Below are 144179 nucleotides of genomic sequence, written 5' to 3'. Positions count from 1 at the left end.
ATATATACTAATTTTGGGTACGTTTGCTTTTTAGCTTTGTTTTTTGCCTTTGAACGTCTCGCGTAACTACCGTACGTTAAGGCATTAGCGTACAGTAACTGCACCCTATATATTTATATATATATATATATATATATATAATTTAGAGTATATATGTTAGTAATACTTACTCGATATACAGCGCTATTTCAGGCGTATTCAGCAGCACATAGGAATGTGCTCTCTTGACAAGATCAGGAGAAACTTCAACTGATTTAACGCCTGTGACAGGAATTGTCTCCCCATTATCATCATGCTTATCATGTGGAATACCAACAGTACTCTTGATGTTTTTTTGGTATTCGCTCAGAAACTCGATTGTTTCTTCCGTAATGTTCTCCTCAGCAATGCACCATTCTGGATAAGTTTTGTTTCGCACATGCCCTTTGATAACCTTCATACACCTTTCAAAGGGATACATCCAACGAAAGCATGGTGGCCCACATAATTTTATCTCTCTTACAAGGTGCACGGTTAAGTGAACCATGACATCAAAAAATGATGGCGGAAAGTACTTCTCCAGCAGGCACAGTGTAACTATTTGCTCTTCCTGCATCTTATCAAGCTCTTCTACAATGATTTCTTTGCTACAAATTGACTTGAAAAAAAACCAAGCCTGATTATAGCATTTCTCATTGGTTCTGGCATGATGGACCGTATTGCAAGGGGCAGAAACTGTTGCATAAGCATGTGATTTAAGGCCTTGTAGCTTCCTTTCTTTAAGATTCACCAAACTAGAGAAGTTAGAACAATACCCTAGTGGAGCCTTCAGTTTATACAGTGTTTCAAGAAACATGTCTTTTCTTGCGCTGATAATGTGAAGCATGCTGCAGGCAGTTCTGTATTGTTGCCTTTTGCTTTCGGTTGCAACTCCTTTTTAATCCTTAAAAACTCCAAATCCTTTCTAGATGCCAATCCGTCTTTTGTCCTACCGGGAATGTTCAGAAACGTCCCGACAATACTTTCTGCCACATTCTTTTCAACATGCATCAAATCAATACAATGTTGGACAGGTAAATACTTCCAATAGCTGAGCCGTTGGTACCATATGTTGAACTTCTTCCAATATGGCTGCGGCGTTGTGTTATCCCTTTTCCTCTTACTCCCACTTAGGGATTCAGATCCCTTTCCCCATTCATTGTTAATGTTTTTGACCTCGTCGTATATCTCTTCCCCTGTCATAGGCTCTTTAGCGGTTCTCATCTCCTCTTTTCCGTTGAACGTCTTTGTTTGTTTACTGAAAGGGTGGTCATGTGATAAATACCTTCTGTGGGCAGCATAACTCTGCTTCTTTGTGTGATAAAGTCGAACACACTGAGTGTCGCCCCGACACACCACACAACCTTTGAATCCACTATAAGGGCAACCACATAGTGTACCAAGAGCAGGGTAATCATTAATCGTCCATAACACAACTGCACGTAGTGTAAACATTTCTTGTTTATATGCATCATATGTTGGCTCCCCGACCTCAAATAAAGATGCTAGATCGTCAATTAAAGGCTGTAAAAACACATCAATATTGTTTCCTGGCACTCCGGATATTAATAAGGAAAGCATGATGAATTTTCTTTTCATACGCATCCAAGGTGGAAGGTTGTAAATGACTGCTAAAACAGGCCAGACACTGTGGTTTCTGTTGCCTCTATGTACGTCGACCCCATCAGTGCAAATCCCTAGACGAAGATTTCTTGGATCGCTTCCGATGGTATCGGAGTACCTGTCATCTATGGCTTTCCATGCTGGTGAATCTGATGGGTGGCGTAAAACACCGGGTTTATTGGTACTCGTGGCATGCCATGTTAAATTCTCTGCTGTGGTCTTTGATTGAAGGAGGCTCTTGAATCGTGGAATAATGGGAAAGTATCACAGTACCTTAGCGGGCGTGTTTATGTAAGTTTTGTTAGTCTTCTCATCCACCTTCCACCTTGACTTGTTACAAACTGGACATGCTTCCAAATCCTTGTAATTCTTATAGTAAATAATGCAGTCATTGATATACACATGTATCTTTTCGTATCCTGAGCCCATTGCCTTCATCATCCTTTTGCCCTCATACATATTATTTACCATTTTGTTATCTGCAGGTAGCATCTTTTTCAACAATTTCAGAAGTTCATCAATGAACTTATGAGATACCTCGTGCTTTCTCTTCAAGTTGAGTAGTTGTACTAATGCAGACAACTTTGTGAAGTCAAGACATCCTTTATATAGGGGCTTCTCAGCGTCAACAAGTAGTTGTAGAAACTATTGATACTTCTTGTCGCCTTTGAAATTGTCTTTTGTAGTATTTACCATTTCTACAGTTTCACAGGCATCTGTTGGAATGTTGGTGTCAACAAACCCAATATTATTATCATAATTAGTTGGAATGCAGGTGAAGGCAAACCCAGTATTATCAACATAATTATTTGGAATGTTGGTGTCGGCTTCTCCATGTTTTATCCAAGTAGTATAATTCTTATCAATTCCAAACCTGTACAAGTGATGTTCTACATCGTCTACACTAAGAGATACGTGGTTCACACACCGAACACGTGGACATGAAACAGAAATTGGTGGTGATGTCTCTTTGCAATTACGAACTACAAAATGTAGAAATGCCTTAACACCATCTCTATATGCTTTACTGCACCTGTCGCCTACTGACATCCAAAACTTATCCATCTTCCAAGAATTTTTTTATTAGCTGTGTCATCAACGATATATATATATATATATATATATATATATATATATATATATATATATATATATATATATATATATATATATATATATATATACTAATTAACGCCAATAAATGTAACTGACTAAAAGCAAAAATATTTGGTACTCACCTGAGATTAATGAAGCTGTTTGGTAGGATTGGGATTGATGAGAGTTAAATACACTAGCAGATCATTTATTAGGGTTTGGTGAGATTGTGAGATTTTATTTGGTCAATACTAATTGATTTGTGAGTCTTCCAGAAGATAACTCGATTAATTGGCGAGTAAAAATGAAAATTTTAAACTTCTAAATTTCGTTATATAAATATTAGAAGAGGTTATATTACGTTCTCAGGGTGTAGCTCAAACGGTTGAGGCGCTTGTGAATAAACATAGATTGCAAATATCGCGGGTTCGAAACTCAGGAGGGAACATATTTTTATTGGTTTTTTATAAATGAAATATTATAATAACCTCTTTTTAATGAAATAAATACACTGTGATTTTGGAAACACTCAAACTAAACTACTCATTAAGCCTTTAAATGCGTTCAGAAACATAAAAATACATCATAATAGCTGGTCTAAAATCATAACAATGTTTCTTAGCTTTTAATTACAAAACTAATTAAAAGCCCTAAAAACAACAAGAAGCAAATAAAATACAATATCTTCACTTTTTTTTTCTGATTCAATCCTTGAAGCTACATCCTTGCAAGTTGATCCTCTAATGACTTGTTTGCCCTTATCAAGATAGGAATTATGTCTGTACATCTCGTGCACACATCAGATCTTGTGGACGAAACACAATCAGACCATATAAAAATTCACATTTTTTGCCCTAAGTTGCAAAAAATATAGGGTTTATAGTCAACAATTGTAGATGAATTCCAACTTTATTTGCAATTTCACTAACCTGAGACGCACAATTGTAGAACCTCCGACCTGGATTTTGGTGGTGCTTGATGTTCTTTGAATGCTTCTTGACCACAAAAACAATAAATCTGAGATCGATTGCTTTTGTTACTGGATGTGGTGGTCCTCGATGAGATTTCTTCCATGGTGAAAAAGGAGTTTTTATTGAAAACAAAACTAGATATATAAGTATATATATATATATAGGAGGGTTTAGAAAGGAGTTGTTGTACACATGCGTGTTACTAGCGTTTTAGGATATTTATATATGTCTTTTTACAATAGAGGGTTGCAAGCGTAATAGACTCTTTTGAACAATTAAATAACATATTTTAACCTAATTGATTACATACATTTTTAACAAAAAAATATGAGAACCATTAATCCATATTTACCAGTCACCAAAAGATGCATCACAAAAAGTACCATTAATTACAATACATAAAACATGTTAAGAAAGCATTTTAAGATAATATATATTTACCATTTATCAAAAGATGCCATGCAAAAAGTACTATTAATTACAATACATCACAAAAAAACCAAGACCAACAAAGCTAACATCGCCATCACTCCGCCTTGTCCACAGTATCCGCCCCCATCTCCTTAAAACTCATGTTGGTTGACACCGTAGTTATGGTGTCAACCAGGGTCTCACACACTGAGTCGTAGCATTCAGACTGTTGTTTCTGATAATCAGCAACCATTGCTCGAAACTCATTGTCGTCTTCCCACAACATGACTTTACAGGAGTGGAAGGCTTTGTATTTTCGGCTCCGAGTGTAGCCCTAATTGCCTCGACTTTCTTCAACAAAGAGTCGTCTTTCTCTTTCTGAAGATCCATCGTTGTTTTCACTATGGTCTTCGCGATTTTCTCAGAAGAATTCATTTTTATTATTTCTGAAACTGTTAGTGTGATTGAATAACCAAACTTAATGTAGTTAAGTTTGATTTGTAGTAAGATATAGTAAGATCTAGTAAGATATAGCTTAACTTTAATGTAGGCTATCATTACCATAATATTTTTCCCGGTATTTTTGACAGGTGAGTATAATTGTGATCAATTAAATCTGACAGGTGATATAAATGCAAGTAATCTCTAGATTAAACAAAAACACATGAGACAAGTTTGTGCGTTTCCCAAGCGTGGAACACCCTTTTGTTTTTTTATTACAGTTACTATTCGTCTGTGAGCCTTTTGGCTATATATACCTACACCACATTTGTGAAACTCATATACCTACATAATTTTAAATTATTTTTAGTTAATAATGGATTGCTCGTCATCATCATCATCATCATCATCCAGATCCTACAAGGCTGCCCTCAGAAGGCAAATTGTGGCTCAAATCGAGATAGATAAAGCTTGTCGGGAAACTCTTACTGAAGAATTTGTAAATACTAGCAACAGCTTGGATGCCAGGGATCTCATTGCAAAAGTTCTTACTCGGATGCCCGCTAGTTGTATCCGAGATCTTGCTGCTTTGTTTATGGTTGATGTAGGACAGAGAGAGCTTAAGGAGTTAAAACTTTTGGGCAAGGCAATTCTTGAAATGAATTGCTCAATGGAATTGAAGTTGAAGTTTCTTATGTCACTCAGAGATTAGTATGTGATGGTGTTTCATGGTGTGTTTATGATGTAGTGATGGTGTGTTTTTATGCGTGTCACCCTAATATTAGTAGTAATAAAATTTGTATGTTTGTGATGGTGTGTTTATATGTGTGTTTTGGTAATAATAAAATTTTTATGTTTGTGTTAAAACATTGATTCAACATGTAACTATTATCTTAAAGTGCATTACAAACTGATAACAGAAGACTAGAGATCTCCATAAGTCCATATCATAACAAGTATCTTAAAGTACATAGCAGTCAGTTTTGAAATCATTCAAATTTTTTGTTGCCTTTTCATAAGTTCAGCAATCAACTCTTCTCCGGTTAAACGAGTGTCGTCATTTTCATGGAATAGCAGTGCTTTCTTGATAAGAGTATTTCTGTGTTGGTTTATATCCGAGAGGAGGATTTTGCACAAATACTTGAACCTCAAACCTTTTAGCTGTATTTGTTGTATAGGGCCTTCCTTTTTGAGATTACACCCCCATGGTCTCTTCCCATCATATTTCTCTATGTGTCTCATAGCAAAAATACCACAATCTATTCCATTACTTGTTGTTCGCCATGTCATCTTCAATCTATTGATTGTTGCTACTTGGATTTGCTGAGTAATGGGGTGTTTGATTGTTTTAAGATACATGCAAAAGACGTTTCTCTACACAAAACAGAAAGCAATTTAAGTATTTTGACAATTTTTATAACATGTATGTATGTTTTTTGGGTTAAAGGTATATATGTTTACCAGTATATCAGGAGTCTTTCCGTATCTTTCTTCAAATTTCTCTCTAATTGCTTTTGATTTGTCTTCTAAGCTTTTAAACTTTGCATCAGCTGGTATTTCTTGATTTTCACTGTTGTCAAGTAATTCTATCACTCCTATTTGAAGATTGAAGGTAACCACAAAGAAATGATCGCGTTGTAGAATTGGCACGAGCACTATAGAAACCTCCTTGAGTGATAGAATTCCACTCCTTGCCATTTCTGTTTCGATGTTGTCTGAAAACACATCCAGTCTTTCTTTGTCTGTGTAACCCCTTGACTCAGCATAATGGTCACTTGTCTGTATAATAATTAAAATGCAGATGATTAAAGCGTTTATTGTGCGTTTTCTAATAGTACAAACAAAATAGATTAATTTGTACCAGCACAGTGCTTGAAGCAAAGAATCTGAACGGTGATGCTGCAGATTTTTTCTTTTCTTCATAGTTCATTACTTCAACGAATGCATCCATTGCATTGGTGGCTATATAAATGCCAGGACAGAAGCTTTCAAAGACCACCTTGAACGATTTTGTGTGAGCGGACTTGTAGACCTCCTCCTAAATGTCTCCAAGACAAAAAAATATATATACTCTGATATTTTTTGTTCATCTCCTGTGACACTAGCAGATACGTCAACCTCTCTCAGAAGATATGGAGAGTTCATTGTAATGAGGCTATCACTTGTTGACAATCCGGTGTCATCTGTTAAACATAAAACAACTCACTTTAAATTTGGCTGAAAATAATTGTAATAATAATTAAATACCTTCAACCCCTTTTGGTATTTATTTATAATTAAATACCCTCTTTTGCCCACGCAACCACTGTATTAACAACTTCATCAATATCTGCGCATGAGACATTGTTTTCTTGACCTGCATCACCTGCATCATTTTTTACGACAACCAAAGATGTAATATGTTCAACTGTGATTATAATTAAGCTGGTATATAATTAAGCTGGTACATATATGATATTCCTTTTTGAGCAGCCACTGGACCACCAACACCAACATTTGAATCAACTGCATCACACAAATGTAATAAGTTTAAAATAACAGCTTAAGTGTTTTAAGAGCGTTTTAATTATACTAATAATTAATTTAGCCCAAATACCTTTTAGAGCAGCCACTGGACCACCAACACCAACATCTGAATCTTGTGTTTTAGGGACCACATTATTAGTGAATCTATTTTCCCATTCACAACATCTAGCAAAGATTTTCTCATTTGATGGATGTCTATCCTTTCCTTGACGGACCAACTCGTTGATCTCGGAGCAAATTTTATCAAATTTCTTCAACTTGTTATCCATTGACTTATTCCAAGACTGTAAAAGAAAATATAGTTATTGTTAATTCAAAAACATTTTCAATTTATCCCAGCCAGATGTAATGGAGTTAAATAATAGTCAACAAGCACGATAGGCATTTGCAAACTTAAAGGTGAATAATCGCTTACAAAATCATCCAAATCTTGTTCAGCTGTTTGATCGGCATTATCTGTTTCAGATGCACTTTGACCATCTGTTTTTTAATTACATATAATATTGTATTACATAAAATGCATGTAGAGATAAGAGATATGAGAGTTTTTTAGAACAAAATAACAAGTTTAATACCATGTTCTTGTTTCTCCTCAGCTGCACAGTTTTCTTCAACTTCAGGCTTACCGGCAGCACTAACGGTCACAGCAGCCGCATCTATCCCTTTCTCGTCAACACTAAACGTCACAGCAGCAACAACAACCTCATCTTCATCATTTCCATCATATTCTTTCATCTTATTAGTATCTTCAGTAGCATCTTATTCTAAGGGAGGACCATTATTCTCCAACTATTTTTCCATCTTATTAAGAGTAGTTGTTGTTATGTAGTTGACTGCAGGCGCTGTGACGGGAGTCCCAAATGGACCATATTTTTTCTGGTATTCATGCGTGTAAAGTATCACACGGAAGGTGATCGGACCGCTGTATTGAATGTTGATACCTCTTCATTCTTCCTTTGTCATTTTCAAGTATTTAATAACATAGCTGCACCAGTCCATATCTGGAATATCCGAGGTTTTATCAATTGCGATGATGAATCGTTGATTGACTGTTGTTGATTTTGTCACAAATCCTATACAGGTGTTGAACAACACAAGGAAATTAATCTTAAACAGTTCACCAACTCCTTGATCCGCGGCCAGTTTGTCTTTCACATGCTTTATACTTATTCTTGCATTTGTCGAAAATTGATTTTTGAACAAATCTGTAGTAACATCTTCCCCCAATCTTGGTCTACTCTTGCCTAAAACAGGAATCTTACCCATTGGTATCCCCTATACTTCATGTACTTTTTGTGGTGTTATCTTAATAACACCGCTCCCAATGTTCAATTCATTTAAACGGTTATTATAGTTCATGAGCAACTAATATCCCAAAGTTGTTGGAGTTTGGGTTACTTGAAGTCTTAACATTGACCCGAAACCAATTTATTCTACACAAGTTTTTTGGGCAATGGTCATTGCCTTAACTGCATCAACAATATTAATAGGTGCACACCTATTCTTCAATTTTTTGTCTACAAATTCAACAAAAGGTTGTACCCTCTCGGCTGACTTCTTTTCTTTAATGGCTCACTTTTTCGGACGCTGAAAGTTCGGGCCAGAGGTGCTGTGTTCCACCTGTTTCCGCTTTGACAACAACCTGTTGATTTTTGTGTCAAGGTCTGAATCAGAGTCTGCTTCCACAACATGTTTTGTTTTCCCCACCGGAGCAACTTTTTTAGTCATCCTTTTATCAGTCTTGTATTTTTCGACAACTGAATCACATACATACAATAAAACACGGGGGTAGGGGATAACAACACGAATCACAAGGAAACAGAAAACTCTTATCAAACATCACAATGATAAATTCTCACACCAAAGCCAAACACGCTAATCATACGCATATAACATGCTTTAATATTATACATAAGTTTTAAAAAACAAGGATATGTATTACAACAACAACACGCTTATCAAACGCATTAATACATAAGAAGATTCAAACAAATGCTTACATTTTAATATTAAGTAAAACTAAAACGCTAAAAAAATCATAAAGTAACACATGTACCATCTTCATTCTGAGACCTATCGTGCTTTTGCTTCGTCCTTGGTTCCGTTCCAGAAGTAGATGAGTTAGGGTTCTTCATTTTGGTTCCGTTCCAGAATAATTAAACCACTCGAGTTTGCGCTTATGCTTCTCAGTAGAATCGTCGACGGTTTTTAGGAATATTGACTTACGAGGTTGAATTTTGGGAATACTTATCGCCGTTCCAGAAGTAGATGAGTGACTTACGAGGGTAATTATTTGACCCTTTTAAAAGAAGGCGCGTGCTTTTAAATTTCAATCGTACGGTTAGTATTGTATAGTAGCAATATATATATATATATATATATATATAAATATATATATAATATTAGTGGGTGGTGGTGGGTTCAGGTGGTCATGATGATGGTGGACGGTGGCAGAGGTCGGTGGTGGTGGTGGTGGGTGGGTGGTGGGTAGTGGGTGGTGGTGGTGGATGGGTATAAATAAATGTATATATATTTATATATAATATTAGTGGGTGGTGGTGGTGAGGTGGGTGGTTGTGGTGGGTGGTGGTGGAGTGTGGTTAGTGGTTGGTGTTGGGGTCATTGTGGCGAATGTGGGCGGTGGATGGTTGTAGTAGGTGGTGTGTAGTATGATTGCGGATATGTAGTACATGAGACAATGACGGTGCTATCCCGTATGATGACCATGATGATTGGCCCAATTATGACGAGACGATGCTAATATAACTACCTGGGTTGGTGGTGGTTATCATATTGATGCTGCTAACCTATATATACGGTTTGCTTACGCCAACCCATACGATGGCGACTGTAGCTCGTACGACGAGCATGGCGTCTATGATGATGATCACACATATATATGATGAGGACCAATTATATGTACCTATATGACAATACGCCACACAGCCGCGCGCACACACACACACACACACACATATATATATATATATGTTGATGATGATGGTGACACCAATGTTTAATGACATGTAACCCGTATGATCGACGACGACCATGATAACGTATACGATGGTCATACTGATGGTAGCATGTACGACTGATGATGTCGTTTGATGACGACAACAATTCATAAGATGGTGCCGACAGTGATCGCTAATATTGGGCGTTTTGTTTACGATAACCCATACGATGCTGACTACATCCCGTACATGGCAATCGGATGATGATGATGATGATGGAGATGTGTGACGATGATGAGGACACTGATAGCGAGATATATGTTACCCGTATGATCAACGCCGACTACGATAGCCTATACAATGACCATGTTGATTACCCGCACGTCTGATGATGATGCCGTTTCATGGTGACGTTGATCGATGATTATGATGATGATAACCACTATAATATATGATAACGATGATAACTTTATGATGTTGATCATCATCATAACACATATGGTGATGATGATAACCTAGAAGATGATAATGATACAAAAGTACATATGATAATGATAACACTAGAATGTTATGAGCTTCTCTATTACGAAGTTGTAAATCTTATCTAGAAAATCTTACTAACGGTTAAGATAATACTTCAATAATGGATAAAATTTTATATTTATTTAAAAAATACGATTTATTAAACGAACTCAACTTTTAACGAAATTTAATACCGGAATGTTAGTAAAAAAAAACTAAAAGTAAATATTTTTATACTATTTTCAAAAAGTTATAAAACAAAAACCAATATATATATATATATAATTAAATGTGTAGAAATAAATAAAATCAAAATTCAAAACCCTTTTAACTTCAAAATCCTTTTAGCTTCAAAACCCTAAATCGACTTCTACTTCTCTTTACTGTAATTCGTAGACATCGCTTATCCTGGTAAGAACATAAAAATGCCACGTCTCAATAATGGAGTTAAGTTTCTGGTAGATATCGACAGCGATTCCATGAGTAGGATGGTATGTTAATGTTATCTGGTTAATTTTTTTTTATGAAACATTTTACAGTTTTGCAACATATACATTCTAAGAACATTTTTTGTGTTACTTATAGCTCATTCCTAAAGTTGTTCAACCAATGTTTGCTGACATGAAATCGAATACCGGCTGTTGTTTGATTTATGATCAAAGTGGTAGAACGTTTTCTGTTGTTATAATTAAAGTACTTGATGACTTTTATTTTGGAACCGGTTGGACTGAATTAATCAGAGAATGTTGTATAGAAGCTGGAACATATGTTTTTTTTGAGCTTAAATCAAGATCTATGTTGAATATGTTTACTTTCAAAAGAAACGTAGATGATCAATCCGGTACTATGATATGTATTCTACTCAGAAACCGACACGTCCCTTACTTGGTAAGTTTTAATTTCTGTTTTTAATGATTGTTTCCAAATTCAAATGTCTTTTAATTAACATGTTTAATAGGATTTCCCTGAGTGGTACGTGATTCAAGAATTTGGTGACAATTACATGAATTCGCTTTTCGAGCTTATTGCTCCAGATAGATATATGTTTAAGGTTTCATGTCTTTGGGATGGAATGGGTTGTAGGCTAGAGGATGGATGGAATGAGGTTTTTAAACAAACCAACTTGAAAGGTGGTTCGTTTGTTGTGTTTGAAATCATATCAGATAAGACATTTCATATTAATGTCTTTCATGAAGATTGCATAGAATTTATCATTCTTGGTCCAAATCAGCTGTTTCTCAACTATCAATTAAGCAATCAAGGTAGTTCCTCCCAAAACCCAATTCATCTTGATGAGCAATATGATGACTCTAAAATCGTCTTCCACATGAACGTCACCAAGAAATTGGTAAATTGAATTTTTAAATTTCTTTTTTATTTACAAGTATATTTGAAATTTGCGTTTCACACCGTTTTCCGCATCACATTGCCACCAAGATTGATGCCTATGATGGAATGTAAGGCCCCGTCACCGGTAGCCCTACTCTGGTGTTGGATTTACTCATAAACGCAGTTCTAAAATCAGAGTTAATTAAAAACTTTCGCGGAATAATATAAACTGTCAACCATCCATTACAAACATCCATAAATTGTATTTTAAAAGCATAACACAAAATAGAGTAATAAAACTTCAAAAAAAAATCTTCAGATGCCAGCTTCATCCAACCCTGCCACGTGTCCTCCTTAAGCTAACTGCCTCATTCTACTCACCTGCGTGCATACTAAAAGTCAGCTACGCTGAGTGAGTTCTAGTTAATTAGGTAACGTACATTACATACACATATCATCCGTACGTACATATTCGATGATACATATCCATACTTAACCAGTTACCTTTCTATCATACATACATACATACTACCACTTACCTCAGTATACCGAGAGTATGTTCATAGTCCACCGTCTATTCCTATACTCAAGGTCGTGAAGACGTAAAAGGTCCGCAGTCCTTACCTATGCTCACCATTTATGGTATGTGCAAGGTCCGCAGTCCTTCCCTATACCGTCCTACATTAACAACAGGTACAAGGTCCACAGTCCCTCCCTATGTTGCAAACCTAATTCATAGCACGTACGAGGTCCACAGTCCTCCCCTATGCTACCACAATACAGTTACAGCACGCATAAGGTCCATAGTCCTTTCCTATGCTGACTCCTATCTGAAGTACGTATAAGGTCCACAGTCCTTAACTACGTTCTCATCTATCATCTATAACACGTATAAGGACCACAATCCTTAACTACGCCATCACATGCCAAGTCTAAGCCCAACGGAAGTTAGAGGGATTTGCCATCCTAACTTACTGCGTCAGACGTAGAACTCACATACCATTCCTGTACCTGCATACACTTACTTCGAATATACAATAATTACATCATATCATAAGAACACTCTAGGCGTTCTTCACATCATTCATTTAACAATCATACTCCTTGTCGGTACGTGAAATATCCGAAGATCGTTCACGCCCCGACAAGCATTCGTTCATAACGATCATACATCATCCATATATAACATTCATATCTTTATTTGCAACCTGACAGTACGCGCAATATCCAAAGATTGTTCGCGTACCGACAAGCAATCATTCATATCTATCACATATATCATATATGGCATACACTTATCACTTAGGATAAATGTATTAACAAACACATCGAGTATGCACACAACCCTGAAAACATAACAAGGAATGGGGCTAGAAACTCACCCGAATCCTGTTGCGCTCGTCGATAGTAGTTAATCCTTTCTTTAGCTGACACGGCTAACTGTATAACGATTACACATATCAATTAATTATTACTATCCATATCGCGTTTCTAGTATATTTACAACCCTCAACGAACGGGAGTTCGGGGGCAGCGCCCCTGACAGCGGGGTTTTAGGGGCGGCAGCCCCTAGCAGGGTCCAAGGGGTAGAGCCCCTGGCTGGGGTCGAGCTGCCAGGTCAGCTTGGAAAAATATTTATTTACATTAACCGTCTTCACACATTTTCCATTAGGATTTTAATTTATTTCCTAATTCGGTAACTTATTCCTCATAATGAATTAAGTAAGATTCGCTATCTGATTCGTTACCGAACTTTACTTAAGCGAACTTAGATATAAGCGAACTTAGATATAAGAGAACTTAGATATAAGCGATCTTGACATCAGGCGAACTTGACATACGGCGAAGTTGTCATCAGGCGAACTTGACATACGGCGAAGTTGTCATCAGGCGAAATTAGCTGGAGCGAAGTTGTCCAGCTGCAGCTACTGTTCGTTCTTAATCCACCCATAATCACCTTTGTTTCTTAACCAATTAACTCGATTTAGGTATCAATGAATTTGGAATCATAGCGCCTACAAACCCTAGGTGTCCAATCAGCCAAACATTCACGTTTCAGGGGTGAGATTTAAGCATCTATAGTACGGGTTTCCTTAGGTTAACAATTAACCTATCAAACGTTAATAAATTTCAGTAAGTTTGGCCTCGTTGGATTCGTTTTTACCATACTAAAACAGATCTATGATTTCTAGACTAAATCCGAACTTAAACGAACAAGTTCTCAATATAAACGTACCGTAAACGAGTCCGGTTCTCGTCTCCGGATCTTGGCTCGGGTTAGAGGATAATGGTTGTGTGTGTTTATCAAGGTGTAGGCTATGGTGTAGAGATAATAATGGAAAGGATTAGGGTTTAAGGGGTATTTATACTACCTTAAGCCCATGGACCTAAGGCCCATCTTTCCTTCTTGGTCCATATTTAATTCCATCTAACTAGCCCACTTGAACCATCTTGTTATTTTACTACTTCTCTACCAATTCAAGTAAACGTTCCCCCTCAAAAATAAATAATATATATAATATTATTCTTAGAAATTTCGGGATGTTACATGGAATGCCAATCACTTTGGTCAATCCCAAAGGTCGTAAAAAAATGAGACTTCATAGTGAACTGTCGGACCTAAAATTCAGATATTGGTTACCAAAATGGAAAAATTTCAAGGTCGAAAATGAAATACAGATTGGTGATAAGTGCAGATTTGAATATGACTTCATTGAAGCTACTTTGTTAGTTTCAAAAGTTGATTAGTGATCTGGTGATATTTGGAACATTTGGGAAATATTTGGTGAATTTTGGAACATTTGTGATTTGGTTGGTTATTTGTATATGTATGGTTGTATTGATACACTTTTTAGTTTATTGTGTTGAATGTTGGTTGGTTAGCTTTTAAATGCTTTACTTTTATAGTTTCTTGTATCATCTATTTTGTTATTCACTTTTATTTTGTTTCATGGAATGTATTGTAATGGTGCCTTTTATATGAAAACTTTTAATGAATGGTAATTATGGTTAAATCTAAAAATAAAACAAAAAACACTTTGCTAAAAAACACTATTACGCTTGTAACACGCTAATGTACATAAACATATATAAATATCCTAATACGCAATACACGCTTATCCAACCATCTTCTGGCAAAGTGCCTATTTTCAGCCACAGGTTCTCTGCCAATAATCTATTGGTTCTTAATTAAAAGGGAGGCAAAACTCAAAAAGCTCCAAAATATTGGCTCCAAATATTCAAAAACTCCAAATTACATTTAGCACTCTAAAAATCAAATTACACTCCAAATTATTAAAAATTTCCCACACCACAAATCAGACGATGAAGCTTATAGATGAAATAATTGAAGAAGAACATGTTTTATACTCCGATGAGGAAGCCAGCGACTACGGAGACGCTCAATCAGACGACACTGAAGGCTACTCCAGTGAGGAAGCCAACGACAACAACGGTCGGACTGATAGGGACGATGATATAGGGACGATGGTTATCGAACCCATCAACAGTTTGGAGGCTATCGAACCCATCAACAGTTTTGCTACTACGAAAAAACCTACAAGGGGGTTGACGAGGTTACCTAAGCTGCGTACCCAATATGCAAACTCTGGTGGTGTCAGACTGGCAGTGGAGTTTGATAATCTAGGTAGGTTCACTGGCCAAAACAGATCAAAGTTTGCAAGTTTTTTAGGGGATGTTGTAAGGGAAATATTTGGCTTGAGACATTTAAGTTGGAGGGAGGTCACAAAGGAGCTTAAAGATAAACTGTGGGAACAAATAACGGTTATTCTTTATTTTTATTTGTGCATTTTATATTTTGAGATGTAATTTACCATTACTGTATTATATTATGCAGAAATATTTTGAGATTGAGGGGTGTCGCAGGCCTTCTATGATGAATCGGCTCGGACACCTTCTTCGGGATTTCAGAAGAAAAATGTATGCCAAATACATTATGCCGAACATCGGTAAACCTCTAAAGCTGAAGGTGATACCCAAGGGACACAGGACGATGATCAGGCAAGAAGACTGGGATCGCTTCGTTGAGTACACACAATCAGAGCAGTTTCAGATATAAATCCTCTACTCAACGTAGATTGATCGACTATATATGGTTTATGTTTTTTGTTTAAATATAATGAAATGATTATAATATGTGGTTGAAGAAAAAATCGGCTTCATCAAAGGGAGCTCGAGCAAAGAATGTTTTTGATCATCACATGGGACGAGGGGGTTATACCTACCTTCGAGAGAAACTAGTAATCACCGTCAGCTGCTTTCTCTTTAGTTCAATGATTTGTTGGTTATGTGTCTAACGCATGACCATCAGCTGCTTTCTCTTGAATATTTTACAAGGTCAAAAAGAAGGAAATTGGACCGGATGAGATCCCCGGCCGTGCAATAATGTGGATGAAAGGAAGGGAGGACAAAGATGGTGCATACAAGAATGCTGTTGTCGAAGGCGTGGCAACCAAATTAGTATGTTTTAGTATTAAACTTTTTAAATCATGTTAAAGTCAATTCATTGCCTTATATTGGTGTCAAAAAAACTTGGGTCTGTATAACTTGTCTCAACACTTGATGTGGATACATAAGCGTGTTACAAGTGTATTAGAATATTTGTTTTCTTGCAGGTTCATCATGAGGAGCAGATCGTCTCCGGAGCCCTGGCACTTGAACCGTGCACAGATGCCGTCACCTTAGTGCTTGGCAAAGAGAAAGGTGGGTTTTTAAAAGGGATTGGGTACAGATTGACAACATGTAAATATTGGGGCGTGAGTCGGGTAAAAGGCTCGTTTAAGCAACGGATTGCCCAACTTGAATATGAGGCGGTGCAGAGAGATGAAGTGGTGAACAGGTTGACGACTCTACTTGAATCCACGAATGCTATGATAGCAAGCCGTGAGAATGAACAGTTAGCATTTGAGGCCAGGTTCAGACATCTCGAAGGATTGTTGCCGCAAATGTCGGCAAGTCAAGTAAGTGACGTATGCTACATATTAATTAATGCATTCGACGTACATAATTGGCACTATTTTTGTCACAATTCGTAGGTAAATCCAGTTCCCAACCAGGTTGGTTCTAACCAAAGTACTAGTGCTGTGGCGCAAAATAAAATGCCAGCACCAGTAAGTATCTGACAGTTTCTTTATTTTTTACAACTTTCCATGTGATTTTCATTTTCCATAACCTAATAAATTGATTTGTAGGCCAGTTCTGTGGGAAACATCTTAACCTCAGGTGAGGCTGTGCAACAAGAATCCGCTTCTCAGGTAAGCATTTGACAGTTTGATTGATTTGTTTTAATAATTAACTTTCCATGTGAGTGTGCTGATTTTTCATAAGTTAATTGTAGCCCAAGTCTGCGGATAAAATAGTTGTCGAAACGGTACCCGCTCCTCATATCGCGACATCAGTAAGTATTTGACAATTTCAGTACTTTTTATAATTCGTTTCCAATGTGAGTGTGCTCATTTTCTATTACCGAATTGCAGGCCAAGTCTATGGAAAAAAGTGTTGACCAAACGGTACCCGCTCCCCATATCGCGACATCAGTAAGTATTTGACAATTTCAGTACATTTTATAATTCGTTTCTAATGTGAGTGTGCTAATTTTCTATTTACCGAATTGCAGGCCAAGTCTGTGGAAAAAAGTGTTGACCAAACGGAAGTCGATCCTCATAGTGCGACATCAGTAAGTATTTGGCAGTTTCAGTTTTTATATTTTAAAACCTAATAAGTCTAACAAGCATCAACAATTCCAATTTCTGTTATATTACCAATGAAGCCTGTAGAGAACAATGTTGACCAAGCATCAACACAACTACACCACACTCCGGATAGTAATGGCTCGAAAAAGCCATCAGTAAGTATTTGGCAATTTTAGTTTTTCCTTTAATTGTTGATTGATTCATTGAATAGTTTTTAGGTAAAACGGAGAAGCCGTAAAAGAAAAGTTGATGTATCTACGGATGAAGTTTCCCCACCTGCTGAAATAAATGTATGTACTGCGCCAAACATTGTTAATTTCCCACCAACATGGGTATGTACTTATATATTGACTTCAACTAAGCCATCTTAATTTCACATGCTAGTTTATAGGTGTATGAGTGTCGTTTGTGTGTGCATGACAAGCGTAACAAGGTGGCAAATGGTAAAGTTTATTGGTCACCGGTTCCACAACAGTTGCATGGAAAAGCAATCCCGGAGGGTTTCTATAAAGTTAGTATTGACGGAGCCATTAAGGAACAAGCAATTATTCCATGTGGGGCAGGTGAAATTACGACTGTTGGAAACGCAATTGGTACTTTGTTGCTTGGCCAGAACACCTAATCTTATGTGACCAGGAGGTTTGTTCCCTTTTAACTTAACCGAACAAATATCTATGTTCTTTTTCATTTAGTTTAAAAAATGAACACTTGTGTTCGTTTATGTTCGTTTGTTTATAATCTAAACTAACGTAATTGAACAAAGATAAGCGAACATAAACGAACTTCCCGTCGAAAGGTTCACGAACAGTTAAACGAACGTTCGGTATGTATGTATGCATACTATTTTTTTCTATTCAATTAAAAAATATGACATTAATTATACATATTTGTTTTTCATATTCTGTTGTTCCAGCTACCACCACTCCCATCCTCAAAAGAACCAGACAGAGCTGGCAAGAAGGCAAAGGCAAAGTACACAACGATAGACCAGGTGACCAAACAGAAGACAAGGAGCAGTGCCAAGAAAACCGACGCCTTAACTAGTATATAGGTAGTCGTTATTTTTGTATTTTGTAAGATATTTTGCATATATATTTGCTTAAGTGAATATTATTGTTAACATAATTTGTTTCTAATTTTGTTTTGTCATGCTTGCTTATAGTTGTTTTATATTACTGCACAAAAAATAAAAATAATTATATATTGCCTAATTACACACAATTTGGCCACATAGAACACATTAAATAGGTGTGGCCAAAAGTAAGACAATAGTCACACCTGAAATTACAAAAATTAGAGTCTATAAATAACCGTTAGCCACAACATAAACATTTTTGTGTGACGAAAAGTATGATAATAGCCACATTTTATATTACAAAAGCATTATGTGTGACAAACGGTAAAGACAATGGCCACACCACAAACTACAAAAGAGTGTTTGAGTGGCAACTTCACATTTTTAGCCACTTTGATAACAACCTCCAGTGTCTATATGATATTTTTAGCCACACAGTACCTCACTATGTGTGACGAAAAGTTTGACAATAGCCACACTTTAAATTAGGAAAGGCATTATGTGTGACAAACGGTCAGACAATGGCCACACCACAAACTACAAAAGAGTGTTTGAGTGGCAAGTTCACATTTCTAGCTACATTGACAACAACTTCCAGTGTCTATATGATATTTTTAGCCACACAGTACCTCACTATGTGTGACGAAAAGTTTGACAATAGCCACACTTTAAATTAGGAAAAGCGTTAGATGTGACAAACGCTAAGACAATGGCCACACCGCAAACTACAAAATAGTTTTTGACTAGCAAGTTCACATTTTTAGCCACATTGACAACAACTTCCAGTTTCTATATGATATTTTTAGCCTCACAGTACCTCACTATGTGTGATGAAAAGTTTGACAATAGCCACACTTTAAATTAGGAAAAGCATTATGTGTGACAAATGGTAAGACAATGGCCACACCACAAACTACAAAAGAGTTTTTGACTAGCAAGTTAACATTTTTAGCCACATTTACAATAACATCCAGTGTCTATAAGATATGATTAGCCACACAGTACCTCACTATGTGTGACGAAAAGTTTTACAATAGCCACACTTTATATTAGGAAAAACATTTTGTGTGACAAACGGTAAGACAATGACCATACTATAATCTACAAAGGAGTTTTTGAGTGGCAAGTAAACATGTTTAGCCACTTTTAATGTAATATCTAGTGTCTATATCATATAATTAGCCACCCTATTATTAAATTTAAGTGGCCATTTCTTTGCTATATCCACACGGTATGGGTCACAATGCAAGCTTAACACAACCCTATTGGCCACATTAATATAAAATTCATGTGGCTGAAACATGAATTCATGTGGCTATATAGATGCAATGATCACTCATAGTAAATTGTCATGTGGCCATTTTCTACCGTTTAGCCACACTTATTGGAGAGGCTTCTTGATGGCCAACAACTAATGCCTGCACCCTTTAGCCACACTTATTACCACATAAGGCCACTAAAAACTCTGTGTGGCCATATCATACCCACGGTGTCGCGACCTTTGGCCACATATGACCTGAACCAAATGTGTGTGGCTAAAGGCCTACGGACACACTTTTTTCGTGTGGCCGAAGGTCAATATTCACATAGTGTTAATTAGTTTAAGAGTAATGATGATGTTTTATTATTATTTTAGTAATTAGGGTTAGGGTTTATTATTTTAGTATTAGTTTAATTAATTACTTAAGTTAAGTAATTATTAGTTAATCATTAGTAAGTTTTAATTAATTAGTTTAATAATTCCCCCTCAAATATTATTATTAAATAGTTATGTCTTGTAGTTGAGTCTTGTTTACTAGTTACGTAATTTATAGAGTCTCGTGGGTTCGATATCCGGACTTACTTAGCTGTACTAGAGTCGACCGGTTCACTTGCCGGTTAGTAGTTTAAGTTAAGTTTAAGAGTCTAGAATTATTACTTAGTGCCTAGATTAGCATATTTTAGTTAATAAATTATTTGACTACTTTTAGTACATCAGTGTTTAACTTAGGTTTTTTAATATCAGGAAGCGCTCGTTAACTGTAAACTTTCAAAGTGAGACATTCGAGATTTTTTTTATACAACTCACATTTGCGTGAGACAACTGGTTTTCCAATAAATTCATGATGATTTTTAAATCTATAAAACTCATGACAGATAATCTAATGCTTTCAAAGTATTTTAAGTACATTATTGTGATTAAATCTCTGTAATAATACATGATAACTACTGGTGTTGTGGGGTTTTGTATACAGTGCTTGCATATTGGCCTATTACACGTTACTTATTGGACAAGTGTTAGCCAATAAGTAATATGGCCACACTCACGGATACGGTCAAGTGACAAGTGTCTTTCGGTAATTTGTAAGCACGCAAATGTAAAAACATCTTAATATTGTAATTGTAAAATGTGTCATTTATAAATGAATGAACTCACTAGTATTTCCTGCTGAACAAATATTTTAACACATGTTTCATGTGACTTGTTAGAGATAAAGGAATGATGCCCGCGAGCTTCCAACTTATAAGTTGTTTGTTACCAGAATAAATAAATGTGTTTTGTAAATTAGCGTTTATCCGTATAAAACTTATGTTTGTATATAAATGAGTTTTATTATCAATTTATGAAATAAGAATCACAGTGTTTTTAATTTTTTATAACTGTGATCATTTTTCCTTACTACGGTTCTGATGAAATATTCCGCTGCAAATTATTTTAATAAACACCGATATCACTACTCGATGTTCACGGCTTCTCTCACGGGGTATTGGGGTTGGGGGCTGTGACAACGTGGCTTGAGACGAATTTGTTCGAAGTAGATGTTAGTTTTGGATCGTCGAGAAAGAGGGGGTAGGTGCATTTACGCATTTCTTCCAAGCTTCCACCAACATTAAATGGTGTGCGTGTTCGGATGTATATTGTTTCTGGCTGGGCCTCCGTCATCACGTTGGTATCACTTTCACCGCTTTGTCTACGGTTGTTTGCAAGGCGGTTGTACATGTTGTTGAAGCCGTTTATTTTTGTTTGCATTTTCATCCTTTGATGTAGATGGCCGACACTAAGGCGGGTTATCTAAGAAGAAACTTGCATCCAAGTGTAAAAGAAGTTGAAGTTTTAGTTGTTAAAACTTGCATTTATTTTGAGCTTTATGGGTATTACACGGGTTATCTAAAAGAAGTTATGAAACTTGCATCCAAGTGAATGAAGAAACTATTTTGTACTTTTAAGACAAAGTTTAAATTTGTAGTCATATTTTTTGTGGGGACAATTTCCAAAATAGTCCAATATAAGAGAGAGATTATCAAAATAGTCCAAAACTTTTTAAAATTACCAAAATAGTCCATGGAAACCTATCTGCAGCGTGACATTGGTATTCGTGACGTGAGATTTGAGTAGTCAATCACAATCTGACACGTGTAAAGTAACGTGAAAGTTTCAACGAAATCTGTTTTCGCCGAGAGTTTTCAACCCAAAATCATTTTCTCAGAAATTCATCTCATCCGACGCACTTCAGGTGAATTTCGTCTCCTAAGAGAAATTTCAAAAAAGTTACAAAAAAAACGATATTTTTCCATTGAATTTAGTCTTGTTAGATGATTTTCAAAAAAGTAAAAAAAAAAAAATAATTTCCCAATGATGGCGGTGGGTGGTGGTGGTTGATGATGGTGGTGGTGGATGATGGCGGTGGGTGGTGGTGGTTGATGATGGTGGTGGTGGATGATGGCGGTGGGTGGTGGTGGTTGATGATGGTGGTGGGTGGTGGTGGTGGTGGATGATGGCGGTGGGTGGTGGTGGATGATGGCGATGGGTGTTGGTGGTTGATGATGGTGGTGGATGATGGCGGTGGTGGATATGATTTTCAAAAAAGTTTTATAGAAAACTATTCTTTTTATGCAAAAAAAAGATATTTTTCATCTAAAAACCATCTTTTCTGACAACTCTTCTTTTTATGCAAAAAAAGATGAATTTCACATGAAATGCGTTAAATGAGTTGAATTTCTGAGAGAATAATTTTGGGTTGAATCCTCTCGACGAAGACATGTTTCGTTGAAACTTTCACGTTCATTTACACATGGCAGATTGTGATTGACTACTCAAATCTCACATCACGAATACCAATGTCACGCTACAGATAGGTTTCCGTGGACTATTTTGGGAATTTTAATAAGTTTTGGACTATTTTGAGAATCTCTCTCTTGTATTGGACTATTTTGGGAATTGTCCCTTTTTTGTGTGTTTGATATTTTTAAGTGTATGTGTTGCACGTATAAACCAGACTGCTGGGACATAGCCGGCTTTGGGGTGTTTTAGCATCCAATAAAGCAAGTTAATATAACTTAATAGGTTAGTTTTCGTAATGCTCGCATAGAAAATAAGTACGTTGAAATAAATTTTAACAATCTAACCAATTCTTGAGTATTTGGAAACATGGTCTCCTAAAATAGAGCGAAAAATTTTGAAGTTAAAATCAAACTTTAAACCGTTAAAAGTTGGTGCAAGGAGAAACAAATGTCTACCACGGAAAATAGGTATTTTGTGAATTATGTACATGCTTTAGATGGATGATTGTCAGCAACTGATGGCTTATAAATATAGTAGTAGTTATTCTCACATATTTGATGGCCTAATTTTTGCGTGTTAGCATGCTATGATGGGCATGTGTTGTTGAACGTTTTTACGTCTACCTTACCGCAAAGCACGAATCGAATGCCCCATTCATCACACGGGTTCAATAACACATTTCATGGTTTTATGCTCCTGCCGCAACACGAGGATTTGAGGACGGTAATACTAGTTTAAACTAAACTCATATAATAAAAAGGTTCACCGGCGCAAGATTCACACTATAGTTTTTATAGCATTATGTTTTTTTCATACGTGATCATCAACACCATATAGTTCTAGGCTTCCAGCATGGGAAAGGTCATTTACCCACCAACTGATATAATAATATAAGGCTCAGGAGCATAAAACCATGAAATGTGTTATTGAACCCGTGTGATGAATGGGGCATTCGATTCGTGCTTTGCGGTAAGGTAGACGTAAAAACGTTCAACAACACATGCCCATCATAGCATGCTAACACGCAAAAATTAGGCCATCAAATATGTGAGAATAACTACTACTATATTTATAAGCAACACGAGGATTTGAGGACGGTAATACTAGTTTAAACTAAACTCATATAATAAAAAGGTTCACCAGCGCAAGATTCACACTATAGTTTTTATAGCATTATGTTTTTTTCATACGTGATCATCAACACCATATAGTTCTAGGCTTCCAGCATGGGAAAGGTCATTTACCCACCAACTGATATAATAATATAAGGCTCAGGGTTGACATTTCTCGTAGCTAGAAATCGTTATTAAATAAAAATCTATGCTTGTAAAGTTGACAAGTCCTTGCTTTTCTTTTTTCTCAAGACCAAGTCGTGACTTGTCATGCTAGCTATAAATATATAGTAACTATATATCTCGAAACTGTAGGAACCGAATTCGTGAATTGAGTAAATAAACAGAAAATTAACAAACAGTTTTATTACTCATACAATACAATACAAGAATCTGAAATACAATATAGAATCAAAGAAATAAACCAAATACAATACAAAAAAAATGTAAACGGTTTGGCTGAGGATCGTGTTGAACACGAGGCCCTTAAAACAATATTTCGAGTCTCTCAAGAGAACTCGTTGTTTCCCAAGGTACAACAGCCGGAGCAGTAGTACTGCCGGAGTTAACCGTAAACCTGAAAAAGGTTCGAATAAAAGAAACCAGAAATGTAGAAGAAGAAGAAGTTGGAAAAACCTTGCAACAATGCTTGTGTTGTGTGTAAGGTTTGATGTGTGTTGCAACTTAGTTTACCTCTCTATTTATAGAGGAAAAACAATGCACAAGTTCTCCATCCCACCGATGTGGGATACACCACTATAGTATTTTCTTTCAAATACACACAATCACACATCGATATCTCATTCATCAATGTCTTTTAGTGTGCATTTGTTGTGTCATAACAACCTACTAATGCACACGTAACAAATTTTCCAACAATCCCCCACATGAATGGAAATCGATTCTTCGAAGTAAGTTTCAACAGTTGAGTATTGCCGGATAGGTAGTTGTTACCCTTTGAACCTTCCGTTGTGAAGCATACTTAGCCTCCTAGCGGTTTGTAGTCGCGATGACTTTGAACAGACCCCCATTTGTGTAGACGACAATATGCGTTCACACAATACTCTCCATAGTTTGGTCAACCCCTCATTCTTGTGTCCGTTATGGTCATGGATCACGGTCCTGGTTCTGCGAGAGCTCTAGGAAATTGCGCCTCCCCACAATTCCATTTGAAGCGACCACACTTCTCTCTAACATAGGTGATTCCCATGAATCATTAAAAGCATCATGGTTATTTCACTTAACCTTAATATGCTTAACCTCTCCCAAATGTCACTGTTTTAGGGTACTCCCCTAGGAGAAAGGACTAGGAAGTTCAAGACTCCCTTTGGTTTTGGGGTACTCCCCCACAGTGACTGCCTCTGGTCATATGATTAAGTTTGCCTATTGAACTTAGCTCTTGGGATCTCCAGTCTGCTAAGTTAGGTTTCCCTCATACTTCCTTTATCGCGGGCTTTAGTCCGATTCTTCTCGACAACTTATAAAATTTATCCTTGCTTAAGCCTTTTGTTAACGGGTCTGCAATGTTATCTTCTGACCTCACATGGTCAATCGTGATAACACCCGTTGACAGTAGTTGTCGTATCGTGTTATGTCTATGTCTCATATGCCTTGATTGGCCATTATACATTGAACGTTGAGATCTACCAATTGCAGACTCACTGTCATAATGTATGCAAATTGCCTAAAACGGCTTTGGCCATTGTGGAATGTCTTCCACGAATTGACGTAACCATTCTGCCTCTTCCCCAGATTTGTCTAAGGCAATGAATTCAGACTCCATTGTGGATCTAGCAATTACAGTTTGTTTGGATGATTTCCAAGATATTTCTGCCCCACCAAGTAGGAACACGTACCAACTTGTTGATTTGGAATCTTTCATATCCGAAATCCAGTTTGCATCAGTATACCCTTCGATCACAGCTGGATGGTTGGTATAATGCAAACCATAGTCTCTGGTGTATCTTATGTACCTAAGCACCCTTATAATAGCTTTCCAATGTTGAACACTTGGATTGCTAGTATATCTACTTAGCCTACTCACCGCATATGCTAATTCTGGTCTCGTACATGTCATGAGATACATTAGACTTCCAATGATTCTTGAATACTCTAATTGAGCAACCGGCTCAGCTCTATTTTTACATAGATGTAGAGTAATGTCAACAGGAGAACGAGCTACTCGCTTGTCTTCCTTGTTGAATTTTTCAAGAATCTTGTCGACATAGTGTGCTTGACTCAAAGTAAGATCTTCTTTGGTTTTAATGATTTTTATTCCAAGAATAGTATCAACTAAGCCCATGTCTTTCATGTCAAATCGTGCCTTTAACATGTCTTTTGTAGATTGAACCATTTTATCATTACTCCCAATGATAAGCATGTCATCCACATAAAGGCATAAAATAACATAACCTCCATTTGTGTTTTTAACATAAACACATTTATCACACTCATTAATTTTGAAACCATTGCCAATCATGACTTGGTAAAACTTTTGGTGCCATTGTTTTGGAGCTTGCATCAAGCCATACAAAGACTTGATGAGTTTGCATACTTTACCCTTTTGACCAGGGGCAGAGAAACCCTCAGGTTGCTCCATGTATATCTCTTCTTCCAAATCACCATTTAGAAAAGCCGTTTTTACATCCATTTGGTGCACTTCCAAACTTCGTAAAGACTCGATTACAAGCACCAACCTTATAGAGGTTATACGTGTTACAGGTGAGTAAGTATCAAAATAGTCTAGACCTTCCTTTTGTCTAAAACCTTTGATCACTAGCATCGCCTTGTATTTATCAATACTTCCATCGGCTTTCATCTTCTTTTTGAATATCCAACGATATCCAAGTGGTTTGCAACCAATTGGAAGATCTACCAATTCCCAAGTATGATTTTGTAAGATCGAATCAATTTCATTCTTGATTGCTTCTTTCCATTGAGGTCCTTCAGGTGAGGTCACCGCTTCATGGTAGGTATTAGGTTCATCTTCAACCATAAAGCTTACGAAGTCAGGAACAAAGGATTTTGCAACCTTTTATCTTTTGCTTCGTCTTAAATCACCATCCTCAGTCTCGGGCCGTTCATGTGTTCCTTCATGAACCAAGTCGTCATTTTGTGTTGACGAGCTTGCACCTACATCATTCGCTCGTGATGATGAGGCCTCATGTGTGTGTCCTAACTTAGGAAACACGTGCTCAAAATACGAGACAGTATTGGGGCTCGCCTCCATGAAAGTGTTTACGTGTACATTTGGATTTTTGGATTCATGTACCAAAAATCGATGTGCACTACTATTGTGAGCATATCCAATGAAAATGCAATCAACAGTTTTGGGACCAATCCTAAGAGCCTTAGGAGGTGGTACGGTGACTTTAGCTAGGCACCCCCACACTTTCATGTATTTGTACGAAGGTTCTCTTCCCTTCCATAACTTATAAGGAGTCTCGTCCCTATTCTTGAGAGGTATCTTATTTAAAAGATAATTTGCCGTTAAAATGGCATCCCCCCCCCACATGTCATGGCTCACCCCAGAACTAACCAACATGGCATTCATCATCTCTTTCAATGTACGTTTCTTTCGTTGCGCCATGCCATTTGATTGTGGAGAATAAGGAGCGGTCAATTCATGTATTATGCCACTTTATGCGCATAAATCCGCAAATGGTGAAACGTATTCACCTCCTAGATCGCTTCTCACACGTTTAATTTTCTGGTTAAGTTGTAACTCAACTTCATTTTTAAATTAGATAAATTTTTCTATTGCTTAATCTTTACTTTTAAGTAAATATACATAGCAATATTTTGAGCAATCATCAATAAACGCGATGAAATATTTGTTTCCCCCTCTTGTTGGGCACATTTTTAAATCGCACACATCGGTGTGAATTAAATCAAGTGTTTCGGTTATTCTTTCAACCGATTTGAAGGATGATCTTATAAGTTTGGATTCAACACATGTTTCACATTTCGAGTTTGTATCAATGTGGAATGTTGGTATGCTTTTTAATTTAATTAAACGACGAAGTGAATTGAAATTTACATGTCCTAATCTACCATGCCAAACATTTGAATTTAAAGACTCAATAATATAAGCAGAAGTAGATGCCTTATTCATTTCATTTCCAATCACGGTTACATCAAGTTTAAACATATCATTTAGGGCATAGCCCTTACCAACATACATTCCACGCTTAGTCAAGACAAACTTGTCCGACTCAAACACTAAACGAAAACCAAACTTATTAAGAAACCAACCCGAAACCAAATTCTTACGAATTTTGGGCACATACAAAGTGTTGCTCAAAGTAAGCTCTTTTCCTGAAGTCATCTTCAAGATCACATTCCCTTCACCCTTGATGTCGGCCGTTGCTTGATTCCCCATAAACAACTTAGCATCACTAGCAGCCTCCTTAAAGGTGCTAAAGAGGGTCTTGTCACCACACATATGACGGGTCGCACCCGTATCAATGAACCATCCTTGCGGTTTGTCCCCCACAAGATTGATTTCTTCAATCATTCCCGAGAGCTCGGTGATCATTGCCACCAACGGTTCACCATTTTCATCCGCCATATGCGCACGCTCACGCTTAGGCTTCTTGCATTGGTTCGCACGATGGCCATTCTCATTACAATTGTAACAAACACCTTGGAAGTTTGAAGATTGAGGTTTCTTTTTCACAACCTTCTTCTTCGGTCCAAGGTTCACCTTTCCCTTTCCCTTATCCATTTTACCTTACCCTTATGCCCCCCCCCCTTAGAAGATTGTCCAAGTTCAACCATGTTGACCTTAGCCATTGGCTCCACATGAGCTGATTTTTGAGCCGTTTTATTGTCTTCCTCAATTCGAAGATGAACAATTAATTCATCAATAGTCATCTCCTTTCGTTTGTGCTTAAGATAATTCTTAAACTCAACCCAACTAGGAGGCAACTTTTCAATTATGGCTGCAACTTGGAACATTTCACTAAGTGTCATACCCTCGGCGTGAATTTCATGAAGTATAACTTGTAGTTCTTGGACTTGGGTGATCACAGTCTTGGAGTCAACCATTTTAAAGTCCAAAAAACGGGCTACAACAAATTTCTTTGTTCCCGCATCTTCGGTTTTATACTTCTTGTCTAAAGACTCCCATAGTTCTTTGGCAATCTTTATCCCACAATAGACGTTATACAATGGATCCGCCAAACCATTGAGCACGTAATTGCGACATAGAAATTCAGAATGTTTCCAAGCGTCCAAAGCACTCACACTTTGGGCATCATCTTGGGCAGTGGGTATGTGGGCTGTTTTCTCCAAGAACTGTGCTAAGTTCAAGGTTGTCAAGTAGAAAAACATTTTCTGCTGCCACCTCTTAAAGTGGACACCCGTGAACTTTTCTGGTTTTTTCAGCATGGTTAGCCATTGTGGTCGCTCCCATATTGGTTGGGGTTAAATGGACAGCAGGGGTAGCATTAGAAGTGTTTGGGATTGGTCCTGTCATTCTTAAACACAGAAAACAGACCAAGTTAGTAACTTAGAAAAAAAAATTCAGAAAATTTTGAAATTTGCGAGATAAATTTATCCCGTGCGAGATAGCTTTATCTCGTGCGAGATAACACTATCTCGTGCGAGATAGCCAAAAACAACCCAAAAAAGGTGCCTTTTCTGATTTTTAGAATGTTAAACCAAGAACGAATCTGTCTAAATCCAACTTTGAAGATCCAATTCTTGATTCCGAGACTAAAACAGAAAAGAAAAAACTGTTTTTAAAATATATACTATTTTGAAACAAAACTGGTTTGGATCAAAATAGAATAGTTTCTGAAAATTTAAACAAAGTTTTCACGATAAGGGTTTTAAAAATATTGTTTTAAGATTGTAGGAACCGAATTCGTGAATTGAGTAAATAAACATAAAATTAACAAACAGTTTTATTACTCATACAATACAATACAAGAATCTGAAATACAATACAGAATCAAAGAAATAAACCAAATACAATACAAAAAAAATGTAAACGGTTTGGCTGAGGATCGTGTTGAACACGAGGCCCTTAAAACAATATTTCGAGTCTCCCAAGAGAACTCGTTGTTTCCCAGGGTACAACAGCCGGAGCAGTAGTACTGCCGGAGTTAACCGTAAACCTGAAAAAGGTTCAAATAAAAGAAACCAAGGTACAATGCTTGTACCTTGCAACAATGCTTGTGTTGTGTGTAAGGTTTGGTGTATGTTACAACTTAGTTTACCTCTCTATTTATAGAGGAAAAACAAGGTACAAGTTCTCCATCCCACCGATGTGGGATACACCATTATAGTATTTTCTTTCAAATACACACAATCACACATCGATATCTCATTCATCAATGTTTATTAGTGTGCATTTGTTGTGTCATAACAACCTACTAATGCACACGTAACAAATTTTCCAACACATCTGCCAATATTAGTTGCTACATGGTCATCCATGTCAGCTTAATCTGGGAACAAATTTCCTTTTAGGTCGATGCCACTTGTCTTGTTTTTTATAATTGTCTATAAATTATTAACGAGAGGCTACTTTATATAATTGTTTAGGAAAAATCAAAACTGTGTTGACTTTGACAAACAGCTTGCCAAGGTGCACACCACACATGCATCTTCTAATTTAATTAAACACAAACACTTTGAAATGTATTTTGTATGGGGTAAGTCATGGTAATTCACATATAAAGTTAAATGACTGAAGTTTAGATGGAAAGAATAATAATTTGGTTTTTGTTGGCTAACATGGAAAGAATTTTTTGTTTGTGATTTTAGTGTTATTAAGTCATTTTGATTAATTGAGATTTATTTAACATAGAAGCAATTAAGAACTAGATTGATATGAGTCACGAGTTGTGAAGTACACCAGCGAACCCAGACAGACTCCCAGAGGTAGAAGGGGGCACCATCCCTTGGAGGAGGTTTGGGGCCCACCATATAAGGGATTTAAGGATAGAGCCATGATGTAATACACTATTTATGAACAAGTAAGCTCATTAGGCTAGTTATACTGGTGAAGGACATTCACATATTTAAAAAATTAAACAAAAATATTATAAGTTATCTACCGTAGATATTTATGAGAGAACAAAAACTAAATATTTGTGAGATAACACATTTAAAGTTCAATATATGTTTATTGTGAGGGAGTTGAAAATTATATAAGTATTAAAAATTAAGTTTTTGTTATCTCACAAATATCTACGGTAGGTAACTTATGATATCTTTTAATGGAAGTGTTAATTGTCCACACATATTGTTTTCTTTCTTTCAAAACTGACGGAGAGAAAGCAATACAAACGCCAATCGATTTAACATCTTTCGTGTTCACTACTACCGCCGGCGATTCACCACCGTCTCTGACAACCGATTTATATTTATTTTGAGGTAGTTGATTATCTATGTGCTCGTTTTTTTATTCTACCAATTCTACTCGGTTTAGTCCGTAAGATACCACACACATTATACAGATATTTCCTACCGAACCTCTAACATATGATAAACGTGTTGGACAAGTGGCGCATTGTACCCCTCAACAATGTATGGCTTATAATTATTCTTTTTTTTTTCTATTGATATAATAATATATAGTTGTCAATATTCAAAAGCCTCATGGTCAACTAATTCAGAAATGGGGTGTAATCAAGTAATCTACTCATATTCAAGGTCTCTATTTTTCTAAACGGCTGTATTTGCCTAACAAAAACACATAAATTAGCAAGTTGCTATCCCAAATCAAACACCCCGTGTCAATAGTTTACTACAAATTATTAAAGTTACATTAATTTAACAGTTTGAAGCTACAATTAGTTGCACTATTTCTGATCAAAAGAAAGATTTTCGAATATACGGGACTAGCTAATTGCCTTGCTTTGAAACACCTTTTCATTTCAGGATCTCCAAATGAGGCATAGCGTGATAAAAGAAACTTAAGCTGTGTTGAATTTAAGCGAGTTTGAATCGAATTAAACCTATATATTAAAGCTCTTTAACAAACAAGCTTGTGCTTATAAGTTGGATTAGAATAGGTATATATGTAAAATCCTAATTGAATGTATAAATGCATTACTTTTATAAATATGACAATATGTGTATAACTATATACAACTATAATCAAAGATTCACCTAATTATATATAAAAATAAAGTTAATAAGAAAAAAAATAAAATCGAGATCTAAAAAACAAATATGTGAAAAGAAGACACGAAAAAGAAGAAAAACTGATTTAATAAAAATCATAAATAATAAAAAGTAAATAATTTTGGACGTCTAATTATTTTAAAACAAGGTACATCATATTTACATCATACATACCAAGTAAGAAACAAGTTTGTCTAGAAATTTGAGAGGGTCCATTTCGTAGTAAGTTCCAAATTATGGAAGGAAGTGTAAAATTTAAAATTTGCATCCCTAAAATAAAAGTTCATAAATTTGGTCAACCACACGCAAATAGAACTCGGCCCAATATATGTATATATATGCATCTAATCTCATTTCATCATTCATCAAGAAATAAAAACATAAATACGATTATACGAATATAAAACACATACACACTTTAGCTTCGTCAGTAATCAGTATATTCGGTTTTTGGGAGTAAAGTATAGCTTTCATGGATATAAAACAACAATACAAACGTGTATTCACACATTTGGACAAAAACGGTGACGGCAAATTATCGCCACCGGAGCTCCAAGTTTGCATCGCAAAGATAGGTGTAGAGTTGTCATCGGAGGAGGCGGAGATGGTGGCGGAGATGATGGACTCTGATGGTGACGGATTGTTGAGCTTTGAAGATATGGTTAAAGTGGTTGAAGGTGCAAATGAGGAAGGGAAAGTGAATGACTTAAAGATGGCTTTTAAGATGTATGAAGAAGTAGAGGGTTGTGGTTGTATAACTCCTAAAAGTTTGAGGAGAATGCTTAGCAGATTAGGGGAGTCGAGAACCGTTGACGAGTGCGAGTTGATGATCGCCAAGTATGACCTTGATGGCAATGGTGTTGTAGATTTTAACGAGTTTCATGACATGATGGCATGCACCTGACTCCTCGATACTTACACATTTGATACTAATACAGAAAAAAATGCATGGATTAGTTGCAAGGCATGAGTGTGAGTGAGATACTTGATTTATTCGTGTTCTTTCATTCTTTTGTAGAGTTTTATGTCATTAGTGCATCATGTGTTATTAATGCTTTAGTTGTAAATATCTTTTTTCAATTATTTGTATATAACTAGCACCTTTGTTATTTTTGGTTTTGCAAATTTAATTCCTTGATAGTTTTCTGAGTTGTGCATTAATTCACCGTAAGAATATTAAAGTATTTTGTGAATATACAAAGTCAATAATCAGATAAAATAGAAAGGTTATGCAAAGAACGTAGATGCTTTTTCTTTGAAAACCAAGTTGTAATTTCTTATGTAAAATAGACCAATAGATTTTCTTTATGCATAAGTCGAACAATTACACTTATTAGGATGAAACATTGGAACTTTTTGTCAAAATTGCAAAGGATATCAATTATAACTGCTTGTTATTTGTTATATCAATGAAATGTTTTAGTATGAACGTACCTACTACTCACTAGTTATCATTATTGAGTAGTAACCACCCCTCGCAATTACCAACAACCACTATGTCAGGTTACTAACTTAGCGTGGACTTAAGCTGCCAATGATCTCAGTTTATATGCAACTTTTAGCTATACATGCAAGTCAAATTCATTCAATGAAGTCTCTATATGACAAATCTACGTAAGTGGCACTGCCGGTTGAACCCTAACGGGAGCCATTTCAAATCCCGCCGAGAGGGCGTTACCCCCTTGGTACCTTCAATGGTCTAGTGGCTACTCCCATTAGAACTCTTGAGGTTTTTGTTAGTATAGACTTGGGTTTTACGAATAACACAAAGGATGTAATTTGAATTATACTACTTGAAAACACATTACATCATTCAACCTCAAAGCTCACATTAGAATATGACATCATGGAATGTGAATAATGGGAAACTATCAACTAAGACCACCCTCATGTTTTTTTTTCATAACCTCTATGTTGACACGTCCAATCTTTTGATGTTCGTATTGCTTTCCACATCCTCACCAATCTTGAAACTTTCATGTTTTTTTGTTGGAAGTTTTAAAGTAAAAGTGTGTGAATGAAGTCTAAATAAGGAAGTGGTAAAAGGTTGTCCCACATCGGATTGGGAACAAAATAATGAGTGGTATATAAGGTAGAGCCTTTACCACTCATTTGAATCTTAATGACATGTTTTACCACAAGTCCTACGCGCGCACAGTGGGGGGTGGTGGTGCAAATTTGGGTTTCTGGACTAGAAATTCATCGCACTCGTGCGTGCGTGCCTGCACGTCTCGTGGACAAGAATGCAACTCCAAAAACCCGGGGATAGTCATCGGGTTTGATTATGATTCTTGGTTATAAATAACATAATATTATTTTCGTTACAGGCAAGTGATCGAGTCCGGCAGAGCTACGATTCTGTTTCGAACCGGAGTACCCTGGGAACAGACTGCGAATCTGTTTAAGGGAATTGTGTTAAACACAAGCCCGGTTTACTGTTTCGTTTATTTATTTTATTTTCTGGATTGTATTATTCAAGATTTCTAACAAACTTAAACAGATTACTTATTATTATTTTTGAATTTTCGTTTCAGAATGGAATCCCAACCCATGCGTACTGCCGTTTCTGTCACAACCGGTTTGGTTGCTCCGCTGCCTGCTGCAGTCACGTCTCATGCTGAGAAACCGGAAAAGTTCACCGGTGTGAATTTCAAACAGTGGCAAAAAAAGATGTTCTTTTATTTGACCACTTTGAACCTCGCGAGGTTCTTGACTGAAACCGTTCCTCAAGCCGATAAAGGGGCAATGGATGCGCAATCGTTGAGCGCGGTTCAGGTTTAGAATCATTCGGATTTCTTGTGCCGGAACTATGTCTTGAATGGCATGGTGGATGCACTTTATAACGTATATTGTAAGGCCAAGACTGCCAAAGAATTATGGGAGTCGTTGGACCCCAAATACAAAACGGAAGATGGCGGTACTAAGAAATTCGTGGTGGCTAAGTTCTTGGACTTTAAAATGATAGACTCAAAAACTGTTATGAGTCAAGTCCAAGATTTGCAAGTTATTCTTCATGATATTCATGCGGAAGGGATGTCGTTTAGCGAGACATTCCAAGTTGCTTGTATTATTGAAAAGTTACAACCAAGTTGGGTCGATTTCAAGAATTATCTCAAGCATAAGCGAAAGGAGATGACCATTGAAGATCTTGTTGTTCGTCTTCGTATTGAAGAAGATTATAATATTACATTAAAAAGAATTGATGGTACTGGAACAACAAAGGCCAATGTTGTTGAAAATGATCAATCTTTAAAGGGTAATAAAAACGGTGGAAAGAAAAATCATGGGAAAAGCTTCAACATTGGTCCTAAGGGGGGAGTTGGGAAGAAAAAGAAGTTCCAAGGAACTTGTTATAATTGTGGAAAGCAATGCCATAGGGCCAATGAATGCAAGCTTCCAAAGAAAGAAAATACTCGACAAGTGAACATGGTTCGAGAGGTTGAGAACCTTGTTGCGGTGGTCACGGACCTCTCGATTATGGTCACCGAAGTTAACTTGGTTGGGCAAAATAACAAAGATTGGTGGGTCGATTCGGTGGCTACCCGTCATGTGTGCTTTGACAAAAGTCTCTTTAGCACTTTCAAAGAGCTGACTAATGGAGAAAAGGTGTTTATGGGAAACTCCGCTACGACCGAAGTCAAAGGTGAGGGGAATGTGGTTTTGAAGATGGCTTCGGGAAAGGAACTCACTTTGTCAAATGTGTTGCATGTTCCCGAGATTCGTAAGAATCTTGGGTTGGGGTGGCAGTTGAACAAGTTTGGGTTCAAAATAGTGATTGAGTCTGATAAGATCATGTTGACCAAAAATGGTTTGTATGTTGGTAAGGGCTATGCCCTCAATGGTATGTTCAAGTTGAATGTAACCGTGTTTAACGAAATGAATGAGAATGCTACTAGTTCTGCTTATATGCTTAAGTATTCTAATGTTTGGCATGGTAGACTAGGTCATGTTAATTTTAATTCCATTCGATGTTTGATTAAACTTAATTGCATACCAACATTCGATATCGACTCAAATAATAAATGTGAAACTTGTGTCGAAGCAAAACAAACAAGATCGTCATTCAAAAAGATTGAACGATTCACTGAACCCCTTGAGATGATTCACACCGATGTGTGTAATCTAAAAGCAATTCCTACTTGTGGTGGGAACAAGTACTTCATCACGTTCATTGATGATACTACAAGGTATTGCAATTTTTACTTACTTAAGAGTAAGGACGAGGCTATTGATAAGTTTATCTTATTTAAAGCCGAAGTTGAGAATCAACTAAATCGGAAGATCAAAAGAGTAAGGAGTGACCGAGGAGGTAAATATGTTTCACCTTTTGTTAACTTGTGTGAAAAAGAAGGGATCATACATGTAGTCACGCCTCCTTACTCCCAATCAAATGGCATAGCGGAACGTAAAAACCGAACCTTGAAAGAAATGATGAATGCCATGATGATAAGTTCTGGGGTAAGCCGGACATGTGGGGGGAAGCAATCTTATCGGCGAATTATGTCTTGAACATGATACTCAATTAGAAGAAAGATCTAACGCCATATGAATTATGGACGTGAAATAAACCATCATATAAATACTTGCGAGTGTGGGGGTGCCTAGCCAAGGTAGTGGTGACTCCACCAAAACGCCTACTAATAGGACCCAAAACCGTGGATTGTGTATTTATAGGATATACCCGTCTCGGTGGTGCATTTCGATTTCTTGTGCATGATTCCAAGAACCCTGGATTAAACAATGGCACCATAATAGAATCGAAGGATGCATCATGGTTTGAACATATGTTCCCATGTTTGGATAAAGGAAAACCGAGCTATTTTAGACCTGTTGAGGAAAGTATTCAAAACGAGGGTACTGGAGATGAACTGTCACACCCCCATCTTAGGTCTAGGAGCATGACCCAACAGTTGGTACCAATATTGTAAATAAATCAGAGTTGCGTTAATTTGCGGAAGACTTATAAAACTTTAAGGATCAAAACATAACTTTTATATATACATTCAAAGACGGGATTATAAAACACCCGATCAAGTTGTTACAAAAGTATTACTTGTTTATGTTTACAAACCACCATTTATGTTTATACAAAATAAAATCCGAGCCATCGGATATATAAGCACTTCGTCACTCCAAGTGCTAAACTTGTTCACCTGCAAAATGTAAGTAAATACGTCAGCAACGAATACTGGTGAACACGCTGACGCAAAATAATTTCTTCTACTTTATTACCCCTCAAGACTACGCCTGTCTCGGCCCAACGTGGCTTAGGAATAACAAAGTCAAACAACACATTATAAACTAGAGCCTCAACTCTAGGTCACCTCAGCAAACACCACAGCGTTCGACTTAGTTAAGTACTCGTAAATATACACATAAGGTCGTACTCCCTGCAGGAGAGCGTCCTACGACCTAGGGTGGTGAGATCATGGCCATACATCGCATAGTACCACCTATGTAAGGATCCAGACATACGTATACCACAGCATGATGGCTAGGTTTATACCCATAGTTATAACGGTTTTAGGAACACATAGTTCCTTGTAACAATTTCATATAACAAGTTTGACTTATTGAAAACATGTTTATAAAAGTTTGGGGGCGTATTCACCTTATCTCTTTAGGATCGGCTTCACTCACCGTCCAAGGGTCTTTCCCTTCTTTATCTCGCACCTATAGTACGAGTATAAATATTTGTTAGTCGGATACACGATCCGGCTTAAGACCTTTAGTCTTATTTTATATCTCAATCCTCGATTGAACCTTTAGTTCAATTCTCTTTTACTTGAAAACCTTTAGTTTAAAAGTAAATTATAAACCTTTAGTTTATATTCAACACCCGACGTTTCTTCTTCTCTAAGAAACGTAATCGTTTTCTTTTATTATTTAAGAATACTCTTTATTCAATAAATAATATTTTCATAACAAAGAATATACACATATATACTTACACACATATATATGTAATCACAATATTCATTCTTTTATTAATTTCTTTGTTATGTTTTCTTTTCTTTTCTTTTATCGAAGTATCGAGTATAACCTCGACTTAGGGCTTAAGCCTTTAATATAATATTGAATTATATTGAATTCATTATTACGCCTAACCTTAGTGGCGTATAGAAATCCTAGGGACTTGAGCATCACTCCAACGCCGCTTGATCTCTTTGGTCGTCAAACAATAACGCCAAACTTCAATACTCAACGACAAGCTTATCGAGATTTATCGCCATTTCAACAAACACCGTCTTGGTATGTGGGTGGAAGGTGACACGCACTTCGAGGACACGTTGTACACAAACGAGGGATCGTGGCACGCTTTACCAGAAATTAAGGCACAGATTTCGAGGTGTATTGAGTATACGATTGCCGGGTTTTAGAGAGAAGTTAGAGAGAGGTAAGAGAGCTGAGTTTGGATGTGAAAATATGAAATCCCGGACCTGCTATTTATAGACATTATTTTGGACCCTATCGCGGTACGCGATGGGTCCCTGAGCAGACCTAACGCGTACCGCGATATAGGTCTGCTGGCTCACAGCGTAGACCTGCCACGTGTTGACACGTGGCAGGCGCTGCTCCACGTGGCAACACGTGGCAGCAGTGTTGCCATGTGGTGACACGTGGCAGCACCTAGTGCTACCGTGTGCCACGTGGCACACGTGTCACAACGTGTCAGAAGCTCCATCGCGGTACGCGAGGGGCTTCTCCTTTTGTCCATCGCGTAGCGCGATAGGACAAGAAATCAGATTTTTCATTTTTAACCCTCAAGTTTAGAATTTGGCAATTTTAGTCCCTAGACTTTGTAAAGTTGATACTTTGAACTCGAAATTTTCACGTTGTTACATCCTCCCCACCTTGAAACAAATCTCGTCCTCAAGATTGCTTTACAAGAATAGTTGGGGGTATTTCTTTCTCATTTCTGATTCGAGTTCCCAAGTATATTTGGGCCCTCTATGTGAGTCCCATTTAACTTTCACAATTTCGTCTCTTTAATTTCTTTGTTTTCGAATCTTCAATTTTAATTGGATGTTCTATGAAATTTAAATTCTCGTTTATTTCTACATCTTTTAATGGCATAGCCAAAGATTCGTCGGTCAAACATTTACGCAGATTCAAGACATGGAACACATCATGTATCCCTTGCATTTCCTCGGGTAGTTGCAAATGGTATGCAACATTTCCGATTCGTTCAAGTACCTTAAAAGGTCCAACGAATCGAGGACTCAATTTTCCTTTCTTACCGAAGCTAACAACGCCTTTCCAAGGCGATACTTTCAAAAGAACCTTGTCACCGACATTAAATTCTAACGGCTTACGGCGGACATCAGCGTAACTCTTTTGACGATCACGCGCCGTCTTAAGTCGTTCTCAGATTTGGAGTATTTTATCGGTGGTTTCTTGGACTATCTCAGGTCCAGATAATTGATTATCTCCGGTTTCAGACCAGCACACAGGCGTTCTACATTTTTTACCATATAATGCTTCAAATGGTGCGGTTTGAATACTTGCGTGATAACTATTATTGCACGAGAATTCCATTAGGGGTAAGTGGTCGTCCCAACTTCCACCTAAATCGATCACACAAGCCCGAAGCATGTCTTCTAACGTTTGAATGGTCCTTTCGCTTTGCCCATCGGTTTGCGGATGATAGGCGGTACTAAGGTTTAATTTCGTACCAAGAGCTTGTTGGAAGCTTTTCCAAAAGTGAGACGTAAAACGACTGTCTCGATCAGAAATAATAGATAGCGGTACTCCATGCATAGCGACAATGGTGTTTACATAGATACGCGCTAACCTAATCCATTGAGTACGACTCATTAATGGGTATGAGATATGCGGACTTCGTTAAACGATCCACAATTACCCATATTGCATTATGTTGTCGAGTCGTCTTCGGGAGTTTGGTAATGAAATCCATAGTAATTAACTCCCACTTCCAAACGGGAAGTTCGGGTTGCTGAAGCAATCCTGAAGGCTTTTGATTTTCAGCCTTGACTGTCAAACAAGTCAAACATCTCGCAACATGCGAAGCGACATCCCTTTTCATTCCATTCCACCAATAGTTGGCTTTGAGATTGTGGTACATCTTATCACTTCCGGGATGCATCATGTATTTCGACTTATGAGCTTCGTTCAAAATTTTCTCACGCAACCCTCCAACGATTGGTACCCAAATCCTATTACCGAGTCTAAGGATACCATCGCCACCTTTGACTAACGAGTCAATGGTGCCATTACGTTTTTCATCGGAGATTTGGTTTTCATTGATCGCTTGAGTTTGAGCGGATTTGATTTGTTCGAAAAGATCAATTTGAAGCTCTAAACGTAATACTCGAACTCTTTTTGGCTTCTCATGCTCCTTACGACTTAAGGCGTCAGCCATAACGTTAGCTTTACCTTCGTGATAAACGATCTCACAGTCATAGTCATTGAGCGTTTCCATCCATCGCCGTTGGCGCATGTTCAGCTCTTTTTGATCAAAAATATGTTTCAAGCTTTTATGATCAGTGTACACGATAAATCTTACTCCATAGAGATAGTGTCTCCATATCTTAAGTGCAAAGATTATGGCGCCTAACTCTAGATCGTGAGTCGTGTAGTTCTTTTCGTGTACTTTGAGTTGACGAGAGGCGTAGGCGATTACTTTCTTGCGTTGCATTGGTACACATCCCAAACCCGTGTGAGACGCGTCACTAAATACCACAAAATCTTCAGTACCTTCTGGCAAAGTCAAGATAGGTTCTTGGGTAAGTTTTTGTTTAAGTATATCGAACGCCTCTTGTTGCTTCGTTTTCCATTCATACTTGATATTCTTACGAGTTAAGAAAGTTAGGGGAACAGCGATTCGAGAAAAGTTCTCGATAAACCTACGGTAATAGCCGGCCAAACCTAAGAAACTTTGGATCTCGGTTGGCGACTTCGGGACCTCCCACTTAGAGATAGCTTCAATCTTAGAGGGGTCCACTTGAATACCGTTGACGTTAATGATATGACCAAGAAATTGCACTTCGTGCAACCAGAACTCGCATTTTGAGAACTTAGCGTATAACTTCTCGGTTCTAAGAATTTCAAGCAACGTTCGAAGATGAATTTCATGATCGGCCTTGGACTTAGAATAAATAAGTATATCATCGATGAATACGATAACAAATTTATCCAAGTAGGGCTTACAAATTCGATTCATCATGTCCATGAATGCGGCCGGAGCATTAGTAAGTCCAAACGGCATAACCGTGAACTCATAATGTCCATACCTTGTTCGAAAAGCAGTCTTTGGAATGTCTTCGGATTGGACTTTAAGTTGGTGATAGCCGGAACGAAGATCGATTTTTGAAAAAAAGCTAGCACCTTGAAGTTGATCGAAAAGGTCATCGATACAAGGGAGTGGATATCGGTTTTTGATTGTGACTTTGTTCAACGCACGATAATCGATACACATCCTCATGGAACCATCCTTCTTTTTGACAAACAGAATTGGCGCTCCCCAAGGTGACGAACTCGGTCGAATGAAACCTTTCTTTAATAACTCATCGAATTGTTTCTTTAACTCCTTCATCTCGGTTGGCGCTAAGCGATAATAGCTTTGGCGATCGGAGCAGTACCGGGAATAAGATTGATCCTAAATTCTACTTCACGATCGGGAGGAATTCCGGGAAGTTCATCAGGAAAGACATCAGAAAAGTTAGAAACAATAGGAACGTCTTTGATTTCTTTTGGCTTTGACTCTTCAGTGACGTAAGCCATGAATGCGAGGCATCCTTGATTCAAACATTTGTTAGCCCTAATCATAGAAATTATGCTAACTTGGCCAGCGTCTTTGTCCCCTTCAATTCGAATCGTTCGTTTATCGGGGGCTTGAAGTTCAACAGTTTTGCTATTGCAGATGATACGGGCATGGTTATCGGATAACCAATCCATACCAAGTACAATATCAAAACCAGCCAGACTCATAGGCAACAAACAAATAGGCAGAATATAACCAGCTAAGAGAATTTTTCCGTTTTCAAGAGCTTCGGAGAGCTTAACGATTTCGCCACTAGCAGTTTCGACGCTTAGAGTTTTATCTAATTTTGTTAATGGTTCATTTAATTGACTACATAAACTATAATCAATAAAACTTAAATTGGCACCAGAATCAAATAAAACTCTAGCATAGGTGTCGTTGACTAGAAACGTACCGGTAATGGTTTTCGGCATGTCAGCGGCCTTCTTTGTGTTGAGTTCGATGACTCTAGCGTTTCCTTTCTTGTTATGGCCACTTCCACCCGCACCACCAGCAGCGGGTTTGTTCTTTGGGCACTCAAAACATAAATGGCCCATTTCCTTGCAATTAAAGCAAGTCATCTTCTTTTTCCAACAGTTAGCAGCATCATGTCCCGTACGATTACAGGATTCACAGACTTTAGGAGACGGGGCAAAGTTGCATCAGCCCTTGTGGTACCTCCTACACGTCTTGCATGGCGTAGAGTTGTTTCGGTTTACGCCTTTGCTTCTGAAGTTGGAACTTCCTCCAGTCTTTACTTGAGCAGCTGTTGGTGTCACCTTCTTGTCTTCTTCTTTGTTGCGGACCATGCCTCCCATCAAGTAACCAGCCAACTCCATTGCAGAGTCAGCGGTTTGAGGCAAGTGCGACCTCACCATGTCGCAGATTTCTCGCGGCAATCCCCATATGTATCTTGTGACTTTGATGGACTCAAGGTTAACCAGCTGGGGAACAAGGCGACAGTACTCAATAAACTTGGTATTGTACTCTCGGAGGTTTGTCCCTACGACCTTATGATTGAGGAATTTTGTTTGGATCTGATCGGTCTCGTGCATAGGACAAAACTTTACCATCACCATGGCCTTAAACTTTCCCCATGACAGGACATAAATCACGTCTCTTCCCTTACTCATCGGTAACGCATTCCACCACTCATGCGCTTCCCCCTTGAACATTATAGCAGAATATTGAATCTTCTCCTCCTCAGAGCACTTGCTTGTTATAACAATGGTTTCCATTTCCTCGAGCCATCTCACGGTTTTGATGGCCCCTTTGTCACCATGGAACTCTTTCAGTCCATAGTATTTGAAATCCTTGAACGTACACCCACTAACTTTCAATTTTTTAAATTCTCGTCTAATTCCACCGTCGGCGTTAGACTCGTGAACACTACCCTCCTCATGAGAGGGTTTCAGACGGGATTTCACGGATTTCAAAGGATGAACGGAAGGATTAACAGTTCCGGAATGTTTGGATTGTCTAGATTGAGATCTAAGCTCGAGATTCTTCCTTAACGGCTTGCTTAATCATCTTTTGGATTTTATTCATGTATTTTTCAGGAATTTCTTCCTCTCGCTCGTTATCGTTTTCGGGGCCTTTCCCCTTATCTTTTATCTCTTTCTCTCTACGAGCATTATTGTTGTTACTTTGTTCAAACATATTTCTCTTTTTCTTTTTCAATTAAGTTTGAAATTTTAGCAACATTTCTTTTATCAAACACGCATTTTTATTTATTATACATTTATATATATCCCAAGGATATATATTTGAAATTACACATATTTATATATATCGTTCCAATGATATATATATATATAACTTGTCCTATCATTACAAGAGAACGTTTCAAACGTTCTTTATTTATACACATAACATACATGACTATTTTTACACACATAACCTCACATCATATTCCACCATATTCAGTTCTTCAAGAAATACTTCACAACCTTCGTTAGTTTGTTTCACTTACGAAGGAGTGTTTCTCCAACTTTCTTATTTTTCTTCTCTTCTTCATCTACCTTCTTCCTCCAATCGTCGGTTTCGTGCAGTGCACGATCCAGATGTTCTTCATACGATTGTGGGACTATATTTGGGTATCCGTACTGCGGAGGTGGGTCACGGTAACCTAGGGTCACCATCTCGTAGTGATTCCTCGGCTCTGGATACGGAACATAGTCCATGTCGGATGAAAGGTAGAGATAAGTCTTGGCAGCTTGATTTTGTTCTCGGATCTCGTTGGCTTGATCTTGAATTGATGTAATTTCTCCTTGGAATGGTGGGAAGCTTGATGAAGCTTGATTCCTAAGTTTCTCAAGGTGTTGGACAAATGGATCCACAGAACCATAGCTTGCATTTTGGGAAGTGAGTGATCCTTCCATTGGGCTTGACATCTCATGAAGGTTATCAGGATGCTCTTCTTCCGGTTCTTCCTCAGTTTCTTCCTCGGGTTCTTCTTCTTCTTCAGGATCTTCCTCCTCTTCTGGTTCTTCTTCCTCTTCCGGTTCCTCCTTTTCTGGTTCATCTTCCTCCATGGGTTGTGCGGTTTCATCGTTTATTGGTGGCATCTGGAAAGTCTCAAAAGGCATCATTATTCTCATCTTGGGTCTACGGGACGGTCCTTCACCGTTGTTTGGTTGGGAACTAACTTCTTTGAAGGTGGAGCTTCCTGCATGCCATTCCTGTTGTTCAGAGAGATATTTCATCCACTCGGAGGATGGTTGAGAGTTTGGTAGGTATCCGGTTGGATAGTATTGTGGTATCTCCGAGGGTTGGTAAGTGGGGATCTATGTTGGATGGTACATCGGTATTTCGGAGGGATTATACATCGGTATTGTTGATGGATGGTAGCTTGAGTGTCTTGGTGGCTCAATTCCTTGTTTCGGTGGACTATCGGGAACATCTATTGGGTAATGCTTGCTTCCGGGGTAGTACACAGGTTTGGTCAAGTCGTTTTCCACATCTTGGTTGAAGTATGCTTCATAATACACATCACTCATGTTGTCTTCGGGGTAAGGTTCGGCAATTCCGGCCTCCTTTGCCTTGTGCACAAAGTCTTTAATGTGAGCTTTGAATGACATCTAATATTATAGACGGTGTAGAATGTAGAGAGGGAAAGAAAGGTTACCAGCCTATCTTATCCTTAAAACGAATAAACAATTATTTCCTATACTTGGATCGAAGCTTGGGTATTGTTTTATGATACCCAATTCGCTAGGATCGATGGCTCTAATACCAACCTGTCACACCCCAATCTTAGGCCTAGGAGCGTGACCCAACAGTTGGTACCAATATTGTAAATAAATCAGAGTTGCGTTAATTTGCGGAAGACTTATAAAACTTTAAGGATCAAAACATAACTTTTATATATACATTCAAAGACGGGATTATAAAACACCCGATCAAGTTGTTACAAAAGTATTACTTGTTTATGTTTACAAACCACCATTTATGTTTATAAAAAATAAAATCCGAGCCATCGGATATATAAGCACTTCGTCACTCCAAGTGCTAAACTTGTTCACCTGCAAAATGTAAGTAAATACGTCAGCAACGAGTGCTGGTGAACACGCTGACGCAAAATAATTTCTTTTACTTTATTACCCCTCGAGACTACGCTTATCTCGGCCCAACGTGGCTTAGGAATAACAAAGACAAACAACACATTATAAACTAGAGCCTCTACTCTAGGTCACCTCAGCAAACACCGCAGCGTTTGACTTAGTTAAGTACTCGTAAATATACACATAAGGTCGTACTCCCTGCAGGAGAGCGTCCTACGACCAAGGGTGGTGCGATCATGGCCATACATCGCATAGTACCACCTATGTAAGGATCCAGACATACGTATACCACAGCCTGAGGGCTAGGTTTATACCCATAGTTATAACAGTTTTAGGAACACATAGTTCCTTGTAAACAATTTCATATAACAAGTTTGACTTATTGAAAACATGTTTATAAAATTTTGGGGGCGTATTCACCTTATCTCTTTAGGATCGGCTTCACTCACCGTCCAAGGGTCTTTCCCTTCTTTATCTCGCACCTATAGTCCGAGTATAAATATTTGTTAGTCGGATACAAGATCCGGCTTAAGACCTTTAGTCTTATTTTATATCTCAATCATCGATTGAACCTTTAGTTCAACTCTCTTTTACTTGAAAACCTTTAGTTTAAAAGTAAATTATAAACCTTTAGTTTATATTCAAAACCCGACGTTTCTTCTTCTCTAAGAAACGTAATCTTTTTCTTTTATTATTTAAAAATACTCTTTATTCATTAAATAATATTTTCATAACAAAGAATATACACATATATACTTACACACATATATATGTAATCACAATATTCATTCTTTTATTCATTTCTTTGTTATGTTTTCTTTTCTTTTCTTTTATCGAAGTATCGAGTATAACCTCGACTTAGGGCTTAAGCCTTTAATATAATATTGAATTATATTGAATTCATTATTACGCCTAACCTTAGTAGCGTATAGAAATCCTAGGGACTTGAGCAGCACTCCAACGCCGCTTGATCTCTTTGGTCGTCAAACGATAACATCAAACTTCAATACTCGACGACACGCTTATCGAGATTCATCGCCATTTCAACAAACACCGTCTTGGTATGTGGGTGGAAGGTGGCACGCACTTCGAGGACACGTTGTACACAAACGAGGGATCTAGGCACGCTTTACGAGGAATTAAGGCACGGATTTCGAGGTGTATTGAGTATACGATTGCCGGGTTTTAGAGAGAAGTTAGAGAGAGGTAAGAGAGCTGAGTTTGGATGTGAAAATATGAAATCCCGGACCTGCTATTTATAGACATTATTTTGGACCCTATCGTGGTACGCGATGGGTCCCTGATCAGACCTATCGCGTACCGCGATATAGGTCTGCTGACTCACAGCGTAGACCTGCCATGTGTTGACACGAGGCAGACGTCGCTCCACGTGGCAGCAGTGTTGCCACGTGGTGACACGTGGCAGCACCTAGTGACACCGTGTGCCACGTGGCACACGTGTCACAACGTGTCAGAAGCTCCATCGCGATACGCGATGGGCTTCTCCTTTTGTCCATCACGTAGCGCGATAGGACAAGAACTCAGTTTTTTTTATTTTAACCCTCAAGTTTAGAATTTGGCAATTTTAGTCCCTAAACTTTGGAAAGTTGATACTTTGAACTCGAAATTTTCACGTTGTTACATGAACCTCGGGAACAATCTAAGGCAGAGGAGGTTGAAATCAGAAAGAGTAAAAGGCAAAGGACTGAAAAATCCTTCAGCCCCGATTTCCTTACCTACATGGTAGAAGAGGAACCTCAAACGTATCAACAAGCGGTGAATTCCGCTGAAGGACCTCAGTGGAGGGAGGCCATCAAATATGAGATAGATTCTATGTTACAAAATCATACGTGGGAAGTAGTGGATCTTCCTCAAGGGTGTAAACCACTAGGATATCGATGGATCTTCAAGAAGAAGATGAAACCTGATGGCACCATCGATAAGTATAAGGCAAGGTTGGTGATCAAAGGATATAAACAACGAGAAGGTTTAGATTACTTTGATACGTATTCGCCGGTTACGCGAATAACATCTATCAGCTTGGTGCTTGCCATTGCCGCCATTAGAAACTTAGAAGTTCACCAAATGGATGTAAAAACGGCTTTCTTGAATGGAAATCTAGAGGAAGAGATTTACATGGAACAACCTGAAGGCTTCATAGCCGTTGGGCAAGAAAAGAAAGTGTGTAAACTTGTGAAATCCTTGTATGGATTGAAACAAGCTCCTAAACAGTGGCACCAAAAGTTTGATCATGTCATGCTTGATGCTGGGTTCAAATCAATGAATGTGACAAATGTGTATACGTGAAGGACACATCCAATGGATATGTCATTTTGTGTCTATACGTAGATGATATGCTCATTGCTGGAAGTGATGATAAAATCATAATGTCCACAAAGAACATGTTAAAAGCAAGATTTGACATGAAGGACATGGATTTTGCGAATGTGATTCTGGGAGTTAAAATCACACGAACCCAAAATGGACTTGTTTTAAGTCAATCCCACTACGCGAGCAAAATTTTTGAGAAGTTTAATGCGAATGACTCTAATGTAGCTAGAACTCCTATTGACACAAGTCAACATCTAGCTAAGAATAGTGGTGAACCCGTTAACCAGTTGGAATACTCAAGAATTATTGGCAACTTGATGTATCTCATGAGTTGCACTAGACCCAACTTAGCATATGTTGTGAGCAAGCTAAGTAGATACACAAGGAACCCAAGTTCAAGTCATTGGAACTGTGTGATTCGGTTACTTCGGCACCTAAGATACACTAGGGAATACGGGTTACATTATAACAGATATCCAGCAATTGTCGAAGGACATTGTGATGCAAATTGGATATCTGACACGAATGATTCCAGAGCAACAAGTGGGTTTGTATTCACACTTGGAGGTGCTGCTATATCGTGGAAATCGTCAAAACAAACGGTTATAGCTAGATCCACGATTGAATCGGAATTCATCGCCCTAGATAAAGCGGGCGAGGAGGCAGAATGGTTACGTCAATTTGTTGAGGATATACCAAGATGGCCTAAGCCGGCATCGGCCATCTGTATACATTGTGGTAGCCAATCGGCAATTGGCAGAGCTCATAGCAAAATGTATAATGGTAAGAATAGACATATTAGATGTAGACATAATACGGTATGACAACTAATATCTATTGGAATTATCACTGTTGACTACGTTAAGTCAAAGGATAATATTGCGGATCCGCTAACAAAAGGCCTAAGTAGAGAGTTAGTTTAGAAATCGTCCATGGGAATGGGACTGAAGCCCTTGAAAAATTAAAGTTCATACGAAGAAAACCTAACTCAACAGATTGGAGATCCCAAGAATTGAGTTCAATAGGAAAACCTAATTGTATGAATCAGTGCGGTCGCTATGGGGTGGGGGGGATAACCCTACAATTTTAAGAGGGAGTTTACCACATAGCTAGGTGACTTTCCTAGTCCATTCCTAAAGTGACAAGTGTGAGGCTAAGCATATGGCTTTTAATGATTCGACCAAGGTAGTCATACATGGTGAATCACCTATGTGAGAGAGAAGTGGGGTCGCTTCGAAGGGTGTTGTTGGGCACAATACTTAATAGCTCTTGCAGAACCAGGCGTATGTTCATGACCATAACGAACATAACTATGAGGACTTGACTTTGTCAGGGAGAGTCTTGTGTGAAGTGTATTGTCGTCTACACAAACGGCAGACAAGTTCAAAGATATCACTGTCTACTCAGAGCCAGTGGGCTAAGTATGCTTTATAAGCAAAGGTTCAAAGGATAACACCTACCTATTGTATGCAAGATTCAACTGCTGAAATCTAATCAGAATAATGTTGTTTCGACCTCCATTCATGTGGGGGATTGTTGGAAGTTTTAAAGTAAAAGTGTGTGAATGAAGTCTAAATAAGGAAGTAGTAAAAGGTTGTCCCACATCGGATTGAGAACAAAATAATGTGTGGTATATAAGGTAGAACCTTTACCACTCATTTGAATCTTTATGACATGTTTTACCACAAGTCCTACGCGCGCGCAGGGGGGGTGAAAATTTGGGTTTCTGGAGTAGAAATTCATCGAACTCGTGCGTTCCCGCACGTCCCGCGGACACGAATGCAACTCCAAAAACCCGGGCTCGCATGAGACAGTTTTTTGAATTCGTTTTTGAAATTTGAAATTCAATAAGATGAAACTGGTTGGTCAATAATCATATTATGATAATGATTATTATCTTCTGTTTTGTAATCTGCACTAATGACCATTAAATTAATATTAATTCAATTTAATAGTCATTATAGGTTTGATTATGATTCTTGGTTATAAATACCATGACTAGTATTCAGTTTTAGACACACTGAAAAACACACTTCATCTTCTTCTTCTTTGCTGCAACAATATTATTTTCGTTTTCGTTTCAGACAAGTATCGAGTCCGGCAGAGCTACGATTCTGTTTCGAACCGGAGTACCCTGGGAACAGATCGCGAATCTGTTTAAGAGAATTGTGTTAAACACAAGCCCGGTTTACTGTTATACAAGTTTTCTAACATTTTTTTCCCTAAACTCTCACATCGGCACATCCAACCCATGATCCAACTTTGAGTTCCTCTAAAAACCAATGAAGATTAACCCCTAGGCTACACTGGCCCCTCTAATCTTGATTCCGACACGTTACTTCGTTAGAGCCACTTTCAAATATATAAAAAAATAAATAGAGGACGTACAATGTTCCTCCAAATTTACTCATCTCTTTAAATTGTTCTCTCTTTTCGACTCACAACCACTTATACCCGCTAATAAAATTTAGAGAACTCTCTCACATAATTATAGAGAAGCTTTTGTGAATGTTCTAAGATAATTAAGATCTATACCTATTTTATAAAAACAATAAAAAGAATTTAATATACATAAACTCCCCCCCCCCCCAAAAAAAATATATATACCGGCTCGCCACCCCCACTTAGGTGGAGTGATGAGGTGGTTAGGGTGCTAAATAATATCAAGGGTTCAAATCCTACATTTGCAAATTTTTAGTCGTAAAAAATAAAAATTATTGCCATCGGCCTACACTAGAGCTGCCGCAGTGGCGTAGCGCCGTAGTCAGGAATCTTTTCCTATGGGTTTGAAAATTTTCGAGGGACGGATGTAAATTGTCTATCGCTAACTGTCGGGTTTTTTTGTCTGGTCCCGTTAAGCGGTTCAGATCGAGTTGCACAACAAAATTGGCAAAAATCAAACTGAAATGCAAAAAACAATATTATGGTCTTAATTAACAAGTTAGTATTTTTAAATGAAATGTGGGTTAAGGTTCATTTTCAAGGTTTCTAAGGGTTCGGTTTAGATGTTTTTACGGGTTCGATGTAGAAATTTCTATGGGTGCGGTGTCGAATACACGAATATGTAAAACTAAAAATATTTTGTACGGATTTAACCAAACCCGTTCCTCTTTACCTGCCTACGCCCCTTGCCGGCCATGTCATTACCGACCAGAAACTTAAATCCTGCCACATCAAGTTAATCTTATTTTCTACATACCAGAGGTAAAATTATAAACGAAGAACGTCTTTGTTTTACACTGTTACTCTAGGCATTAGGAAAAAAAAGAAGGAAATTTAAATATTTTTTTTAAAAGAGATAAGTGAGAGGCATCGTACATCATATGAACTAAGAATTTTGTCTAGAACTTTCAATACGGAAAACGGTCCATTTCTAGTAGTTTCCATCTTCCAACCTTAGAATAAAAATTCGTCATCCACATCCTCTAATTTTTTTCAACTTGTCATTTTGGTCAACCACGCGGGCACGCGCAAAGATCCCAATATATATATATATATATATATATATATATATATATATATATATATATGGAGGGTTATCCTAAAAATAAATAGTTTCCTAGAAAGACTAGGAATAAATCATAGCCATTGGATTATGTTGATCAATGGTTGAGATTTAAAACTACCAAAAACCGACATGGTTTCCTAGAATTACTCTTTCACCATTATAACCGACATAGTTTCCTAGATTTATTCTTTTACCATAGTTTGTAATGCCAAATGTCAAAAATTTGTTGGTTCTTACCATATCTAGGAAACTCCTTATTCTTATTTGAACCCTTTTATATATATATATATATAGAAAAGGGTTCAAATAAAAAGAAGTTGTTTCCTAGGAATGGTAAGAACCAATAGAATTTTGACATTTGGCATTAAAACCTATGGTGAAAGAATAATTCTAGGAAACTATGTCGGTTATAATGGTGAAAGAGTAATTTTAGGAAATTATGACGGTTTTTAGTAATTTTAAATCTCAACCATTGATTGATATGATCCAATGGCTATGATTTATTCTTAGTCTTCCTAGGAAACTACTTATTTTTAGGATAACCCTCCCCTATATATATATATATATACACACACACTAGACGGGTACCCGCGCCATGCAGCGGGAAACGCAGACTACGTAATAAGTTTATGGGTGTTTATTGTTCGGTTTGAAACCGTAAAACCGTTCATCTTTTGATTTGACGGTTGGTTTTTTTTTCTTTAAACTTTTGGCCAGTTGTTTTCAACTTTCAAAGGTTTTGTCTTGGTTTTCGACGACAAAAACTGTTACAAAAGGTTTGGCTCACGATTTAATTTAAAATTATCAAAACCAGGCCTAAACACACATACATAAAATGTATTTTTTTTAACTGAAAAAAACTATGACAATATCATACTCAAATTAAAGAAAATATGCTCGTTTTTATAGTATAATGTTTTTAAAAAAATAGCGTATGAAAAAGTTATTAACGTTTAAAAATCATGGGGGTATATGGGTTAAAAGTGAAAATTAAAATAAGATTTAAGTAAAAAATTAAGGGTTATTGTTGTAATTATTCTTCAAATTTAATTATACTTAAGGGGTGAATATTGTAACTATATATTAAATAACCGGTTGAGTTTTGTTTTAATGTGAGAATTACTATTTTGTCCCCTTATAAGGTTGTACGATATGTAACATTATTTGTAAATACCTTAAAAAATAGTGTCTTAATTTGCCCTTCATTACCATATATATTATATAGTATAGATCAGTCATCTCATCAGTCATCTCATCAAGGAATAACAACATAATAAATATAGCCTATATAAACACATACACACTTTAGCACTTAGCATAAATAAATACATTCATTTTTTGGGTTTAAAGTATAGCTTTCATGGACAAAGTGCGACAATACAAACGTGTATTCACACATTTCGACAAAAATGGCGACGGCAAATTATCGCCAACGGAGCTCCAAGTTTGCATCGGGAAGATTGGTGTAGAGTTGTCACCCAAGGAGGCGGAGATGATGGACTCAGATGGTGATGGATTGTTGAGTTTTGAAGATATGGTTAAAGTAGTTGAAGGTGCAAATGAAGAAGAGAAAGTGAATGACTTAAAGATGGCTTTTAAGATGTATGAAGAAGTAGAGGGTTGTGGTTGTATAACTCCTAAAAGTTTAAGGAGAATGCTTAGCAGATTAGGAGAGTCGCGAACGGTGGACGGGTGCGAGTTGATGATCGCCAAGTTTGACCTCGATGGCAATGGTGTTGTTGATTTTAACGAGTTTCATGACATGATGGTTTGCGCATGACTCCTCGTTACTAACGCATTTGAATATTTGATACTAACTGATTCATCGTACAGGAAAAAATGCATTGATTAGTTGCAAGGCATGAGTGTGAGTGAGATACTTGAATACGAGTGAGATATATACTTGATTTACTCGTGTTCTTTCATTCTTCTTTAGAGAGTTTTTTTTGTCATTAGTGCCTGATGTGTTATTAATGCTTTAGTTGAAAATATCATTTTTCAATTATTTGTATATAATTAGCACCTTTGTTATCTTTGGTTTTGCAAGTTTAATTCGTGGATAGTTTTCTGAATTGTGCATTAATGCACCGCAAGGTTAAAGATTCACCGTAAGATTAAAGTATTTCGTGAATATACAAAGTCAATAATCAGATAAGACAGAAAGGTTTTGCAAAGAACAAAGATTCAATTTCCGGTGAAAACCAAGTTGTAACTTCTTGTGCAAAATAGACCAGTACATTTTCTTTATGCATGAGTCCAACAATTACACTTATTAGGATGAAACATTGGAGCTTTTTGTGAAAATCGTAAGGGGTAGCACTTATAAGTGTTGTTATTTGTTATATCAATGAAATGTTTTAGTATGAACATACCTGCTACTCGCTAGTTATTAACTTTTTTTTTTTAAGTCCAAACTTTTTACTAACATTTAACACAAACCAAGTTACATCTAGATAATAACTTTTTTTTTTAAGTCCAAACTTTTTACTAACATTTAACACAAACCAAGTTACATCTAGATAATGGGTAAGCGAGCAACAAGCTGCGCCTCTATCTCCCTTTTGGATCGCAAAGCCTATTCTACTAAATATCAATAATTGGTTCCTCGGGCTCTGCGAGTCACTATGGACCACCTTCTGCACCCGCTCCAAAAAGCAAACCGCCTCGGGAGCTAGAGATCCAAATGTGTCAAAGGCAAATGGAATGAACACGTGCTGATTCTCCAAACACGCTGTCTCATGCTTAGCAACTTTCCTAGATTCCGCCCTCAAAACCGCCTGTCCCGGAACGAAGCCACTGTCTCTCAGCCCCACTAATGGGGACACCCCAATGAGGTCGACATACGTATGCTTACCCCTGCCCAGCCAAACACAAGAACGTCCGCAGGACACAGTGTAGATCTTCCCTCTCGCAGATTAGTCAGAAAGTTAACAGGTGCCTCTTTCTTGGCTGAGATCCAGGGATGCCTAAGAACATCCCATAAGACATCTCTAACCTAGTCATGACGATACTTAAACCCCGGCAATTCCTTACAGTTGAGGGCATGCTCACCAAATCTATCCAAACAGGTTTTTTTACAAATGGGGCATGATTCGTTTGGAGGGAAAAGAGGAATCATAAGCCGGAATTTAAGGATGACTCTGTATTTAATTGTCGACATCTGTTACCCAAGACCTTCAATAGGCACAACAGTAAAAAAATCTTGGGCCTGAGCCCCCTTGAGACAAACAAAAACTGCCTTTTGTCTCGGGGTCATATCGAATCGCTCCTCCAAATCATGTACGTGTTTACCATATAAAGCACTCACCAAGGTTTGTTGAGGTTTCTTAGGGGCGGTTTCCTTATTAGTAAAACCGCCTATATCAAGGTACAGGAGAGTTGTTCCAATATTACCAAGTGTAAGGGAGTAGTCAGGATCTACCCCCATAACACCAGCGCTTCACAAGATGTGGTCCTGCAATTTCCACGACTGGGCCCTGGAAGCCACAAAGGCATATGCGGACACATCCTCTGCCGAGAAAATTCCTAAGCCTCCGCAACGCATAGGGAAGGAAGCCAACATCCATTGGAGGTCCCCAAAATACGATCATCCACACACAACAAGCGATGACTTAAGCTATCAATGATATCAATTTATAGGCAACTTTTAACCATACATGCAAGTCTAACGGGTGCCCATTGAACTTTAACGGGAGCCATTTTAAATCCCACCGAGAGGGCATTACCCCCTAGGTACCTTCAATGGTCTAGTGGCTACTCCCATTAGAACTCTTGAGGTTTTTGTTAATATAGACTTGGGTTTTACGATTAACAGAAAGGATGTAATTTGAATTATACTCCTTGAAAACGCATTACATCATTCAACCTCAAAGCTCACATTAGAATAGGCCGACATCATGGAATGTGAATAATGGGAAGCTATCAACTAAGACCACTCTCATATTTTTTTTGCATAACCTTTCTGTTGACAAGTCCAATCTTTTAATGTTTATATTGCTTATATATCCACATGTCACACCCCCATTTAAGGCCTGGGCATATGACCAACAGTTGGTACCGTATTTGTAAATAAATCAGAGTTACATGTTTAAGGGGAAGTCTTTTTAAAACATGTGGATTTAAATATAATATTTACATTACAAAAGACGGGATGATAAAATGCCCGTTTTAAGTTATGACAAAAGTGTTACTTGTTTAATTACAAAACCACCATTTATTTAACATTAAGTGTAACAAAAAGATCCAAACTATCGGATATCTTGAGCACTTCGTTCTTCAAGCGCTAATCTTGGTTACCTACAAAATGTTACAAATTACGTCAGTAACGAATGCTGGTGAATATGTTGACGCTAAAATATTTTTCTTTTACTTAATCACCCTTCGAGACCACATAAGTCTCGACCCATCTTGGCTTAGGAATAATTAAGTTAAAACAATACAATTATAAACTCGAGTCTCTACACTAAATACCCTAGAAAACACGGCAGCGTTCGACTTAGTTAAGTACCCGTATGTATACACATGGTCATTACTCCTCGCAGGCGAGCGTCACTATAACCAAGTGTGGTACGATGTGCCCACCGCATTTTACCACATATGAAAGGATCCAGGCAAACGTATACTACAGCATGAGGGTTAGGCTTATACTCTTGTTTATAATGTTTTAGAGACACTTAGCCTCATGTAAACTTTTTCATCTAACACGTTTGACTCGTTTTAAAACAAGTTTGTAAAGTTTGGGGCGTATTCATCTTTTTGAATTTGGATCGGCTTCAAACACCGTCCGAGGGTATTTCCCGTTGCTATCTCGCACCTATAGTACGAGTATAACCTTTTGTTAGTCGGATATACAATCCGGCTTAAGACATTTAGTCTTGTTTTATAATCTTTACCTCGATTATATATTTTCTTTACTTTAAAACCTTTAGTTAAAAAGTATGTCTTTTATTTTATAAATTAAAAGTCTTTCTTTTATAATATAAACCTTTAGTTTATTTTCTTTAAACCTTACGTTTCTTCTTCTCTAAGAAACGTTCTTTTCTTTTTTTTATTATTTAAGAATAGTTATTATTACTTAAATAATATTCTATAACAAAGAATCATATAATATAATCACATTGAGATATATATATATATATATTCATAATTCTTTGTTATATTTTCTTTTTCTTTTTATTTATCGAGGTATCGAGTATAACCTCGACTTAAGGTTTAAGCATTTATTTTATTATTATTTTATTCGGGCATTATGCCTACCTTTGTCGGCTTATAAAACCCTACATATTCGAGCAGCACTTGATCAAATTCTTCTCCTCGACACTTGATCTTTAGCAAGCACAACAAGACACCGACACTTCTTCCCACGTCGGCACGTTTTACGAGACGAGTCGTAGGGACGTCGGGATGGCAATATCTTCTCGATTGGAACGTTGGTATGTGGCACATACTTCGAGGAAAAAGGACACGTTAATCGAGGTTTTGGGCACGCTTTTTGAGGTGTATCGAGGGTAGGGTTCTCGGGTTCTAGAGAGAAAGAGGTGTGTGAAAATTTGGTGTGAGATTGCATGAACCCGTAGTTGCTATTTATAGGAAAACCCAGGGACATCATCGCGATACGCGATGGCCTCTTTGACTAGCCCGTCGCGTATCGCGACATAGGCTTTGCCAGTCACCATGTAGGCCTGCCACATGGCGACACGTGGCAGGCGTTGTGCCACGTGACGACACGCGACAGACGTGCTGTCACGTGGTGACACGTGGCGGACGTGCTGCCACATGGTGACACGTGGCGGACAGTATGCCACGTGTGGACACGTGGCACGCCACGTGCCTCGATTGTCAGACAACCCATCGCGTATTCTGATCCATCGCGTATCGCGATGGGTCAGGTAACCAGATTTTTCATTTTAAACCCTAAGGTTTGGATTTTAGCATTTTTGGTCCCTTGACTTTGGAAACCTGGCATTTTTTATCCGATATTTTCATGATGTTACATCCTCCCCACCTTGAAATAAATCTCGTCCTCGAGATTGCTTCTTAAAACAAGTGGGGGTATTTCTTCTTCATTTCGGATTCAAGTTCCCAAGTATACTCGGGGCCTCTTCGTGAGTCCCACTTTACTTTCACGATTTTTAGAGTTCGTCTCTTTAATTTCTTTAACTTTGAATCTTCTATTTGAATTGGTTTTTCAACGAATTTTAAGTTTTCATTAATTTCAACGTTTTTTAATGGCATTGATAAAGATTCGTCGGCCAAACATATTCGCAGATTAGAGACATGGAATACATCATGTATCCCTTGCATTTCTTCGGGTAGTCGCAAACGGTATGCAACAGTCCCGATTTGCTTGAGTATCTCAAATGGCCCTACGAATCGAGGGCTAAGTTTTCCTTTCTTCCCGAAGCGAACTACGCCTTTCCACGGCGAGAATTTTAATAACACTTTGTCACCAACATTAAATTCCAACAGCTTACGACGGACGTCGGCGTAACTCTTTTAGCGGTCATGTGCCGTATTAAGTCGTTCGCGGATTTGTAGAACTTTGTCAGTGGTTTCCTGGACTATCTCGGGTCTAGATAACTGATTGTCTCCAGTTTCAGACCAGCACACGGGCAGTCTACATTTTCAACCATATAACGCCTTGAATGGTGCGGCTTGAATACTTGTGTGGTAGTTGTTGTTATATGAGAATTCCATTAGAGGTAAGTGGTCATCCCAACTTCCACCTAAGTCAATCACATAAGCTCGGAGCATATCTTCCAACGTTTGAATCGTCATTTCGCTTTGCCCATCAGTTTGTGGATGATAGGCGGTGCTAAGGTTTAACTTTGTGTCTAAAGCTTGTTGGAAGCTATTCCAAAAGTGAGACGTAAAGCGACTGTCTCGATCAGAGATTATAGACAACGGTACTCCATGCAAAGCAGCAATGTTGTTTACATAAATACGCGCTAATCTATTCATTGAGTACGTCTCATTGATATGTATGAAATGTGCGGATTTTGTTAACCTATCCACGATAACCCAAATAGCATTATGTTGTCGAGTCGTTTTAGGGAGTTTAGTGATGAAATCCATGGTTATTAACTCTCACTTCCATACGGGAAGTTCGGGTTGCTGAAGCAGTCCCGATGGCTTTTGGTGTTCAGCCTTGACTTTTAAACATGTTAGACATTTCGTAACATGCGAAGCGATGTCCTTTTTCATCACATTCCACTAGTAGTTCGGTTTGAGATTTTGATACATTTTGTCACTACCGGGGTGCATCATGTACTTGGACTTGTGAGCTTCATTCATTATATTTTCAGGCAAGTCCCCGACGATTGGTACCAAATCTTATTACCGAGTCTAAGGATACCGTCGTCACCCTTAACTAGTGAGTCAATGGTGCCTTTTTTCGTTTTTCGTCAGAAATCTTGTTTTCATTGATAGCTTGAGTTTGAGCGGATTTGATTTGATCAATGAGGTTGATTTGAAGTTCTAATCTTAATGCTCGGACTCTTTTTGGCTTTTCATGTTTCTTACGACTTAAGGCATCGGCTACAATGTTAGCCTTGCCTTCGTGATAGACGATCTCGCATTCGTAGTCATTTAGAGTTTCCATCCATCGTCGTTGACGCATGTTAAGCTCTTTTTGATCGAATATGTATTTCAAACTCTTATGATCGATATACACGATAAATTTTAATCCATAGAGATAGTGCCTCCATATCTTTAATGCAAAGATTATGGCGCCTAACTCTAGATCGTGAGTTGTGTAGTTCTTTTCGTGCACTTTGAGTTGAAGAGAGGCATAAGCGATCACTTTCTTGCGTTGCATTAGTACGCATCCAAACCCGGAATGAGGCGCGTCACTAAAAACCACAAAATCCTCAATACCTTCTGGCAAGGCCAGTATAGGTGCTTGGGTGAGTTTTTTCTTAAGTACATTGAACGCCTCTTCTTGTTTGGTTCCCCATTCATACTTGATATTTTTGCGAGTCAAAAAAGTTAGGGGAACGGCTATGCGAGAAAAATTTCAATGAACCTTCGATAATAGCCGGCCAATCCTAAGAAACTTCGGATCTCGGTTGGCGACTTTAGAATTTTCCACTTAGAGATAGCTTCAATCTTAGCGGGATCAACTTGAATAACATTCACATTTATGACATGTCCAAGAAATTGTACTTCGGGAAGCTAGAATTCGCATTTCGAGAACTTGGCGTACAACTTCTCGGTTCTTAGTATTTTAAGTATAGTTCGGAGGTGATTTTCATGATCAACCTTAGACTTAGAATAAATAAGTATATCGCCGATGAATACGATTACAAATTTATCCAAGTAAGGCTTGCATATTCGGTTCATCATATCCATGAACGCAACTAGTGCATTAGTAAGTCCTAATGGCATGACCGTGAACTCATAATGTCCATATCTTGTTCGGAAGGCGGTTTTAGGAATATCTTTAGATTGAACCTTGAGTTGGTGATAACCAGAACGAAGATCGATTTTAGAAAAGAAACTTGCGCCTTGGAGTTGGTCGAAAAGATCATCGATTCGAGGGAGTGGATAACGGTTCTTGATTGTGACTTTGTTTAAAGCTCGGTAGTCATGCACATTCTCATGGATCCATCTTTCTTTTTGACGAATAGAATTGGTGCTCCCCACGGTGATGAACTCGGTCGGATGAAACCCTTCTCAAGTAGTTCGTTGAGTTTTTTCTTCAATTCCTTCAATTCGGTTGGGGCCAAATGATATGGGGCTTTGGTGATTGGAGCAGTACCAGGAATAAGATCAATTCTAAACTCTACTTCACGATCAGGAGGGATTCCAGGAAGTTCGTTGGGGAAAACATCGGCAAAATCGGAGACAATAGGCACGTCATTTATCTCCTTGTTTTGGATTCTTCAGTGACGTAGGCCATGAATGCTAAGCATCCTTGATTCAAACACTTGTTAGCCCTAATCATCGAAATTATGCTAACTTGGCCAGCGTCTTTGTCCCCTTCAATTCGAATAGTTCGTTTATCAGGGGCTTGAAGTTCAATGGTTTTGCTATTGCAAATGATACAAGCATGGTTGTTTGATAACCAATCCATACCGAGAACAATGCCAAAACCAGCAAGAGTCATTGGCAACAATTGAATGGGTAGAATGTACCTTGCTAAAAGAATATTTCCGTTTTCAAGGGCTTCGAAGATTTTGATGATTTCACCATTAGTGGTCTCGACGCTTAGAGTTTTATTTAGTTTTGTTAATGGTTCGTTTAATAGACTACAAAAGCTACAATCTATAAAACTTAAGTTGGCACCAGAATAAAAAAAAACTCTAGCATACATGTCGTTGACTAAGAACATACCGGTGATTGTTTCCGGCACGTCAGCCGCCTTTTTGGTATCCAGAACGAAGGCTCTTGCGTTGCCCTTCTTGGCTTGACCACTGTCACACCCCGACCAAAGGCGGCGGAACATGTCGGTGTGCAACGATTGCTCATAAGCGCATGACACTATTTAGAGCGACAATATTTAACAAACTCATTTCATTCACAACATCGAAAATGTCACATAACCATATTCATAAGTCAAATACAACAACATATAACAAAATATAGCAAAGCAAATATTGTTTCTTTTTGCTAATATCCTAAAGGTATTTGTGACGTTTTCTTCTCCAAACTCCATAATCAACCTAGATGCAAACCTGTAACATTTCATAAAATAAAGTTTATCAACACAAAGGTTGGTGACCAATTCATAGTTTTGAGCATATACGTATATAATAAGAAAAGCCACAATCTTGTATACGAAACAACAAATAAATAGCCATAATTTGGATAATATGAGGTCGCTAATAAGAATACATTAGCAGCACCGTCTATAAGAGAATACCAAATAGATTCGGATTTCATGAGGTCGTTAATAAGAATACATTAACGGCACCGTGCTATAAGAGAATACCAGATAGTTCACGAATTTGTGAATCAACCTTCCAAAAGCGGTAAACACATAAGCATATAACCATGTAAGCATAGAACATCAAATTGAGCATTTATTAAAGTAAAGTATACAATAACTATTATGGTTTAAGACTCAAGTATAAAGCATTTAATTTGAATAAGTATGAAATGTCACCTCTAAAACAAAAGATCGAAAACGGGGTATGAAAGTACTCACGTTCAAGTAATACACTTGAAAGTTAGATGATTTGGAGTTTAACCGGAATGACGGGTTTAACGAACAAAGCCTAAATAAAGGAAATCTTGAATTAGAAATGTTGTCTTGAAAGTCTTTTAAGTAGAAATAAATAATGAGATATGCAAACAATTAAAGTTTAAGGTTTAAAATGTAACTATTTAAGAACTTATAAATACCCCTTTAAAATGTAAGTTTCCTCAAAACCGGGTTAAAGTATCTAGCCTCAATATTTACTCAACCTATGTTAAGTAATGAGGTGGGTAAAAATGCAAGAATGCAAGTCCCTTAATGATAAGATACTAAAACGGGTTTTTATCGAGTGTTCGGGTTGTTGGTTCGGGTCTTGATATTGGTCAAACCCCAAGTCAACTTTCCAAAATATTAAATGTTATGAGATAACACATAAAATCAAGTAAGACTTAACCAAGTATGTAGTTCTATTATTTTAGAACTAACAACGCACGTTAAGCGAGTGTTCGGTTTTGTCGGTCCAAACTTTTTTCTGAGATCAAGTTGGATCCAACATCTCCAAGTAATTAAGAAAATAATGAAAATCAGTTCATAAAGTATTTTTAATGATTTATACAAGTCTTGATAGGTAAACACACACTTGTGTGTCTTAAGCGAGTAAAATCGGTTTAGTTCAGTTTGGTTCGGTTTCCATATCACAATATGTTTCTCGATGGCTTCCACATGCCCAAATATCAAAGAACTTTCATAATAATTTATAAATGATGATACTAAAGTTTTACAACCAAAAAGTTAACAATAAAATCTTTTAAACGAAAGTTCGGTTTGGTTCGGTTTCCATCTCACAATAAGTTCCTCGATGGCTTCCACATGCCCAAACACCAAAGAATTTGTAAAATGATTTTAGAAACTTAAATCTAACATAAAGCATGTTTAAAAAAATTATTTAACAAAACTAGTAAACAAGTTCGGTTTACGGTTTGGACAATTTACGGTTAAACCGAGGTTAGTCTCTACAAACCCATACCATGGAACTTCATAAATATGAAAAGAAAACTAAAAAGAGCAGAAGTTTAACAAGATTTATATGTGCAACAAGTTATATAAGTGTATATATATCAAGGACCATGAAAGCCCTACATGAAGTCTTGCCTTACGAAGTCTGAAGCTTAACCAACCGGAGTCGAAGAAGCAACTACCAAAGGTTACAAGGGGTGTGTATTATATATATGTTGTACCACCATATTCAAATATTAATAAGGTTATATAAGCTAATTAGAAAGAAAGATTCAACTCAGTTTGACTTTTGGAAGTCAAACCTTCAAGAACACTAGGAAAACAACCTTAAGATCTTTATATTTGAGAGAGAATTTGGAGATGTAGCAGGGGAAAATGAAGGGGAAAGGGGGTGTATATATAGGGTAATTTTGGTGGTTAAATATGGGTGTTAAACACAAGAAGTTTCATGCAAAAAGGATCAAAAACAAACAAAAACCCGTAGCTGCAGCTGATGCTGCTCGCGCTACGCGACCACCTAGGGTGTCCCCCGTCGCACGGAGCGACGGGTTTGATTTTCCGATTTCCCAACTTTTGTTGTTTGGCATATTTAGTCCCTGCAGTTCGTTTTAGGTGATTTTTACGCGTTTTAAAGACCGAAAAGGATGTTTTCAAGACCCAACAAGTGTAAAACAATATTGTAACATAAAATCCATCATTTTGATTATAACATAAGCTCCGGTTTACAAAATGGGTCGGTTTACATAATAAACGAATACAAATACGAATAAAAACAAGACCCGAAATTGACGAATGTCACAACCACTTTCACCCGCACCACCAGTCGCGGGTTTGTGTTTAGGACACTCAAAGCTCAAATGCCCCATTTCCTTGCAATTATAACAAGTCATTTTCTTCTTCCAGCAATCGGCCATTGCGTGACCGGGTCTATGACATGATTCACAGACAGTTGTGGTAGAAGACGGAGTGAAATGACATCGACCCTTATGGTACTTCTTGCAAGTTTTACATTGAGGAACATTGGAATTAAACCCAGACTTGCGTTGATAAACACCCTTGCCCTTGAAGTGGGCATTTTCTCCTTTCTTTGGATCGTGAGACGTTACGAACTTTTTGTCTTCCTCTTTGTTGCGGATCATACCGCCCATCAGGTAACCAGCCAATTCCATCGCGGAGTCGGCAGTTTGTGGGAGATGAGACTCACCATGTCGCGGATTTCCCGCGGCAATACTCATATGTAGCATGTCACTTTGCTGGACTCAGGGTTAACCAGCCGGGGAATGAGGTGACAGTACTCATGAAATATGGTGTTATATTCGCGGAGGTTAGTTCCTATGACCATATGGTTGAGATATTTGGTTTGGATCTGGTCGGTTTCGTGCATAGGACAGAAATTTGTCATCAACATTTCCTTGAATTCATCCCATGAAAGATTGTATAACATTTGACGACCCTTTCTCATAATCATCGTGTTCCACCATTCTAATGCTTCACCTTTGAACATTTGGGCAAAGTATTGTTATTTTCTCTTGGTCCGAACATTTGCTTATGATTACTATTGATTCCATCTCCTCGAGCCATCTCACAGTCGTAATGGCTCCCTTGTCACCATGAAACTCTTTGGGTCCAAAGTACATAAAATCTTTAAATGAACAACCACTTATCTTAAGTTTCTTAAACTCTTGTCTAATTCCACCATCAACATTGGACTCATGAACACACTCTTCTACATGAGAAGGTTTAGGACGATACTTAACAAATTTTTTGGGAAGGTTCAACGGATTGAGATTTTCTAGATTGCCTAGATTGGGATCTAGCTTCATATTCATCTCTAACAGTATCTTTGATCATTTGTTGTATTTGGTTCATATATTTATCAGGTATTTTATTTTATTGTTCCTTTTCATGATCTTTTCCTTTCTCTTTTCTTTTATCAACTTCTTTTCGTGAAGCTTCGACAATGTTACTTTGGTTTGACATTATCTTTTCTTTTCAATATTTTTCATTATATATGAAATTTAACAATTTCTTTTCTTAAAACACACATATTTATTTATTTCACAATGTGTATATATATATATATATTTTACAACATTTATATATATATATATCATTTACTCGATATATATATATATATTTACCTATCCTTATTATACATATTACACATTACACAACGATTACATTTAACACATACACAACTCTTCCACACTCACCCTTCTTCCATCTCATCAATCCTTGATAAATTTCTTGACCATCTTCGTCATCTTGTTGCATTTGTGCAGAAGTTTCTCTCCTATCTTCTTATTTTTCTTTTCATCCACTTCTATCTTCTTCCTTGGTTCATCTGTTTCATGCAAGGCTTGGTCCAAGTGCTCTTCTTGTGACTGAGGGATCTCGTTTGGGTACCCATACTTAGGAGGTGGATCGCGATAACCCATCATCACTACATCATAATGGTTCTTCGGGTTTGGGTACGGGGATGTGGTCACATCGGACTGGTAATTGAAGAAAGCTTCAGTCGCTTCGTTTTGTTCATGGATTTCATTTGCTTGATCTTCAATCAACGAGACTATGCCTTGGTGTTGTACATAGGATCAACAGAGCCATAACTCAAGTTCTTGTGGAAGAAAGGTTGCACACATCCTTGTCCAGGCGGGCAATTACAGTCGGATGGTTCCTCCATTGGTGTTGTCACCTCATTGGGATTTTCTGGGTATTCTTCCTCAGGGTCTTCTCCGGATTCTTCTTCCGGATCCTCCTCTTCCTCAGGATCTTCTTCCTCTATAAGTTTTACGGTCTCATGCACCATTGCGGGTATACGGAAGCTTTCGTAGGGCATCATCACTCTCATTTTGGCTTACGGGACGGTCCTTCAGATGAGTTGGGGTAGGAATTCACGTCATTAAAAGTTGATGTTCCACTATGCCATCGTCGTTGATCAGAATGGCATTGCATCCAATCCGAAGAGGGGGATCTTGGTTCCTCCTTTATTTGTTTACCAGCGAGAAAGGTATATGACAGATGAGGATTTGGCGGTATGTATGTTGGGATCTCTTGTCACACACCGACCAAATGCGGCGGAACATGCCGGGGTGCAACGTTGATTGGACAAAAACACAAGACACTGTTAAAGTGTTTAATATTTAATCAACTCGTTTAAATTTCACATAAATCATAAAATGTCACATAACAATATTCTTAAGACAAATACAAAAAAAAAAAACATAACAAAACATAGCAAATCAAATATTGTTCATTTTTGCTAATATCCTGGAGGTATTTGTTACGTTTTCTTCTCCAAACTCTATAATCAACCTAGATGCAAACCTATAACATTTCATAAAATAAAGTTTATCAACACAAAGGTTGGTGAGCAATTCATAAGTTTGAACATGTAATTATATAATAAGAAAAGCCACAAAACTTGTATACAAAACAATAAATAAGCGCAATAACTTAGATAAATAGATAAAATCGCTAATAGAATTACGTTAGCGACACCTTACTATAAGGAGATGCCAAATAGTCTAGGACTTCAAAGTTATCGTTAATTGCATTACGTTAACGACGCCTTGCTACCGAAAGCGATAAACACATAGGCATATAATCATATAACACCAAATCGAGCATTTATTTAAGTAAGGTATACAAATAACGTTTGTGGTTTAAGACCCAAGTATAAAACATTTAGTTTAGATAAAATGAAATGTCACCCTCAAAACAAAAGATGGAAAACGGGGTATGAAAGTACTCACATTCAACTAATAAACTTGAAAGATGTTAATTTGGAGATTTGTCGGGACGACGGGTTTAACGTATGAAGCCTAAATAAAAGAAAGTCTTGGATTTAGAAAGGTTGTCTTGAAGATCTTTAAATAAAATAATTATTGCGAAAAGTAAACAATTAAAGTTCAAGGTTTAAAATGTAACTATTTAAGAATTTATAATAATAACCCTTTAAAAATGTAAGTTTGCTTGAAACCGGGTTAAAGTATCTAACCTTAATATTTACTTAACCTATGTTAAGTAATAAGGTGGGAAAAATGCTAAAGCAAGTTCCTTTGGGACAAAGATACTAAAATGGGTCTTTAACGAGTGTTCGGGTTGTTGGTTCGGGTCTTGATAATTGGTCAAACCCAAAGTCAACTTTCCAAGATATTAAATGTTATGAGATAACTAATAAAAACTTATTAAGACTTAACCAAGTATGTAGATCTATTGTTTTTAGAACTAACAACGCACGTTAAGCGGGTGTTCGGTTTTGTCGGTCCAAACTATGTTATGAGATCAAGTTGGATCCAACATTTCCAAGTACTTAAGTAAATAATTAAAATCAGTTTGTACACTATTTTTAAAGAAATATACAAGTCTTGATAGAACACACTTGTGTGTCCTAAGCGTTTAAAAAACATATTGGTTCGGTTTCCATCTCACAATACGTTCCTTGATGGTTTCCATATGCCTAAATAACCAAGAACTTATATAATAATGTACAAATGAAAATGCTTAAGTTTTACAACCAAAAAGTTAACAATAAAGTCTTTTAAACGAAAGTTTGGTTTGGTTCGAGTTCCATCTCACAATATATTCCTTGATGGGTTCCACATGACAAAATATTAAATAACTCGTAAAAATGATTTTAGAAACTTAAATCTAACATAAAGCATGTTTAAAAAAATTATTTAACAAAAACTAGTAAACAAGTTCGGTTCACGGTTTGGACAATTTACTGTTAAACCGAGGTTATTCTCTACAAACCTCCACCATGGAACTTCATAAATATGACAAACAAACTAAAAAGAGTATAAGTTAAACAAGATTTATATGTGCAACAAGTTATATAAGTGTATATATATCAAGGACCAGGAAAATCCTACATGAAGCCTTGCCTTACGAAGTCCGAAGCTTAACCAACTGGAGTCGGTGAAGCAACTATCAAAGGTAACAAGGGGTGTATATTATATATATGTTGTACCACAATATTCAAGTATTAATAAGATTATATAAACTAAATAGAATGAAAGATTAAACTCGGTTTGACTTTTGGAAGTCAAACCTTCAAGAACACGTGAATAAACAACCTTGAATCTATGGAGTTTTGAGAGAGAATTTGGAGTAAGAGAAAGTGTAAAAATGAAGGAGATGGGTGTGTATATATAGGGTAAGGGTCAAAGCTTCTTTGCAAGGTTCTCTTTTATGTTTGCATGAGAACAGGTTGGTTAAACAAAGAAGCAAAGCACAAAACAACAAACAAAATCCGAAAATGTGTGAAGGCCACCCTAGGCGCCGCGCGATCTCCTCCTTACCCCTGGCCGCACGGCGCGGAGTTCCTAGGGTGGGGGGGGGGGCTGGCCCAGCTCGTCTAGTTGTGGTTCATTTCGCGTCCGGAAGTTCGTTTTTGATGCATTTTGATCGTTTTAAAGCCGTTTTCGAATCCGTAAATGGGTTTTTCAAATTAAACAAATGGGAACAATTTGGTAACATAAAAATCCAATATTTTAGATATCATGAGTTTCGGTTTACAAAACGGGTCGGTTTACAACATAAAACAATACAATTTCGAATACAATCGATACCTGAATTTAACAAATGTCACATCTCGGATGGATAGTATGGCGGAATCTCCGATGGGTGGTACATTGGCAAACTCGAAGGATGGTAGCATGAATGTCTTGGTGCTTGATATGCTTGACTTGGTGCATCGTCGGGTAGGTTGATCGGACTTTGCTTAGTGGCGGGAAAATGAAATGGTTTGGTTTGGTCATGTTCTACGTCGGGGTTAAAGAATGCTTCATAGTAATCTTCGCTCATGTTATCTTTTGGAAAGGGTTCGGCGAATCCAGCTTGTCTTGCTCTTTGCTTATAGTTCTCCATCATTTCCTTGAAAAACATTTATTGGTTTGGGTGGTCTAGAGTGAGGAGAGAAAGAAAAGGTTGGCAGCCTATCTTATCCCTATTAAAATAAAACAAATAATGAAAATATTTTGCCTATACTTGGATCGAAGCTTATGTATTATTATTAATACCTAATTCGCTAAGATCGATGGCTCTGATACCAACCTGTCACACCCCCATCTAAGGCCTGGGCGTATGACCAACAGTTGGTACCACATTTGTAAATAAATCAGAGTTACGTGTTTAAGCGGAAGTCTTTTTAAAACATGTGGATTTAAATATAATATTTACATTACAAAAGACGGGATGATAAAATACTCGTTTTAAGTTATGACAAAAGTATTACTTGTTTAATTACAAAACCACCATTTATTTAACATTAAGTGTAACAAAAAGATCCGAGCCATCGGATATCTTGAGCACTTCGTTTTTCAAGCGCTAATCTTGGTTACCTGCAAAATGTTAGAAAATACGTTAGCAACGAATGCTGGTGAATATGCTGACGCTAAAATATTTTTATTTTACTTAATCACCCCTCGAGACCACATAAGTCTCGGCCCATCTTGGATTAGAAATTATTAAGTTAAAACAATACAATTATAAACTCGAGTCTCTAGACTAAATACCTCAGCAAACACCGCAGCGTTCGACTTAGTTAAGTACACATATGTATACACAAGGTCATTACTCCCCGCAGGCGAGCGCCACTATAACCAAGTGTGGTGCGATGTGCCCACCGCATTTTACCACATATGTAAGGATCAAGACAAACGTATACTATAGCATGAGGGCTACGCTTATACTCTTGTTTATAATGTTTTAGAGACACTTAGTCTCATGTAAACTTTTTCATATAACAAGTTTGACTCGTTTTAAAACAAGTTTGTAAAGTTTGGGGCGTATTCACCTTTTTGAATTTGGATCGGCTTCAAACACCGTCCGAGGGTCTTTCCCGTTGCTATCTCGCACCTATAGTACGAGTATAACCTTTTGTTAGTCGGATATACAATCCGGCTTAAGACCTTTAGTCTTGTTTTATAATCTTTACCACGATTATATATTTTCTTTACTTTAAAACCTTTAGTTAAAAATATGTCTTTTATTTTATAAATTAAAAATCTTTCTTTTATAATATAAACCTTTAGTTTATTTTCTTTAAACCCTAAGTTTATTCTTCTCTAAGAAACGTATTCTTTTCTTTTCTTTATTATTTAAGAATAGTTATTATTACTTAAATAATATTCTATAACAAAGAATCATATAATATAATCACATTGATATATATATATATAGGTATTGGATCATTTCAGAAGTTTTTTTACAGCGAGAAGTGAAGGTGTAACTCCATTAATCCCTAATTTCACTCACTTTCTTATGTGTATGTGCGTTGTGTAGGTACGTATGTTCGTATATGTGTACATATGTTTGTATATGCGTATGTATGTTTGTATGTGTATAGGTACGTAGGTTTGAATGTGGCTCGGTACATTTATATGTGTGTAGGTAGGTTTGAATGTGTAATTAAGAAATAAATAAAACCAACCTACATACATATACGTAACATCATAAGAAAGAGAGTGAAGTTAGGAATTAATGGAGTTACACCTTCACTTCTCGCTGTAATATCACTTCTCGCAAGATCCATCCCCTATATATATATATATAATAGGGATGGGTTATCGTAAAAAGATGAGTGTGCCTGAAAAGTGTAAGAAGTGATCTGGTGCGTTGGATTGTGTGATTTAATGGTTAAGATTCGTTATAGTGTTTTTTCGGGGTGTGTTTTATTTTTATACTTATTTTATAACACTCTAAGGGCATTATCGTCTAATGTGTTATATTAAATTTTGGAAACTATCAATATACAATTAATAATTGCAATTTTTTAGGATAGATAAAATCAACAATTAAAAAAAAATCCAAAATTTTGGCAAGTTCGTTGTGTTATTTTACGCAGGTTGGTCCAAAACATCAACATTTTTCTTGATCATTCATCCAGGTTCACCATGTGGTATTTGAATTATAATAATTATTGATGAACTAAAACACACTACATATATAAAACACAACAATATTGCTTTAACATGAACTATAACACGATTTCATTTTAATCAAGAATGAAATAAACTCTAATTTTTAACATAACCGAAACAGAATACCAACGGTTTTGTTTTGTGTTTTAACATTCACAATATTCAAGAACTAAAACACACTACAGTATGAACTAAAACACAATTTCCTCATTTGTAAAAAAAACAACATGTTCGATGCATGAACTAAAGCACTCTGCATATAAAATAAAACATTACGGTTATAAAGATGGGGTTACACAATTAAATTACATAATGAACAAAATATATGACAACCTGAAGAAGAAAACAAGTTCACAATTCTCACCATGATTGGTTCAAGAATAAAAAATTACAAGAAAATTGTCATGAATTAGTAACAATAAACCAACTACAAAAATATAAAAAACCTAAGTGATGCATTCATCTTATCATCTTCCCAGTTCTCGCCATGATTGACTCATAAGATTAAAATACACACCAACCTTGTATTACTACTCAACCACTGAATTGAAATCCCAACCGTAACCCACACCTCCTCCGCCACCACAGCTTCCAGCGCTGCCACCACAGACAAAGACGCTAATGTCGAGCGCCGCACTAGTAGCTGGTTTTCTGCCGATGTCGGTGTTTGATTGGTCAAAGAGGACATACAAGCCTCGCCGGAATAATTATTAACAATGTTTACAATGTTACCGGCGGAAAACTTACAATGTTAACCTAGCTGTGCTAGTTACGGTTTTTGTTGGACGGTGGTTGACTGGTTGTTGGTGCCGAATTAGGTTAGGGGCCCGGCGGCGGTGGCTTGTTGAGCGAAAGTGTTTTTATAGCAATGTTACCCATAAAAAATTATTGAGTTTGGGAAAATAATAAGGATGCTTAAAATACAAAAGCAAAGCGTCATCTTCATACTTCTTGATGGAACCGCTTTTGGTAAAATATATATTTAAACAACCTTATGTAATTGGAGGGATGATCAGACTTTATATAAATGTGTGATTCTTTAATTGATTATAATAATAATAATGGAATAAAGGAATATTAGAAGATGAACATTAAATTCGTGAATGGAGATCCATAAAATTAGGAAACAATAACAACCGAAAATTACCATTGCCATATATAACGTGAAGATCAAAAGACCAACATGCCCTGGTGTGTTTTATTTCTTTTGTGCCACATGTCAACTTTTGGTGGCTTCCTACACTTCTTAGGAAATTTTCTTTTTTTATTATAACCTTACTATATATATATATAGGATTAGGTTCTTTTCAGAAGTGATTTTATAGAGAAAAGTACGAGAAGTGATCTCAACCATTAGATTATTAATCAATGGTTGAAACATTATTGTATTTATTGTAATTAATACAATTTGAAAGACATTAAAATAAATAAGAAAATGTTAGTTTAGGTAAAATAAAATAATTCATCATTTAGTTTATTTCATCCATTCCTAAATAAAAGCTCAAAGCATAAATATCTAAAATTTATGATTTGTAAGTTATAATTTATTTATTTCTTATTTGTTTAGTGTAAGATTTAATTTTGTATTTATTTCACCAATAAAATGTTTATAGTTTATAACATTTAAGCAAAATATTATCTTCATCATCGATTGCTCTTTTGAAAAATAAATAAATAATTTGAAGATGTGTAAGACGGAAAAAAAATATGTACGAATAAATTGAAAATGTGTACAAAAAGATGTGTATGTGAAAATTAAATATGTGTAGGTGAAAAAAATTAGATGTGTATGAGAAAGTTAAAGATGTGTATGAGATATTTGAAGATGTGTCGGAAGAAATTAAATATGCGTATGAAAAAAATGAAGGTGTGTAGGACGAAAAAAAAGTGTACGGCGAAATTGTAGATGTGTAGGAAAAAAAATATGTTGTGTATAAGAAAACTAAAAGATGTGTAGGAAAATAAAATAAGATGTGTATGAAAAAACTAAATATGTGTAAAACGAAATTGAATATGCGTAAGAAAGATTTGAATATGTGTAGGACGAAAAACATGCATACGAAGAAATTGAAAATGTGTAGGAAAAACAAATTAAGACATGTATATAAAAATTAAACATATGTAGGAATTTCTGAAGAGGTTTAGGAAAAAATTATAATTGTGTAGGATGAACTCAAGAGATAGGGTAAAAAATTATAAAGATTTACTATTTTATAGATTTATTGATTTTTTAAATATTTTAGTTATTGTGATTATATTAATTATATTAGTTGAAAATGTAACTTGTATGGTTTAATTATATATTAATTGGAGAGAGAATATAATTATATTATTTTAATATTCTTTTCATTTACTTTTAATGATGTAAGATTAAAAATGAAATGAGTGGTTCAGATTAACTTCTCGCACTTCTCGCTGTAACTTGACTTCTCGCATGAACCATCCCCTATATATATATACTCATAATTCTATCTTTTCTTTTCCTTTTTATTTATCGAGGTATCGAGTATAATCTCGACTTAAGGTTTAAGCCTTGATTTTATTATTATTGTATTCGGGCATTATGCCTACCTTTGTCGGCTTATAAAACCCTACATATTCGAGCAGCACTTCAATGCTACTTCGCCTTCTTTTTCTTTTTGATCAAATTCTTCTCCTCGACACTTGATCTCTGGCAAGCACAACGAGACATCAACACTTCTTCTCACGCCGGCACGTTTTACGAGGCGAGTCGTCGGGACGTCGGGATGGCAATATCTTCTTGATTTGAACGTTGGTATGTGGCGGAAACTTCGAGGAAAAAGGGCACGGTAATCGAGGTTTTGGGCACGCTTTTCGAGGTGGATCGAAGGTAGGGTTCTCGGGTTCTAGAGAGATGCTGGAGAGAGAGGTGTGTGAAAATTTGGTGTGAGATTGCATGAACCCGTAGTTGCTATTTATAGGCAAAACTTGGGAAATCATCGCGATACACAATGGCCGCTTTGACTAGCCCGTCGCGTATCGCGACATAGGCTTGGCCAGTCACCATGTAGACCTGCCACGTGGCGACACGTGGAAGGCGTTGTGCCACGTGGTGACACACGACAGACGTGCTGCCACGTGGTGACACGTGGCGGACTTTGTGCCACGTGTGGACACGTGGCACGCCACGTGCCTCGGTTGTCAGACAACCCATCGCGATACGCGATGGGTTTCCCTTCTGATCCATCGCGTATCGCGATGGGTCAGGTAACCAGAATTTTCATTTTAAACCCTAAGGTTTGGATTTTGGCATTCTTAGTTCATTGACTTTGGAAACTTGGCATTTTTTATCCGATATTTTCATGATGTTACACCACATCCTCACCAATCTTGAATCTTTCTTGTTTTTTCCTAAACTCTCACGTTGGCATGCCCAACCCATGATCCAACTTTGAGTTCTTCTATAAGCCAATGAAGATTAACCCCTAGGCTACACTTGCCCCCTTAATCTTGATTCCGACTCGTTACTTCATCAAAGTAGTGTCAACTTGTCTTATTGAACCAAATTAACTTCTTTCCCCTTGTCTTTCTGTTTGGTACATCATATGCGAAGTTCTCGAGCATTCCACATTTATAATATCTAAATCCACTTCTATATCGGTTATCTTATCCTTGAATCGATCCTCTTCCATAAACCCTACCTTGTTCGTATTGCTTATTTACACACTCACCAATCTTTTGATCATCTGAACTAGCAATCAACATATTTTCTTCATCCGAAGTAATAGCATCACATCCGAAGCAACATACGTCGGGTCAACAATTCTTTCATATGGACCAAGCAACTCATCTGTAAAAACTAGGTTATCATCTGAGTCAATGTTTTAACATCCAAATCAACAAACTTTTTATCCGAATTAACTAAACTTTGTTTGGATCAACGAGGCTTCCTCCAGATCATCTAACTAAATGATTTTACATATGCATCAAACTTAAAATAAGGTGTAGGGGGGATTGTGTAATGAATAGTAATTTTTTTAAATCAACCACAGAAGCTTTGTGTTCTAAAGTTTGGTGACATGGTTTTTAAGAAAATTTGAATGAGTATAGTTTTCATTATTTTTATTAATTGACTACAACTTTTTTTAAGTATTCCATAAAGTTTTATAAAAATTTAAATTAGTATAATTTTCCTTTCTTTTATAAACTGAACTTTAATTTGGATAATTTAAAGTTTTAGCCACAAAGTTGTTTTTTTTCTTTTTCTCTAATTATGACTTAAAAAAAAGCGCCAAACATGTAGGCGTGTTTCTCAACATTCTAATATGAATTTTGTAATTAACCAGACCGATACCGACGTTGAAACCGGTATTTATTTTTATAGATTTCAATCTAAACATGTGTCAATATTCTTTTGAGCATATCACGATTTTATACGGTTCCGTGGTTTTTGATCGATGGAAACACGTGTCGATATTCTTCGGGGCGCATCACAACTCTATTTTTTAGGTTCTTCGTAGTTGCCATACTGAGTGCAGCTATGGTATTGGTTACCGAATCAAACCAAACCATTATCCAGGCCCGGATCAACCCAAACCATTATCCAGGGCCGCCCACAATGATTTAAATACATCGACCGAGCCAAAATAAAAAAGGCTCATTGGCCCTACTGAGGTATCTGATTTTTTTTAGTTTTCACATTTATTTTGGGTCCAATAGCTTAAATGAATTATGAATAAAAAAGGATTTGAGCTCGATATATTTAATAGCATTCACGACAACTTTCTATCTTTATAATTACATTAAAAAACACTACATTTTCTCTCTTATATACAATTAAATATTTGTGTTAAGTGTCATTTTCATACATGTGGTTTTCTTAGTTACGCAACTTTAGTACCATTTTTGAATTTATTGCAATTGGGTGCCTCACTTTTCAAAAACAAGACATTTTAGTACTTTTTTCTAACCTCATTTATTTTGTCGTTAAGTCATGGGTAAATTGGTAATTTCATTTATTTTATTTATTTTCTTCTTTTAAACTACTTCACCCTTTGTAACACTAATCCCTAAATCAAAACATTAATCGACGATGTCATCTAAAAAACCTTAAATCCCTTAATCTTGACTTTGAACAATCAGCAATTGAGCAATTTGATCTTCACAAATATAGCTGAAATGTACTACTCATCACTCCTATCATCAGATCCCTTATCGCTTGTTCGTGGACACGCACCGTTACGAATCGTCGTTTTAATAGCTAAATTAGATATTGACGTTAAAAAATGAGGCTTCGACCCGTCTAGTTTTAGCAGAACAAAATTAAGCCCTCTACATACCTCAACGGATCTCCATTCAAACGTTTGGACGGAGTAAACTACCACCGGATCAACCTTCAATAAGCAAGAAATCGGACAGATGATCATCCAGAGGCTTCGTTTCTCCGTTGCCGACGCCGACGACGACTTGTGTAATGAAAATCTCCACTTTTTTAGCTTACCATTCCTCAGCATATCTTCTCAGTTTACCAATTACACAAGTGTGTGTTGTAATACAATCATAAATAATTGTGAGTAGTTGGTGGAAAACTGGAAGACCTTGTCGCCAGTGATAAAAATGAAAAAATAACAAGAGTTTAGTTTAGTGGGTTTGAAGATATGGGATTGGTTGAAGATGATCCAGATGATACGGTCGATTGATGTTCAGGCATAGGTGATTCACACACCTTTTTTGATATTCATATAACCTTTTAACACACATTTAATCTTTTATGTACACCCTCTCTAAAGAAGCAAATGGTGTATGAATAACAGCTCCCGTTAATATAGGGTTCAAATGATAAGGGGAAATAGTTTAAAAGTAAAGAAAAAAAATATAAATGGAATTACCAATTTATCCTTGATTTAACTGATAAAATAAACAAGGTTAAAAAGATATATTAAAATGCCATGTTTTCGAAAAGTGAGGTATCCAATTGCAATAAATTCAAAAACGGCACTAAAGTTGCGTAACTGAGCAAACCACGGGTATGAAAATGACACTTAACTCTAAATATTTTAACATCTTAGAGCATTCACATCATGTCCTCAAAAAATATTGTGAGATAAATCTCTAAAATTTTTTAGAGAATGGTGAATGGTTGTGAGTAGAGAAGAGAGAAAATTTAAAGAGATTGGTAAATTTTGAGTAAATTTGAAGAAATACTGTTCATCCTCTATATATTTTTTAAAATATTTGAAAGTGTTTGAGTGCAGGAGAGAGAAAATATAATGATAAAGATGAAAAAGTATTATTTAATTGTATATGAGAGAGAAAATGTAGTGCTTTATAGTTCAATTATAGAGATAGAGATGGAGAAGGTGATGTGAATGCTCTTAGAGCATTCACATCAGGTCCTCTAAAAAGTTTGTGAGAGAAATCTTTAAAAAAATTTAGAGAATGATGAGTGGTTGTGAGTGAAGGAGAGACAAAATTTAAAGAGATTGGTAAATTGGAGAACCACTATTCATCCTTTATTTATTTTTTAATATATTTGAAAGTGGTTGTGAGTTGAGGAGATAGAAATGATAATGATAAAGATGTAAAAACAATATTATTTAATTGTATATGAGAGAGAAATTTATGTAGTGTTTTTAGCGTAATTATAGAGATTTAGATAGAGAAGGTGATGTGAATGCTCTTAAACAATATTTTTCTCTCTCCTTCACTCGCAACTACTTTCAAATATATTAAAAATAAATAAATAATGAGCAATGTTCATCCAGATTTACTCATCTCTTTACAATTTTCAGATGATACGGTCGATTGATGTTCAGGCATAGGTGATTCACACACCTTTTTTGATATTCATATAACCTTTTAACACACATTTAATCTTTTATGTACACCCTCTCTAAAGAAGCAAATGGTGTATGAATAACAGCTCCCGTTAATATAGGGTTCAAATGATAAGGGGAAATAGTTTAAAAGTAAAGAAAAAAAATATAAATGAAATTACCAATTTATCCTTGATTTAACTGATAAAATAAACAAGGTTAAAAAGATATATTAAAATGCCATGTTTTCGAAAAGTGAGGTATCCAATTGCAATAAATTCAAAAACGGCACTAAAGTTGCGTAACTGAGCAAACCAAGGGTATGAAAATGACACTTAACTCTAAATATTTTAACATCTTAGAGCATTCACATCATGTCCTCAAAAAATATTGTGAGATAAATCTCTAAAATTTTTTAGAGAATGGTGAATGGTTGTGAGTAGAGAAGAGAGAAAATTTAAAGAGATTGGTAAATTTTGAGTAAATTTGAAGAAATACTGTTCATCCTCTATATATTTTTTAAAATATTTGAAAGTGTTTGAGTGCAGGAGAGAGAAAATATAATGATAAAGATGAAAAAGTATTATTTAATTGTATATGAGAGAGAAAATGTAGTGCTTTATAGTTCAATTATAGAGATAGAGATGGAGAAGGTGATGTGAATGCTCTTAGAGCATTCACATCAGGTCCTCTAAAAAGTTTGTGAGAGAAATCTTTAAAAAAATTTAGAGAATGATGAGTGGTTGTGAGTGAAGGAGAGACAAAATTTAAAGAGATTGGTAAATTGGAGAACCACTATTCATCCTCTATTTATTTTTTAATATATTTGAAAGTGGTTGTGAGTTGAGGAGATAGAAATGATAATGATAAAGATGTAAAAACAATATTATTTAATTGTATATGAGAGAGAAATTTATGTAGTGTTTTTAGCGTAATTATAGAGATTTAGATAGAGAAGGTGATGTGAATGCTCTTAAACAATATTTTTCTCTCTCCTTCACTCGCAACTACTTTCAAATATATTAAAAATAAATAAATAATGAGCAATGTTCATCCAGATTTACTCATCTCTTTACAATTTTCTCTCTACTCGACTCACAACCACTTACAACTCTTTAAAAATTTAGAGAACTCTGTCACATAATTATATATAAGCTTTTGTGAATGCTCAGATAATTAAGATTCATACATATTTTGTAAAAAGAATTTAATATATATAAACTTTGGCCCCCCAAAAATTACCGGCTCGCTACTCCCACTTTGACGGGTGGTAAGGTTGTTAGGGTGTTAAATAAGGTCAGTGGTGTTTTGGACAAAAATCTGCTAAGGATAATGTATCCAAATATGTAATTGTGAGGTATAATGCTATGATATCAACAGTGATTGTATGAACGAAATAGATATGTACACAGCGATTTGTTGCGTGGAAAATCCCCTTGATCTTGTTCAGATCAAAGGAAAAAACTCCGGGTGATGACAAATCGTGTATCACCACTTTATTAATCAAAAAACGGTGTTACAATTGGTGGAGATATTGATCAGTATTACAATGATACTAAGTGAACGAGCTGTGATAGAGAGAATGCTCAGGTGTGTGTGTTTACAAGGTGTGTTATAACTGATCAATTATCTCATGTTAAATAGAAAATAACAACTAACAAAAAGTCCTGTTTTCTTTCCAATCTTCCACTAGCCACTCCCACTCTTTGACCACGTGCATAAAGGAGCCCATTAGCGAAATATAAGGTAAACCAGGTCTTGGAGCCGTTATATCTATCAAATATTAATCTGCACATCGTTAACAATACGAATTATTGAGGATCCTTGATCCTGACATAGCTCTGGAACTCTTCAGAAAGATAATTGATTCAGACACGTCTTCAAGAATAGCATATCCTCAGTACTCAGTTATTTGTGACTCAACAAGAAGTCCTGTAAATCCGCCATTATCCCCACTAAACGTGTTGCAGCCATTTGATCACGTGTCATATCTTCTTGACTGCGAGTTAGTGGATAGACTGAGTCTTCTAACTGTTACACCTGCTAAATACAAGACTACACATGAGAACAACCGTTAATTAGTAATAAGTACTGAGGATTCTTGACCATGATATGATCTGGAATACATGCTAAGGATAACTGATCCAGAAATATGTTAGGATAACGTATCCACATTGTCAAATTTCTGTGCCCTAACAATTGCCCCCAAAATGGCGGTTGTGATAAGATCACAGCTGTCATTTTGCCTTTGAATTCAAACTTACTGCAAAAATAGATGAGATTTGACAAGCTAGATATAATTATCATATATCTATAGGTTTTCCTTGAGAACTTCCCTTCAAGCTATATATCCAAAACCTCTTATTCTTCTTACAAATCATGAACAGCTAGTAACACCTGCTTAACCCAGGTGGATGGTTCATCTTTCGTATGGTGAAGTCCGGGTTAAGGATTTTGGGTAAGTCCAGGTGACTTATGTTTAATAATATAAAACTTTTAACTATTTACTTGTTATTGTGAAAGTTTGTTTGATATAGATTTAGTCTTGTTGAAAGTTTTAAGAACTAATCTTGAGTAAAAACTTTAGGATAGAGTATCCTTGCAAAAATAATTTAAAGATTTTAAATCCTTAAGTAATAGAACTTACAAAGATTTTAACCAAATAAATGTAAATCGATAGGTAAAAATCATACCATAAGGTCTAATTAGACCTAAGTTACCATAAGCGTTGAACATTCCGTAATCCTTGTAAAAAATAATTTAAGGATCTTGAATACATAGATGTTGATCCTTCTGTGATCTTCGTAATCAAACTTAGGATACATGATGCAAACAACTTATGATATTAACTGGGATTAATCCCAAAAAACTGGGGACAAGCCCATAAAATAAACTGGGGACAAGCCCGTGAACTGGGGACAAGACCAAACTGGTGTTAAACTGGGGACAAGCCCAAAATCTAGGGACAAGCCTAAAATCGGTGTTAAACTGGGGACAATCCCAAATTGGGGACAGGCCCAAACCGGAGACTGGCCCAAAGATACGAATGTCAACTGGGGACTCGCCCAAAGCGGGATTTAGCCAAAACGTGAGATAACATGAAAATGTTATAAACCGGTGGTATGGTACGTCTACCATAAATCGTAGGATCCTTCATATAGCCGAAGACAACGAAATTGTCAGCCACTAAGCGTGTACTGGTCCCGCTGCCCCGGACTATACGTTGGATAACGTGCGCTACAGGCGAGAGTGTAGAAACTCTAATTCATAATAAAGGTGTAAACCTTTAAACCTTAAGGGATATGACCATCGGGGGTCATAGCCAATCGTGGGCTAGGCAAGGTAAATAGTAAAGTACCTTAAATGTAAAGGAGAGGTGGCTAACCTCTAGATCATCAAATATAATATTATAACCCTGCATTGATACTTAAGACTTAGAGAAAATAATTGTTAAGAATATATTATCCTCAAAAAAAAAATTGAAGGAATAAGTGACTAGATAGATATTACCAATTTCGGGATCCTTAATCCTCTAGGGATAACTGATCCTCACAGGATACTTGATCCTGATCAGAAGAAATACTTCTTGAGATGGATAGCATTCCATGCTCTTGGTAACCTGTTGCCTTCCATACTGAGCAAATGATATGCCCCCTTTCCTGTTTCTGATTCGATCATATAAGGACCTTCCCATTTGGGTACTAACTTTCCATCCGCTGGATTGGTTGTGTTTTGAAAGGCTTTCCTCAAGACTAAGTCTCCTTCTTGAAATATTCTGAACCTTATATTTTTTTTGCATGCCCCAGCTACCCTTTGTTGATAACATGCCATTCTGATCTTGGCTAGGTCTCTGAGTTCTTCAACAGTAACCAAATCTTCGAGAAGGATTTCTTCATTGGCTTCAGGATCACGGATGCTTGTTCTGGCTGTAGGGACCACCATTTATGTAGGGTTGTACTGCTTCTGAGCCAAACACCAATGAGAAAGGTGTTTGACCTGTTGCATTCTTTGGCGTTGTCCTGTCTACCCAAAGAACATAGGGAAGTTCTTCTGCCCATTTGCCTTTCTTGGATCCTAATTTCTTCTTCAAATTATTGATGATGATCTTGTTGCTAGACTCCGCTTGACCGTTGGCTAGAGGATGAACCGGCGTGGAAGTAATCATCTTGATGACTCAACTGTCACAAAATTTAGTGGTTCTTTACCCGATAAACTGGGAACCATTGTCACAAACAATTTCAGAAGGGATACCAAATCTAGTTATAATATTTTGTTTAATAAAGGATATAACCTCCCTTTCTCGGACTTGCACAAATGCTTCTGCTTCAATCCATTTGGAGAAGTAGTCAGTCATAGCAAGCATAAAGACCTTCCACCTGGTGCCTTTGGTAGCTTGCCTACAATATCCATACCCCATTTCATGAAAGGCCATGAAGAGGATATAGGATACAGAGGTTCTGCTGGCTGATGAAGGATATTTGCGTGTCTTTGACAAGCATCACACTTCTTTGAATACTCCATTGCATCCTTCTTCATTGTCGGCCATAAATATCCGGTCCTAAGTATCCTGGAGAATAGTGCTCTTCCACCTGTGTGGTTGCCGCAATCTCCTTCGTGGAAGTCTTTGGGTACTTCTTGGATCTCAGGATCCTCGATGCATCTCAAGTATGTACCTGCAAGAGATTTCCTATATAGCAAATCATGTAATAGAATGTATTATGATACCTTTAATTTGAAAGATTTTGGATTCTCTGTATCTGGATTTTCTCCAATTTTAATGTACTTCTTGATTGGGTGGATCCATGATCCTTGAATACTCGAGGATAATGGATCCCAAAGTACAATCTCCTTTTCGTTCGCTATTACCCCGACTTCTTGCTCTCCTATTGCTGGAGAGAGAATATGAATGATTGGTATCTTCATGTCTTCTGGAATCTTTAAAGATGAGGCTAAATTTTCCAAGGCATTTTCCCCAGCGTTCTCTTCCCTTAGTACCTGTATGATGCTAAAAAATTCGAAGGATTTTTCTAATTCCTTCACAATATCTAAATATTTGATTAGTTTATCACCTTTAACAGCATATGAGTCGTTAAAGTGGTTAGTTATTAACAAAGAATCTATATATATTTGAATATACCTGATCCTCATGCTTTTGGCTAATTGAAAACCTGCGATCAGAGCTTCATACTCTACTTCATTGTTCGTCGCTTGGAACTCACAGGCTATAGACTGGGGTAATATGTCCCCCTATGGCGATTTCAGTAGGATACCTAATCATGTTCCTCTAACGTTGGAGGCTCCATCCGTAAAGAGGATACAAGGATCCTTGGTTTGCTCTAGTTGTTGGACTTCCAAGTCGGCTTCTCTCTGCATGTCACTACTGAAATCAGCCACAAAGTCTGCGAGTGCTTGTGACTTGATGGCTGTTCTGGGCTCATACTGAATATCATACACGCTTAGTTTCACAGCCCACTTGGTCATCCTTCCTGACAATTCTGGCTTTATAAGCACATTCTTAACAGGATAATTAGTTCTCAAAATAATAGCATGCTTTTTCAAAATAATGTCTCAACTTGGTTGAGGCTATAATCAAAGCAAGAATTAATTTTTCAAGGTGAGAATATCTGACCTCTGCATCTAAAAAGCTTTTACTTACATAATAGACGGGGTGTTGTTCACCTTCATGATCCTTCACAAGGACGGCACTAACAGCATTACCTGACACAACTAGGTACATATATAAGGATTCTCCATCCACAGGCTTCATCAGAGGTGGTGCTAAGGATAAGTAATCCTTTAAGGCTCTTAGTGCGGCCTCATGCTTCTCCGTCCATTCGAACCTCTTATTCTTTCGGAGAATGTCATAGAAGTCCTTGCATTTCTCAAAGGATCTGGAAATGAGCCTATTGAGCGCGGCTATTCTTCCTGTCAGCCTCTGGACATCTTTATCATTTGCAGGAGACTTTAGGTTGATAATGGCTTCTATCTGCTCTGGGCTTGCTTCTATCCCTCTCTTGGTGACCAAGTACCCTAGAAACTTTCCAACCTTAACACCAAAATGGCATTTTGATGGATTTAGTTTCATATTGTACTGATCCAGGATGTTGAACGCTTATTCAAGATCTCTGAGATGATCCTCAGCTTTCTTTGATTTCACCACCATGTCATCTATGTAGACTTCCATGGTTTTGCCCAACTGATCCTTGAACATCAAATTCACCAGTCTTTGATATGTTGCCCCTGCATTCTTAGTCCAAAAGGCATAGCAACATAACAGTATATGCCGGTAGGGGTCATGAATGCGGTATCCTCTTGATCGGATTGTTCCATCTGAATTTGTTGAAATCCAAAAGAAGCATCCATAAAGGTGAGCATCTCATGCCCTGCCGTTGCATCCACCATGGAGTCTATATGTGGTAACGGGAAAGGACCCTTGGGGCATCTCTTATTTAAATCAGTAAAATCGACACACACACCATCCACTTTCCATTCTTTTTTTAAACAACAACCACATTAGCTAACCATCGAGGATATTTAATCTCTCTGATCATACTGGCCTTAAGAAGTTTTTTAACTTCTTGTATGATCGCGTTCCTCTCAGGAGCGAATTTTCTTCGCTTCTGATGGACGGGTTTAATAGATAAATCAAGGCCTAGCTTATGGGTAATTACCCCCTTAGAGATACTTGTCATGTCTGAATGTTTGAAAGCATACGTGGATTTTCTTTGCTTCAAGAAGGATATCATATCCACTTCGATCTTGATGGGGATACTGGATCCTTGGAACACCTTTACATCTGGTGTCGGGGTCCAAGGATACTTCTTTAATGTCTTTCTTCTGAGCTTCCAGTACGTCCCTAGGATGTTGCTGTGGTTGCTATGCTATAGTTTGCTTGGCTGTCGGCTTCATTGATGAAGAGTAATAGTTCTTGTCCTTCGCCTAATCACCAACTATCATCACAACCCCCCACGGAGTAGGTAGTTTGATACTTTGGTGGTAAGTAGAGGCCACCGCCTTCATTCCATGCAGCCAGGGCCTACATAAAATAACATTGCAACAAGAAAGGTTATCAATAACGCAAAATCTTTGGTAAGAATTTAACCCTTCAATATATATTGGGAGGTTAATGTCCCCCAATGTCTTCTTGGTTTCTCCACTGAAACCAACTAGCACCGATGTCGTTGGAACGACCTCCGAATCCGGTATATTCATCTTTTTAAGTACGTCATGCTGGATGATATTAACCGAGCTTCCACCGTCGACTAGGATGCTGCGTACATAATGGTTAGATATAAATAAAGTAACAATCAAACCGTCATGGTGAGGTTCCTAGATGTTTAATTTATCTTCTTCATCGAAGAAGATCCTTTTGTCAGTCGTCAAAGTTGTGGATACAATTGGTCGGTCCCCGTTATCCGATTTGATCTCTTTGGCGAGCCTTTTAGCTGCAGAGAAGGAAGCTCCACATATTTCTGAGCCTCCATAGATGAAGTTGATCATTCGTACGTCTGGTCCTTCACATTGGGGATCCTGGATACTCGTCTCATCTTCTTGGTTGAAGAAGATCCTTCTGTCTGTTATTGAAGTACTGGGAATAAGTGGTCTTCCCCCACTATCTAATCCGGCCTCCTCGACTAGGTTCTTCGTCGCAGGGCAAGGAGTTTAGAATACATCCGGGTATCTGGAGATGAAGTTAATCACGTGCGCATCTGGCGGTGGTGGAGTTGCTTTTTGTGGAAGATCTTTAGGATCCTGGATCTTAGACTTTTTTCTTCCCAAAAGTTCCTTGAAGTGGCCCTTGCTTAGGAGGTACCCAATTTCCCCCCTTAGACCAATACACTCATCAGTCAAATGACCAAAGTCCTCATGGAATGCACACCATCTAGACTTGTCTTTGAATGATGTTGTTTTCTTGTTTTTTCTAGGCCACCTTGCCTTCTCACCTAGAAACTTCAAGGCACATATTAAACCATGAGTATCTACTGAGAAGCAATATTCTGAGATGCTTGGGTAGTCTTCATCATCATCTCCTTCTTCAACAGCTCGGACATTTTGATTGTTGAACTTAGAGTAGGGCTTCGAGTTGTTGTTCTTGTATGAGTATCCTTGTTTCTTGTCAGGAGATTCTTGCTTTGTTTGTCCCCCTAAACAATCCTGGATCCTCTTGTCATCTTCTAACCGAATGAATCTTAGTGCCCTGTTCCTAACTTCATCTAAGGTCCTGCATGGAGTCATCACAAGATCATCATAAAAGGGGGAGCCCCTCTGAAGTCTCATCTTGAATGCTTCAATAGCAGTAGCCATGTCAAGATTAGGGATTTCCAGAGCTTCCCTGCCAAACCTTGTAACAAAATCCCTAAGGGATTCATCACTAGGTTGGATAACTCGATATAAATCACTAGTTAACTTCTCAAATTTCCTACTACAGGAAAATTGACTGTTGAACAAGTTAACTAAATGAGAAAATGAAGTAACAAAAAAGGGAGGAAGACTTAGCAGCCATTTGAGTGCAGATCCTGTCAGTGTGGATCCAAAACCCTTGCATAGACAAGCCTCCTTGAGTCTCTCAGGAATTGGATTAATCTCCATCCTCTCCCTGTATTGGGCAACGTGCTCTTCAGTATCAGTGGTCCCATCATAAGTCTTCATGTTGGGGGTCTGAAATCTTTTAGGAATCTCAGCATCACAGATAGGTGGAGCTAATCTGGATAACTTGTGGCTCCCTACTAGTATTTCAGGAATTGGTCGAACCACCCCTGGTACGCTGGATATCATATCCTTGAGCTTTAGCAGTTCCTTGGCCATAGCCTGGTTAATACCTGCATCCTGCATGGAACCACGATTAGCATCTAAGGATATAGGATCATACAAGTTACCTCTTTGTTGCGTGAACGATGGCATTCCAGAAGATTGGCTGAGGTAGGAAGCATCTGCTACAGGGGTTGGGCGACCCGATGCAATAGTCTGCATGGGAATGAAATCTCCTTCATGAAACTCGGAGGATCGTTGATGTTGAACTCCTAAGGATCCTTGATTCTGAAAGAAGGATCCTTGATGCTGGGAAATATAGGATCCTTGGTGATATATCCCAGAGGATCCTGGTTGAAGGATGGATGATCCTTGCTGGAAGAACGAGGATCCATGAGTCTGTTGACCCATGGACCCCTGTTGAAGGATAGATGATCCTGGCTGAAACAACGAGGATCCTTGAGTCTGTTGACCCATGGACCCCTGTTGAAGGATAGATGATCCTTGAGTGAACTGAGCCATGGATCTTGGACTGGTGAAATCCAGCATCCTGGGCATCAGGGGAGTGTGATCCTCTGTCGGCCTCTTAGTTTCTTGAGATCTTCTATCTCACGAAGGATCCTCTGGTTCGTCTTGTTCTGCTGCTCCATGTATGCTTTGACCTGTGAAAACATAGATGAAACATCACTATTAGTATTAACCACCAGCGCAGCAGCAGCGGTTCGAGCTCTAGAAGACAGGGGTTTGAGTCTTGTTTCTAGCAGCAGTAGCCCTTGGTGCTCCCGTGATTGGCGGAGGTATCGGTGGCAAAGTTCTTGATGAGAGAGGAACCGAAGATGGCATGATTGACGAAACAGAGGTTGATTGAGAGGCCATTGATAGTGATATGGGTATGAAAAAGTCGAAAATTGATGGGAATGATATGGATTATAGCACCAATTTCCCCACGGTGGGCGCCAAATTGTTTAGGAGAAAAATATGCTAAGGATAATGTATTCAAATATGTAATTGTGATGTATAGTGCTATGATATCAACAATGATTGTATAAACGAAATAGATATGAATACAGCGATTTGTTGCGTGAAAAAACCCCTTGATCTTGTTCAAATCAAAGGAAAAAAACCCCGGGTGATGACAAATCGTGTATCACCACTTTATTAATCAAAAAAGGGTGTTACAATTGGTGGAGATATTGATCAGTATTACAATTATACTAAGTGAACGAGCTGTGATAGAGAGAATGCTCAGGTGTGTGTGTTTACAAGGTGTGTTTTAACTGATCAATTATCTCATGTTAAATAGAAAATAACAACTAACAAAAAGTCCTATTTTCTTTCCAATATTCCACTAGCCACTCCCACTCTTTGACCACGTGCATAAAGGAGCCCAACAGCGAAATATAAGGTTGACCAGGTCTTGGAGCCGTTATAACTATCAAATATTAATCTGCACATTGTTATCAATACGAATTACTGAGGATCGATCCTTGATCCTGACATAGCTCTGGAACTCTTCAAAAGGATAATTGATCCAGACACGTCTTCAAGAATAACATGTCCTCAGTACTCAGTTATTTGTGACTCAACAAGAAGTCCTGTAAATCCGTCATTATCCCCACTAAACATGTTACAGCCATTTGACCACGTGCCATATCTTCTTGACTGCGAGTTAGTGGATAGACTGAGTCTTCTAACCGTTACACCTACTAAATACAAGACTACACATGAGAATAACCGTTAATTAGTAATAAGTACTAATGATCCTTGACCCTAATATGATCTTGAATACATTCTAAGGATAACGGATCCAGACATATGCCAGGATAACGTATCCACAGTGTCAAATTTATGTGCCCTAACAAGTGGTTCAAATCTCACATTGTGTAAATATTTAGTCATTCAAAATGAAAAATAAAAATTACTGCCCTCGGCCTACAGGTTCGAAAATTTTCGAGGGACATATGTCAATTGTATCGCTAACTGTCGAGTTTTTCTATCTGGTCCGGTTAAACGGTTCAGGTCGAGTCACATAATAAAATTGGTAAAAATCAAACTAAAATGCAAAAAAATAATATTATGGGCTTAACAAATTATTTTTTTTAAATGAAATGTTGGTTAAGGTTCATTGTCAAGGTTTCTAAGGGTTCGGTGTAAATGCTTTTACTGGTTCGATTTCAAAATTTATACAGGTGCGGTGTCGAAATACACGAATATATAACACTAAGTTTTTTTTTGTATAGGCTCGACCCAGCCCGTTTCTCTTTACCTGCCTTTGCTGCCTATGCCCCTTGCCGGCCATGCCATTACCGACCGGAAACTGAAATCCTGCCACATAAAGTTAATCTTATTTTCTACATACCAGAGGTAATCTTATATTACACTTCTACTCCAGGCATTAGAAAAAAAAAGAAGTTTTATATTTTATTTTAAAGAGATAGAGAGACCTCGTACATCATATGAACGTAAGAATTTTGTCTAGAACTTTCAAATACGGAAAAGGGTCCATTTCTAGTAGTTTCCATCTTCCAAACGTGGAATAAAAATTCGTCTTCCACAGCCTCTAATTTTCTCCAACTTAATTGTCATTTTGGTCAACCATGTCGGTCACGCGCAAACAACCCAATAGATATAATCCACTCAAATTCTCATCAGCCATCTCATCAAGGAATAACAACATAAATAAATATACCTAAATAAACACATACACACTGTTTTGGACAAAAATCTGCTAAGGATCAAGTATCCAAATCTGTTAAGTGAGGTATAATGCTAACATGGGAATGATGAGTGTATGAGCGTAATTTTGGTGAAAACAATGATTTGATCACAAGGGAAAAAGCCCTTAACCAAGATAGTCTTACTTCGGTCAAAACTTATCAAGGTAATCGTCGGTAAAATAACTCCGGTCAATGATTAATAAGATAATCTTTGGTCGAAGTACTTTAGTCAATAATCAACAAGGTAACCTTTGGTCGATAAGTATGTGGTTATCGTGGTCTCCGGCACAAAAAACCCTCGGACGGTGAAAACTACACCGTCGATTATATTGATAAACAAAAGGTGGTTACAAATGTGGTGGAGAATATGATCGAGATTACCAGGTATGCTAGTGTGTAGAGAGAGTATTTGTTTCTGCTCTAGTGTGTGTGTAAGTACATGTGTTTTCCTACTCGATCAAACCTCGTTTAAATAAGATAATAACAATAACAATATTTCCTATCTATCCGGAAGTCCTCCACTTAGCCGCTCCACGACCTTTGACCACGTGCCAATAGCCACCCATTAGCGAAATAAGAGGAAGAATGAGTCACATAGCCGTTATTGATATTTGCACGTTTATCTTCATATGAATTCGTCTATTAATAGCTTCATTGAGGTAGGATCCTGGATCCATATTCCAGCTATAGGATGTTCCGTGAGAATAATTCGTACAAGTACATCTTTAAAGTTGCTATACCTGTCTAACACATCACCATACTAAATGCAATCATTAGTAAACAAGTAATACCGAGGATCGTCGATCCTTTATATCCTAATATATGTCAAGGATAAACTATCCAAAAGACAGTCAAGGATAAAGGATCCTCGGTGTAAAATTCAAGGCCTAACAACTGCCCCCAAAATGGTGGGTGATTGTGTGAAACAGCTGTCATTTTGAAATTCAAACCTGCTGTGAAAACTGATAGATGGGACGGTTTTGCCATAATATTTACCATTTAGCCCTCAAGGTTAATTATAACCGTCTATATATGCCGCCCTATATCTTTGATTATAAACACGCCTTCATCCGACCCATCAGGTATCCTCCCTACCTTTCTTTCTTATTTTTTATAATCATGTCCGCTGCTTCCTCTTCTTCTTCTCCAGTCCCTTCTAAACCTTCCGAACAGTCCTCCGATGGTTCCGAACTAACCGAAATGGAACCCCAATGTCTGCTTGCCAACCCATCTTCTGAAATTTGCAAGCTTACGGATCCCGATGTCGAAGATTTTCGTACATTATTTCCTACAAAAATCGTATGCCGACCCTACAAAGCCAGTGTCAGAAGTGACGTGTATTCCAGAGTGCGGATCTATTTTCCGGCAACTCCATTCTTAGTCGGCTACAAATACCCTTTTCCATCTTTTACCCAAAGTTTTTTCGATTCCACCGGCATCTCTTACATACAGGCCATGCCGATGATCTGGAGGGTTCTCAGCACCATCGAAAGGATCATCATAGAGGAGAAGTTTGATTTTGGTCTTCCGAAGTTGTCATATTTATATACCCTCACTACCTTCGGTTCTGCCCGTTTCACCTTCAAATCCAAGCCCCGACAGCCCCATCCGATCTCCAAAGCCACGCTAAATGGTTCTGTGTGGAGGAATCAATTTTTCCTCGTTAAACGCGACTCAATACCAGGGGGACTGATCTTCCTTCACGTGGGTCACGAAGGGTAGGATCCTGGATCCTTAAGGAATAGCAGGATCCTTTATTCTTCAGTTTTAAGCCTTATTCTTTTCTGTTGTCTGCAGTTGAGAACTTCGCTTCATTGAGAAAGCTACCTGGAACAGAGGAAAAGGCAAAACGGTTCCTAGTACTGGATACCGAAGTTAGGACCTTTCAAGCTCGGTTTGTTGAAGGTTTTTGTGATATCTCCTCAAGTTCAAACATGTCAAGTAAGTTAATCATTTTAAATAAAATAAAATAAAATAAAATAGAATACTTATCTGTGGACTTCTCTTCTATAGGCACCAAGAAATCCGGAAAGTCTGCCCTCAAGTTCTCCCTAGACGACATTGACTGTATGGTTACTTCTCCTGCTGTCAAGAAAGAGGCTTCGAAGGCAGGCACCAGCTCCGAGCCCAAGACTGCCACGACCAGGGCCAAATCCGCATCTTCCAAGAGGAAAAGATCCTCTGATCCCGAGACTCGCTGTGACATTGTCTGCTCTGGTCGTCCAGATGCAGGACAAAATCAACCGGGTAGCCGAAGAGGCGAAGGTATGGGCAGCTAAGTCGATCCTCGAGGCTAGAATCAAATTAGTTACCGAAGCCAATGATCCATCCTTTGATAAGTCTTCATGGGAAATCAAAGAATGGAAGCAAGCTTTGATCGACTTAGGTGGAGGCGAGGAGGAAACCGAGGCTATGATGGTTGATGTGGGCAAAGCAGGAACAAGCGGTGTGAAGGGTCTGGATGAAACTGAAGGTGGAAACGAGGCAACGGTGGAGGGGAAAGAGGACGTATGAATGGGCGATGAAGGATACAAAAGACAAGGCCCGAGCCCACTTTTTTTTTATTTGGTGTTGATGTTTTTATGAACAATTTCTATGGTCTGTAACAAACAATAGTATTTAGGATAAAGGATCTATGATCCTTAAGACAATGTGCGGGGGTGACAAAGGTGGAGGGATCCTCTGTTTGTGGGGATGAAGCCTTTGTTGCCCCTGTTTTTTAATTTCCCTGCACTTATGAACTATTAGTAACTTTCACTTAACCCGGATGGATGGTCCATCTTTTCGTATGGTGAAGTCCGGGTTAAGGATTTTGGATAAGTCCTTGGGGCTTATTTTAATTAATATAAATCTTTTGACTATTTGCTTAATATTTATTTTCAAAAACTTGTTACATATAAGTTTTAGCATTGTTAATAGTATGTCAAATATTCTTAAGTAAAAGGTTTTTAGGATAAAAGATTCTTAAAAATCGTTTAGGATAGAATATCCTTAAGGCGCAAATCTTAGGATAAGATATCTTTAAATAAAATTCATATAAGAAAAATTTTCTCAAAGGGCAAATTTTAGGATAAAGTATCCCGAAAATAACTAAAGACTTTAGTAATCAAATAACTTTAAAAGAATAGCCTTTCCAACCGGAATATCCAATTTATTGCAATAAATATCAAACTTAAGTTAATCAATAAAGATCATACCAGAAGGTCTAGATAGACCTAAGTTACCAGAAGTATTGAACTCTTAATGTTCCTTACAAGAGTAGCTTTAGGATCTGGGATCCTTAGTTTCTTGATCTTCAGTAAGAACTTAGAAAATTGACTGCAAATAATTCATATTATTAACTGAGATCAAACCCATTAGACTGGGGATAAGCCCAAAAAATATTTTAGGGACAAGCCCGTGCAACTGGGGACAAGCCTGTGTAATCTGGGGACAAGCCCGTGTAACTGGGGACAAGCCCAACAAACTGGGGACAAGCCCATAAAATAAACTGGGGACAACCCAACAAACTGGGGATAAGCCCATAAAATAAACTGGGAACAAGCCCAACAAAATGGGGACAAGCCCATAAAATAAACTGGGGACAAGCCTAATAAACTGGGGACTGGCCCAAAGATACGGATGTTAACTGGGGTCTCGCCCGAATCGGGATTTAGCCCAAACGTGAGATAACGTTAAAACGTTATAAACCGGAGGTATGGTACGTCTACCATAATTCGTAGGATCCTCCATATAGCCGGAGACAACGAAATTGTCAGCCACTAAGCGTGTACTAGTCCCGCTGCCCCGAACTATATGTTGGATACCGTGCGCAACTGGCGATCGTGGGAAAGGTGAAAACCTTTAAACTTTAGGGTATATGACCATCGGGGGTCATATCCAAACGTGGGCAAGGCCAAGGGAAATAGCAAAGTACCTCAAATGTAAAGGAGAGGTGACCAACCTCTTGAACATCAAATGAATCATTACAATCCTGCATGGTTACCCAAAACTTGGAAAAGATAAAGTGTTAAGAATATATTATCTTTAAATTAATAATAATAATTCAAAGAGAATAATAGATCAGAAAGATGTTACCGATTTAAGGATCCTAGATCCTTTTTCTGGATAATATATCCTCTCAGGATAATGGATCCTGATCAGAAAAAATATTTCTTGAGGTGGATGGCATTCCATGCTCTTGGTAACCTGTTGCCTTCCATTGTGAGCAAATGATATGCCCCATTTCCTGCTTCTCATTCAATTTGATAAGGTCCTTCCCATTTGGGCGCTAGTTTCCCATCAGCCAGATTTATTGTGTTTTGGAAGGCTTTCCTCAATACTAGATCTCCTTCTTGAAATCTTCTGATTCTGATATTTTTGTTGTATGCCCCAGCTACCCTTTGTTGATAAGCTGTCATTCTGATTTTTGCTAGGTCTCTGAGTTCTTCTATAGTATCCAAGTCTTCAAGAAGGATTCCTTCATTGGCTTCAGGATCACGGATGCTGGTTCTCGTAGTAGGAACCACCATTTCTGTGGGAATTACTGCTTCTGATCCAAACACCAAAGAGAAGGGTGTCTGGCCTGTTGCATTTTTGGGTGTAGTTCTGTCTGTCCAAAGAACATAAGGAAGTTCTTCAGCCCATTTTCCCTTCTTGGATCCTAGCTTCTTCTTTAGATTGTTGATGATGATCTTGTTGCTAGACTCTGCTTGACCATTGGCTTGCGGGTGAACTGGAGTAGAAGTAATCATTTTGATGCCCCAACTGTCACAAAAGTTAGTGGTTCTTTTCCCGATAAACTGGGAACCATTGTCACAAACAATTTCAGCGGGAATATCAAATCTAGTTATAATATTTCGTTTAATAAAAGATATTACTTCCCTTTCTTGAACTTGTACAAATGCTTCTGCCTCAATCCATTTAGAGAAGTAGTCAGTCATAGCAAGCAAAAACACCTTTCCACCTGGTGCTTTTGGTAGCTTACCTACAATATCCATACCCCATTTCATGAAGGGCCATGAGGAGGATATAGGATATAGGGGCTCCGCTGGTTGATGATGGATATTCGCGTGTCTTTGGCAAGCATCGCATTTCTTTGAATACTCCACTGCATCCTTCTTCATTGTTGGCCAGAAGTATCCAGTTCTAAGTATTCTAGAAAGTAATGCTCTTCCGCCTGTGTGATTGCCGCAATCTCCTTCATGAAAATCCTTGAGTACTTCTTGGATCTCAGGATCCTCAATGCATCTCAATATGGACCTGCAAGAGATTTTCTATATACCATATTATTTAACAAAATATATTGGGATACCTTGAGTTTAAAGGACTTGGGATTTTCTGTGGCTGGAATCTCTCCAGTCTGAATATAGTTCTTGATAGGATGGATCCATGATCCTTTATTATTTAAGGATAAAGGATCCCAGAGCACGATTTCTTTATCATTCGTTATCTCTCCAACTTCATGTTCTCCTATTGTTGGCGAGAGAATGTGTATTATTGGGATTTTCAAATCTTCAGGTATCTTCAGAGATGAGGCTAAGTTTGCTAAGGAATCTGCCCCAACGTTTTCTTCCCTCGGTACCTGTGTAATACTAAATATTTCGAAGGATTTCGATAATTCCTTCACAAAGTCTAAATATTTCATTAGTTTCTCACCTTTAACAGCATACGAGCCGTTAAAGTGGTTAGTTATCAATAAAGAATCTACATAAACTTGAAGATACCTGATCCTCATGCTTTTGGCTAATTGCAAACCTGCTATTAAAGCCTCGTATTCTTCTTCATTGTTTGTTGCCTGGAACTCACAAGCTATGGACTGGGGTAATATGTCCCCCTGTGGCGATTTCAGTAGGATCCCTAATCCTATTCCTCTCACGTTGGATGCTCCATATGTGAAGAGTATCCAAGGATCTTTGGTCTTTTCCAGTTGTTGGACTTCCAAGTCAGCTTCTTTTTGTAGATCACTAGTGAAATCAGCCACAAAGTCCGTTAGCGCTTGAGACTTGATTGCTGTTCTCGGCTCGTATTGGATATCATATGCACTTAACTTTACAGCCCACTTAGCCATTCTACCTGACAACTCTGGTTTTCTAAGAACATTCTTTACAGGATAGTTAGTTCTCAGAATAATAGGGTGAGTTTCAAAATAATGTCTTAGTTTAGTGGAAGCCATAATAAGTGCAAGAATTAGTTTTTCCAAATGAGAATACCTGGAATCCCCATCTAGAAGGCTTTTACTTACATAGTATACAGGATGTTGTTCACCTTCATGATTTTTTACCAAGACGGCACTCACCGCATTTCCCGAGACAACAAGATATATATACAAGGATTCTCCATCCACAGGCTTCATTAGAGCTGGAACTGAGGATATGTAATCCTTTAGGGCTGTAAGCGCAGCTTCATGCTTTTCAGTCCACTCAAATTTCTTGTTCTTTCTGAGGATATCATAGAAGTCTTTTCACTTCTCGGAGAATCTTGAGATGAATCTATTCAAAGCCGCTATTCTTCCGGTGAGTCTCTGGATGTCTTTGGCATTCGCAGGAGACTCGAGATTGACAATGGCTTCGATCTGCTCCGGGCTTGCTTCAATTCCTCTCTTTGTGACCATATATCCCAGAAACTTTCCAGCCTTAACACCGAAGTGGCATTTGGACGGATTTAGTTTCATGTTATAATGGTCAAGGATATTGAATGCTTCCTTAAGGTCTCTGAGGTGATCCTCTGCCTTCTTCGATTTTACTACCATATCGTCTATGTATACCTCCATAGTCTTGCCCAATTGGTCCTTGAACATCATGTTGACTAGTCTTTGGTACGTCGCTCCTGCATTTCTTAGTCCAAACGGCATAGCAATATAACAATATATGCCGGTTGGAGTCATGAATGCTGTATCCTCTTGATCAGATGGTTCCATATGAATTTGTTGGAATCCAGAGGAAGCATCCATAAAGGTGAGCATTTCATGTCCAGCCGTTGCATCCACCATGGCATCTATATGTGGTAATGGGAAAGGATCCTTGGGGCATGCCTTGTTTAAATCCGTGAAATCGACACACACCCTCCACTTTCCATTCTTTTTTGAAACAACGACCACATTAGCTAGCCATCGAGGATATTGAACCTCTCTGATCATACCGGCCTTAAGAAGTTTTTCAACTTCTTCTTGTATGATCTTGTTCCTCTCAGGAGCGAATTTTCTTCGCTTCTGATGGACGGGTTTTACAGATAAATCAAGGCTGAGTTTATGAGTGATTACCTCTTTTGAAATACCTGTCATGTCTGAGTGCTTGAAGGCAAAAGTAGATCTTCTTCGCCCTAAGAAGGATACTATATCCTCTTCGATCTTGCTGGGGATACTGGATCCTAGGAACACTTTTATTTCTGGATCTTCGGGGTCCAACGACACTTCTTTGAGGTCTTTCTCCCGAGCTTCCAGCACGTCCCTAGGATGTTGTTGTAGTTGCTATGCTATAGTTTGCTTGGTCATTGGCTTCATTGATAAAGAGTAATAGTTCCTAGCCTCCGTTTGGTCACCCACTATCTTCACAGCTCCCCAAGGAGTAGGTAACTTGATGCATTGGTGATAAGTTGAAGCTACAGCCTTCATTCCATGGAGCCAAGGCCTACCTAAAATAACATTGCAACAGGAAAGGTTATCTATAACACAAAATTTTTGGTATGAATTCAACCCTTCGATATAAATTGGGAGGTTGATGTCCCCCAATGTCTTCTTGGTTTCACCACTGAAACCGACTAGCACTGATGTTCTAGGGATGATTTCTGAATCCGGGATGTTCATCTTTTTGAGGACATCATGTTGGATAATGAAGACCGAGCTGCCACCGTCCACTAGGATCCTGCGTACATAATGGTTAGAAATAAATAAAATAATAATCAAACCGTCATGATGAGGATCCTGAATGTTCATCTTGTCTTCCTCATCGAAGAAGATTCTTTTGTCTGTTGTTAATGTGGTTGACACTATTGGATGATCCCCGTTATCTATCTTGATCTCCTTGGCGAATCTTTTTGTTGCAGAGAAAGAAGTTCCACATATGTATGAACCTCTCGAGATGAAATTAACTATTCGCACATCTAGCTTGTCCTGTTGGGGATCCTGGATCCTTGAATTGAAAAAGATTCTCTAGTCAGTCACTCGAGTAGTGGGGATGAGTGGTCTTCTCTCATTTTCCAACTTGAATTCTTCTATGGGACTTTCTTCAATGGCACAAGGATCTCTAAATAATTCGTAGTCTCTGGAGACAAAGTTGACCACATGGGCATCCGGCGGCGGTGGCGTTGCTTTCTGTGGAAGATCTTCAGGATCCTAGATCTTGGATTTCTTCCTTCCCAAGAGTTCTTTAAAGTGACCCTTGCTCAGGAGGTACCCAATTTCTTTCCTTAAGCCGATTCACTCGTATGTCGCATGGCCAAAATCTTCGTGGAAGGCGCACCACTTAGACTTGTCCTTGAAGCCGACAACCTTCTCATTCTTTCGGGGCCACCTTGCTTTTTCTCCCAGATCCTTCATGGCACAAATCAAGCCATGAGTATCCACAGAGAAACAATAGTCGAAGATGCAAGGATAGTCTTCATCGTCATCTCCTTCTTCAACTGCCCGTACGTTCTGATTATTGAACTTGGCTTACTGCTTTGAATTTTTGTTCCTATTCCAGGATCCTTTATTCGTTTCAGGAGTTTCTTGTTTCGTTTGTCCCCCGAGACGATCCTGGATCTTTTTATCTTCTTCCAAGCGGATGTATCTTAATGCCCTGTTTCTGACTTCATCTAATGTCCTGCAAGGAGTCATTACTAAATCATCATAAAATGGGGAGCTCTTTTGAATTCCCATCTTGAATGCTTCAACAGCAGTAGTCATATCAAGGTTTGGGATTTCTAGAGCTTCCTTTCAGAACCTGGTAACGAAATCCCTAATGGATTCATCACTAGGTTGGATAACACGATATAAATCACTGGTTAACCTCTCAAATTTCCGACTACAGGAAACTTGAGTGTTAAACAAATTAACTAAATGAGAGAAAGATGTAACCGAGAAAGGGGGAGGCTTAGCAGCCACTTTAGTGCAGCTCCCGTTAGTGTGGCTCCAAATCCTTTACAAAGGCAAGCCTCCTTGAGTCTTTCAGGAACGGGATTAATTTCCATCATTTCCCTATATTGGGCAACATGTTCCTCAGGATCGGTGCTCCCATCATACGTCTTCATGTTGGGAGTTTGGAACCACTTCGGAATTTCAGCATCACATATGGGCGGAGCGAATCTGGATAATTTGTGACTTCGCTCTGGTATCTCAGGAATTGGACGTATCACCCCCCGGAAACTGGATATCATATCCTTTAGCATCTGTAACTCCCTAGCCATGGCCTGGTTGATACCTGAATCCTGCATGGGAACATGGTTAGTATCTAAAGATATAGGATCGTACCAGTTACCTCTCTGCTGGGTGGAGTTTGGGATTCCAGACGAGTATTTGGGATAAGAGGAGTCAGCAATCGGAGTGGGTCCTCCGGAAGATATGGTCTGCATGGGGATTATGTCCCCATCATGGATTTCGGAAGATCGTATATGCTGGATTCTTGAGGATCCTTGATCCTGAACAAAGGACCCTTGAGGTTGAGAATTATAGGACCCTTGAACATACAACCCAGAGGATCCAAGCGGTGTGACTGATGACCCCTGCTGAAATTGTGAGTATCCTTGAGTCTGTTGACCCACGGACCCTTGTTGAAGGATATGTGATCCTGACTGAAAGAGTGAGGATCCTTGAGCCTGCTGACCCATGGACCCTTGTTGAAGGATATGTGATCCTGACTGAAAGAGTGAGGATCCTTAAGCCTGCTGACCCATGGACCCTTATTGAAGGATATGTGATCCTGACTGAAAGAGTGAGGATCCTTGAGCCTGCTGGCCCATGGACCATTGTTGAAGGATGGATGATCCTGGCTGAAACATTGAGGATCCTTGAGTCGGTTGACCCATGGACCCTGGTTGCAGGATAGAGGATCCTGGCTGAAACAGTGAAGATCCCTGAGAAAGCGGAGCCATGGATCCTGGACTGGTAAAATCCAGCATCCTAGGCACCAGGGGAGTGAGATCTTCTGCTAGCCTCTTATTCTTCCTGAGATCTTCTATCTCACGAAGGATCCTCTGGTTACTCTTGTTCTGCTGCTCCATATATGCTTTAACCTGTAAAAACATAGATCAAACATCACTGTTAGTATTAACCACCGGTGCAGCAGCTGTGGTTTTCGAGCTCTGGAAGATTGGTAGTTGCGTTCTGCTTCCGGTAGCAGCAGTTCGTTGTGTTGTCGTGATTGGCGGAGGCATCGGTGGCAAAGTCCTCGATGAGAGAGGAATTGATGAGGGCATGGTTGACGAAGCAGAGGTGGATGAGAGGCCATTGTGAGTGATATGTAGGGGTGAGCAAATTAACCATCATAACCGCAAACCGAACCATAACCGACATAACCGAACCGATTTTAACCAATAACCGATATAACCAGTGGGTCGGTTTAATAAAATTTTGGAAACCGCCATACGTGGGTCGGTTTTGGTTAATATTAATTCCAAACCCGCCATAACCGAACCGCCCCATTTATGTAACTAGTTATCGAGAAATAAGGGTTTGGAAATTAGAATTAGTGCATGAATTGAACATGATATTTTTACACTTATTGCCGTTACATATTAAAAATTCTCCTCACCAACTAGGATTTAGGCCAATAATATTGGTGATATTGGTTACCATATTCATTCCAATGTTTCATAATTGTCATTCTGAATTTTCATCCAAATTGTCATTTAAAATATTTAATATGCCAATTAGATATGTATATTCCATAAATTGTAGTAAAAAGGAACATTTATTTGAATTCCACAATATAGTTAGTGACTATAAGTGTTCGCAATCATATAGAAGGATTGTTTATTTTGGTCACGGTTAACTGACCCATAACCGACTCGCTATAACCGTTAAAACCGATTAACCGCAACCGCTATGACGAATCGGTTATGGTTATGGTTATCTGTTAACCGCTATATCGGTTACGGTTATGGGTTTGACAAAAAACCGCCCCAAACCGACCCATGCACACCCCTAGTGATATGGGTATGAAAAATTGTAAATTGATAGGAATAATTCAGACTATAGCACCAATTGCCCCACGGTGGGCGCCAAATTGTTATGGACAAAAATCTTCTAAGGATCAAGTATCCAAATATGTTAAGTGAGTTATAGTGCTAACACGGGAATGATGAGTGTATGTGCGTAATTTTGGTGAACACAATGATTTGATCACAAGGGAAAAAGCCCTTAACCAAGATAGTCTTACTTCGGTCAAAACTTATCAAGGTAATCGTTGGTAAAATAACTCCGGTCAAGGATTAATAGGATAATCTTTGGTTGAAATACTTTAGTCAATGATCAACAAGGTAACCTTTGGTCGATGATTATGTGGTTATCGTGGTCTCCGGCACAAAAAACCCTCGGACGGTGAAAACTATCACCGTCGATTATATTGATAAACAAAAAGTGGTAACAAATGTGGTGGAGAATATGATCGAGATTACCAAGTATGCTAGTGTGTAGAGAGAGTATTTGTTTCTGCTCTAGTGTGTGTGTAAGTACATGTGTTTTCCTACTCGATCAAACCTCGTTTAAATAAGATAATAACAATAACAATATTTCCTATCTATCCGGAAGTCCTCCACTTAGCCGATCCACAACCTTTGACCACGTGCCAATAGCCACCCAGTAGCGAAATAAGCGGAAGAATGAGTCACATAGCCGTTGTTGATATTTGCACGTTTATCTTCATATGAATTCGTCTATTAATAGCTTCATTGAGGTAGGATCCTGGATCCATATTCCAGCTATAGGATGTTCCGTGAGGATAATTCGTACAAGTACATCTTTAAAGTTGCTATACTTGTCTAACACATCACCATACTAAATGCAATCATTGGTAAACAAGTAATACCGAGGATCGTCGATCCTTTATATCCTGATATATGTCAAGGATAAACTATCCAAAAGACAGTCAAGGATAAAGGATCCTCAGTGTAAAATTCAAGGCCTAACACACACTAATTTAGCACTTAGCTTCGTTGCTCTATACATTCATTTTTTGGGTTTAAAGTATAGCTTTCATGGAAAAAGTGTGACTATACAAACGTGTATTCACACATTTGGACAAAAATGGCGATGGCAAATTATCGCCGCCGGAGCTCCAAGTTTGCATCGGGAAGATAGGTGTAGAGTTGTCATCGGAGGAGGCGGAGATGGTGGCGGAGATGATGAACTCGGATGGTGATGGATTGTTGAGCTTTGAAGATATGGTTAAAGTGGTTGAAGGTGCAAATGAAGAAAAGAAAGTGAATGACTTAAAGATGGCTTTTAAGATGTATGAAGAAGTAGAGGGTTGTGGTTGTATAACTCTTAAAAGTTTAAGGAGAATGCTTAGTAGATTGGGAGAGTCGCGAACGGTGGACGAGTGCGAGTTGATGATCGCCAAGTTTGATCTTGATGGCAATGGTGTTGTTGATTTTAACGAGTTTCATGACATGATGGCTTGCGCGTGACTCATGACTTACACATGAGTTTGATACTAACTGATTCATCGTATAGAAAACATAAATGCATTGTTTGGTTGCATGGTACGAGTGTAACTTAGATACTGATTGATTCGTTCGTGTTCTTTCATTCTTCTCTAGAGAGTTTTATGTCATTAGTGTATCATGTGTATCATGTGTTCTCTCATAATTTTTTTATACGACATTTTTTTTTCAAAACAATTTCACCATAATAGCGAGTGTTTTTTTTATCTTTTATATGAGTACCATAATGCTATATAAAAATAAAAAAAATCGTGGGTTTTTTACAAAGTGTGTTTTACAAAATTGTGTTATACAAGTGTGTTTTATTTTTTCATAGTGTTTTTTGCATAATGTTTTTTACATTGTGTAATTTAATTGTGTTTTTCATTGTGTTTTTATTTTCATAGTGTTTATTCAATTGTGTTTTTTACATTGTGTCTTTTTCATTGTGTTTTTCATAGTATTTTATTTTCCGACGAAATTTCCAAAGACTTTTCCGGCAAGGTGGTGGCGGTGGGCGGTGGTGGTTGTAGGAGATAAGTTAAAATTTAAGTGAGTTTAATTAAGTGGGTTTTTGAAATTAAATTAAGTGGGTTTTCAATATTAAGATATTAGACAAAAATACTCTTCTTCCTAGCCTTCTTAGGATAATCAAACTTCCTATTTGATCTTTTCTATATATATATATATATAGCCTTTGTTATTAATTTTGTTGGTTTATATTAGTACCCTTTGTTATCTTTTTTTTATTTCCTAGATAGTTTCTAGTTGGGTATCATTTCATAGTAAAATTAAAGTATTTTATGAACACATAAAGTCAATAACCAGATAAAATAAAATAAAAATCTGCAAAGAACGAAGATACTATTTTATGAAAACGCCATAACTTCTAGTGTAAAATACACCAACTGGTTTTCTTTATGCAGGAGCCGAACATTCACACTTATTGGTATCATGAAACGTTGCAACTTTTTGTGAAAACGCAAGATATATATGGCGGTTACAACTACTTGTTGTAACTTATTATTTTAGTATAAACGTGACTACTACTCACTAGTTATCATCTCTCAATATTATCACTCCTCGCAGTTACCACTCACCTAGATTACTATTGCTTAACAGTATCTTGCTATTAAGGACACGAGTTGCCAGTGACAATCATTTGCCATTGATACGATGCACAACTGCCAATGATCTTAGTTTACATGCAGGTTTTACCATGTCATATAAGGGGTTGTTTGTTTACATCTAAATGGAATCATTCAGATGTAAACATCTGATTCATTCAGACTTCTTCAGACTGTTTGGTTCCAAACAGAAAAACATCTGAATGGTTAAAATTAGGTCTGAATCATTCAGACTTACTGTTGTTGCTGAATGGGACAGATGTTCATTCAGATCTGACTCATTCAGATCTGAATGAACCAAACTGCCCCTAAGTTAAAAGCATTCCATGAAGCTTCTTCTATATGACAAAATCCATCATCCATGTACGTAAGTGACAGTGCCCCTTGGACTCATTAGGGCGCCGCTCCAAATCCCTTCATGAACTTTCAAGGTTCTTGTTAGTCCAATCTTGGATTTGTGCGAATAACATAAAGGATATGTAACTTAAGTTATACTGCTTGAAAATTCATTACTTCATTCAACCTCAAAGCTTACAATATTAAATAGGAGACGATACAACTTAAATACTAATCCCCTACTTGGCTCAACAAACATATGACCTATTAAAGCCGTAAATTATGTGTGACTAAATAAACTTCTTGATGATTTGTCCAACCCATGATCCAACTTTCAGTTCGTCCCTCGACGCATGAAGATTAACCAATACGCTCACCCCTTTTATCTTGATTCCGACTTTTTATTTCATCAAAGTAGTGACGGCTCATCTTATGGTATCAAATTAGCTTCTTTCCTCCTGTCCTTCCATTTGGTACATTCATATGCGAAATGGCTGAACATTCCACAATTATAATATCTAAACCTAGTACTTGTCTCTGTTGTCTATATCCTCAACCCATGCATCTTCTATGTCCTCCTCTGGCGATTCCTCTTCCTCGACCCCAACCTCGTTCATATTACTTATCCTCATGATACTCTCCAATATTTTGATTATTCAAATTGGTCAACTTATTTTGTTTATGTGATCGAAGTAATATTATCACATCCGAAGCAACATAATACGGATCAACAATTCCTTCATCTGGACCAAGCAACTCATTTGTATATGAACCAGGACATCATGCGGATCAATGTTTTTACATCCTAATCGACAAACTCTTTATCCGAATTAACTAGACCTTGTCAGGAACATCATGTTAATGGTTTTGCATACGCATCAGACTCATAATGGACATCATCAAGATCAATGTTTTTACATCCAAATCAACAAACTCTTTATCCTAATTAACCAGACTTTGTCCGGATGATGGCTTTACATACGCATCAAACTTAAAATAAACCCAACATGTGTATGGAGATTTGTGTCCTGAATGGTAAAATTCTATTTTTTTTGTAGATTAACCATGAAAGTTTTGTGTTTTAAAGGGTGACCATAAAGATTTACTTTATTACTTAGAATGTTATATTAATTAGTATAGTTTTCATTTTTAATAAAATGACCACAATTTTTTTTCTTAAAGTTTGGCGTTTTTTTCTTTCTTTTTTTTTATATCGGTATAGTTTTTATTTTTTAGAAACCGACCGTTATAATAACTTATGCTTTAATATTAGCCATAAAGTATTTATTTTTTAACTAAGCCTTTTAAGAAAGCAAAATAAACATGGGAGTTTTTTTTCTCTGCCACTCTGATATGGACTTTCTAACGAACAGAACCGATACCGACATTGATACCGGTATTTGTTTTTGTAGTTTCAGTCAATTGCCTTTTAAAAAAGCAAAATAAGCATGGGAGTTTTTTTTTCTCGTCGTTCTGAAATGGACTTTGTAACAAACAGAATCGATACCGACATCAGTACCGGTATTTGTTTTTAGTTTCAGTCAAATAAGCATGGGAGTTTTTTTTTCTTGTCGTTCTGATATGAACTTTGTAAGAACAGAACCGATACCGACACAGTACCGGTATTTATTTTTTATAGTTTCAGTCAATTTAATACACATGTTGATATCATTTTACGCATATCACAACATCGGTTTTATGGATTTCAACCGATGTAAATATGTTGGTATTCTTTTGACTATTCACAAATGTATTTCTTTGTGTTTATTTTTTTTAATCAGGTATAGTAACATCATTGGGGAACATTCGACTAGTTAATCTTATCTTCTACACACTCGATTATTTAGAGGGAAAAAAGAAAAAGGAAAAACGAGATACATATATCGTACATCATTCCACGAAAGAAAGAAGTTTGTCTATAACTTTCAAATAGGGACATGGTCCATTTCTAGAAAATTCCTAACCCGAATGAAAATTCGTCTTTTCTAGCTACCCCCTATCTTTTTTTGTTTTCAACTTTGTCATTTTGTTCAACCACGCGCAAAGCACCCATTATATATATCTCACTCAATTTCTCATCTCATCAAGGAACAATAACTTATACACACACACACTTCAGCTTTTATGGACATAAAACAACAATACAAACGTGTATTCACACATTTCGACGAAAATGGCGATGGAAAATTATCGCCACCAGAGCTCCAGGTTTGCATCGGGAAGATAGGTGTAGAGTTGTCACCGGAGGAGGCGGAGATGGTGGCGGAGATGATGGACTCAGATGGTGATGGATTGTTGAGCTTTGAAGATATGGTTAAAGTGGTTGAAGGTGCAAATGAAGAAGAGAAAGTGAATGACTTAAAGATGGCTTTTTAAATGTATGAAGAAGTAGAGGGTTGTGGCTGTATAACTCCTAAAAGTTTGAGGAGAACGCTCAGTAGATTAGGAGAGTCACGAACGGTGGATGAGTGCGAGTTGATGATCGCGAAATTTGACCTCGATGGTAATGGTGTTGTTGATTTTAACGAGTTTCATGACATGATGTCATGCTAGCTCGCGACTCGTGAGTTACACATGAGGTTAATAGTTAATACTAACTGATTTAACGTACAAAAAATTGCATTGATAGATGGCAAGGTATGAGTGTGAGTGAGTTAATTGATTGATTCATTTTATTTCATTCTTCAGTAGATAGTTGTTTCCTATCATTAGTACATTGTGTGATGTTTTGTATTTATGATGATTCATTCTTTGAGTTGTAAATATCTTTTTGAAATTATTAATATATATGCATACCCTTGTTATTTATTGTATATTGTGTATACATGTAATCTTGTTTTGTGTTTTAGTACTTGGATAGCTTTCTGAATCGTGTATTAATTCATTGTTAGATAGAGTATTCCATGTTTATACGAAGACAATAATTAGATAATTACATATAGGTTATGCAATGTCCGAAGGTGTTCTTTCCTGTGAAACGAAGTTTTCATTTTTATCTAAAACAAACCAAATGATTCCCTTTGTAGAGATCGAGCTATCACACTCATTGGAATGAAGGCGAAAAGCGCTACATATGGTAATAATAACTACTTGCAGTTATTTGCTATATCACTAGGAATTCTTTGTAGAAATAATCCTACTGCTCACTAGTTATCATTGCGTAGTAGTTTCCATTTCTCGCATATACCACTCAGCAAATTTAACATTGATCGGTACGTAGTACTTGCAAGTGATGGCATAAGCTGCCAACGATAGCCATTTGCATGCCAATGATACACAACTGTCAATGATCCTAGTTTTCATGCAACTTTTATAAGTTAGTCACGCAAATCACAAGCATTTTCCAGTGAAGCTTCTTTAGACAAATCCATGCAAAGTGGCATTGCCCCTTCGAACCCATCAGGGGAATTTTTGGTTGGAATAGATGGTTTAAAGAAAAAAAATGGTTTTAGGCAGTTCACTAGAATTTAAGTGGATTCAGATAGTGTGTTAGCTGAGATGGAGGATTACTTGTACACGTAAGATTACTTTCCACGTGAACTCAAGTGTCGTCTGAGTCAGCAGGGTGTGACAAGTGGAATCCGCTATTTGAGATAGCGGATTACACAAGTGTCTTTTTTTACCACCTGGACACATGCCAAAACCCCCAGGAATCCTTTATCTTAAGTAGAGGATTGTCACCACAAAAATATATGCTTTGACTTTTTTATGAATGAATTGTATTGACCTTTCAGAATTTAATATCCAAACTAGCATGCAGTCTAAGAAATAGTTTATGGTTGCAGCCTAACAATGTTCTTAATACATATATCAGTCAACTTTTACGCTCAATGAATATGTCACATTTATGTATAGTTTGTTAGGGGGTGAGATAAAATAACAATAGATTTTACAAATCCTTAACAATAAATGACTATTACGCTCAATGAATATTTCACATTTATGTATAGTTTGTTAGGGGTGAGATAAAATAACAATAGATTTTACAAATCCTTAACAATAAATGATTGATATATGTTGTGACATATTCATTGACAGTAAAAGTTGATTGATATATTTATTATGAGCATTGTTAGGTTGTAACCCTAAACTATTTCTTAGTCTGCATGGTAGTTTCGAATAAATTCTGGAATAAATTAATAAAGCTCAATACAATTCATTCAAAAAAAAAAAAAAAAATACAATTCATTCATGAGAAAGTTGAAGCATATATTTTGTGGTGACAATCCTCTGTTCTAGCTTAGCTGGACATCGATCTAAGAGCACCTACAAGGGTGCTAGTGTGACACCGTCCGAAACTAGCGTGATATTAATGGACAAAAGAAATGCTAGACTTTGTCTTTGTGAGCTTGGTTCTTGGCTATTGTTTGGAGATAAAGATTGCAGTTAAAAACTACAAACAAACTATACATGGAATTCACTCCTTTTTATGTAATAAATTAATATGCAATTGTTTTTTTTTTTCTTTATGTGGACCACTTACCAATAAAGAAACATTTATGTTATTTTCATTTACAAGAAAACAATTTGTAAATAAGTTGTTTGTATTCAGACCACATAAATACACAATTTTAAAAAAAAAACAAAGGGAAATGGTAAACGAAAGGTTAAAGAATTTGTTGGTGTTATTCGTTTAGAAGAATTCTTTTTAACGGCTAACAAATACTTCAAATGAGCTACTAACTAAATTCGTCACATTAGATACACTCGTCTTTCAATCAAGAGAAAACCCTCACATAAAATAAGAGCGCTATTTAATTTTTAACTTAATTCAACACTTACGAAATATTAAAAATATTACAAGTATAATTTTTTAAAAGCAAATTAAATGCTTTATTTTTAGTTATAGATTAATATTTATTTTAAATATATATTTTAATATCTAAATATAAATAAATAAATTATATATATATAGACAAAAGCAAAGTTTGGTGTAACAAAAGCAGCTTTTTAAGGTTATTATTTTGATATTTTATATAATTATTTCAAGTATTACACCATCTGTTTATTTGGTTCAATGGCTCTAACTTCCATTTTAAACTTTTTGATTTCTGTTCTGCTTGAGTTCGAACCTCCAAGGCAACAAATGTTCCCTTTTTTGACAGTTAGGATACATTGCGTTGAAATATGTTCTTTTAGTTTTCATTAGTTTTTTTTTTGAAAGTATGTTTTATTTATTTATTGTTTTTAAACATGATAATTTGATGAAATATTTTTTAAGTCGGTTCTTGTACCCGTTAAAAATCTAACTGATACCCGGTCGAACTTGTGTCGACTCGCCATCATAATGCCCGTGTTTTTGTTTTAAATATGTTAACTTGACGGAACTATTTTTTAGGTTTAGTTCTGAACCATAACAAACGTAGCCGCTACTAACAAAATTTGTGTTAACTCGGCGCTACAACAACCGTGTTTTACCGACCAAACAAACGTTTTAAATATGTTAATTTTTTTTGTATCATGTGTTATGTGTTTTGGATGTTTACGAATTTGTGTTTTGGGTTTAATGTCTGTAACAGTACAAACCTAATCGATGCTAATCGAATTCATGCTCGCAGCCGCAAAGCGGCGGGTTTGCTACCTAGTTTGTTTTAAAAGTTACTTGATTAAATTATTGTAAAGGTAGTTGATGATGTGGTGATATGTGAATGTTTATTATTGTAAAAAAAAAAGATTTTTAAGAAAAGTTTGAAATTTTTTGTGACGATTTGGATGAGTTTGTTGCTGTAGATGTTTTAATTATTTTTAGAAGATACATCGTACGTTATACCACGTAGGAAAGAAGTTTGACTAGAACTTTCAATATGCGTACGACTACGGAGAGGGTCCATTTCGAGGTAACTTCGAAAAGTCAGGAAGGTTATTGCTAAATTCAAATGTTGCAACTTTATAAATTATAATGAAAATTCCTGGCTCGTACTTTTTTCAACTTGTCATTGTAGTTCAACCACACGCATAGCACCCAATATATATAATATATAAGTCACCCAATTCCTCATCTCATCAAGGAATTATAAGAACATAGATACTTACATAAACACATATACACTTTAGCTACCTCTATATTTTCAGTTTTTTGGATGTAAAGTAGCTTTCATGGACATAAAACAACAATACAAACGTGTATTCACACATTTGGACAAAAACGGCGACGGCAAATTATCACCACCGGAGCTCCAAGTTTGCATCGGGAAGATAGGTGTAGAGTTGTCATCAGAGGAGGCGGAGATAGTGGCGGAGATGATGGACTCAGATGGTGATGGATTGTTGAGCTTTGAAGATATGGTTAAAGTGGTTGAAGGTGCAAATGAAGAGGAGAAAGTGAATGACTTAAAGATGGCTTTTAAGATGTATGAAGAGGTAGAAGGTTGCGGCTGTATAACTCCTAAAAGTTTGAGGAGAACGCTTAGTAGATTGGGAGAGTCGCGAACAGTGTACGAGTGCGAGTTGATGATCGCCAAGTTTGACCTCGATGGCAATGGTGTTGTTGATTTTAACGAGTTTCATGACATGATGGTTTGCGCGTGACTCGTTACACATGAGTTGACACAAATTGATTCAACGTACCAAAAATGTATTGATTAGTTCAGTTGCATGGTATGAGTGTTACTGAGATACATTGATTCATTCGTGTCCTTTCGTTCTTCTGCAGATAGTTGTTTTTGCCGTTAGGGCATAGTGTTGTTTTGTGTTTTTTTACCGATGATTCATTTTGTAAATATCCTTTTACAGTTAGTTGTATCAATACATATCTTTGTTATTTATATGTTATGTATATATGAATTAACTTGTCATCCTAGGTTTCGTATTTCAATACTTTTCTTAATCGCATATTAAATCACCTTTAGGTTAAAGTATTTCGGTTGTATATGAAGACAATGATAAAAGAACGGAGATGTCGTTCTTTCCCATTTAAGCGTAGTAATTTTTTGTTTTTGTATATTACAAACCAAATGATTTCCCTAATATAGGGGTTAACCTTCACACTGGTTAGGATGAAAGAAATGTTACAACTCTTGTAAAAGAGCACAACACATATATGTCTACCAAAACTGCTTGCAGTTATGTGTCATATCGGTACTCAGCAATCTCAATATAGAAAACATGTTATTGCTTGGAATATACCACTGAACATAGTTATCGCAGAGTTAAGTTAGTACTTCTCAATAGCAACTAATACATATATAGTTGCTGCTGTTGATTAGTTGTCACCAATATCATTGCCCACTAATTAGTTTTCATGCATATAATATTGTACTTTTAACCAACCATGCAAATCCTAAATATTTTCAATGAAGCTTCTAAATTAGTCAATGCACCCGTCAGAGGTGCTGCCCTTGAACCTTCATAGAGGTAACATAGCTACAAATAATACAAATAATTTAGATTTTAGAGGTAGAGATGCATTGTTGAAATTTTGGAGGTATTGGTCCTCTAGAACCTTCTGACGTTGAATCTACTCACACCACCAAATAAATTAATAACTTATTGAGTGAGATTCTAGAGAAGTTCGAAGAGGCACGCTTACATGACATCTAAGTAGATATACGCTAGTTTTATGTGCTACATATGTATCAACTTATGTATGTTGAAATAATTTATTAATATTATCCTAGAAAAGTCTTAAAGGTAGCTCACTGCTTATTGTTGATGAGGAACTGTTTATTAATGAAAAAGTCAACATTGATTGTCTCAACATATACAAGGGATCAAAGTTGCATGGAAGGTTTACTGGTGATGAAGTCTATTTGGTAAGTATTTGGAAAACTCTTGTATGTGTATAGTTGAAGAACTACTGCTGATACCATAGTTTGTAGGATCAATATAGGATCGATAGTGTTGTTGGCAATGGTGTTGTTGATTTTAACGAGTTTCATGACATGATGGCTTGCGCGTGACTCATGACTTACACATGAGTTTGATACTAACTGATTCATCGTATAGAAAACATAAATGCATTGTTTCATGTAAGTCCCCCCGGGGCGTCGACGATTGATACGAGATCCGCACGATGTCTAGGAGTGCGGAATCCTCCTAGACTCGTTTATTGGTGTAGAAGACGAAGAACACAAACACGTACACGAACAAATACACGAACAAATATAAAAACGGGATAATCAAATCTGCAGATTCTTATATAATAATCAAAACACGTTACATACCGTAACCAAACAGAAAACACGACTGACCCGAGGTGAGCTCTACCTCGGGTCGTCTCACACGACTCTCCTTGTCTCTTACTCTCTCTAAACAAACAAACTGCTCAAAACACACACTAATTTCTGGATTACTAAACCTAAACAAGACACACGTATATATATATAAAACATTCTCGGGCCTGGGCTTCAGTAGGCGAAGTTGTTATAACTTCGCCATAGGCGAAGTTGTTCTAACTTCGTTTCCGCTGATCAGAATTGCATAGCGACGGTCACAAAATGCACCAACAGTCTCCCCTTTGACCGTTGCTCTCAATTCTAACAAACACAAAAGATCATCTGTTACACGACATGCACCAACAGTCCCCCTCTTAACTGATGATCTTCTGTTTGCAGTCAACCAGCCGTGTCTGAATCTGTCATGTAGCTTCACAAATCTACCAATCACCCAGCGTCTTCCATATCAGATCTTCCCTTCAGTGTAAGCTTCTCCGACTATAACGATTGAGGTCTTTGAAATGCATGCATCCTCGTGCCAATAGATCATCTCAACCAATCACGTGAGTCCATCTGACTTCACCAACACGTGAAGTTGGGCTTCCTCCACAACTTCACCAACTCGTCGGCATACGATAAGGTTTAATCTTCAACTACTCAACATCAAGTGATCAATTTCATCACAAAACCACCTTGACAGAATCTAACACATGACCATTAATTAATCCGAAGCATCTTCAATCACCAGGGATAACGATCAAGAACATAAACACTTTAGTTCCCGATTAAATCCAACTTGTTCCAGAATTTTCACTCTAATAAATAAGCATCACGTTTCAGGATCCAATTCTCGAACGCCTTGAAAATAACATAAATAATATGCTCTGACCGCAATCCAGTAATGACAAAAACCTTCAGTTCAATTTGACTTTCTTCAGTTGGTCAACATCGAACAACAACAATTTCATTGCCCACAAACACCCAAATATGTGTCAATATCCAGTTTCAATCAATATCCCATTCACAAACTCAACTCCATATCCAGAGTTGACACGTATTTGTTCACACGTAAGACCCAGAGATAACAAGTTTCACTCGTTGACGGAACAACATCTCCGGTCTCACAATAATCGTGTACACCTGGCCATACAGACGAAAACTCCAAAACACTTTTTTTTTTTTTTTTTTTTTCTCGTTAACTTCGCCTAAAGTCAACTTCGCCTGTCCATAACTTCGCCTATTCCATAACATCGCCTGACTGATAAGCGAACTTGTGAGGTAGGCGAAGTTGTGGATAACTTCGCTTAACCTTATATCTTCGCCTAAACCCTAAAATTTAAGCGACAACTTCGCCTGAACCCCATAACTTCGCCTGCGGCGCTGTTCAGCCAAGAACACATCAGATTCGTGCCAGAAACACCAAAACGCAGATCTCGAACCATAGCATAAGAGCCTAAGGCTCTGATACCACATGTAAGTCCCCCCGGGGCGTCGACGATCGATACGAGATCCGCACGATGTCTAGGAGTGCGGAATCCTCCTAGACTCGTTTATTGGTGTAGAAGACGAAGAACACAAACACGTACACGAACAAATACACGAACAAATACAAGAACGGGGTAATCAAATCTGCAGATTCTTATATAATAATCAAAACACGTTACATACCGTAACCAAACAGAAAACACGACTGACCCGAGGTGAGCTCTACCTCGGGTCGTCTCACACGACTCTCCTTGTCTCTTACTCTCTCTAAACAAACAAACTGCTCAAAACACACACTAATTTCTGGATTACTAAACCTAAACAAGACACACGTATATATATATAAAACATTCTCGGGCCTGGGCTTCAGTAGGCGAAGTTGTTCTAACTTCGTACTTCGTTTCCGCTGATCAGAATTGCATAGCGACGGTCACAAAATGCACCAACAGGTTGCATGGTATGAGTGTAACTTAGATACTGATTGATTCGTTCGTGTTCTTTCATTCTTCTCTAGAGAGTTTTATGTCATTAGTGTATCATGTGTATCATGTGTTATCTCATAACTTTTTTATACGACATTTTTTTTTCAAAACAATTTCACCATAATAGCGAGTGTTTTTTTTATCTTTTATATGAGTACCATAATGCTATATAAAAATAAAAAAAATCGTGGGTTTTTTACAAAGTGTGTTTTACAAAATTGTGTTATACAAGTGTGTTTTATTTTTTCAGAGTGTTTTTTTCATTGTGTTTTTTACATTGTGTAATTTAATTGTGTTTTTCATTGTGTTTTTATTTTCATAGTGTTTATTCAATTGTGTTTTTTACATTGTGTCTTTTTCATTGTATTTTTCATAGTGTTTTATTTTCCGACGAAATTTACAAAGACTTTTCCGGCAAGGTGGTGGCGGTGGGCGGTGGTGGTTGTAGGAGATAAGTTAAAATTTAAGTGAGTTTTAATTAAGTGTGTTTTAAATAAGTGGGTTTTTGAAATTAAATTAAGTGGATTTTCAATATTAAGATATTAGACAAAAATACTCTTCTTCCTAGCCTTCTTAGGATAATCAAACTTCCTATTTGATCTTTTCTATATATATATATATATATATATATATATATATATATATATATAGCCTTTGTTATTTATTTTGTTGGTTTATATTAGTACCCTTTGTTATCTTTTTTTTATTTCCTAGATAGTTTCTAGTTGGGTATCATTTCATAGTCAAATTAAAGTATTTTATGAACACATAAAGTCAATAACCAGATAAAATAAAATAAAAATCTGCAAAGAACGAAGATGCTATTTTATGAAAACGCCATAACTTCTAGTGTAAAATACACCAACTGGTTTTCTTTATGCAGGAGCCGAACATTCACACTTATTGGTATCATGAAACGTTACAACTTTTTGTGAAAACGCAAGATATATATGGCGGTTACAACTACTTGTTGTAACTTATTATTTTAGTATAAACGTGACTACTACTCACTAGTTATCATCTCTCAATATTATCACTATTGCTTAACAGTATCTTGCTACTAAGGACACGAGTTGCCAGTGACAATCATTTGCCATTGATACGATGCACAACTGCCAATGATCTTAGTTTACATGCAGGTTTTACCATGTCATATAAGGGGTTGTTTGTTTACATCTAAATGGAACCATTCAGATGTAAACATCTGATTCATTCAGACTTCTTCAGACTGTTTGGTTCCAAACAGAAAAACATCTGAATGGTTAAAATTAGGTTTGAATCATTCAGACTTACTGTTTGTTGCTGAATGGGACAGATGTTCATTCAGATCTGACTCATTCAGATCTGAATGAACCAAACAGCCCCTAAGTTAAAAGCATTCCATGAAGCTTCTTCTATATGACAAAATCCATCATCCATGTACGTAAGTGACAGTGCCCCTTGGACTCATTAGGGCGCCGCTCCAAATCCCTTCATGAACTTTCAAGGTTCTTGTTAGTCCAATCTTGGATTTGTGCGAATAACATAAAGGATATGTAACTTAAGTTATACTGCTTGAAAATTCATTACTTCATTCAACCTCAAAGCTTACAATATTAAATAGGAGACGATACAACTTAAATACTAATCCCCTACTTGGCTCAACAAACATATGACCTATTAAAGCCGTAAATTATGTGTGACTAAATAAACTTCTTGATGATCTGTCCAACCCATGATCCAACTTTCAGTTCGTCCCTCGACGTATGAAGATTAACCAATACGCTCACCCCTTTTATCTTGATTCCGACTTTTTATTTCATCAAAGTAGTGACGGCTCATCTTATGGTATCAAATTAGCTTCTTTCCTCCTGTCCTTCCATTTGGTACATTCATATGCGAAATGGCTGAACATTCCACAATTATAATATCTAAACCTAGTACTTGTCTCTGTTGTCTATATCCTCAACCCATGCATCTTCTATGTCCTCCTCTGGCGATTCCTCTTCCTCGACCCCAACCTCGTTCATATTACTTATCCTCATGATACTCTCCAATATTTTGATTATTCAAATTGGTCAACATATTTTGTTTATGTGATCGAAGTAATATTATCACATCCGAAGCAACATAATACGGATCAACAATTCCTTCATCTGGACCAAGCGACTCATTTGTATATGAACCAGGACATCATGCGGATCAATGTTTTTACATCCTAATCGACAAACTCTTTATCCGAATTAACTAGACCTTGTCAGGAACATCATGTTGATGGTTTTGCATACGCATCAGACTCATAATGGACATCATCAAGATCAATGTTTTTACATCCAAATCAACAAACTCTTTATCCTAATTAACCAGACTTTGTCCGGATGATAGCTTTACATACGCATCAAACTTAAAATAAACCCAACATGTGTATGGAGATTTGTGTCCTGAATGGTAAAATTCTATTTTTTTTTGTAGATTAACCATGAAAGTTTTGTGTTTTAAAGGGTGACCATAAAGATTTACTTTATTACTTAGAATGTTATATTAATTAGTATAGTTTTCATTTTTAATAAAATGACCACAATTTTTTTTCTTAAAGTTTGGCGTTTTTTTCTTTCTTTTTTTTATATCGGTATAGTTTTTATTTTTTAGAAACCGACCGTTATAATAACTTATGCTTTAATATTAGCCATAAAGTATTTATTTTTTAACTAAGCCTTTTAAGAAAGCAAAATAAACATGGGAGTTTTTTTTCTCTGCCACTTTGATATGGACTTTCTAACGAACAGAACCGATACCGATATTGGTACCGGTATTTGTTTTTGTAGTTTCAGTCAATTGCCTTTTAAAAAAGCAAAATAAGCATGGGAGTTTTTTTTTCTCGTCGTTCTGAAATGGACTTTGTAACAAACAGAATCGATACCGACATCAGTACCGGTATTTGTTTTTAGTTTCAGTCAATTGCCTTTTAAAAAAGCAAAATAAGCATGGGAGTTTTTTTTTCTTGTCGTTCTGATATGAACTTTGTAAGAACAGAACCGATACCGACACGGTACCGGTATTTATTTTTTATAGTTTCAGTCAATTTAATACACATGTTGGTATCATTTTACGCATATCACAACATCGGTTTTATGGATTTCAACCGATGTAAATATGTTGGTATTCTTTTGACTATTCACAAATGTATTTCTTTGTGTTTATTTTTTTTAATCAGGTATAGTAACATCATTGGGGAACATTCGACTAGTTAATCTTATCTTCTACACACTCGATTATTTAGAGGGAAAAAAGAAAAAGGAAAAACGAGATACATATATCGTACATCATTCCACGAAAGAAAGAAGTTTGTCTATAACTTTCAAATAGGGACATGGTCCATTTCTAGAAAATTCCTAACCCGAATGAAAATTCGTCTTTTCTAGCTACCCCCTATTTTTTTTTGTTTTCAACTTTGTCATTTTGTTCAACCACGCGCAAAGCACCCATTATATATATCTCACTCAATTTCTCGTCTCATCAAGGAACAATAACTTATACACACACACACTTCAGCTTTTATGGACATAAAACAACAATACAAACGTGTATTCACACATTTCGACGAAAATGGCGATGGAAAATTATCGCCACCAGAGCTCCAGGTTTGCATCGGGAAGATAGGTGTAGAGTTGTCACCGGAGGAGGCGGAGATGGTGGCGGAGATGATGGACTCAGATGGTGATGGATTGTTGAGCTTTGAAGATATGGTTAAAGTGGTTGAAGGTGCAAATGAAGAAGAGAAAGTGAATGACTTAAAGATGGCTTTTAAGATGTATGAAGAAGTAGAGGGTTGTGGCTGTATAACTCCTAAAAGTTTGAGGAGAACGCTTAGTAGATTAGGAGAGTCACGAACGGTGGATGAGTGCGAGTTGATGATCGCGAAATTTGACCTCGATGGTAATGGTGTTGTTGATTTTAACGAGTTTCATGACATGATGTCATGCTAGCTCGTGACTCGTGAGTTACACATGAGGTTAATAGTTAATACTAACTGATTTAACGTACAAAAAATTGCATTGATAGATGGCAAGGTATGAGTGTGAGTGAGTTAATTGATTGATTCATTTTATTTCATTCTTCAGTAGATAGTTGTTTCCTATCATTAGTACATTGTGTGATGTTTTGTATTTATGATGATTCATTCTTTGAGTTGTAAATATCTTTTTGAAATTATTAATATATATGCATACCCTTGTTATTTATTGTATATTGTGTATACATGTAATCTTGTTTTGTGTTTTAGTACTTGGATAGCTTTCTGAATCGTGTATTAATTCATTGTTAGATAGAGTATTCCATGTTTATACGAAGACAATGATTAGATAATTACATATAGGTTATGCAATGTCCGAAGGTGTTCTTTCCTGTGAAACGAAGTTTTCATTTTTATCTAAAACAAACCAAATGATTCCCTTTGTAGAGATCGAGCTATCACACTCATTGGAATGAAGGCGAAAAGCGCTACATATGGTAATAATAACTACTTGCAGTTATTTGCTATATCACTAGGAATTCTTTGTAGAAATAATCCTACTGCTCACTAGTTATCATTGCGTAGTAGTTTCCATTTCTCGCATATACCACTCAGCAAATTTAACATTGATCGGTACGTAGTACTTGCAAGTGATGGCATAAGCTGCCAACGATAGCCATTTGCATGCCAATGATACACAACTGTCAATGATCCTAGTTTTCATGCAACTTTTATAAGTTAGTCACGCAAATCACAAGCATTTTCCAGTGAAGCTTCTTTAGACAAATCCATGCAAAGTGGCATTGCCCCTTCGAACCCATCAGGGGAATTTTTTGTTGGATTAGATGGTTTAAAGAAAAAAAATGGTTTTAGGCAGTTCACTAGAATTTAAGTGGATTCAGATAGTGTGTTAGCTGAGATGGAGGATTACTTGTACACGTAAGATTACTTTCCATGTGAACTCAAGTGTCGTCAGAGTCAGCAGGGTGTGACAAGTGGAATCCGCTATTTGAGATAGCGGATTACACAAGTGTCTTTTTTTACCACCTGGACACATGCCAAAACCCCCAGGAATCCTTTATCTTAAGTAGAGGATTGTCACCACAAAAATATATGCTTTGACTTTTTTATGAATGAATTGTATTGACCTTTCAGAATTTAATATCCAAACTAGCATGCAGTTTAAGAAATAGTTTATGGTTGCAGCCTAACAATGTTCTTAATACATATATCAGTCAACTTTTACGCTCAATGAATATGTCACATTTATGTATAGTTTGTTAGGGGGTGAGATAAAATAACAATAGATTTTACAAATCCTTAACAATAAATGACTATTACGCTCAATGAATATGTCACATTTATGTATAGTTTGTTAGGGGTGAGATAAAAAAACAATAGATTTTACAAATCCTTAACAATAAATGATTGATATATGTTGTGACATATTCATTGACGGTAAAAGTTGATTGATATATTTATTATGAGCATTGTTAGGTTATAACCCTAAACTATTTCTTAGTCTGCATGGTAGTTTGGAATAAATTCTGGAATAAATTAATAAAGCTCAATACAATTCATTCATGAGAAAGTTGAAGCGTATATTTTGTGGTGACAATCCTCTATTCTAGCTTGGCTGGACATCGATCTAAGAGCACCTACAAGGGTGCTAGTGTGACACCGTCCGAAACTAGCTTGATATTAATGGACAAAAGAAATGCTAGACTTTGTCTTTGTGAGCTTGGTTCTTGGCTATTGTTTGGAGATAAAGATTGCAGTTAAAAACTACAAACAAACTATACATGGAATTCACTCCTTTTTATGTAATAAATTAATATGCAATTGTTTTTTTTTTCTTTATGTGGACCACTTACCAATAAAGAAACATTTATGTTATTTTCATTTCATTACAAGAAAACAATTTGTAAATAACTTGTTTGTATTCAGACCACATAAATACACAATTTAAAAAAAAAACAAAGGGAAACGGTAAACGAAAGGTTACAGAATTTGTTGGTATTATTCGTTTAGAAGAATTCTTTTTAACGGCTAACAAATACTTCAAATGAGCTACTAACTAAATTCGTCACATTAGATACACTCGTCTTTCAATCAAGAGAAAACCCTCACATAAAATAAGAGCGCTATTTAATTTTTAACTTAATTCAACACTTACGAAATATTAAAAATATTACAAGTATAATTTTTTAAAAGCAAATTAAATGCTTTATTTTTAGTTATAGATTAATATTTATTTTAAATATATATTTTAATATCTAAATATAAATAAATAAATTATATATATATAGACAAAAGCAAAGTTAGGTGTCACAAAAGCAGCTTTTTAAGGTTATTATTTTGATATTTTATATAATTATTTCAAGTATTACACCATCTGTTTATTTGGTTCAATGGCTCTAACTTCCATTTTAAACTTCTTGATTTCTGTTCTGCTTGAGTTCGAATCTCCAAGGCAACAAATGTTCCCTTTGTCAAGTTAGGATACATTGCGTTGAAATATGTTCTTTTAGTTTTCATTAGTTTTTTTTTGAAAGTATGTTTTATTTATTTATTGTTTTTAAACATGATAATTTGATGAAATATTTTTTAAGTCGGTTCTTGTACCCGTTAAAAATCTAACTGATACCCGGTCGAATTTGTGTCGACTCGCCATCATAATGCCCGTGTTTTTGTTTTAAATATGTTAACTTGATTTGTGAATGTTTATTATTGTAAAAAAAAAAGATTTTTAAGAAAAGTTTGAAATTTTTTGTGACCATTTGGATGAGTTTGTTGCTGTAGATGTTTTAATTATTTTTAGAAGATACATCGTACGTTATACCACGTAGGAAAGAAGTTTGTCTAGAACTTTCAATATGCGTACGACTACGGAGAGGGTCCATTTCGAGGTAACTTCGAAAAGTCAGGAAGGTTATTGCTAAATTCAAATGTTGCAACTTTATAAATTATAATGAAAATTCCTGGCTCGTACTTTTTTCAACTTGTCATTGTAGTTCAACCACACGCATAGCACCCAATATATATAATATATAATATATAAGTCACCCAATTCCTCATCTCATCAAGGAATTATAAGAACATAGATACTTACATAAACACATATACACTTTAGCTACCTCTATATTTTCAGTTTTTTGGATGTAAAGTAGCTTTCATGGACATAAAACAACAATACAAACGTGTATTCACACATTTGGACAAAAACGGCGACGGCAAATTATCACCACCGGAGCTCCAAGTTTGCATCGGGAAGATAGGTGTAGAGTTGTCATCAGAGGAGGCGGAGATAGTGGCGGAGATGATGGACTCAGATGGTGATGGATTGTTGAGCTTTGAAGATATGGTTAAAGTGGTTGAAGGTGCAAATGAAGAGGAGAAAGTGAATGACTTAAAGATGGCTTTTAAGATGTATGAAGAGGTAGAAGGTTGCGGCTGTATAACTCCTAAAAGTTTGAGGAGAACGCTTAGTAGATTGGGAGAGTCGCGAACAGTGTACGAGTGCGAGTTGATGATCGCCAAGTTTGACCTCGATGGCAATGGTGTTGTTGATTTTAACGAGTTTCATGACATGATGGTTTGCGCGTGACTCGTTACACATGAGTTGACACAAATTGATTCAACGTACCAAAAATGTATTGATTAGTTCAGTTGCATGGTATGAGTGTTACTGAGATACATTGATTCATTCGTGTCCTTTCGTTCTTCTCCAGATAGTTGTTTTTGCCGTTAGGGCATAGTGTTGTTTTGTGTTTTTTTGCCGATGATTCATTTTGTAAATATCCTTTTACAGTTAGTTGTATCAATACATATCTTTGTTATTTATATGTTATGTATATATGAATTAACTTGTCATCCTAGGTTTCGTATTTCAATACTTTTCTTAATCGCATATTAAATCACCTTTAGGTTAAAGTATTTCGGTTGTATATGAAGACAATGATAAAAGAACGGAGATGTCGTTCTTTCCCATTTAAGCGTAGTAATTTTTTGTTTTTGTATATTACAAACCAAATGATTTCCCTAATATAGGGGTTAACCTTCACACTGGTTAGGATGAAAGAAATGTTACAACTCTTGTAAAAGAGCACAACACATATATGTCTACCAAAACTGCTTGCAGTTATGTGTCATATCGGTACTCAGCAATCTCAATATAGAAAACATGTTATTGCTTGGAATATACCACTGAACATAGTTATCGCAGAGTTAAGTTAGTACTTCTCAATAGCAACTAATACATATATAGTTGCTGCTGTTGATTAGTTGTCACCAATATCATTGCCCACTAATTAGTTTTCATGCATATAATATTGTGCTTTTAACCAACCATGCAAATCCGAAATATTTTCAATGAAGCTTCTAAATTAGTCAATGCACTCGTCAGAGGTGCTGCCCTTGAACCTTCATAGAGGTAACATAGCTACAAATAATACAAAATAATTTAGATTTTAGAGGTAGAGATGCATTGTTGAAATTTTGGAGGTATTGGTCCTCTAGAACCTTCTGACGTTGAATCTACTCACACCACCAAATAAATTAATAACTTATTGAGTGAGATTCTAGAGAAGTTCGAAGAGGCACGCTTACATGACATCTAAGTAGATATACGCTAGTTTTATGTGCTACATATGTATCAACTTATGTATGTTGAAATAATTTATTAATATTATCCTAGAAAAGTCTTAAAGGTAGCTCACTGCTTATTGTTGATGAGGAACTGTTTATTAATGAAAAAGTCAACATTGATTGTCTCAACATATATATACAAGGGATCAAAGTTGCTGGTGATGAAGTCTATTTGGTAAGTATTTGGAAAACTCTTGTATGTGTATAGTTGAAGAACTACTGCTGATACCATAGTTTGTAGGATCAATATAGGATCGATAGTTTTCAACGCAAATCTGTTAAGAACATGAATTTCTCACTGATATGAATTTAGGGTCACCATTGTATCTATACAAAGCGAAAATGCGTCATGGAGGGAGATAAGTACCCTAATCTAGGTTATACTAATATGTCACACAATAACACGACTAATAGATATATGATATAGTTTTAATCTAAATTAAACTAACAGATATATGTGGACAATGCCTATTGGAGGATAAATAATGTGATTCAGATGGTCTTGATTGTTGAATATTATAGGCATGTGATAAAGTCAACAACAGGTTCTAGTTCAAAGTAGTCAAAATAATACAAAAACTGAAATAGTGAATACTGGTTATTTGAATGTTAAAAGAGTTGATGGTATCATTTTTATTCTACTGATTGTGTTTTCAGTTTGATTTGCTAATAGGCAGTTAGTGGACAACAAACAAAAATTTGTTAAAATAATTAGCTTGGTTAAAACCATTATTTGGCAGTAAAGTGATTGCGGGCAATTGGTCTTGTAAAAATGGTTATGGGGTGACCTTAATAATCTTTGATTTGAAGAAGTTTGAACTTATTTGGAGGCAGAAGACATCTTTCTTGGTTATGGATATTAGCAAATGGAAGGTAAAAGATCCAAGCATGGGTTTGTTTTCAATGTGTATATGGTTTTGTATTGTTTTCTTGATTTACATTTATTAAGAATAATTTCATAGATAAGTTTGATTTTATTGTATTTTTGGTGTCTTTGGACCAATTATGTCCCAGTTTGAGAAATTGTATTGTTTGGTATGCCGAACCGGGCCGTATGTGTCTTAATCAGTTATTTGGAAGAAAATTTGGGTCACCATTTCATTTTTTATTGTATAGGGTCCAATAGGATTCGTTCGTTCGGGCCTTTGATGTCTATCCTAATGATAGATTTCTTTTCGTGAGTTAGTTTATCCTAGGGGAAATGCCCTGGTGAGCTAATGCCTACAATTTTGTATTCTTTCATTCTTTTTCTAATAAAAGTTGTTGAGGCATCGTCTCCATTACCGAACAAAACTTAAAAGACAAACTTACAACTACGTGCATGATTCTCTTAATTTCGATATGACATATACAAACATGAACATGAATTCAACTAGAAATGGTTTTCTTAATTTCGATATGACATACACACATGAACATGAATTCAACTAGAAATGAACCACAAATGGTTAAAGTTGAACAACTTAGTCAAGATGGACGGGCACATCTATAAACGCCGGTTAGACTGGGTTGACTTGCGTCCGTACTACATAAAATTACAATTGAAAATTTTAATGTTATTGTTATATAACAATTTCACTTGTACCTTAAAATACTGTAGAATTATATTGATTTGAACCATATGCTAAACTACCCTTTTTTGGTATCAAGGTTGATTATGACGCTATAGTTTTATTCAGATTCAAACGCTCGATGGGCCCTCATAACGCAAACTCAAGTTTAACTAGTATGATTCTAAGATTGTCTCGATCTCGGCCCAGAAAAGCACAAAACTTAAAATATATTTATTTAGCCGTAAAAGTTACACTCAGTAACAAGCGTTAACCAAATGTCACTAATGAAGGAATCTACATATAACTTAAACAAGGCAATGACTAGTTTTAGCAACTGCTGCATTTATGGTAAAGCAGTAACATCCAAACAGACATTTGGCAAGTGGTTTTATGTCAAAAAATCAACAGCAGTAGAGCAGGCGGTGTTATAGAGTTGAGCAAGCTAATCGAACACGAACACAAAGCACCACTCGACTAAGTTTACTACCCAGGTTTTGCAAAACTTCCGTCCATCTCGACTTGTTCGGACACTCATTTAACTTTCCCTCGCAAATGAACTGACCCTAATAAGCTTAGCACCCTATCCTAACATCTTAACTGAGTTTTAACAATCACTTGACCTTCCATCAACATAATGAATCATTTTCGTTAAAAACTATTTTTACAGTCGTTTCCAAATAATAAAGTTAGCAATCTCAAACTAGATCATGAGTAAATTCTTCACAAATATGAGGAACAAGATACATTGGCTATTGTATGCAAGTACCAAACATAACAACCCAAGCCTGTTTAGACTAAACCAAAACATGTGGGTTTCGTGTAAGGTTCATAAACTCACACCCCACACGGTACCTAACATCGTGTGCAAATCATAAAGAAAAAATAAGGAAATTAAAACACATACATTTTCTCTGTTTAAATCATAAAGTACATCAGGAGTGCATGTATAGAATATTCAAAGCAAATCAAACAGCAACATACATATTTAAGACATCAACGAGAACGCATATATAGTAAATGTGTTGCTCACTCATCAATCATTCGGAAAGCTTGTTGCTTGTATATGCTTCAGCAAGTTTTTTGCGCCTTGTTCACACTTGTTCTCAGTAGGGATATAACTTGAGCTGGTTCTGGAGCTCCAAATACTGAACTGCCAGCAACAATGCAGTTTGCGCCTGTAGCTGCTGCTGTGTCAATAGTTGAAGGCCCTAACCCCCATCTACCTGCATCCCAAATTAAACAGGTTTCAATGTACAAGTATGACTATGTGTCTATGTTCAAACATGTAGATACAATTAACGTTCCATGTATGAAATAACTAACCTCTATATCAAGTGTTGGGTACTTTTCTCTCAGCGTGCGTACCTAAAACCAAATTAAGAAATAATAAAAACAAATTAAAAAACCCAAATGGAAAATTTAGTTCTAAAAACACGGCTCATGTACCTTGTTCATCATATCAGGCATGAACTTTTGCCCACCAAATCCAGGTTCCACAGTCATAACAAGAACCATTTCAACAGGATTTTCACCTTCAACCTATAAACCAGTGCAAATAAAATAATAATCTACAGAAGAAAAATATTTTATGAACAGATGATGATAAGATACCAGAGGAAACACTTCCTCAACGGGTGTTCCGGGCTTTAATGCCACACCAGGTCGCATTCCCTTGGACTTGATTCGTTTAACAAGTTCTTGCCAGTTATCTGCAACAGGTAACTATTTTGAGTAAAACCAAAATATGAATAGGGCAATGCAAGTAACATATAAACATAATAATTTATAATCCCACCTTTGGACACCTCAACATGAAATGTGAAACCGGAAGCACCCGCTTTTCCAAATTGATCAACATAATCAAGAGGATTTGTCACCATAAGATGGCAATCCAGATATGCACTGCACAAGAACAAATAATAATCTCATTGCCATAAAGCTAGGCCAAAACTTGAACACGGAAAAAACTGAATAAGAACAAAGCATTACTTGGTATGTTTTCTCAAACTCTCGATGACCGGGGTGCCTATTGTAAGATTTGGGACAAAATGGCTGCATAAAATGTTATGTATGGTGAAGAAACACTAAGTGACCCGGGGCAGATTACGGATAATCTGGGGGTTAAGTAATGTTTCCCACGAGGATGAGGTCCAGCAAAGAAGGTTGTTCTTCAGGTGACCTGCAAAACAGACACCGTAAGCTCGTCACTGAGAAGGGGGGGTTCCTCCTTGTGACCACCCTCCGGCGTGAGAATCAGACTAGATTGCTCTGAATATAAGTGTATATTAAGAGATTGATAGAGAAGATAAGATAATGAGATATCAGATGATGTCCTTACCATTCCAAGGTGTTGGAGTATTTATAGCCGAAGGTAGGTTTCCTAGAAGGTACAGCCGGCTGAATAGTATTCCTGTTCTACCAACAGTGGGCTACGCACAAGCCATGCTGGTTGGTGGATAGGCTGCGGCCGACAGTGAAGGTCGGCTGTATACTGTTCCTTTACTGCCGGCTATGCACTGTTCCACCAACTGTAGGCTGCGCACGTCCCATAGTAAGGGTTGGTGAGTAGGCAGCGGCTAATAGTGACAAACAGTACTAGAGGGTGCTCCTCCTCGTACTGTTGTCGGTGAGCTGTCACCCTGTGATTGGTTCATGGGCTGCTCTGGTCAGATCGCCTGTTTTGCCCATACCTTGGTAGGTATAGTACAAAAGATCTTCCAGAAGCATACGGACTGGCTCATTTGGGCGGGAGTATTCCCGCCTTGCTCATTCCTTCAGGTGACTACTGAAGTAGCAAGTTAATGCCTTGTGCGTGTAGCCTTGCTATCAGTGCGGGTAGCCTTCCCTGATGGCTTGTATCCGCAACTGCGGGAACAAGCGGGGTACTTCACCATTGGGAGGCTTTCCCTGCGGGTACAGCTGGCGTACTGCGCGTAAGGTCTTCTCTGAGCATGGTGGGTCCTGCGGAAGCAGTTGGTCGTTGCGCAGACGTCCCTGTTCAAGGTGAGTCTTGCGGGCCCAACTGGGCTCTGCTGGGACCTACCTCTTTAAGTCCCCCCAGTCCAATGTTCTTCTCATGAATTATTAATAAGTGAGGTGAACTTTTGGACTAGCAAGGGGTTTTGAAAAGGGTTTTTAGTTTTAAGGTTTTCCGTGGGGATTCTACCCGCGGTTTTCCTAATGTCACGCAGAAATTCCCGATTTTTCTGCTTGATCTTTGGGTATGAAGCGGGTAGGTCTGTAACCTCCTCGCAAGTCAGGAGCGTTGAGTCCTACTTGTGTGGATTCTCCATGGGGTTTTGGTAGTTTTCAACATAGTGATCAATTATGTTAAAACCACCAATTCCATCTTGGAGTTTCAAACAATATAGTTCTCGACGTTCCCGCCATGCGGGGATGTTATTCCCGTTTCCGCAAGCATGGCCCAGAAGATCCTTCTTGGTTTGAATTCCCTGCGGAGTGCTAAGTATGTGAAGGGTTTTGCCTTGACACTGTACCCGCACTCGTCTTACGGTTACTTTACTTCCAAGGTATTCCTGGCGTCAATTTCCTGCGGGTGCTAAGTATGTGAAGGGTTTTGCCTTAACACTTTACTCGCACCTGTCTTATAGTTACTTGGTTGCCAAGGTAAGGGGTATTTTCCCGCTTTTGAATCTTTTTGAAATTTTGAAATTCGAAGAGTTGGTGAAAGGATAAGAACAGTCCAAACTATTGAAACGTCGTCCGGCGGTTTCTTCTGACAGTGTCAGGACGTGCAGGAAGTTATGACGACGTGACAGTATATGGTCATTCCAAGCGCTTTTTCAGGCGCGTGGGCGCGAATTTTCGGGCGCGTGGCCGCGAAATTACTGGCACGCGTCCTTTCAATAGCTGTTGCCAGCTTGCTTTTTGCCACGTGTCATAGTTTCATTGCACCTGCGATTTCTCTCTCTTCCGCATTAAATTCATCGCATTAATTGCGATTAGTATATAAAGGGGGAGAGGGTCCTTTGTAATCCACACTTTCACTTTTCTCTTCATCTTCAAAACGATTTCCGGCGAATACTCACCTTTTCAGTCGAGCATTCTCTTGAAATCGTTCTCTTTTTCATACCTACAAGATGTCTTCTGCTTACGACCTTGAGGCTACAACCCAGGAGGCTGGGGTGCACGCCGAGCACCCGTCATTCACGTCCGACAAGGATGACAAGAGTACTGCTGGCGAGTGCCAGTGTGCTCTGCCTGTCGATCTATATCAGTACATCGTCAGGAAGTTCATGCTCGAGTCTCTCGAGCCTGAGTTTCCTGAACCTCATCAGACGGTGTATGATGCCCCCAGAGGCAAGATCGGGGTATATGCCGCATTCTTTGTCTATGGGAATCTTAGGTTCCCATTGACAAAGTTTGTGTACCGTGTCCTGGAGAGGCACGGTGTGCACCTGACCGAGGTGCACCCGATGGCGATCGCGAAGATTCGCCACTTCGAGTGGGTATGCCGGATTCTGGGCGTTGAGCCCTTCGTCGACCGCCTGATGACCTTCTACTCTTGGAGGTGCATCCAAGGGTGGTATACTCTGATAACCCGGATCAAGGGTTTGAAGATTTGCGCAACCGAGCGCAGTCTTCGTTCATGGAAGCGGGAGTTCTTTTTTATCTCCGCTCGCGCCATCTCCCTTGCCATGAAGTTCAAGAATGGGCAAGCACTCCCCAGCCTTCACGCCTCCAACTATCAGGAGGCGGAATGGTTCTCGAAGATATCCCGAGTCCAATCTCCGGTTTACCGCTTTGCGGAGTCCGGGATGGTGATGCTCGGGATGAGCCGGGTGTGGAAGGATGCGGATGCGCAAAAGATCCCGATCGTCCTTGAATACGGTTTGAACTCTGTCCCTTACGGTATGCTCTGTCTTCTTTGTTTATATATGTTTGTCTTCTAACTGTTTTTCTTTTATTTCAGAGGGGAACGACTTGCAGTCGCTCCTGTATCCGCGGGAGGCTGATAGTCCCGCTCGGATGGGTACTCGTGCTCTAGATGAGAACGAGTTGCCCATCCTTGCACAGACGACGGATCGGTTCGTGGAGGTCTACCCGCCAGGCCACGAGATCCTGAGCGCCAGGCGGCCAGGTAAGGCGTTATTCAACCCTCGACCCCTCAATGTTGAAACCTCTGCTGGAATTCCTCTAATCCTGTGTTCTGATGAGGAATCCGCAGATGGTCCTTCGTTGGTGCGGAAGAAGAAGGCTGCCGGCGGGAAGGGGAAGGCGAAGGTGGCCACTGCCGATCCGGTGCCTCGGTCTGATTAAGAGACCGAGAGCGAGGAGGTGGCGGGGAACCCCGGTGGTGATAAGACCACTGCTCCGGAGGCTGCGACGACTGTCACCTCCGGAGAGCCCAAGAAGACAACGGTGAGCGGCGTGAAGAGGCCGGCTCCATCAGGTTCATCCCCGCCTGTCCGCACTTTCAGGCTCAAGAAAACCCGTAAGTACAAACTTTATTTTTAACTTCATAGCATTCCATCATTAATACTTATTTTCTTTGTGCAGGCGTGGATGCTACCGCATTCCAGGGTGAAGCGGGGAGGAGTACCTCCGGACCCATGACGGTAGGCTTGGTCAGCCTTCCTGAGGCGACGACTCAGGCGGCTGCGCCTGCGCCTGCTTCCGCTGGTTCAGTTGCTCGCTCCGTTGAGCCAACTGTTCCAGCTGTGATGACATCACCGCCGGCTGTCAGTGCCATATTTACCGCATCTTTCACTGAGCCGGCTGTTACTTTTGCTGCGGACTCCGCGGCGGCCTTCACCATGCCTCCTCCGTCATCGGCAACGACGGCCGATCCTTCAGGTATGCATGGGGCTTCTCCCTACCTCTGCCTCCTTCCCATCTACCTGACCTCTTGGACGGATTTCCCTTGGGTTCAGGTGATGGGTTTGGCGGCTATCGGCATGTTATTGACCCTACAGGTGCGTAGGGTTCTTTTGGCCTATTTTTTTTTTTTTTTTTTGTATCATCTTTTCCCAACTGCTTTTTGTTGTTTGCAGTGTCGGATTCCAATGAAGTGTATGTTCCACGATGGAACATCCGCCGAGGAACAACCCTTCGCACACCTGTGGAGTGCTTGGAGTGGGCTCGTCACGCAGCTCCCAGTGGTGCGTTGGGGGAAGCCATGGCTAGCTACCAGGAGGGTAGGCTAACCAATGAGCTTCGGGTTCTCCTGGCCCGGATGCAGCCGCGCGTCGAGCTGCTTTGTCGTGAAAACGACAAGTTAAAAGCAGCTCGTACTCAAGAAGTAGCTCAGGCGCGGGCTGTCCGGGAGGAGAATAGGAGGCTCTCGGCGGCTGCTGCGGAGAAGGAGAAGGCGTTCAAGGCCCTTGAAGTTGAAGTTCAGGCCCGTCTCGAGGCCCGTTCCAAGGCTGCCCAAGCTGTTAACGAACAGCTTCGGCTGGCTAAGGAAACTGCTAGGAACGCAACTGAAAGGGCCACCAAGGCTGAAGCTGTTGCTGAGCCTCTACGCCTCGAGAATGAGGAACTCAAAGCTAAACTAGAGGCGCTCCAACAGGCTCATGATGCCTTGGCGATGGAAGACGCGAAGAAGCTTCAAGAGATCCTGGACCAGAGGGGGGTGCTTGACCAGACTGAGCGGAAGCTAAAGGGCGTTGAAGAGGCTGCGGCTAAAGAAGTGTTGCTTGCCAACCTCAACCAAAGTGAAGCCGAACGCGCCCGTAACCAAGCTCAAGCTGCCCTCCAGGAAGCTCTGGTTACCAAGGAATGGCTTATTCGAGAAGCGTTGTCTCAGGTAAGCTTAACTTCATAATGTCTTTACGCTTTTCTTTTAAATAGAAAAGGTTTTGATACTTGTATTTTTTCTTTTTTGTAGGTTGTGCATCGGGTCTTCACAGAGACGTTTTATGACGATGCTATGAGCGCAGCCCTCAACGCTTCTCATGAGGATGGGGAAAAGGCCGGCTTCCTGCTTGGTCTAGGGTTCGTTGAGAAAGGCATCCCGCCTTCCAACTTCCCTTTGTATGATGTGGATACTGAAGCTGTTTATGACCAAGCAGTGAACCAGTATGCCGCCTTCCCGCATCTGGTGGTGGAGAAGGTGAACGAAGTCGCTGCTGCTGATGATGGGCTAGCTATCCTTAAAGCTTTCCTTGAACCACCACGCTCTACTGATGGAGCGGGTCCAAGTGGAAGTGGTCCTGAAGCTTGATCCTGAAGATCCCTTTCCACCATTAGCGTAGATTTTTGTTTTTGTATAGCTTCTTTTGTATGCGGGTATGCACCCAGCAATCTTTGTAATATTTGAATTTGATGGAATAAAGATTGTGTTAATTCCTTGCCTTGTTTATTTTACGCATGTTTTGATTTAACTTAGCAATTTCTTTAGTACTTAGATAAGTTAACTTTTTAACGTGGCAAATTATAAGTTTGTTTCGCTTCCTCTTTCATGATTGTGCGGGTATGACCGTCACTTACACTTAGTAGGATGGCTTAACTTTACTTATATCTGACCTGCGTGGAAGTTTTCCTCATCTTTTCCTTTGAAATTTTCTAAGTGTTTAGAATAAGTTAACCTTTGAACGTGGTAGATAATAGGTTTAAGTTTTGCCTCCTTGTTCGTGATTGTGCGGGTAAGACCGTCACTTGCACTTAGGATGGCTAAACTTTGCCTACATCTGACCTGCGTGTAGGTTTTCCTTTTGAAATTTTTACCGTTTTGTGTTTATGCGGGTTTTGCCGCCTTCCACACGTAACGACTTCTTCCCATATTTATGCGGTGAATACCGGCACATCAGTGTGGGAAGTTCATAAGTATAAAGGTAAGGCTATCAACACATTGTGAAAGGAGAATCATTTCCATTAGAAGTGGCTCTAGGCCTTTTCTTTACAAGTTTGGAATTGATCTACATATAACATTTGCGTAATTGAGCTCCATTCCATGTTCTTGGGATGGGAGTGCCATCGAGCCTTTCGAGCCAGTACGCGCCCTTTCCCAGAACTTCTTTGATAATGTATGGCCCTTCCCAGACCGGGGCCAGTTTTCCTGGGCGTTGTTGGTTCGAAGCCTCGTTGTTACGCAGTATGCAGTCTCCTATATTGAAGTTGCAGAGTTTTACCCGCGTGTTGTAGTACTTTTGCATTTGTCGCTTGTAGTTCTCTTCACGCACTGCGGCTAAGTCTCTGCGTTCCTCGGTTAGCATAAGGTCTAACCGTCGTTCCGCATCATTGTCTTCTGGCTGAATCAAGACCCTTGGTGAGGGTAAACCAATTTCGACCGGGACCATGGCTTCAGTGCCATAAGTGAGACTGAACGGGGTTTCTCCCGTACTGGCCTTTTTCAGCGTTCTGTTTGCCCAAAGGACGTGCGGAAGCTCGTCCACCCAGCCGGATCTGTGTTCCAAGAGTCTTTTCTTTATGCCTTCGACGATGCTCTTATTTGCTCTTTCTACCTCACCATTACCTTGCGGGTGCACCACTGAGGTAAAAGTGTGTGTGATTTGAAGTTCTTCCAGCCACTTTTGTAGCTTCTTGTCAGCAAAGTTGGTGCCGTTATCGCTCACCAAATTCTGTGGAAGTCCAAAACGACAAATAATAAATTCCCAAATAAATTTTTTGATATGTTTCGCGGTTGTTTGGGCTAAGGGTTTTGCTTCTATCCACTTGGTGAAGTAGTCGATGGCTACCACTAGGAACTGAACATTTCCTGCTGCTGTAGGAAATGGGCCTGTCACATCGATGGCCCACTTCTGAAATGGCCATGCAGAGGTGACTGGAACAAGTTCATTCTTCGGGCGATGCGTGTTGGGTGCGTAGAGCTGACAAGACCTGCACTTTTTGATGTGTGCCAGCGCATCTGTATGCATCCCCGGCCAAAAGTATCCCGCGTTGTTTAGCTTAGCTACAACAGCGCGTGGACCTGCGTGTACTCCACAGATGCCTTCGTGTACTTCCCTTAGGAGGTAGTCAGCATCTTGGTTGTCCACACATCTTAACAGTGGGCCAAGAAAGTTACGTCTGTATAGGATGTCATCGATGAGTTGATAATTCAGTGCTTTACAGCGTAGTTTTCTTGCCTGTGTTTTTGACTCTAGTAGTGTACCTGCCGCAAGGTATTTTATTATTGGTGTCATCCACGTTTCTGTGCCGGTTTGGATGACACAAATTTCCTTGTGCGGGACCGAAGGTGCCTCGAGGAGTTCAATGCGGATGTCCTTTCCCAAGTGGGTGAAGGCTAATGATGCAAGCTTGCTTAACGCATCCGCAGATTTGTTTTCACTACGCTTGACGTGTATGACTTTGCAATCGTTAAAATCGCGCATAAGGGTTTTTGCTTGTGCGAGGTACAGGGCCATTGTGTCGTTCACGGCCGTGTACGTCCCGTTGATTTGATTGGCTACTAACATGGAATCCACGTGGGCTTCCAGGTGTTTCACTCCCATCTTACGCGCAATTCTCAGCCCGGCCAAGAATGCTTCATACTCGGGTTCGTTATTCGTACTTGGAAAATCCAGTCGAATAGCGTAAGTATATTCTTGGCCTGCTGGGTTGGTTAGTTTCAGCCATGCGCCTGAACCCTCGTTACTGGCTGCTCCATCAGTGTGGAGTCGCCAGACATCATTGATGTCCTGTGCTGGAGAGGGTTGAGCCTCTTCCTGGCACTCTTTTTCCCGCGATGCAGGCACTTCCGCAATAAAGTCGGCCAAAACCTGGCCTTTTATGGCTGGTCTTGGCTTAAACTTTATCGCGTATTCCCCCAACTCAATTGCCCATTTGGCTAGGCGTCCTGATAACTCGGGTTTGCTTAGAACGTTTGCAAGTTTGAAGTTGGAGAGAATGGTGATTGGGTGACCCTGGAAATATCGTCTTAACCTGCGTGAAGCGTGTATAAGTGCTAAGACTAATTTTTCGAGGGTAGAGTACCGGGTTTCTACGTCTGTTAGGATACGGCTGACATAATAGATTGGCATCTGGGTGCCTTTCCGTTCAACTAGCAGGACCGCCCCGGTTGCTCTATCTGTTGCGGAAAGGTATAGGATTAACCCCTCCCCCGCTTCTGGTGCCGTGAGCGTTGGGAGTTCGATCAAGCGTGACCGAATCTCCTGAAAAGCTGCTTCCGCTTCTGGTGTCCAGCGGAAGTGCGTTTTCTTTAAACAGTTTCTCAACGTTGACACGAAAGGAAACGACTTATCCGCGTGGTTTGCCAAAAAGCGATTAAGTGCGACTAGTCGTCCATTCAGTGTCTGAGCCTGTTTGATGGTAGTAGGTGATTCCATTTTGATAATGGCTTCGACCTTTTCAGGGTTCGCTCTGAAGCCATCTTTAGTGACGATGACCCCCAAGAACTTCCCTTCTTCCATTCCAAAGGCACACTTGCTCGGGTTGAGCTTCATGTTTATCTTCCTGAGCGTGTTGAAAGTTTCTTCGATGTCTTTCAACATCGCTTCTGCGTCAGGGCTTTTGATGACCAAGTCATCCATGTAGACTTCCAAGTTCCTCCCAATTTGGGCATGAAACTGGTTATCCATCAGGCGTTGGTATGTGGACCCGGCATTCTTAAGTCCAAATGGCATCATTTGATAACAAAATGTACCATCGGGCGTCCGAAAAGCGGTTTTGTCCTGATCACCAACGGCCATGTGGATTTGATGGTATCCCTTATACGCATCCAGGAAGCATTTAAGGCGAAACGGTGCTAACGAATCTACCTTAAGATCAATTTCGGGTAACGGATAACAATCTTTGGGGCATGCTTTGTTTAAGTCCTTGAAATCTATGCACATGCGCCATTGTTTGTTATTCTTCGGTACCATAACGGGATTTGCAACCCATGTTTGATATCTGCTAACGCGTACGATGCCTGCGTCAAGGAGTTCCTTGACTTGGGTTCTACACGCGTTAGTTTGTTCTGGCCCCATTACTCTGCGCTTTTGTACGACTGGCGTAACAGCCGGATCGCATTTGAGCTTATGCTCTGCCTTACTTCGGGGTACACCAGTCATGTCAGCTGGTGTCCACGCGAAGATGTCAGCGTTTTTCTGTAGTAAGCGTTTGAGTACGGTGCGTGTGGGATCAACAACTGTTGGGCCAATGGTAACGGCCTGGTCAGGGTACTTGCCGTTGAAGGCCCATCTTTCCGGTTCGGTGATGGTTGGTTTAGCCATCTTTGGTTTGGGTTTAGATGAGACAGGTGCGATGCATACCTGGGGAATGCCGGTGATCATCGCTACACCCTCAGCTGTTGGCCATCCCATCATGCCGTGGACTGAAGATACCACGGCGTTGAATCTTGCCATCCCGTCTCTTCCGAAGAGAATGTCGTATGTGTGGTGTGGCTTCCTCATCACGACAAAATCCACGTCTTCAGTGCGTGAGTGATTCCCGTCCGTAAGAGTGACGGGGAAAGATAGGATACCTAGGGGGTGTTGGTGCTGCCGTCGAACCCTTCCATCGAGGCGTAGATCGTTTCCAGGCGTTCCTTGTCTTCGTCATCTAGCTTGTCGAAGAACTGCCTGTACATCACCGTTGACGAGGCGCCGTTATCAGCAAGAGTGCGGGAAGTGATGTAGTGCCCCAGCTGGCTTTTGATGACAATAGGGCCTTCTTTGCTGGGTCCTCCTGGCACTCGCGGGAAGCGCACCTCAGCTTCCTTCCACGCGCATGGTTCTGTCGCTCGCCTTTTTCTTCCTCTGATATTGCCATGAACCATGTTGATGCTGATGTCAACGGGCTTTCGTCCGTTGCCCCTGTACCGGTTATCATTCCTTCCGCCCTTCTTGATTGATGCCACAAGGTGTGCAAGTCTTCCATCCTTGACGAATGTTTCAACAATATCCTTCAAGGATGTACACTCCTCCGTACTATGACCTTTTGTCCCGTGGAAATCACAGGATTTGCCTTGATCTGCATTAGGTCGCTGCCGGATCATTGGAGCTTTTGGCCATGGTAGTTTTTCGGTGGCAAATATCTCCGTGACGCTTTTGGTGAGTGGCGTCCACCGGTGTTTTCGGCTTGAAGGGTGTGTGTTATCCCTTCCGCCAACAAGAGGGCGAGAGCTGGATGAGGTGTCAAAGTTTACCCTTGACTGCCAAATACCTAGCTTCCTCTTTTTGTTCTGCCGGGCGATCCGAACATTGTTTTCTCTGGTCCTTTGCGTGTAGAGGTGTGTACTCTGGGGAAGATCCCTTCCCAGTTGCTTCTCCGTCTCGGCAAAGCGCTTGGCCGCCGTCATGATGGCATCCCATGTGGACGGCATGCCGTCCTTACCCGTCAATGTGCGGATAAGCTCTGGGTATTCGGCGCCCTGGATGAAAGCGGCGCGAACAAGATCTTCACATATGTTGCCCAGACTCAGCTTTTTGAAGTTGAAGCGAGTGATGAAGTCTAGTAAAGATTCATCCTCCTCTCTAACGCAGTTGAGGATCGTCCACTGTTCTTCAGTATATTTCCTCTGTTGGCTGAAGTGTTGGCTGAACTTGTTCTGAAAGTCTGCCCAATCATAGATGTGGTGGGCCGGTAAACGATCGAACCATGCCCTGGCCGCTCCAACCAGAGTCATCTGGAACATATAACACCACGTGGGTTCCGTCCAGTTACTGACGAATGCCCCCGCAATGAATCTGTTCAAGTGGTCGTCTGGGTCGGATAGACCATCATAAGTGCCGATGTTGGACATTTGTTTGGCACTTCTCGGGGCGATCGCTTCCGCAATGTCCCTTGCAAACTTGGACTTTCCCGCATTTGCAGCAGTTGGTCTAAAGGTTTTGGAGAAGTCACGTGGGTTTCTCCCCGCGTTCGTTGGTTTAAAGGTTTCTCCAAAATTCCTTGCCGGCTGGAAGTCCGTTTCCTTACGCTTCCCTTTTGCCTTATGGCGAGGGTTTGCGTCGGTATCGGATTCTTCCCGCTCATCGTCCGAGTACTCGCACTCACTGTTCATGTTGAGATGTTGGCGAGTACTGCCGAATTCGCCAGCCTGTTGAAGTGAACGCAAGCGTTCATCCAACTCAGCTTGGAACTCTTTCTGACGTGCTTCGGCCCACACCTTAACTTGATCGAGTGTTTGGCGAGGGACCCTCGTCCGTTTCTCCAACTGGGCATCAGTGAACCCCAGTGAAATATTGTTTACTGCACTTGTCCAGGCTTGGGTAACCGGGGTAGTGTTCGTAAAATTTGTATAACCGCCGGTGTTCCCCCCAGTTGCTGGGGTTGTGGTTACCGGGGTTTCTTGGTCGCTTACTGGCCTTGGGACCGGAGTAACGTTAACCAATTCTTCAGAAATTTTTGAAAAAACTAAGAATTAGTTCTAGCTTTTATGCACGGATGGCGCCAATAAAGAAACACTAAGTGACCCGGGGCAGATTACGGATAATCTGGGGGTTAAGTAATGTTTCCCACGAGGATGAGGTCCAGCAAAGAAGGTTGTTCTTCAGGTGACCTGCAAAACAGACACCGTAAGCTCGTCACTGAGAAGGGGGGGTTCCTCCTTGTGACCACCCTCCGGCGTGAGAATCAGACTAGATTGCTCTGAATATAAGTGTATATTAAGAGATTGCTAGAGAAGATAAGATAATGAGATATCAGATGATGTCCTTACCATTCCAAGGTGTTGGAGTATTTATAGCCGAAGGTAGGTTTCCTAGAAGGTACAGCCGGCTGAATAGTATTCCTGTTCTACCAACAGTGGGCTACGCACAAGCCATGCTGGTTGGTGGATAGGCTGCGGCCGACAGTGAAGGTCGGCTGTATACTGTTCCTTTACTGCCGGCTATGCACTGTTCCACCAACTGTAGGCTGCGCACATCCCATAGTAAGGGTTGGTGAGTAGGCAGCGGCTAATAGTGACAAACAGTACTAGAGGGTGCTCCTCCTCGTACTGTTGTCGGTGAGCTGTCACCTTGTGATTGGTTCATGGGCTGCTCTGGTCAGATCGTCTGTTTTGCCCATACCTTGGTAGGTATAGTACAAAAGATCTTCCAGAAGCATACGGACTGGCTCATTTGGGCGGGAGTATTCCCGCCTTGCTCATTCTTTCAGGTGACTACTGAAGTAGCAAGTTAATGCCTTGTGCGTGTAGCCTTGCTATCAGTGCGGGTAGCCTTCCCTGATGGCTTGTATCCGCAACTGCGGGAACAAGCGGGGTACTTCACCATTGGGAGGCTTTCCCTGCGGGTACAGCTGGCGTACTGCGCGTAAGGTCTTCTCTGAGCATGGTGGGTCCTGCGGAAGCAGTTGGTCGTTGCGCAGACGTCCATGTTCAAGGTGAGTCTTGCGGGCCCAACTGGGCTCTGCTGGGACCTAACTCTTCATATGGCGTGCGTGTTATACAACTGCTAGTTTCTGATAAATATGCACACGAGGGACAATAACATAAGAGCTTTAGCAAAGTCTTGAACATCCCATCCTGCATATTAACATCAATCTATCAGTGACAATTATAAGTATAAATTCAATTAAAAGTGCCAGGGTTGTCATTTGTTATCCACAACCCGAAACCCGACCCGAATAACTATTAACCCGGACCCGAAAGTACCTATACTCATGTAACCCGAACCCAAATCTAACAAACCAAAATCCGACCCATAGTAATTCAAGTTGAGTACCGAGTACTTTGTGAAGGCATGAATATAAATCTACAATTAATAGTGAAAGCAACAATTAATAATTAATTTGATGAGTAGCTACCATGATGTCCATGTGAAGCCAATCGGCACCAAAGCCGAGCATGCGTTGAGCTTCTGATACCAAAGCCTAGTTTGTTTTAAAAGTTACTTGATTAAATTATTGTAAAGGTAGTTGATGATGTGGTGATTTGTGAATGTTTATTATTGTAAAAAAAAAGATTTTTAAGAAAAGTTTGAATTTTTTTGTGACGATTTGGATGAGTTTGTTGCTCTAGATGTTTTAATTATTTTTAGAAGATACATCGTACGTTGTATCACGTAGGAAAGAAGTTTGTCTAGAACTTTCAATATGCGTACGACTACGGAGAGGGTCCATTTCGAGGTAACTTCGAAAAGTCAGGAAGGTTATTGCTAAATTCAAATGTTGCAACTTTATAAATTATAATGAAAATTCCTGGCTCGTACTTTTTTCAACTTGTCATTGTAGTTCAACCACACGCATAGCACCCAATATATATAATATATAATATATAAGTCACCCAATTCCTCATCTCATCAAGGAATTATAAGAACATAGATACTTACATAAACACATATACACTTTAGCTACCTCTATATTTTCAGTTTTTTGGATGTAAAGTAGCTTTCATGGACATAAAACAACAATACAAACGTGTATTCACACATTTGGACAAAAACGGCGACGGCAAATTATCACCACCGGAGCTCCAAGTTTGCATCGGGAAGATAGGTGTAGAGTTGTCATCAGAGGAGGCGGAGATAGTGGCGGAGATGATGGACTCAGATGGTGATGGATTGTTGAGCTTTGAAGATATGGTTAAAGTGGTTGAAGGTGCAAATGAAGAGGAGAAAGTGAATGACTTAAAGATGGCTTTTAAGATGTATGAAGAGGTAGAAGGTTGCGGCTGTATAACTCCTAAAAGTTTGAGGAGAACGCTTAGTAGATTGGGAGAGTCGCGAACAGTGTACGAGTGCGAGTTGATGATCGCCAAGTTTGACCTCGATGGCAATGGTGTTGTTGATTTTAACGAGTTTCATGACATGATGGTTTGCGCGTGACTCGTTACACATGAGTTGACACAAATTGATTCAACGTACCAAAAATGTATTGATTAGTTCAGTTGCATGGTATGAGTGTTACTGAGATACATTGATTCATTCGTGTCCTTTCGTTCTTCTCCAGATAGTTGTTTTTGCCGTTAGGGCATAGTGTTGTTTTGTGTTTTTTTGCCGATGATTCATTTTGTAAATATCCTTTTACAGTTAGTTGTATCAATACATATCTTTGTTATTTATATGTTATGTATATATGAATTAACTTGTCATCCTAGGTTTCGTATTTCAATACTTTTCTTAATCGCATATTAAATCACCTTTAGGTTAAAGTATTTCGGTTGTATATGAAGACAATGATAAAAGAACGGAGATGTCGTTCTTTCCCATTTAAGCGTAGTAATTTTTTGTTTTTGTATATTACAAACCAAATGATTTCCCTAATATAGGGGTTAACCTTCACACTGGTTAGGATGAAAGAAATGTTACAACTCTTGTAAAAGAGCACAACACATATATGTCTACCAAAACTGCTTGCAGTTATGTGTCATATCGGTACTCAGCAATCTCAATATAGAAAACATGTTATTGCTTGGAATATACCACTGAACATAGTTATCGCAGAGTTAAGTTAGTACTTCTCAATAGCAACTAATACATATATAGTTGCTGCTGTTGATTAGTTGTCACCAATATCATTGCCCACTAATTAGTTTTCATGCATATAATATTGTGCTTTTAACCAACCATGCAAATCCGAAATATTTTCAATGAAGCTTCTAAATTAGTCAATGCACTCGTCAGAGGTGCTGCCCTTGAACCTTCATAGAGGTAACATAGCTACAAATAATACAAAATAATTTAGATTTTAGAGGTAGAGATGCATTGTTGAAATTTTGGAGGTATTGGTCCTCTAGAACCTTCTGACGTTGAATCTACTCACACCACCAAATAAATTAATAACTTATTGAGTGAGATTCTAGAGAAGTTCGAAGAGGCACGCTTACATGACATCTAAGTAGATATACGCTAGTTTTATGTGCTACATATGTATCAACTTATGTATGTTGAAATAATTTATTAATATTATCCTAGAAAAGTCTTAAAGGTAGCTCACTGCTTATTGTTGATGAGGAACTGTTTATTAATGAAAAAGTCAACATTGATTGTCTCAACATATATATACAAGGGATCAAAGTTGCTGGTGATGAAGTCTATTTGGTAAGTATTTGGAAAACTCTTGTATGTGTATAGTTGAAGAACTACTGCTGATACCATAGTTTGTAGGATCAATATAGGATCGATAGTTTTCAACGCAAATCTGTTAAGAACATGAATTTCTCACTGATATGAATTTAGGGTCACCATTGTATCTATACAAAGCGAAAATGCGTCATGGAGGGAGATAAGTACCCTAATCTAGGTTATACTAATATGTCACACAATAACACGACTAATAGATATATGATATAGTTTTAATCTAAATTAAACTAACAGATATATGTGGACAATGCCTATTGGAGGATAAATAATGTGATTCAGATGGTCTTGATTGTTGAATATTATAGGCATGTGATAAAGTCAACAACAGGTTCTAGTTCAAAGTAGTCAAAATAATACAAAAACTGAAATAGTGAATACTGGTTATTTGAATGTTAAAAGAGTTGATGGTATCATTTTTATTCTACAGATTGTGTTTTCAGTTTGATTTGCTAATAGGCAGTTAGTGGACAACAAACAAAAATTTGTTAAAATTAATTAGCTTGGTTAAAACCATTATTTGGCAGTAAAGTGATTGCGGGCAATTGGTTTTGTAAAAATGGTTATGGGGTGACCTTAATAATCTTTGATTTGAAGGAGTTTGAACTTATTTGGAGGCAGAAGACATCTTTCTTGGTTATGGATATTAGCAAATGGAAGGTAAAAGATCCAAGCATGGGTTTGTTTTCAATGTGTATATGGTTTTGTATTGTTTTCTTGATTTACATTTATTAAGAATAATTTCATAGATAAGTTTGATTTTATTGTATTTTTGGTGTCTTTGGACCAATTATGTCCCAGTTTGAGAAATTGTATTGTTTGGTATGCCGAACCGGGCCGTATGTGTCTTAATCAGTTATTTGGAAGAAAATTTGGGTCACCATTTCATTTTTTATTGTATAGGGTCCAATAGGATTCGTTCGTTCGGGCCTTTGATGTCTATCCTAATGATAGATTTCTTTTCGTGAGTTAGTTTATCCTAGGGGAAATGCCCCGGGTGAGCTAATGCCTACAATTTTGTATTCTTTCATTCTTTTTCTAATAAAAGTTGTTGAGGCATCGTCTCCATTACCGAACAAAACTAAAAAGACAAACTTACAACTACGTGCATGATTCTCTTAATTTCGATATGACATATACAAACATGAACATGAATTCAACTAGAAATGGTTTTCTTAATTTCGATATGACATACACACATGAACATGAATTCAACTAGAAATGAACCACAAATGGTTAAAGTTGAACAACTTAGTCAAGATGGACGGACACATCTATAAACGCCGGTTAGACTGGGTTGACTTGCGTCCGTACTACATAAAATTACAATTGAAAATTTTAATGTTATTGTTATATAACAATTTCACTTGTACCTTAAAATACTGTAGAATTATATTGATTTGAACCATATGCTAAACTACCCTTTTTTGGTATCAAGGTTGATTATGACGCTATAGTTTTATTCAGACTTCAAACGCTCGATGGGCCCTCATAACGCAAACTCAAGTTTAACTAGTATGATTCTAAGATTGTCTCGATCTCGGCCCAGAAAAGCACAAAACTTAAAATATATTTATTTAGTCGTAAAAGTTACACTCAGTAACAAGCGTTAACCAAATGTCACTAATGAAGGAATCTACATATAACTTAAACAAGGCAATGACTAGTTTTAGCAACTGCTGCATTTATGGTAAAGCAGTAATAGACGTGCACAAAAAAACCGGTTCCGGAACCTAACTGGTGGAACCGAACCGGAACCGGTTCCAGTTCCAACCCGGTTGGAACAATACCCGGTTTGGGTATTTTTGTACCCGAAAATCGTACCCGGTTCTCCTATTTGTATGTCAGTACCAGTTCCAACCCGGTTCCTACCCGGTTCTTAATTGGAACCGGTTCGGTTCGTACCCGGAAAAACCGGTTCCGACGGGTTTTTTTTGAAGGGTCAAACAAAAGTCAAACTAGCCGTTGGAACCGGTTCCAACGGTAATATAGCCGTTGGAACCGGTTTTTTAGACACCAATTAGCCGTTGGAACCGGTTCCAACGGTAATATAGCCGTTGGAACCGGTTTTTGAGACAATAGATCCGTTGGAACCGGTTCCAACGGTAATATAGCCGTTGGAACCGGTTTTTGATGCCCAAACCTATATATAACTTGTTTCCATTACTTGTTTCACCACCAAACTCAAAAACAAACTAAAATACTACTCCTTTAGCAAACCCGTTCCTTTACCCGACCATCCAACTAAATATTATTATGGCACCCATCAAAAAAACTAACAACAAGGCTAAGAAGAGTGTTTTTGTTGCCCCCGTTCCTGTTACGGAGGACCCAAGGGTTGTTACGGTAGTCAACCATAACCGCAACCAAGACATATGGAAGAATTGGGATTTGATTGTGGATGACGAAGGTTATCAAAGGCTCGTTGCAAACTATGTGGTTCAATATTAAAACACGATTCCAACTCTACTTTGAGAAAGCACATCGAGAAGCCATATTGCAAGGCGTTGAAAGGGATTGGCGCGACCGATCAAATTGACTTGGGTAAAGATGGTACACTATTTCGTTACAACACGACTCAAGTTTAAGATAGAATGGCAAAGTTCGTTATTCAACGAGGTTTGCCGTTTAACCACTTTGATGACCCGGAGTTGACGTCGTTGATTCGCGAAACTCTACAACCGAGATACACACATGTAAGTCGTACTACCTTAAGACGTCATTGTATCAGGTTGTGGGAGTGTGCTAAAAAAGAGTTAATTGAGTCTTTTCATTCTTTAGAAGCCATGGTTAGTTTAACTACCGATGTTTGGTCGGCACCACACGGGTTGCCCGAATCATACATATGTGTCACCGCTCATTGGGTTGATCCGGTGACATGGCAATTGATGAAACGCACCATCGCTTTTGAAAACTTCCCGTTCCCACATACCGCCGAAAAATTGTTTGAATTACTTGATGAAGTTATAACGACTTACAACTTGAGAAATAAAATATTTTCGATTTCGTTTGACAACGCTTCAAACAATACTAAGGCGGCTGAAAAATTTATCATTAAATATTCACCACCTTGTTTCGGGGATTTTTTTCATGTCCGATGTGTTGCACATATCATCAACTTGGTTGTTCAAATAGGTCTTGACAATGAACACATTTGTGATGATTTAAAATACTTTAGACTTATGTTACATGATGTCTTCAAAAGTGGTAAAAGAAGACATCTTGAATATAAGAACTATTGCAAGTCGGTTGAAAGAAAGTATTTGGGGCCGAATTGGGACGTTCCAACCCGTTGGAACTCAACTTGTCATATGTTAAAGTGTGCTTTTGCCCAACGCCAAACTTTACAAGCTTTTCATAACAATCTTGTTGAAGAACGCGAGGCCGATATGTTTCCGGAAAGTGTTTGGGTCCAAGTCGGTTATTTGTTGGAGTATCTTGATGTGTTCAAAAAGTCAACAACAAAATTATCGGGAGTCTATTACCCTACTAGTTGTTGGGTTTTGCAAGAATTGTACTATATGTCTTGTGTTTTTAAAAGCTTTGCGGAGAAGAACAAACTCTTCGAAAATATTGTTGCGGTGATGAAAGAAAAGTTCATAAAATATTTTGAAATCATACCGCCGGTCTTTACTTGTGCCGCCGCATTAAACCCCTATTGGAATGTTAATGGGGTTGAAACAACGATTGAGGAAATATTCGACAACTTAGGTATGCACGAGATTGACCCGAAGTTGTCGACGGAAGCGAAGGACAAGTTCAACAAAAACCTTCAAGACCTTTATGACCATTATTTTCAAATGTATGGTCCAAGCACGAGATCGTCTTTTGTGAAAAAAACAACAACTGGTAGGCCGTGCAATGACCCACTTATAAACTTGATGAATGGGATTCGTGAATCGGCATCTAAGAGGCAAAGAGGAAACACACCAAGTAGCGAACTTGGTCGATATAGTGGAGCAAACTATGTTGAGGGCGCAACAGTCGACGAAATTCGCAATATTGATTTGTTGGCTTGGTGGAAAGGTAAACAAAACGAATTTCCCATTCTATCCGCCATGGCTCGTGATTTGCTTGCCGTACAAGCCTCAACGGTTGCTTCCGAATCGGTTTTTTCTCTTAGTGGGAGGTTGTTATCTATGCGAAGAATAAAACTAACTCCCGAGTCTCTAGAGGTTTGCATTTGCCTAAAGGACCATTTGGATGCGGTGGATCGTGTACAACACAAGGCGAACTTTGAAGACGAAATACCAATAGAGCGTCATATTCATGATGAGGAGGCGGAGGACGGGGTTTCTTCCGATAACGAAGACGAGGGTGATGACGAGAATGAAGACGAAGAAGAGTTGTAATTATTTGTTTTGGTAAAATTATTTGTAACTTGTTCAACTAATATTTAGTTTTGATTTGTTTTATTAT

The 144179-nt window shown here is 38.1% G+C and overlaps 3 protein-coding genes and 1 long non-coding RNA gene across 4 annotated transcripts; 3 read left to right on the top strand and 1 right to left on the bottom strand.

Moving 5' to 3' along the window:
• Positions 1-32300: 32300 nt before the first annotated feature.
• Positions 32301-33081, top strand: LOC143622261 (putative calcium-binding protein CML41). The gene has a single exon (XM_077093453.1). The coding sequence runs from the start codon at positions 32445-32447 to the stop codon at positions 32874-32876; it is 432 nt and encodes a 143-aa protein (XP_076949568.1). The 5' UTR covers positions 32301-32444; the 3' UTR covers positions 32877-33081.
• A 19471-nt stretch (positions 33082-52552) lies between these two features.
• On the top strand, positions 52553-100875 carry LOC143622260 (uncharacterized). The gene is made up of 2 exons (XR_013151666.1): positions 52553-52600; positions 100715-100875. It is a non-coding gene; the product is annotated as an uncharacterized LOC143622260 (long non-coding RNA).
• A 15302-nt stretch (positions 100876-116177) lies between these two features.
• Positions 116178-116606, top strand: LOC143622230 (putative calcium-binding protein CML41). Its single transcript, XM_077093430.1, has one exon. The coding sequence runs from the start codon at positions 116178-116180 to the stop codon at positions 116604-116606; it is 429 nt and encodes a 142-aa protein (XP_076949545.1).
• A 7128-nt stretch (positions 116607-123734) lies between these two features.
• LOC143622229 (ribulose-phosphate 3-epimerase, cytoplasmic isoform-like) lies at positions 123735-137802 on the bottom strand. The gene is made up of 10 exons (XM_077093428.1): positions 137728-137802; positions 137488-137553; positions 137336-137435; positions 137160-137206; positions 124822-124916; positions 124628-124734; positions 124444-124541; positions 124279-124371; positions 124156-124197; positions 123735-124055 (listed from the first exon to the last, which is right to left on the bottom strand). Exons 1-10 carry the CDS (start codon positions 137800-137802, stop codon positions 124041-124043), a joined length of 738 nt encoding a protein of 245 aa, XP_076949543.1. The 3' UTR covers positions 123735-124040.
• Positions 137803-144179: the final 6377 nt, after the last annotated feature.

The sequence above is a fragment of the Bidens hawaiensis genome, unplaced genomic scaffold (assembly GCF_021521415.1).
Source record: "Bidens hawaiensis isolate Kalapana, Puna unplaced genomic scaffold, B.hawaiensis_p1.1 tig00003115_1, whole genome shotgun sequence".
NCBI lineage: Eukaryota > Viridiplantae > Streptophyta > Magnoliopsida > Asterales > Asteraceae > Bidens > Bidens hawaiensis.
This window is presented reverse-complemented; position numbering and strand designations above follow the sequence as displayed.

Bases quoted from the DNA above. Each gene is read 5' to 3' on its own strand.
- LOC143622230 (XM_077093430.1), top strand. From the start codon at position 116,178: ATGGACATAAAACAACAATACAAACGTGTATTCACACATTTCGACGAA.
- LOC143622261 (XM_077093453.1), top strand. From the start codon at position 32,445: ATGGATATAAAACAACAATACAAACGTGTATTCACACATTTGGACAAA.
- LOC143622229 (XM_077093428.1), bottom strand. From the start codon at position 137,802: ATGGACCCTCTCCGTAGTCGTACGCATATTGAAAGTTCTAGACAAACT. The intron at 137,436-137,487 runs GTAGCTACTCAT...TATTAATTGTAG, and splicing joins GGCTTCACATGGACATCATG to ATTTATATTCATGCCTTCAC. The intron at 124,372-124,443 runs GTATCTTATCAT...ACTGGTTTATAG, and splicing joins TTGAGGAAGTGTTTCCTCTG to GTTGAAGGTGAAAATCCTGT.